The sequence below is a fragment of the Strix aluco genome, chromosome 10 (genome assembly GCF_031877795.1).
Source record: "Strix aluco isolate bStrAlu1 chromosome 10, bStrAlu1.hap1, whole genome shotgun sequence".
NCBI classification, from domain to species: Eukaryota; Metazoa; Chordata; class Aves; order Strigiformes; family Strigidae; genus Strix; species Strix aluco.
In genome coordinates, this window is record NC_133940.1 from 19,548,435 (window position 1) to 19,680,841 (window position 132,407).

General features: G+C 44.8%; 2 protein-coding genes across 6 annotated transcripts; both read left to right on the forward strand.

The window, feature by feature from the left end:
- Nucleotides 1-3,889: 3,889 nt before the first annotated feature.
- DOCK11 (dedicator of cytokinesis 11) lies at nt 3,890-90,380 on the forward strand. 5 transcript variants are annotated; one of them, XM_074834675.1, is made up of 56 exons: nt 3,890-4,030; nt 22,431-22,547; nt 22,773-22,862; nt 23,584-23,666; nt 24,835-24,904; nt 27,097-27,192; nt 30,253-30,387; nt 31,621-31,798; nt 32,246-32,325; nt 32,895-32,978; nt 35,011-35,151; nt 36,828-37,037; nt 37,409-37,531; nt 38,524-38,606; nt 40,154-40,276; nt 40,458-40,534; nt 41,686-41,870; nt 41,973-42,038; nt 42,209-42,301; nt 42,710-42,833; nt 43,508-43,629; nt 44,089-44,175; nt 45,400-45,489; nt 46,972-47,090; nt 49,252-49,321; nt 49,399-49,524; nt 50,063-50,134; nt 50,514-50,660; nt 51,122-51,205; nt 51,639-51,750; nt 53,845-53,883; nt 55,421-55,599; nt 57,618-57,734; nt 58,433-58,508; nt 58,809-58,912; nt 60,909-61,020; nt 61,173-61,239; nt 61,746-61,793; nt 61,994-62,071; nt 62,317-62,459; nt 63,114-63,229; nt 65,048-65,185; nt 70,231-70,413; nt 71,084-71,197; nt 72,929-73,144; nt 73,224-73,281; nt 74,732-74,838; nt 75,797-75,919; nt 76,819-76,932; nt 78,733-78,879; nt 79,928-80,138; nt 80,482-80,672; nt 82,325-82,425; nt 83,909-84,047; nt 86,232-86,244; nt 86,339-90,380. In XM_074834675.1, the coding sequence occupies exons 1-55, from the start codon at nt 3,929-3,931 to the stop codon at nt 86,235-86,237; spliced, it is 6,216 nt and encodes a 2,071-aa protein (XP_074690776.1). In that variant the 5' UTR covers nt 3,890-3,928; the 3' UTR covers nt 86,238-86,244; nt 86,339-90,380. The 5 variants fall into 5 exon arrangements, with proteins under 5 accessions (XP_074690776.1, XP_074690772.1, XP_074690774.1 ...); XM_074834671.1 differs by lacking the exon at nt 86,232-86,244; XM_074834673.1 differs by lacking the exons at nt 61,994-62,071; nt 86,232-86,244.
- A 3,750-nt stretch (nt 90,381-94,130) lies between these two features.
- Nucleotides 94,131-111,734, forward strand: IL13RA1 (interleukin 13 receptor subunit alpha 1). The gene is made up of 10 exons (XM_074834676.1): nt 94,131-94,306; nt 97,552-97,709; nt 99,802-99,937; nt 101,794-101,914; nt 104,107-104,291; nt 104,661-104,812; nt 106,034-106,166; nt 106,621-106,717; nt 107,322-107,406; nt 108,958-111,734. Exons 1-10 carry the CDS (start codon nt 94,210-94,212, stop codon nt 109,075-109,077), a joined length of 1,284 nt encoding a protein of 427 aa, XP_074690777.1. The 5' UTR covers nt 94,131-94,209; the 3' UTR covers nt 109,078-111,734.
- The last annotated feature ends 20,673 nt before the right edge of the window (nt 111,735-132,407 follow it).

Here is a 132,407-nt window from a genome sequence, read left to right on the forward strand (position 1 = left end):
ATGATATTAAGTACCTTTTGTCTTGAATGATTTGTGAGAAATGAAATCCTAAGCCTGCCACTAACCCTTCAACTTGTTTGGGAGGTTTTCAGAGCTGGTCCAGGAGTCCCCTATATATGGTTCCCGACCTTATGTCAGTGTCAGCTGCAGTCTGGTAGATGTTAGCCAAAAAAATTGATTCTCCCTTAATGCATCCTCTGTGCTACAATGCTACTAGTAAGTGGCAAGGATTCCACTCTCAGTCTAGTGCAATGTCCTCTGCAAATTTTGTTTTCTTGTAGTCTGTGCTGTCCACCAGATCTGGAGGAGATGGCAGGAGGGCTGTTTTGCCCATATTGGCTATACCTTCCAGCAAGTGTCCTTGCTGGAAGTTGGTGCTGCTGCTCACCCTCTGATCAGCCAGGCAGGTATGGATGCCCCAGATGTTGCAGTCCTCCCAGCGCCGAACTACACCAGTGGGAGTTTCTTCCTAGAGAGTCCCAGCCTTCTTTGGGCTCAGCCACTTGCTCTGGCATGGGGTCCTCCACGGGCTGCAGGTGGGCATCTGCTCCACCAGTGACCTCCATGGGTGCAGGGGCACAGCCTGCCCTCTCGCCACGGGCTGCAGGGAAATCTCTGCTCTGCTGCACCTCCCCCTCCTTCCTCCTCCTTTCTTCCTCTGACCTCAGTGTTTGCATAGATGTCCTCCTCATAACTCCCAAATCTTCCTCTCAGGTTCCCCTTCTTAAATACGTTATCACAGAGGCACAGCCACCATCACTAATTGGCTCGGCCTTGGCCAGAGGCAGGTCCCACTTGGAGCTGGGGAAGCTTCAGGAAGCTTCTCACAGGGGCCATCACTGTAGCCCCCTCCCCTGCTACCAAAAACCCACCACACACACAAACCCAGCACACCTGACTATGCTGTTTTCTCTGGGAGCATTAAGATTTCTGGGGTCAAAACATTTTCTGTAGTGTGGCATCATCCCTCACCTCCTTTCAAATCTCCTTCTTGGCTGCTGGCTGAAGCAACCTGGACAGCTCCTCGCCCACACCCTGATATTGTGGGTTTTCATAATTAACACATGTAATGTGAAACACTGAAATTTCCACTCTTTTTCTAGTGTCATGTCATTAATTCTGTGTTTGCTGGTAAGAATGGTTCAGATTTTTTTAAAGTTGACAGTCAAAGTCAAAAGCTGCTACAGGCTGGAAGTTTTGGATCAGCTAAGAGTTCCCTTTTGCCTGTCAACTCCATGTTGTTTCAGCAGATCCACTTCTTTTTTTCTTTTTTTTTTTTTTCAGAGTTGATATTTATATTTTATCTAAGTTTCCTTTGGGTTGGGTGGGTCATAAAGCCTGGCCAGTAGCAGAGTATATTTCTGTTGAATTTGATTCTTTCCTCAGAAAGAGGAATTCCCTGTCTGAACTTGGTGAGTAGAGGGTAGACAGATAAAGGAAGTGGGAAGAGCTGCCTGTCCTAAGGACAGTCTCAGCCTGCAGCAAAGACTGTTTCTTTCATCAGAGAATCTGGTGTTCGTTGCTGTTCCTGGGCTTCCAATAAATGCACGTGCCTGGGAAAGGGCAGTCAATCCATCAGCTGTAGCTGAACAGCCTGGTGCTCAGGGCTCTTGATTGAGTCTGCTGAAGGCAAAATTGAAGCTGCAGTTATATACATGGGAAGAAAATGGAAACAATTTCAGTGATGCTTATGTTTTGGAAAGTTCTGGGATCAAAATGATCTAGTCTCGATGAAGAGGTGAAAATGTTAGCACCGTTGAGTCTGTGAGTTCCCCATGGCAGGCTGAGTTCAGGAAAGTTTGGTTATCTGAGATGGTGCAATTCCTCAGCACCGCAGAATGCCTCTGCATGTTCTTGGGTGTCTTATGCTGATAAACCATTACTGGCCTTTCTTCCCCCTGAAAAAGTATATGAAAACCACGGTTCTTGCAACCTCAGGCTTCTCTTGTCACAGTGGTGCTGTGGCTGCTGTTGTCTTGCCTTAGTACTCCTTGTGCTTGAGACTCTTATTCTGATGTTTGGTCTTCCTGAGAGGGAGTCACAGCTTTCTGCATTTTGTTTTCATGTGATGCGTCCTTCCCATTGCTTCTATTTTCCTTTTGTTTTCATGCTTAGCTCCAAAAAACAGCCTCACTGTTCACTGGTCTTTTATGGCTGCTTAGCTCAGTTGAGTGGGATGCTGATGGGCAGCTGATTGGATGCAGCCCCTCACTGGCACCAAAACAAGCTCATAACCTTAGTAGGGACTTTTTGTTTCTGACCAGATAAGGGGTGGGTGCTCTAGGGATGGTTTTATTTCTTGTCAAGTGACCTGTCACAACACTCCTCTCAGCCCTTTGGCAAACACTCGGAGCTGTTCCTAATGTAGCAAACCGAAGGCAGAAATGACGCTGCACTGGCCTCTCATCAGTGGTGTTGTGCTGGCTTGTGCTCTCCTGCAGTGCCCAGCCTGCTCTGAGGAACTGCAGGGGCCGGGGGCTCTCCCCAGAAGGCAGGATGAACAGGGCTACCCCATTCTGTGACAAGTGTTGTTGTGTTACCTGTCCTCTCACCGCCAGGAGAATGAGACCTAAGGATTTTACTTACCAGTATGGCCATAGCCCAGTTCATCACAGTGCAGTCGCTGGAGCTCTACAGTGTGATGATTTGAAGTGGTTGGTAAAATCTCTGCAAGAATGTGCATGGTTGTGGGGATAAGGAAGTGAACCTCAGTGTGCTGCAGCTGGAATTGTGCGTCACAATGGGTTTTTGCTTCTTAATTTAGACAGATTTGGAAAAGCTTTGTGTTTGTGAAAATGATAATTCTCTGGCTTATAAACTCTTTTTCTGTCCCTCATCTAATAGATATTTGATAATTAAAAATAAACCCTTAGATTTGTTTTGCCTCTGGTGTATAAAATCAGAGCAATCTTTAATATGAAATGGTGTCTGCTGCCCCTACAGTGAACTGCTAAAAAGCAGAACAATAACTGGCTTGCATGCTTTAGAAGTCACAAATAACATATTGAATGGTTTGGATAATAATAGCTGTATTCATTACCCCCTACACATTGGCTCTCATCATCAAAACGATTTCTCTATATGTTGTGTGACTTACGGCATGCCTATAATTCCAATGAGCTCCTTGTAGATAGTATTTAATAAGTCACATGGCACAATACGTGTAAATTCCTCAAGGGTATGACTACATGGCAACTCTAGTCAATTCAGTATCTTGTGCTGAAGACACAGCACACGGTAAAATAAGTAAAAAGATTTAAAAGACTTTATGTACAAAACTTGAAGGATTGGCGGCTCTTTCTAGCCGTTACCATTTCAAAATCACCATCCTGAAAAGCAGTGCACAATGACCAGGTAACAAGGGCTAGGAATTCAGTCCTAAGGAACCTTCCTTCCACATCCCTCCTTGCACAGGGGCTCACGGCCTCTATAGTCAAAGCACTTTGCTGTAGCAAAGCCTGGAGGTTGGAGATGCTCGGTGATGACATCTAGTCCTGGATCCAGTTTAGCTTTACAGGAACACAGCGGGGACACACCTTGGGCAGAGCTGCACGGAGACCCCTTTGGCACCGAGCGCCCTCGGGGTAGTGTTGTTACAAGCGTCCGGTAACCGCTTCGGGGGAGCCCCCGCACCAGCCTGCCCTTGCTGGGCGACCTGCTGCCGCACCCCTGGGGCTCCACCATGGCCGCACCCCTGCAGCATCGCACCGGCCCGGGGGCTGGGGGCAGCCAGGCCCGGCGCGGCACTTGCGGCGGGGACAAAGCGGGGCCGGCCCGGGGGTCGGGGCGGGCCGAGCAGGGGCCCTCCCCATCCCCGCCCAGCGGCTCCGCCCGGCCCGGCCCCGCCCGCCGGCAGCGAGGGAGGGTGGGAGGGAGGAGGGAGGCAGCAGCCCGCGGCCCCGCGGCGGTGGTTGCGGACCATGTCGCCATGTCGGAAGTGAGGAAGTTCACGAAGCGGCTCAGCAAGCCGGGCACGGCCGCCGAGCTGCGGCAGAGCGTCTCGGAGGCGGTGCGCAGCTCCTTCGTCCTGGTGAGCGCGGCTTGGCTCGGCTCAGCTCGGCTCGGGAGCCCCGCCTGGCCCGGCCCGGCCCGGCGGTACCCTGGGCAGCTCCCGGGCGGCGGGAGCGGCGGCACCGGCGCTGGGCGGGCAGCGGCTGGGGAGGGGGTAGAGTCGGGCAGGGGATGCGCGGAGCGGGGGAGGAGGAAGAGGAAGGGGCTGGAGAAGGGGCAGAGCCGGGTCGGGGCTGGGCAGGGCAGGGCAGGGGGTGCGCGGGCAGCGGCTGGGCAGGGGCTGGGAGGCGCTGGGCGAGGGATGGGCAGGGCGCGGCTGAGCAAGGCAGGCGGTGGGGAAGGGCAGGGGCAGAATCCCCTCCCTGGGTTCCCCTCCGTAGGTGTTGTGTCACGCCGTCCCGCCTGGCACCTCACTTGCCACCTGCCGTCCCCTGAGCGCAGCTCAGAGATGTGAGGGTGGGGGGAACCGGCACTTCTACCGCCCGGGGTTAGTTCGTGCCGGTGCGGTGGGAGCGGGAATTAAGGAGCGTTTGTCTGTGCAGGGCACTGAGCAAACAGGTAACGGAGCTCACCCTGCGTAGGGCGCAGGCAGCGTAAAACTGGCAAATAAATAGGGCAGGACTGAAGGGCACGGCCTGGCAAGGAGAGCGAGAGAGAGAGGCATGGGCGTAAGCCGGAGTCCGATGTATCCCGGGAATCCCGCTCAATTGTCTGGGCTGAAAGTCGTGTGCTTTATCCGATGCGTTTCATCCCTGCGTGTGGGATGCTGCAGCAGGTTGTCTTTGTTGTGCTCACAGCTGTGCAGACGTTAGCTGCCGTACCCTGGGTGGGTGCTGGGGTCGGTTCAGCGCTTCCCTGGGCTTTGTTGGATGTAATTTCCCTGTTGCTCATTGAATTACACTAGCATGTAATCAACTTTGACCTTGACTTTGATGGAAGGTTAGTCAATGGGATACGCAGAAAGTGCAGCACAAGTTCAGTGAATAATTCTCGTTAGTTCTCTACTATCAAAATAAATGGCATGTGTTGTTAAACAAATGGAGGGGTTTAAACAATTTTTTAAAAACAGAGTTTTCATGTAAATTCACTGGTTTCTAAAGCTGAAAAAAGCCATGGTGATAATCCAGTCTGATTGCCTAGTGCTGTGGCTATTGCTTCCTATGAGCAATTGTTCAGAGATCCTTACGGGCTCCCATGTGATTTGCTTTCCCTCTTTCATCAACAATACGTAGGGATAAATGCTTTGTATAAGCTGATGGAACCCCTCATTAAAAATGAAATTGTACAGGACCTGAAGAGCTTTGGTATCCTACAGGCAAATGGTTACTTGGTGCCTGTGCCAGGTGTCTTCTATCAGAAAGGAAAGGGATGGGTGGGACTGCAGATGAAAATAAATAAAACCTTGACAGCAGCCCAAAGGAGCCGGCAGAGTCCAGCATCCTTCAGCAGCCGCTCTCTTTCTGATCCTCTGTAGGGTTTCATTGCCCACACTGTCCCTGCCAACTTCTCTCTCTTTCTGACAAGCAAATCCCCCAGAGCTGCTGTGCTGCTTGGTGTGTTTGTAGCCAAGCGCCGGAGGAGGGTGAGGGCAGGTGTCTGTGGTTCCTAGGTCTTGGCAGAGTTTCCTGCTTTTGACAGTTCAGCAGCCAGGGATGAATCCCAGCACTTCTGCATCACTGGGAAGAGCCATAAGACGCTGCAGTGTTCAGGGAGCGGGGAGGGAGGTGGCATAAGCTTACAGGACTGTCTCAGATGGCATTTTGACAGCCCTCAGTGGTTAAGAATGAGGTTTATGCTTTCCAGATTGCTCCAAGAAAAAGGTGATTCCTCCCCATCTCCCAGGTCATCGTCCTTGCGAGGAAGGGATGTCTACCTGCTGGTGTGCTGGCTGTCGGGAGGGTGGAGAGGGCATCCCGGGGACTCATGGTGGGGAGTAGTGGAGAGAGAGGGAGACTGAAAAGCCATAGTTTCTGATCCTGCTCCCAAGACAAGGCTCAACCTTGGTGCTGATGAGCTGGGCAGCTGCAAAGCGCGGCGTGAGCACATCCCCCACCTGTCTGCCCCTTCCTTGCCATGGGGAGACCGAAGGCCCCGGCATCAGCTGTGTGCCAGCAGGCTGCAGTCCCACCTCTGCCTCATCCCCCGGCACTGCCGAGCTCACCCAGCACTGCCGAGCTCACCCGTGCCTCTGGGAGGCAGGGGGTGGTTGATGGGTGTGTGGGGAGCAGGGGCTGGTGCTTGGTAAGGAGATGGAGCAGGTTGGCAGCGTGTGCTGCGGTGTGTCCCGGGGTGTCAGGAGCTGGGGCTTTCTGTCAGTCTGAAGCAGACTGGAGTCGCCCTAGGGACCTTGCTTGGCAGGATCCCATTCCCTTCCTGCAGCCTGGACACAGCAGGTGATGTTAAGTCAGTAAAAGCACGTGAATAGTTTAATACTCCCGGAGCCCCTGGAGACACCCTGCCTGTCCCTCAGTGATCCTGTAAGGTACTTTGGCTGTCCGCTTGCCTTGGGGTGATCATAGCTGAAACCATGGGGATCTGTGATGGTGAGCATGGATGAGATGACGGGGTGGGGACCAGAGCTAATGCTGTGGGTAGCAGAGCACGCAACTTCATCTGCAGGAAGAGTGGGCACTACAGGGCTCTTTCAATGTGTAGATTGAGCTCGGCATTTTGGGCATTCAAGGCACTCCCTCAAGACAAGGAACTGTCTGGAGTAAGAAGCCATTTGTAGTCAGTGAATGAAATACTAGTAAATGAAAATGTCTCGGTGAGGAAAGCTTTTAACGTCATTGAAGTGGTCAGCTTGTATGGAGCCATAATTTGTGCATTAAAGGAGGTGCATCTCCAGCCAGGAGCGCTGTGCTCCTGCACGGCCAGCCCGAGCAAACGTGATGTCTGGGATGATGCAGCCCCAAAACTGCTGTCCTGCAGGTGCAGTGAAGCTCATGTAGTCTTACTTCTGTTCTTGGTTTTCCACTTAGGCTTCTCTAGCACCAGGAGAATATTTCTGCTTCTCTTTGGTTTGCAAAGCTGGAGTGAAGTTGGTGAGATTTGGTTGGTGACTTCTGGCAGGGCTTTGCTCCTTTGTGCTTGTGAAAGAGAAGCACTGGGGTGTCCTATGGTACCCGTGTCCCACGCACTGCCCTTAGGACCAGCTGCTAGGATGCAGTCAGTGCTCTTCCTGTCACGGTATAAGCGGAGCCCTAATCCAGAGCTGTACCAGCGAAAGTAAGTGTAGGCTGTGGTGGGGAGCTCAGTGGCACTTTGGGCCCCATGGATGAGGAAGGATGAAGTGCAGCTTTCATTTGGGGCTCTTCTGTTTCCTCTTACTGCACTGATGTTGCCAGTGTCCCGGCTCTCGTTCTGGCCTTGCATCACGTTCATGGGCAGCCCGTGCAAGGGAGGCCCTGGTGATGAAGAAGAGTTCAGCGGGAATCCCTTGAAAGTACGCACAGCCCTGTGGAGCGGAGTTGGAAGCGCCAAGGGTGCTGCAGGCAGCCAGGGTGTGTGGGAACCCTGGTTCTCTCTGTGCACTTTTCTTTGCAAAGCTGTAGGGCAGATTGTATCAATTTCAGCTTTGAATGGTCCCTGATGTGTGCTGCTGATTATAACTCATGGATGGAGTTTTGGCAGAATAACTGACGAAGAAGGTCACTGTTTAAATAAACAGACAAATCTAGTAAAAGCATTAAGTTGGCAGGTGGGATAAGTGGCATGCTAAAAGATGAAGGAAAATTTTAAGACTAGGTTAAAGAGCGGAACAGTCAAAGCCCAAGTGTGATAACTTAAACCATTCTTAACCAAGAGATTTACATGCAGCTTAAACCTTGGGGCCCCAACAGTAAAACACTGTGTTAGAAATGGAACTTCGGAGCCAGAGTACAAAGTGCTGATGATACCTGGGAGAGACATCTAGGCTAGACCTCAAGGAGAGCAGCCAGGGACCTTTGGCAGTGGATAGACATGGGTGATTTTGGCTCAGACCTGCAGTGCAATCTCCCTCCTCCCATTCTCTCCACACTCAGGATGTTGCTGAGTATTAATGGGAAAGTTGTGCAGCAAGGCAGGAGAAACCTGCACCGAGGCGCTGGCCGACGCAGGACCTGGGCAGCCGTGGGAGCGTTGCAGGACGGGGCGCAGGCCTTGCCAGAGGGATGCACACACGTGCTCTGGTGTGCGACCTGGTCTGATGGAGGTGCCTGTGCCCCTCTCCTTCATCCCATCGTTGCTTTCCCCCGAAAGCCTTGTGGGCCATTGTAAAGTTGAGCAGTTTAAGAGCACACATGCCTGTGAATGAGATCTGTAATCTTGGGCCTTGTGGCACTGCCAGGAAAATAACAAAGGCTCTACCTTCTGCCTCAGGGTCTGAATCAGCTGCCTGTGGTCACTTGTTTCCCTGTGTGGATGTAAGGCCAAGGCTGAGCAGAGCCTCCCTGTGCCTCCCCTCTCTTTGGGAGAGATGTGCTCAGCAGTGGCAGGGCTCCCAGGAGGAGAGGGCTGTGTCTCAAGCCACTTGCAAGTTTTCCAAAGGTGTCGTTCTCGGTGTCGTGACAGAGAAATAAAATGTACGGGAGGCGTGAAATCAGAGGAGCAAGCACTTGACAAAACCCAGACAATCCATTTTCCTACAGCGCTGCCAAAACTAGTCATCTGGTGGCAATTTTAAGTCTCCCACAATTACTCTGATTTTCTTTAGATCATTTCTATACAGATTAACTGAAGATACATTTACTGCTTCGCCACAGAGATTTACAAAGGATGCAGACCCCAAGCATCTTATCTGTGAAGAAGCAGCTGCAGAGGATTTGCCCACAGTGAGTGTCAGCCAGCCCAGTGGTGCATCCCTGGGCACCCCAAGGCGCAGCTTGGTGGCACCCAGGCACACATCTGCCAGCAAATGAACACCCAGCGATTGCAGTGTGGGAGAACCTCTGCTCACAAACAACTGCATTGATTCTTGCCCTACAGAGATATTCAAACCGAGTGTCTGCTCTGCCCTGTTACGTGGTGCTGTGGGATATGTTCCCTGAAACCTCACCGTGAGATCGTGGGCAGCATGCCAGAAAAGATGGGTTTTGTTTGATCCTGGCTGGGCTGGGCTTGTAAGGGTGGCTCAGTTTCAGGCAGACTCAAAAAGGAGATAAAAAGCTCTTTAACGGTGATATTAAGAAGGTTTTGACTGGAGGCAAAAAGGCATTTTGTTCTTTCTGTGGGTTTTTCTTCAGCTTAAACCATATTATTAGTGTCTGAATTTATACTCATGCAGAGGAAATCAGCTTTCTGCATAGAATCCTCTTTTAATAAGCTAAATTCACTTTGATCAATGTGAAGACTGTTTATATGCAGCGTTTGTAGTGATCTTTGTACTCAAGAGAGACACAGAATATATGCATGTTCCCCCTCGGGTGTAGTCAGTATGCTGTGTTTGCATAATTTACATAGAAAAAGAGACGTATATGAGACATGGGAGGAAATTCTGCCCCTGCGTAAGTGGGTGGGAGTTTTGCTGTCGGTTCAGCCAGGGCAGGTTCTGCCCGCTGCGGCGGGGTGCCTCCGGAGTTGGCCACCGCAGCTCGCTCGGGTGACTTCTGTGGAAGTGCTTACGGAGAGATTATTGCTTACAGGGGCTTATTCAAGAAAACACTTAAACACATTCTTAAAATTAATCACATGCTTTCCTGAACTGGGACTTGTGTGCTGTAAGGGGCTGAATTTAGCTCAGTGCTGGCCGAGTGCCGTGGTGTGGCTCTGGGCAGCGCGTGCCATGGAAATGGCCTGGTGTGCTCCTGCCTGAGCACACACTGGTTGTTGTGGATGAAGGGCACTGTTTTACGGAGAGGAACAAGGCCCCAAGTACACTGTGCAGCTATTTGGGGCCACTTAACAAATCTCCAGCATGTCTCCTACCAATACCCTGTCCAGAAGAGATGAAGCAGTACCTTGCTCCCCCACACATGCCTGTGTGCTGAGGAATAGGTACTGCAGGATGAGCTGTAGTCAGTGCATCCATTTCTTGAGGTTTTTGGAGGCTACGACAGGCTTTTGATTGGCACTAAATCTTATCCTTCCCAAGGCATCATTTAAATATATGTGTCCTCCTGCCCATTATAGGAAAGCTCTAGGAAGACAGCAAAGCATCCAGCCCTTATGGTTGCTGGGCAAGGCTGAGAGTGGTTTGTTCTGTGCCAGGGACAATGTCATGAAAATGCAGGTGTCCCTGCATTGACAGCATCTGCCCCGACCTGCCACTGTCAATGCAGTGAAATGCCTGGAACAGATGGTTGGTGGTGGTGCCTGCAGCTAATGCCAGCAATGCGGTTGGGGATTTGGTGCACTCAGAATCCAATGAGGCGATGGCTCTCGGGCTTTCTTTCATCCTCTTCTGGTATCTGGAGATATTTGCAGAGATCTCCCCCCAGAACCAGGAGCATTTGAACCCGGACACCTGCTGTAGTGTATACTGTAGCATCCTTTTATATATGCAGCTTGGTGGCTCTTATAGCATTTCACTTAGCCCTTTGCATGCTGGTTTATTATCTCTAATGATGCAAAATTACACAAAGCTTTTGACATTTCTATGGCCCAAGAATGCAAGTCACGGTCACACACAGCAGCTGAACAGCAGCCAGGCTTGGGGCACACGTATGCTTTAGCTTTCCTGGTTAATTGGCCTCCTCACTCCTATTCTGTCTGAGGAGGAAAAGAGTAGTTTCATATGCCTTTGTGGCTATTGCTGTCATCTTAGAAATGCTGGAGTATGTTTCCCTGCCACCAACTCCCTCCATCTCTTTCATTCCCTTAAACAGTACAAATCAAAGCTCTCCCTTGCTGGCTCCTCTTTCCTTCAGCACAGCTCTGACTTATCTTTACAGCTTCTCCCTGCCTCCCGCTGCTTCTCTAATGGGGTCAGGTCTGCTTGTTCCTGACCCCTTTCTCACCCATCTCTCCTTTCTTGCTGAAATGCAATTTTTTCTCTCCCCTATTAATATCTCCTGCCACGAGACTGTCCCTGGGGAGTGGTTGCGGCTGGAAGGAGACCCTGCCTGTGTGAATCCAGAGCACTCCCTGCTCCCTCATCCTTCCTGTTCCTGGCTGCATGCTGGGTGACATCCCCACTGCAGCCGGTCCCCTCTGTCCCCTGAGCAGGGACACTGCGTGGGTGCAGCTAGAAAGATGACATCTCACCTGTGCAGCATTAGGACCTGGTCATGTCAAAGGGCCATACGTTGCTCTCTGTAACGGCCATATATATATATATATAAAAAAACCTGTATTTCAGCAGTGATCAGGAGCGTGGTCTGTGGGTTGGGGCTGCACTGCAGTGTGTGTGCAGAGCAGGGCACATCTCCCAGCAGGTCTGGAGGAAGCCATGGCTCAGGATGGCAGCTGGCTCCACGCCTGCCAGGGCTCTGCCAGCCTGCCAAGCCTCCGGCTCTGCATCTCGGCCCTGGGAGGCACAGTGTTAGCTGGAGCGGGGACTCGAGGGAAGTGTGTGCCAGCTGGAAAGGGGTGGAGGGGCACAGGGAGATGAGAGGCTTGGCCAGGGCTGGGTTTATGGTAGGGGCAGGTAGGAAAGGCACAGTCAGTGGAGGAGAAAGGAGGCTCCATCTCTTGGAGGGAGATGATGGTACTGGCTGGGGTGGGCTGAAACAAAGCTGGTTTTCAGGGAGGCAAACCCAGCTGCCAACAGACAGCCACTTTCCATAGCATTTTGGGGCTCCAGGGCAGTTGCACTGGACTCGGACAAGTTTCCCTTGCAGTTCTGCCTTCTCCTCTGTGCCTGGGGAGCCCTAAACACACCCTTGTCACTTTGCATAATGCTGGAGCTTGTATCTATGTCCTCATCTGGGGGAAGCTTTGAGGTGCTTCTGTCAACAACAGCATTTTGCCTGTGGGTGGGTTGAAGCGTTGCAGAGCCTGTCCACAGGCCCTCCTGCGTTTGCTGGGCAGAAAAGAGTTCAACTTTGCAGCCACTGCAGCCATCTGCACCTGCATCCGATGCCTGCAGCCGGAAGACAAGAGCATAGATGGGGGCTGAGACAGACAACTTCCTGAGCTGCTTAAATCACACTGACACCTCTGGGGTTTGACTTCACTGCCGGCAGTGATCGCTGAGGCAACCCAAAACTGTCTTGCGACTTGCCACTCTGTTTTTTCCTGGTGTTGCTGTACGGGCTCGGGCAAGTCGCTTCACCGTTGCCTGGCTCGGTTTGTGCCGCAGCAAAGCCAAGGAGCATTTTGCCTGCTCGCCCTCGGGGAGTGGCTGCGTGGTTGGCTTGACCCTGCACAAGTGGTTTCTGGAGTGAAAAACAAGAGTTTTTAAGAGCAGGCAGGAAAGGGAGGGGTCCTGCTGATGTGCAATTAATTGCTTTAAGATGTTCTGAAGCTGGCTATTCTGGAACTGGATGCTAAATATAAAACTGATACTACATAAATAAATGATGAAATACCAGTGACATCTGAAAAGCACTTTGGGATGCTCCAGTTAAGAACTTACATAAATAACATGTATTATTGTCATTCAAATTACTATTTTCCTTTTTTAGCATGCCTGTGCTTACAGAATGTTTTGAGAAGTCATATCTGGCAGAAATTCATCTGTCCCATAGAAACCAGTACCCTTTTGCCAATTTCTATTAACGCTATTATTTTCAGAGGAGAAAAAAATCAAGAAAGAATCAAAGCTGTGCCATCTTTTCATATCTCTGATGCTCTGCGGCAGATGCTCAGCTGGATGCAGGTGCAGCTCCACTGATGTAGAGCTACGCTGATCCCTCCCTCTGGTCCCGGTACAGAAGGGCTGGATTTGAGCCAGGATGTACCTGTGCAGGCAGGGACATGCGGGACTTCAGGTGTTGTGTCTGGGGACTGGAGATGCCGTGACAGTCTGTACTGAGCTGTCACTGGTGTCTCTCACACAGAAGCACTCGATGATCCTGAGGAAGGTCAGGGCACAGGGGACAAGGGTACTGAAAGCAATCTCAGATGCTTGCTCTAATCACTGTCCTGTGCAGGAGCGACGCTGGGTCACCTCAAGCGTGTACTTATGCCAAAGATGGGCCATGCCCCCAGCTACCCGTCGCCTCTGATGGTGCTTTTCCTATTGTCTCTGCACTTGTTCAGGGCATCATTTTCCGAGGTGATGTGTGAAGGTGAAGTGCATGCGGGCTGGAGCAGCAGCACTGCCTCGCAGCCTGGGCCACTCACAGGTTGGCTGTGAACTCTTGCTGCTTCGTTGCAATGAGAAGCTTCTTTCTGACGGCTGTTTCCTTTGCTTAAGTGATTATGCAAGAATCTCAAGCTTTCAGAAAAAAACAGCCTTCCTGGCCTTTGTGGCTGCAGAACTAATGTGATCTGCGAAAGGCTGAGAAGTGTGGAATCTACTTCTGAATAAGTGGAAGGGAAATGAAGAGACATACACTGATAATCCTGACTTGCTGTAATTTCTAAGTCGATTTGAAGACATTTCAAGGCCTGAATTAGTTTTATTTGCCAGGCCCAATAACGACAGGTGAATGTTTGTATGTCTACACTGACATCAACTTTTTGACTGCTTCTTCAAGCCTTCTCCAAGCTGATGTCTTGCACTGATGCTATGCCACTCTCAGTGGTCTCAGAGTGTTTCAGAGACAGTGCTGATAACTGCAAACACTTGCTTTGTCCCTAGAAAATTGGGCATTACATTGAAAAAAGAGACAGCCAAGTTACAAAATACCCAGAACCCAGTCAGCCCTTTGTAGTGCTCAGATAAGGTTCTGCTGCCACCCGGGGCCATTGATGCAGGAGAGAGGTGTGGGTCGGTGAGATGTTTTTGCAGAGGACTTGAGCAGGGTGGAGGGAAGCGCAGGAGAGGGGGCAGGCTTTTGCTCCACGCTTTGGGATGGAAAGCATGAGTCATTTCCACTGCAAATGTTTTCTTGAGGGTGCCAGGACTGTGCACCCATCCTCCCCTTCTGCACCACATGGCTTTTTATTTCTCTGAAAGCTCCTGTCAGATGCAGCCATCTCCATTTAACATGGAGCAGGGGGAGAGAGGGGTACAGCAGCCTTGTGCTGTCTGCACTGGGTTTCAGAGCTGGAGTGTGGCCCAGACTGGCACATAACTCCTGGATGGAGATGGGAGCGCGGGGACTCTCACCCAGACCCCCTGGAAATGATGCACTTGCAGCTGTGTCTCCCTGCTGTCCAGCCGCTGGGCTCCCTTTGCCCCATGTACCCATTTCTGGGTGTAAAAGAGACAAAGAGAGTCCTGCAGCTTGCTGTAGGGGTGCTGGGGACTGGGGAAGGGAGAGTGCTTGCCTGGACCACAGCTGGGGAAACATTTATTTCGAGTATATAGGATGAGTACTGCAGAGGAAAAAGGACATGCTGGGGTATCCTGCTGAAGGCATCACCTAACAATTCCTTGGAGAGCCCACACTGCCCAAGGGAAAATCTGTTTGCCAGCTGGGAGTGGAGAGCCCTCGGAGGGCTGGCATGCCACAGATCTGCTCCTGTGTGTTGGTCCGGCCCGTGCAAGCCTGTGTCCTGCTTTCTTCTTTCTGCTCTGGGCCACAGAGCATCCACGTGCATCCATGTGCTGTGAGCATCCACACAAGGCAGCGCTGCCAGCTCCACTCTGGGATGCAGGATTTGGGTGAGCAGGGAGTGGGGTGCTGGATGAGCTGCCCTGCAGCAGGCAGTGCCCACTGGGCAGGCTGGGGCCCTGGCAGCATCAAGTTGGAGCCTCCTGGCCTCCCTGTCTCCCACCTCTCACAGATACACAGCCCCAGCCTTTGCACAAGCCCTGCTTCCCATGACATCACCTCTGCACTCCCCGGCCTCCAGCACAGCCTCATCCCCAGGTGAGCAAAACCCACATCCCCCAGCCCACCTGCCTCTGCACTACCTTGGACCAGCTCCTGATACCCTTCCCTCTCCCTGCTTCCCCCGCTCTTCCTCCTCCTCATGAAGTTTTACTCCCTTGGCATTTCACAAAATGCTCAGTGTGTTTGTATGTCCGTCTTACAGCCTGTCTCTCTCTCTCTCTCCCCTGTCGCAGGTGCAGACATTTCGCCCATGATCTCAAGCTCAGCATTTTTGTGCCTTCAGCACAGCCAGGATTCCTGTCTGGGCATTCCTCTTGTGTTTTTAAACTTCCTTCTCTCTGGCCAGTGTAAAAATAGTTTTGGCCTGCCCGTGCCCAGCTTTATTGACTATTTTTCATCCTTGTGGTTTTACCGTAGCCCATCTCTGCACATCCTGCCCTGGGCCCCGCTGTTACATCCAGCTGAGTGGTGGGTTTGCAGCAGGTTCATGGGCACAAGCTCCCTGTCACCTGGTGAGAGCTGCTTCATTGCCTCCTTTCTGATTTCCACCCAAAATGTGGCTTTGCTGAGAAGCCCACAAACCTCTTGGCAGCAGCAAGGCTGTGTCGTGTTGTGACTGCTGCCATGTGTGCTGACTCACACTGTCTCCCTGTTCACCCTTCCTCCCCCATTTCTGTTTCCACCTCTTCCCTCTCTACTGTGTTTTTGAATGCAAAGCCTTTGGGGCACAGACTTTATTCTGGCTTTGCACAGGGTTATGGTGGTTTCAGGCACTAGATAGCCAAGCTCAGGGTTTCCCACTTTCCATTGCTCTTTCTTATGCCCAGGTTCCTGGAATGATGAATTATGTGTGAATCTCAGCTTTTTAAAATGAAGCTCTGTGGCCTTCCTGAAAGCTTGAATTAGAGCATGTAAATGGGATCAGACAGCAGTGCAGGAACGGGGGGCAGAAAAAATGAAGAGTCACAAATGTGCTATTAAAAAAAAAAAAAAAAAAGCTCTTAAAGACCACACAAATTGAGAGAGCCCTGACCTGAGATCTTTGAAACGCTGGCTTCGGAAAAGTGTTTTTTATGGGTAGAAATTCCTCAGTTCTGTGTGCCCATATGGTTTGCCAAGTGAATTTTCTCAGTTCCCAGGCACCATTTAAATTCTCCCATGTACTTTCAGGTTTCATGAACAAAATGAAAAATGAGGAATTCTTTTCGCTGTCTGCGAGGTATCCTCATGTTTCCAGATTGTGCATTGTGGTGGGAAGTGGTTCTTCTTTGCCCCGGGCTGTTGCTAGTCTTAGAAGTGATGTGACCATGACTAGTATGTCCAAAGGGTAGTTGTACACTTCTGTTTTTTCCCCCCCTTTAGCTTTTAATCAATTCCTCAGATTGCCTATTTTCTGTGTATTTCACCTACTTGGCCCTTTGGGATTTATTTTAAAACTCGGGCTTTGCTAGGCTTTCTGTGTAAATGCATTACAGAGTTGCAACAGATGAGGCTGTAAAATGCTTGCTAAATTTTGGGGAACAGTTGTACAATCGGAGACAATGTATTTATATGTACATGTAGTCCTTCTCTCTAGCTACTCTAAAGAACCATCACTTTTAATATTCGGATCACTTATGTCTCTCTAGCTACTTTGTGAGGGTGGATGCATGCACTGGGTTGAGCTCTGAGGAAGTAAGAAAACACCATGTCTCGGGTGCTGCCGAACCCGCAAGTTTTTTCAGTGGAAGGCACGGAGGAAGCGTTGCTGAGAAGCGAAAGTCGGGCACGGTGCAGCTCGTGCTGGGGGTTGCTCTGGGCTTGGCTTCCGTTGTGCAATGGGAAACGTGCGCTGGCATCCGATGCGGGGCTCGTGTCAGTGCAAAGGGATGAGCAAATGGGTTAAAGCAGAGCCAAACCAGCCCGGTTTGCCATTTTCTTCTCTGGATGTTATTTTAAATGAGAGCCAGCCTGGAAGGACTGAAAATACAAAAGCTTTCTGACAGTTTTCCTTTGGCCACTGTTTTAAAAAAACCCTTGAGTGAAACATTTTTCTTTCACTTTCCATACATTTGCATCACTTGGATCATACCTGTTGTAATTCTGCAAGAAAACGATCTCAGAAAAATGTTAAACATATAATAAAAACATTGGCACATTTGTATGGTACACAAATGCAGGACACTAGAAAACAGGTGGCTACTGTTTTTCAGGCAATAAAAGTTTAAAATAGAAATAGCCTTTCCTGTACTTCCCCACATGAATATTTCCAGCTGTCATTGTGAACCCTTGTTTATAAAGCAAATATAAGGAATTCTCTAAGATTTGCAAATGGGTGCAGAAAGGAGACAATTTAATCTGACTTATTTAGATTCCCCCCTCATGGTTAATGGGTAATTCTCTTGCTAAAACATTTCATTCAAACTCGCTCTGGTGGTTTCTGTCCAGGGGGAGTTTGTGCTCAGGCTGGCAGAGGGCAGCAGGACAAGCAGGGCACTGAGGACCTTTACTTGGGGTTTTCCTTGTGCTGGCTGGGCTCTTTGTGCTCACGCTTGGGCAAAGGCAGAGTCTTGCGTTGGTGTTTGTGGGCATGCTTCTGTTGAAGTAATTCCATTGAATTTCCTGTTGAAATGCTGGCCAACTTGCTTGCTGGTGAAGAGTCAATACTCTTAATAGACAGGCTGTTGTTTCACCTGTGCTGTTGTCCAAGTGGAACCTCGCGACCCAGCCTGGGTAGGGGCTCAAGCACTCAAGCATGGCAGACAACCCTATTCCTCGTGCTCCACATGGCCCCGTGCTCAGGGAGCAGCAGTCTCAGGGCAGAAGCAGAGGGACAGAGAGTACAACCTGGTTTGGGGAACGGGCTGATGTGCGGGACTTCAACCAGGTTTTTTTTAAGAGGTGTGTGGGCTTATCTGGGAGAGCACACTGCTCTCCTGTTATCTTTTGATTTAAATCGTGTCTGTTTATGTTTTTCCACTATGAGGTCTTTCCCACGGGTCTTGATTTTTATCCCAGTGCAGTGGGCTGCAGTGCTTTGGGCTGGGAGCTGCTGCTGGGTGTGCTCAGGGTGCTGCAGCCGCAGGGGCCATGGGAGAAGGCAGCTCACCCCCAGCCTGCCCACACTGCTGTTGCACAAGCGGTTGGAGAAACCCAAGGAGCATCACAATGCACCCATCTGCCTGCCCTGGGTGAATAGCTGCTGCATGTATACCTGAGAACAGGATGGCTTTGGCAGCACTGCACGTTTTTTCCTGTAGAAATGGGTTGATTTTGTTGCTGGACTGGCAGCATTTCTTTGTTCTTGGATATTGGCTTTCCCCCTGGAGGAATTTGTGGTTTCTAAGACTCTAAGTACTTTAGTGTAATAGTTTTTCTTCTGCTTTCTTAATGACTTTGGTGGGTGCCATCTGCTGTTGTGACAGCACCGGGCAGTGTGAGGCTCAGCCCTGGATGCCAGGAGGTGTGTGCTTTAACCAAGCTTGTCAGAAAAACTAAGACTTTGAAATCTGATTTTCAGGGTTTAAAGCTTTACCTCCAGCCTAGGATGGGCCAAAGGGTGAAAAATATTTGTGATGGATCCCTCCTTACTCTGCAGGTCTGTTTGCAGGGGCACAGGCATGCCTGTCCCCACTGGGCAGTCAGCATGGTTTGGGATGGATGGAGGAGTCTGTGTTTCCTCGATGGTGGGCAGGGGACAGGCCACATCCTTTCATGAGCAGCTGCTTTGCTTGCAAACAGCTTGACCTACATCTTTTGGCTTCACTTTAGAGACGTTGCTGTGGTTCCTGTTGTGACCTGTGACAGCCTGGGTGCAAGCACGGCCAGCATAACGCCGTGCTGCAGGTGACAGAGGGCTGCTGTGTGCTGAAACAGGGAAATCACACAGCTTGGGTAAGGAGAGCTCTAGGAACTGCATTTCTGAGAGCTCCGGAGGAGAAATGCCTGTCTGTAGGTGCTGCAAAGTCCATCTGGGTGACAGCTCTCTGCAGCCCTGCAGGCGCGCATCCCTCGCCTCCTGGACCTCCCTGGGTCTCAGCACTCAGCACAGCCTCATGGGATACAGATCACAGCACCAGCCTGCACAACACGTGTTGTCCGATATCACTAAATCCACAAGAGTGGAAGGGCTGTAGTGAGTTATTTTAAGGAGCTTTTGCATCTCTCTGGTTGGCAGTACTTCACAGATTTTGAAGCCTCTCATGCGAGGATGTGGGATCCTTTTCAGTCCTTACCCGTTAATTGTCATCGAATCCCACGAGGGTCACTACCAGGACTTTGTCTTGCTGGTCATCAGAGATGTCAAAGCTAGAAAAGAAATGTTACCAAAAACCCAACTTTTATAAAGAACAGCTTTAGAAACAGAGTCCCAGTTTCAGGACCATGTTGCAAAGTAAAAAAGGGCTAAAAATACTGTGTAATCGGAAGGCCTGAGTTCTGCATACCCAAAGCCACTATTTAATGCCATAGCGATATGAAATTCTCTTAGAGGGAATCTAATTTACCATTACAGCTGCTGTCGGGGTGAGGTGAGACAGGGTGTTGGTGTAAGCAGTGCTCGGGCTCGTGGCACTGCTTTAACCAGCTTATGCTGCTGAGTTTTGCTGGGACTGCTGCCGTGATTAGCAGCAAAAAAAGTACATCGAGCAACTCATCAGAGAGCCATATGCCTGGTCTATAGGGTCCTGCCTGGTCTTGTGGGGTGGCTGAGCTTTGGGGACACTTGGCCCCAGACCTGCAAATGGGAGAGCAGCTTGAGAATGTCCTGTTAATTCACATTAATTTGCAAAGTTTGGCAAATTTTCAGAAGCACATAGTGTTATCCTGAAATAAGTCCAGTGTTTCAGATGATTAACCAAATTCAATTAAGCATTTAAAGAGCATGAGAAAGACTGAGAGCAAATGAGTTGCTTTTCTCCATCTACATGTTGGGTTTTTGGGACTCCTATTTTTCAGATGATCTCTTTCCTTTTTTTACGAGGTTCCCATGCAGCTCAGGTCCTGGATGCAGGGGGAAGAGGCGCTCCATGTCAGTGAGGCTGGCAGCGGGCAGCACTGGGGCTGGCAGCGTTTGCCACCCTATGCCCCAAATCCCCTGTGCCCGCAGGAGCTGGGCAGCAGCACCCAGCCACTCTAGCACCCAGCGTGGGCTCTCTGCCCAGTGACCTTTGTCCTTCCCACCAGTAATCTGCTGGGCTTCTCCCGCCATGGCTGCAGTGCTTCTGCTGGTGCTAACACAGCACTGAAGCTTGTGAGGTTTCTTTCAGGACTGTGCAAGCAGTGAAGCAAAGTTTCCAGAGAGCGATTAAGAGGAAACTGTTTCAGATATCTGAGCTAATCCATGCCGGATTCCTGCAGCATGGAAAAGAGACATTTTGAATGCAAAACTCTCAGGGGCAGGAAGTGTATTTTCCCCAGCCAAGAGTAGGAGTTTCTTCATGGACAGCCAGAAGCATGGCAGAGTGGGTGCTCGGCCAAAGGCTGTGCAGAAATTGCTCTGCCCAGAGGCTTGCACAGGACCAGGCGTCGCTTACATTAGTAAAACGGGCCTTAACTGCACATAGGTTCTGTGCTGTCCTTCATCAGAGAGATGCTGGGATGTTGTTCTGCTGGCCTTGCATTTCTGAAGTGCTGTGGGGAAAAGCTTTCATCTTGGTGTCGCTTTCTGAATGTATTAAAAGCTCACCAGTCATGCACCTGGGACAGAGGAATGGCCTCTACCTGGTGGGGCTGATCCTTTGGGTGAGGGAAGCCAGAGGCAGCCTAAGAGAGATGGCTGCCTTCGCTGCTCCAGCCCGATGGACCATCTAGGTTTGCTACAGACCCTGGATTTTTATTCTCTTTTTACCATGTGCCAGAGTATGGTGAAAAAGGCAGGACATTTTTTTTCTACAATTCTTTGATTTTTTTTAAAAGGTGCTGGTGTATGGGAACATATCACCACACAAAGATTTTCTGCAACATTTCAGAAAAAGATTAAAACAAGACTAAAATATGACCATCCCCAAATAGCTTCTGCCTGGGGCTGTTACCCCCTTGCTTGACAACTGCCTCCCTGAAGTACCAGCTCCACTTCAAAGCAGGAGATGCTCAGTTGTCATTAAAGCAAAACCCTGGCTCACATTTGCTGCAAAGGGCTTGAAGACATTACTTAATGCATCCCAGAGACTCAGAAGCCAAAGACACAGGACAGAAATCCTTTGCCTATGATTGTTTTTGGAAGAGCAATGTTGATTTCTTGACTTATTTCACATGTCACAGGCAATATTAAGCTGTTTGAACTCTTGGTGGTGCGGCTGTTTACCCAGTGGTGTTATATGATGCTGAGCTTTTGGTCCTCATTTTGGACTCATTTCCTTAGGTTTTGCTGTCTTCAGCAAGAGACCTTGTGCCGTTCTCATTTTTAACTCAGGGCTAAGTCAACAGTTCATCCCAGCAAAACCATTCAGCTGGGGGGTAAAGTTTACTGCTGATGGGGAAGCATCTGATGTTCCTCTTCCGAGGGGTGGAGAGCCCAAACACGCCATCCTGCAAGGGTGTTATCGTCAGAGGCATGTGCCCTCCTGGCATCACGCGGCTGCTGGAGGGGTTTCATAAACACTGTCCGTGACATGGACAGGCATCAAGATTTTGGTCAAGATTCAAAACAAGGCAAGGCTCCTGTATCAGAATTTGCTTCCCGTTTTATTGTGACCATTGATATACAGAGTCAATGGTTTGCTTTTGGTGTGAAGTTTAATTTTCACAGTTGCAGTGCTAAGTGCCTGACTCTTGCTTATGAAATCTGAAGTCTAGGGCTGGGCAGCTGAGATGACATTTGTCCCCTTCAGAAGTTGCTCTTGTTTTTTTCTCACATTTTGTAAAGGTTTTTTTTCTGAACTTGTAACATGGACAAAAGTAATGCAATAACAAATGTAGTGGCATTCTCCTAATAGTTTTTACTCGTGACTCCACGGATTTTGGAGAAGTTCCTTTTTCTTCCCAGAAACGTAAGTGAGAGCAAAACCAGGCCCCAGATTTTTCCAGCCTTTGGCTATGGCTGAGGTGTGATTTATGGAGAGGACTTTCCTGCCTTTCCAGAGGGATGCTGCTCTGCTCGAGGGGGGGGGTGTGAGATTCCTGCTCTGGAGGTCGTAGCAGCCGACTTGCTCTCATCTCACCTGTGGCACATTTCCAGAGAGAGCGCAACTCTCATCAGCCCCTCTAGCAAAACCAGCTTGGAACTGAGCAGAGCCAGCATAGGAGGCTGTATTTCTTCTGAGCTGTACAGATGAGCTGCTCAAACATAAAGATGCTGAAGCTTGCAGCTGTTAAAGCTGTGGCCTGTCCAGAAGGATTTCTTGCTCCATTAAGAAATTAGAGACTGTGCTTAGACCAGAGCAGCACAGTGCTTTGTTTCTTCCAGTAGCTCATTACCAGGCACAAATAACTTAACCCCTTGTTTCCCTCTCTGCAAAACATGCACATCGGTGGTTACCTGCATCACATGAGTATCAGATTGCTGAATTCATGAGCAGTCCATTGGTAACACAGTTTGAAATTGTCAGGCTAAATTAAGCACAAGATGTTAGTTACTAGTTATTTTATATATTATATACATGTAAATTTTTTCATCTTCTATGTTTCCTGCAGGAAAAAACCAAAGTGGTTGAACCCTTGGACTATGAGAACGTGATCCTTCAACGCAAAGTTCAGATCTACAGTGATCCCCTCCGGGACCTGCTGATATTTCCGATCGAAGATGTATCTGTGAGTTTGCACTGGCTGTTTCTCATGTTTGAGGCTCACTTAACTCCAGTCCTGTTTACTTTGGAAAATTTCCACTGTTAACCACATGTTAATTTTGGCTGCATTACTGACACATAAAACCAAAATGACCCACTGGTGATTTGGGCCCACCACATTTATTTAAAGCAAGTATCAAGCCCTGAAGACCCACTTTGCACTGAAAACATGTTCTCCTTTTTCCTGCAGATCTCAGTCATCAGTCGACAGAGAAGGACTGTCCAGTCGACAGTGCCAGAAGATGCTCTAAAGAAAGCTCAGAGTCTCTTTGTCAAAGAGGTGAGGGCAAAAGTCCATGCAACGCCTTACTTCAGCACTTTCTCCCTTAGACAAGGTGCTCTGCTGTACTCCTGGTCTGCGAGGTTGCAGATCACTTAGTTTTTCCTGTGTGGGAAGTGCCGGTCGCTGGCAGTTTGGCCGCACAAGATAGTTCTTTCATGTGCCTCTTGTGCAGCGCTTCTTTCCAGCGGGTTTTGTACACGGACAAGGTGTGTGGCTTTGCACCGCCTGCCTGAGCTGCAAGATGCGGGCGTGCAGCAGGGCAGGGGGTGGGTTACACACCCTCCCTGGAGCATCCTGAGTGCCACAGGTTGGTTCTGTAAAGTGCCGCTCTCTAGGATCATTCTCTCCAAGTGCAGTGGAACTAAATGCCAAGCGATGGTCATGGCGAGTTAGAGGCACTACATTTCCAAGGGCAGAAAATTGGTGTTTTCTGGAAAACAGTCCCCTCCCAAATCACTATTCCTTTTTTAAAGCCTTGGAACGATATAAATACAAAATCAGTAGCTGTGTGGCAGGCCAGATGCTGTGTGATTTTGTTTCTGTGCTGAAAAGATTCCTTATGAAATTCTGTACTGCAACATAAAACAAGTGAAGCAGCCTTGTTCAGACCCTGTCCACTTGTGCTTACCTCATCCAGCAGTCTGTAACCTTTCAGACTTGTGCATGGTTTTGTTTTGCTTGGTGTAGCTTTCAAAGAGCTGTATTGTTTTCCTTTCAGTGCATTAAAACCTACAGCTCAGACTGGCACGTGGTAAACTACAAGTATGAGGAATACTCAGGAGACTTTCGGATGTTGCCATGGTAAGTGTCGCGCTCCCTTGGAATACTAATGCATGGTCACAGGGCTGGGGTTGGATCAGGCTTTGGAGAAACAGTCTGCCCTTTTGGCTGATGCCTGTCCCACAGGCAGCCTCCCCTCCAGGGGTATGTCACTCTGAAGGTTAAGAGAGCCAGAGGTTCGTCTTATCATGCCGTTGTCACTCAGCTCTGTCAGGGAGATGCTGACAATATTGCCAGCATGGGTCATAACTTCACATCCTACCCACCAGCATGCGAACAGCCTCCTCCATCTGGGATGAGAACAGACTACAGTCTGGGCACATGGGAGGATAAATAGTGTTGGCAGTGTCTGCTCATCCCGAATTGGGAGCCGTATTGTCCCCCTGGGCTGATGTTCTCTGCATGCTAGACACAGTGTTCCCATGCTGAGTAGATCTTCTTTGTGCCCCCTGTCTCTGAGATGTTGTTTTACAACTCCAGTCCGGTGGTGTAGTATCGCTATTAATGCTGGCAGTGCTGGAGTTATGTGCTCTGAAACGTTGGGCTGTGCCAGTGATTCCAGCCCCAAAGCTAATCAGGTTTTTCAGACAGGCATATACATCTTGGATTTCTGCCGGATTGTTGTTTTCTCAGTGGTTGTGCCTGCTCTGCTCCCGCTCCCCATGCTCCATGCACGTCTGAACTACTGCTCAGGCTGCTTGTGTGCTGGCAGCTTGTCAAATGCTTTTTCTTCTTTTCTTCAGGCTAAAGTGGGTCAGTTCTGAGGATCTTGCAGGGATGTGAAGCAGAAATGGGGCAACACTATCGATCAAATCATATTAAAATTTGTGAATAATCTTGCAGTCTGATCTTGCTTCTTTTTTGGCAAGATGGAAGATAGACTGGCCTGCTGCATCCATGTGCTGCATAAATGCAAGGCAACAAAAGCTCTGCAGAATCAGATGGCTAACAAGGAGAAAACTAATTACACAGTGCTTATGCTTAATTTCCATGAAATGCACTCAGAAGTTAGCTTTCTCCAGCTGTAAGGGACTGTAGGTGTCTTGAAATCTATCTTCTCCAGGAGGACAGTTCTGCTGTGCTCTGTAGTCTGCAGTTTGGCTATTGGTTCTGGACCCAGCATCTGCTTGCTGGCTTGGAGGGCCCTTGCTTCCCAGTCATTAAAAATGAAAATATGTTGTGATTTCAGCAAATCCTTTAGGCCAGACAAGATTCCAAGCCATGTATTTGAAATTGATGAAGACTTTGAAAAGGACGAGGTAAGGAAATTTCTTTTTACATATTCTGCTCTAAGATCTGTTAAAAAGCAGATTTCACAAGGCAAAGTCAGAACTCAGTTCTCAGGAATGGTTTTCTGGTGCAATGCTTCGTAGTGTGAAGATGGGACCAAAACTGAGACAGTGATTTATTTCAAAGTATGACAAGATAATCTCTTGGAGACAAGGGCCCCCTAAATTATCAGGAAAATTAGCTGTAATATTTCTCATGGCTTTTTCGCTTGAAATACTGCAGCAGCGGAAGAGAAAAAAAGGAAGCCAAACAATTACTGAGTAAAATTCTTCATGTCCAGAATTAAAAGTGGGCAATTTGGTGTTCAACTACACTGAAATATTGGGGTCCATCTCTTTAAAAGTTTTGTGCTCTGTCAATTCTTAGTCACCTGTACCCAGCATGTTCACAGTGTGTCAGTCCCATTCTGTGTATACTGTGCAAGTGTTCAGAGGCATTTGCTTCCTCTCAGAATTTGGTGTATTTGTGCTCGGCTGGTTGCAGGGAAGATTTGCAGTCCTGGAGCTCTTCCATGGGGGTGAGATGGGGGCTCTTGACAATTGGGACACCTCAAACCTGATGGTCATTTTGGATGATGCAGATGCCATGTTTCCTTGTGCATATCACATTTCCTATAAAAGGGAGGAGTGACATTTATCTATATCAAGTATCGTGTGAAGCTTAATTGATGCGTTAAGCAGTTTTAGTTTATGGTAGAAAGAGTTCAGCCCAGCTGTTTAAAATCCACATGGCACCAAGATGCTACTTCTGAGGAATTTACAGAGGAAACGGGAAGATTTGAAAGGGCTGTTTCATGCACGTTTCTCACAATTGCTGTATATGTCCCAGCACACCTCAGGTCTGGACTGTGATGGCTTTTTCCTAAATGGAAATGTATTTTCAAGTTTGGCCTTAATTTTTTTTGGCTGTGTTGTCGGTTTGTATTACATCATTAACTTGAACTGTTACCACTTTAATAATATCTAATTTGGGCTGGAGACAGAGCTGTGCACTATGTTATCAGCATGTCTCTGAAAAAAACAAAAGGACAAAAATATGCTATCAAAATTTGATGGAGACCTTTTTTCTTCTGATCAGAGTTCCAAATACTCAAACAAGTGAAGTTACCGATGTTGGTTGTGGAAGAGTATTCCCAGTGCTTTGGCAGATATTTTGACATTTATCTCTTTTGGCATGGCCATATCTAAAGGCTTCTGTTACAGTTTCCTGATGGAGTGTTTACACATCCATTAGAAGTATGTAATGGAAATTCAAGTAAAAGAAATCTCTTCATGACAAAAAGGTGAACCATTATAAAGGAGAAGTCGTGGGTTGTTTTACCCAAGGAAATAAAGCATTAGACAATTTACTTTGTCGTTGGAAGTTAAACAAGAAAAGAGTGAAAACCTGCCATTTGGGATGCAGGAGACGATATGGACCAGTCCCTTCATAGCTCATCAGCAGACAGTCCAGGTGCACCTCTGCTGCTGAGTCACTGGAAGTCCCAAGGTGAGTTTTTTTCACCAGTCTGGGATCTCATTTCCCTCCCTCCCCAGTGGAGGTCAGAGTTAGGTGTGGATAGAGGGCTCTTCTCCCTTTCTGGGACCACAGGGCAGGAGCAGAGGTGGAAACCCCAGCTGGTATGCCAAGACAGCCTGGTTGGGTCACTTGAAAATTTTTGGTTTGGTAAATGTGAAACCAGTCAGTTACATTTCAGCTATTGGGGTTTGGTGCAGTTTGCCTAAATTTAAAGTGGAGAGTGGATTTATACAAAAGGAAATGACAAAATAAGTCTGGTGTTCTGCATTTTACAACTTTCTAAACAGACCATTTTGAAAATTTCCTTCTTCCCCAGGTTTTTGAAATACTGTGTAAGAACCAACATGCATTTCATCATTGCAAAATTGCTGTGCAGTTTTATCAGTGTAGATGTAATCTTTCTTGGTCAAAGGTGACCCAAACTAGCCTGTTTTGCCTCTTTCTTGGAAAGAGATAACCCTGAAATTTTTTGTGATAATACTGTAGCTGTACATGTTACACATACATTCTACATGTTACTGTATTGCTGTAGTTAAAACTGTATTGCTTTGCAGGGTGGAATATCCCTTGTGTCCAAGGGGAATTTTGCGTTGGAGGCAGTTCACCTGACTTCCTCTTTTTCTGATATTTTGCTCTCTTTCAGGATTCCTCGTCCCTGTGCTCCCAGAAGGGTGGTGTGATAAAGCAAGGCTGGCTGCACAAAGCAAATGTAAATAGCACAATCACTGTTACCATGAAGGTGAGTTTGATCCAGCATTATGTTAATTGTGAAGGAGACACTAGGTTAAGTTCAGACCACATCTCTAAAACTATCAGGAGTGCAACGGGTGGGTTTGGGTTTGGGTTTGGGCTTGGATGGGTGACTGTCCCTCTTCTAGAGTATCCCAAGGTGGACTGGAAAAGCTAGTCTGGTGACAGTTTTTGATCCTCCCCTCCCCGGAATATAAGACCAATGCACTTCCAATCATGACAGGCAAGCTGAACAAAAAGGTGAAGCATGTTATAATAAACCAGATTGTTTTCTGAATGAGCAGCCGAGGCCCAGAAGAGGAAGGCAATTTAAATAACTGAAACAGCTGCCCTGCAAAGAAGACTTTCTAAATTGATAGTTTCCTTGCTGGTAGGAAATACGTACAAAGGCCAGCTTTAAATTAAAATGACAAGTCTTTGCTTTAAAAGCAGGGGTGATATCACTGAAGAGATGGAGCATTACTGACCTAGAAGCAACAGCTGCATTGTCTCCTGTTCTCCGCTGTACGTAATCCAGCGTGACATTACTTAGATTTCGCAATGGAGGTTTTTAGTAATTCCACCGCAGGTTTTTGCTGTGGCAATGAGCCCATCTGTTGTTCCACCATGCAGCTGCCTTGTTACAGCATAGAGAGAATATTAGGGAGTTATGCTCAACTGTGCAGTTGAAGGATGGCTGCAGTGAGGCTGCTTTGTAAGGATAATAGTAAATCTCAAAAAGCTCAGTTGTTCTGAGGCTCAATTCAACAAGTTGTGCTTTCATGAAAAGTAGAACAGGACTGTTCATAGGGCTAATTTTGAGTTTTAAAATGACTACTCATGAGCTTGAAGGCAATAGAGCAGGATTTTCCGATCTTCTGCTTTTCCAAGCAGCAAGGTTGAAGCCATTTCTGCTCCTGTAACTTCTGGAGGAGGTGGATATGCTCAAAGGAGTCAGTTGGGTCTGTTCGACATATTGTTGGCCTCACTGCCCAGCACTTCAGACCCACCTTTCAGAGACATTATCTGAACTACACTGGCTTCAGTTCAATTAATAAGTCTCTTGTGAAACTTGGATATCAAAGTACCGGAAATCAGTAGCCATTTTCTGAGCTGGTTCTGGTCACTTCTGTGTCTTACAAAACACCTCCTAAGGCACATGCGAGAAATCTGAGGACTTTGAATGTCTTCACCACTTTGAGAGGCTGCTGTGCTACTGCAGAAGCAGACACATCCATCTTTTGAGTGCTGGTTCTTTCATTGCCGTGATGCGCTGAGCTGTTGGTACCTCACACAGTTGCTAAGCATATGCAGAGTGTATTTTGTGGAGAGCCAGCCCATGAGCAAACTGTAATTAGGCTAAAGCTGCCAACCTTTATTTCAGAGTAACCGTTCCTTTGCAGAGAACTTCCCTGTTTTGGCCCAGCTCCCTTGCTGTCTGTTTGCAGCGTGTAGTGTGCTGCATTACAACCATGGCGTCAAGATTTTCTCTCTTTCATCTCTGCCCAAATGGACTTCCCCAGTTCTCCAGCCATCCCTCTGCAATTGCAATGCTTACCGACAGCGTCTGTAGCCTGATCAGGGGGGATGTTCCCTCTGCTCCTAGGTTTATAGTATTAATTTCAAATGATCATAGTCTTCTGACAATTATTTCTGACAGCAGTGCTTACAAGGGGAGAAGATCATAGGAACAGTGTTTGCTGCTTGCTTCTGCATTTCCTTTTGAACAGAATTCAGAAGATGCAAATGGTTTAGCATGAAATCCCATACCCACAAGGAATATCAACCCTGTAATATCTAGAGATCTATCATGGGTTTCTGTAGCGTCTGCTGCCAGAGTTTCTGAGATTGATTCAGTGAAGTGCTAAATCAGTGTTTAAGCTGGCTTAATGCTTACCTTACTTAGCTTTCCATGTATTTTTATGCTTTGTTGAACTGAAGATTTAGTTAAATCTTATAAAACTTAAAGCTCAACAATCCTTGGAGGATCTCTACAGCTAACTAGTCATCTAAACGATGCCAGAGGTTACCTTTCAGAGGGCTTAGATTATCGTTGAGAGCGCAATGCTCTCTTCCAGTTCTGTGTAAGTGAGTGGTTTTATTGAACATGTGCTAGTGTCGGTAATGATGGGAGCAGGAAATTACTAGTAGTCTCCCATCTGGGATGAAAAATGCTGTGTTTATTCATAGATCTTCCAGATATACAGAACAGTGGAAATACTCACAATGACGCTTGCCCCGTCTTCGTTTGTGATTCTCCTAACACAGATATCCACAGATATCCAACAACTGTGAAATGAGCCCTGCTCCTTACAGACCAGTTATGGTGCTACCATAATTGCTGCCAAAATGTTCTCCTGAATTATAGTCCCGTGTCTTTTGGCTGACAAACACGAAGGAACATGTTCTGACATACTGGAGAGCTTTTATTTATAAAAATCAGTAGCTCAAATATAGGAACACTTCTCTCAAACTTACTGCTTTTTGAGGTGAGAATTGAACACTAAGCCAAAGCCCGTTCATGAAAATAAGTTTGAATAAAAAAAAGAAAAACAACAAACCCCCAAAAGACCAAGCAGTCGAATGGATTACCATGTCCCTTGGCTTGCATTTGAGTGCTAGGAATTTCCACATGTCTGTTCCAAAGTCTTCCGGAGAATTGCTTTGTAATTCTAACTGAGGTCTTTATCAAAACGACTCTGGAAATACCTGCTCTAGGGTGGGATGAATCTTCAAGTGATGTGCTGATCTGAATTTACTGTGCAGCATTACTTTGTAAAGATAAATGGGGCTGGAGCCAGCTGAGAGACAAGCTGGAAGCCCTGGGGCTCTGCTTTAGATGGGCAAACTTATAATAACAACAAGGACATTAAAATTAAAGAAGATGATGAAATCTGTCTTTATAAAAACAGATCATACTCAAAGGTTTGCATCTGCAACACTCTAGGGTCATCAGTGTTTCTTACAGTATTTTCTCAATAGCAGGAGGGCGGATACTGAAACTGTGACTGTGGTTTGTGATATACAATAGAGTGAATACTTGCATGAGCAAGACTTTGTACTTTTGCAGGTATTCAAGAGGAGGTATTTTTACTTGTCACAACTCACAGATGGCTCCTATATTCTCAATTCCTACAAAGATGAGAAAATTTCAAAAGAATCCAAAGGCTGTATTTTCTTGGATGCTTGCAATGACGTTGTTCAGGTGGGTGTGCTTTCTGCACGGCTGTACGTGGGCTTATGCATTGCTAGCTCTGAGACAGACATGCTCTCTCGAGTCTGTGCCGTCAAGGGGTGAAGGCATGGATTTACAAACTAACCAAGAGCTGGTTTGCTCTGTCAGCTAATCTGATTAAAAAGCAGGTAAGGCATTTTATAAGGGTGCCATACTTTTGGCCAGGAAGAAGCAAGTGGAGGAACTGCTGTCAGAGTAAAATGGCAGCATTTCATTGTTACCTCATCTGCTCTCTCCCTGCTCTGTCCATCTCCTTTAACTGGTTACTGTAGGTCAGGTGCCTTCCAAGACACCCTGAGGATTGAAGCCAGTAAGTAATTGATGTGACTTAGTCTTGGGCACCTTCCTTCTCTGTTTGCTGCTCACACAGCTTCTTGTTTCTTAAGTTACATCCCAATAAGTCCACGCAAACATGCAGCCCTTTGAGACTTACAACCTGCAAATGGCTTGTAAGGTTTTAGGAGCAGGTATTTGTACAGGGCTTAAACCTGGGTTTGCTTTGTTATGCTGAGAGTGGAGTGCAGCAGTGGATTGCTGCTGTGCCTTCTGCTGTGCCATCTCTGCAGAAGCTTCAAGTGTGGTGGAGCTGGTACAGGGCAGCTTAAATTTCTCCGGTGGTTTGCTTCAGCATGGATGAGTCAGAGCTGTGTGTTTCCGTTTATCTTTCTGAACACAGTAAAAGCAGTAGTGCACATGCCTCAGTGATGTGCAGGATGTACTTCCCAAGTTGCATCAGATTTGCCTTGGCTTCTTGTTGGAAAATGCTGTTTAAAGACCCACAGAGCTCAGAAAAGTTGCATTGAACCACTTGCTTTTAAGATAGATGCCTCTAAGTGTCCTGGCATGCAACATTACTCACTGTGTCAGACAAATCCAGTTCCTGGCTTCTCTGGGTAAATATTAAAGGTCTGACGACATAAGAAGGAGCTTGCTCCTGTTCCTCAGTGCAGTGTCTGTGGTTCAGTCTGGTTTTCTTCCACTCTCGAAGTAGCTGGCAGTTGTGGAGCTGCGTACTGCTTGATCACAGCCATAAAACCCTTTGTGACTACTGCAGGAGAGGCGCTGGGTCAAGGAGGGTGCTTGTGTTGTACTTCATGGTCTTTCACTTCAGGATGCTTTCACAGAGAGGAGCCTTATGGCAGGAACTGTGCTGATTCGTTGAGGAAGATGTAATACGAATCTTTCTCTTCCTTCTTTGTTCAGTGTCCTAAGATGCGCCGTTATGCATTTGAACTGAAGACAATAGACAAGTACAGCCACTATCTCGCAGCTGAAACTGAGCAGGAGATGGAAGAATGGCTGGTAACTCTGAAAAAGATCATTCAGAGCAATACTGACAGTTTGGTGCAAGAGAAGAAAGATACAGTGGAATCTGTGCAAGGTCAGTTTATAAGTAAACACCTACCTTCACCCTTCTCCAGGACTCAAGCAGTGTGCCTGGAGAAGTCTATATTTTTCGTTCTGGATTAATAGCAGGAATTGTGGATGACACATGATATCATGCAAATGGGCTTAGTATAATGCAGACGATAGTCTGAGGAATAAAAGCGGAGGGAAACATGACCCTTCTTCTGGATGGGAAACCCATGGCAGAGTTTCAAGACTCCTGGAAAATTGGCTCTGTGCTGAAATTCTGCTTTGGAAAGACCTAGCAGGCTGTATTAGTACACTCTGGTACTAGCAATGTATAGAAACATCTTGCTCCTGAGGAATGGCAAAGCGTCCATAAACTGTTTCTCTCCTATTGTAAGCAACTATCGCTGGATATTTTCTGGCAGGGCGGTGCTCCTACAGTTGTTTTGAACATCTGTTTTTTGTGTCCTTGCAGATGATGAATCAAGCACACAGGGAAAATCAGAGAACATCCTGGAGAGCCTGGAGAGAAGCATGCATCCGGAGTTGATGAAGGTATGTTTGCAGAGATTGCTCTCCCAGCCTGTAGCTAGTTCTCTCCGCCATGTCTTTAAAAGGGGTTTTCTGAATTCTGTGTCTTCAGCTCTGGGGGAGATGGGCAGACACCAAGTGCTGCTGGGGTCTCTGTTATCTTGTCTGCTTGTCTCACGGATGGAGCTTCGTGGTTTGATGCTTCACATTTCTCGCCTCCAAGTGTGGGGCCCTTAAGGAAGATCCAGACTTAGAGCGAATGAAGGGCCATTGTGGTCGGTACTGCTCATTCCTGCTCAGCAGGGGTGACCATCCTGGCTGTGAGAGCAGAGGGGCAGTTAGGTGACAGCTGCCTCTGATATGATCCAGAGTGTGATTGTCTACTTCTGTCTGCTTTCTCATTTGGCAGAGCCACATCACTTTACTCTCATTGCGCCATGTTGATGACTACAGCTGAGAAGCCTTGCATTGTCTCATGTGTCACAAAAGCAACCTGAGAAATATTTATTTTGTTTCGCTTTCATTCTTTCCAAATAATGAATGTTTTCTTCTGTGTGCCCAGGCAGTAATATCAATGCTTTCCTTTGTCCTAGTATGGAAGAGAAACAGATCAGCTGAACAAACTGAGCAGAAATGATGGAAGACAAAACCTCTTTTCTTTTGACCCAGAAGTCCAGGTAAACATCCGCATGTTTGCAAGTGTGAGGTTTGTTCTCTGTGCCTTGCCTGTTCTCTTGCATGGCCGCAGCGTTTGCCTGCAGAGGCAGCGTGTTTCTCAGTGGACTGGAGAACAGAAGTGCAGCCCCTGTCCCTGTCAACGAGAGTTGAACAAGATGTCAATGCTCAGGTGACAGCTCAAATAAAGGGAAGACTCACAACAGCCCCACACGTGGCCTCCCTCCAGCTTTGCTGGCTTCTGTGTGATGCATCTTGTTGTTGCTGGATTTCAAACCCATCATCTGGGCCTCTGTGAGGTTCTCATAGTTGCAGAAGCAGTAGAAGTGGTATTGCAAGAACACTTGCAACGCTGCGTGGGCTCAGCATGTCTGGAGTAGGGAGCAATGTTGTTAAAGACCATGAATAGGGGTTTATAGGGAGAGCCTCAGTCTTCAGGGAGTTTTCAAATGTAGGGGACACACAAACAGAAAAAACACTCCATGCTGTTCTCATGCACTGGAGTAGAAGTTCATTGACTATTGGTTTGTTTTCTTCTTGGCTTTGACATCTTTGCTGAGCTCTCTGCCAAGGTCCAGGTGTGGGATTTCAGTGGAATGAGCTGCAATTGTTAATACAGTTTTAGAGAATTGTTCCAAATTATTTCATAGTTTCTGGTTCTCCTGGCATGCTTTGGCTTGTTCACACCTGTAAAAAAGAACATTCTGGTTTAACAAGGAAAGGTAATTAGTCTTTAAAAGGTTTAGTTGTACAAAATGAGCTTTTCTCTTGGCACTTCTTTAGAACCTTTAACAGGAAGAAGATAAGCATCCAGGAGGCTTTTATTTTTTAAGAGAGAAGCTTTGAGAAGTTTCCTACATTCTAGTCAGTTAATAAAAATGGAAATACGATTCAGTGCAGAGCATCAAAGTTGTTTTTTTTTTTACCTAACCAAATGGTTAGGCTGAATTCACTGCGCTCCTTCTATACCCAGAGCTCTTCATTCTGGTGTGGGTCAGTCAGATCTGTTATAACATTGGGCATTCAAAATCACTGCCCTGGTCAATGGTGGTGCATATGTGCATGCTTGTATACCTGGTGCTAAGGAAACTCAGAACGTATACCTGCAACGTACTGTCCTCTTTAAAAAGAAATAGGGAAACAATGGGAAGAGTTTCCCAGAATCGGATTAACAGTTGCAGCCTGTTTTTCTGAAATTACTTGATTGTGAGATATCAGCACCCTAAGTTTGGCATTCAGGTTTCTGCAGGAGTTGAGGGGGAAAAACGAATAGGACTGTGCCGGATTGTCACTGAGAGATGTGCTGGTATTTCGGGGTGTTTGGTGGTGCTGTGTCCCCAGTGCCCAGTACAATGAGTACAGTGAAGGCTGAGGGTCTTTATCTGGCTGATTGTATTTGGGTCACGTACGTGCCTGCTCTCCGAGAAGGCCAGATGTTGAGGCAGAGACCAGGTATGGGTGTTTTGGGTTAGGAAGGAGGTGATTATAATTAAGACTATTTGGATTTCCTATCTGGCTCTGCAGACAGTCTTTGTTGTTTCTAACCGCACCGGTTATTGCTGTGCATCTAGAAATGCCTTCCACTTAGAGATGTTGTTCATGATCCCAATGGTGTGTGCCTTCTCTCTCTTTCAGACACAGGGACCGTCTCTTAAACTAGTCAGATCTTCAAAGTGGAAGATACATTTCTCAGTGTAATGACAGTTTATGTTCCGCTTTCTTCCCCAAGCTCTAAATGCTGTTTGGGAACATCCCCAGGGTTACAGGAAAGCAGGAAGGAACTGAAATCATACTTAGGTTGTTTTCTGCGCTCTGCAAACCAGATTGCTAAAAATTGATACATCCCCATGAATTCATGTCTTGAATACATTTGTGTAACGTCACCAAATGGCACTCATTTGTGAATGTCTTGTACCTTTTGTACCACTTTAAAAAAAAAATTGATTAAGATAGTATTTGCCATAATGTGATCCCTTAACGTTATTCAGGAGTTTATTATCTTTTTTAATGAGACCAGATTTGTTTGCTGTCTAGAGGCTAGACTTCTCGGGGATCGAGCCAGACGTGAAGCCATTTGAGGAAAAGTGCAGCAGGCGCTTCGTGGTGTGCTGTCAGGACTTCTCCCTCAACCTCCTCGCTCAGCTCAGCGACAGGTCGGAAGGAGGACCCACCAATGTAAGGGGAGCTCTGGCGTGTCCTGCTTTGTCTTCTTTTTCCTCACTGGCAAGAAAAACCCTTGGCAGATTAATCTGGGTGGATGAAAACATCCCATTTTGCCATGAGCTCCAATGGGACCTGGGCAGACTGTGTCTGCTGGCCCAGGGTCATTGCAAGATTTGTCTGCCCTGGTATTTTGGTCTTCCAAAAATGTATTTGGGGGCAGGGTCTGTCCTGATGTGCCAGTAACTGGGACTGCTGGGAAACCAGCATTTCAGAGGCATAGAGAATGGGGAGTGTATGTCTGCCATGTTCTGGGTCCCTGTGAAAGTCCTGTTGGTAAATGATTAAGCTCCATCTCCAAACCACTCACGGCTGTGTTTTATTTCATTTCCTCTAATGGCAAGGGATTTCCCTGTTCTGAAACCTTCTTCTGACTCCCAGCCTAACTGTATTCACAGCCACTTTATTATATGCATTTGTTATTGTGCCAAGATTGTGCCTTAGCCTAAAAAGATATTCCTTGTATTTTCTGAACCTCTGATGTCTGTAGGCAGCTATTACGTCTTTCCTCAGCCTGTGTTCTGCTAGGCTGAACAGCACAGACTCCTCCAGTCTTTCCTCCCAAAATATAATCCCTATTATCATGTCCTGCATTTGCTCTGTCTGGAGTCAACCCTGTGTGCAATGGTGCCAGAGCAGCAGATAGCATCACAGGGGAGGCAGCAGCACTGGCACTGTCAGATCTGCTGATGGTACCTTGTCTGATGCCTGTTAGAATTGCAAAGGCTTTTCTGCGATGGTTTCATATTGGCAGCTCACAGCTGTACACAAGGCTTGTTCTACTCAGAAACTCCCAGCAGATGAATGTGTTGCTGATAGCAGAGATTCTTGTTATTCATCCTTAATCAGGCCCAGAGTCAGACCTAATCAGCACATTTTTAGTATTGATGTAATGCCTCCAAGTTATGCTGTAATGTCTCAGACACACTACAGTCTTATCTTCAGGCCTTTGCTTTTATCTTTACATGGACGCATGCCTGCTAGGATCTTTGAATTAAAAATACATGGAATTGTTGCCACTTGCCTTATGCTGTCAAGGTCAGTAGCTACAAAGGAGTTGGCAGATTTCACACATGCAGCTCCTCAGCCTTGTATTTGAGTTCTCCTGACTGGGAGAACTAACTTTGCTCCTGTGCTGCCCAGCATACAGCAGCTGAGGAATGTTTTGAGTGTCTTGCAGTTGGGCCATGCAGGGCTGATTGACTTTGGACAATAAGTGAAGTGGCCTTTACCATGTGGACATAAACACTCTTAAGATGATTTTTTTTCTCATTGCAAAGGATAAACAGCTCTGATGGACTGGAATCATCTTTTCTTCCTAAGTTCATAGTTTATCACCTATATAAAAAACCCTATGGATTTCATTCTTTATATTTCGTTGATGGTTTTAAAGTAGCTTTGTTCAAATTGATTAGATCAAATGCAAGAAGATGCAGGAAAAAATGGGTTTATGTATTTATAAAGCAAATAAACAAGGATTGTCTGTAAGAATACTGTAAAATGCTGGTGTGCAAAACTAAGGGAACAAACAGATGTAGAAGGCAAACCTAGCAGGAAAGGCAATGCATGTTGATACTCTTGAGCCCGTATTATGCTTTTTTTTTTACATATATATTCAATCAAATTTCCAGGTTGAGCCCTTTTTCCTGAGCTTGGCATTATTTGACCTGAAAAATAATTGCAAGATTTCAGCTGACTTCCATGTGGACTTGAACCCTCCGTCCGTCCGTGACATGCTGCTGGATAGTTCTGCATCCGGAGCGGAGGGCACCAAGGGACGTTCGCCAGGCGAGAGCCTTGTGCATGGGGTCCCTGAGTCTTGCCTGCGCTACATAAAACGGGTGAAGAACTGACTTTCTCCTCATTCTGTATCTCTGTTGAGGCGGTGGCTGTTCAGTAACATTGTGATGTGTTGTTATCCACTGTGTGGAGAAGCAGAAGTCAGCTTTTCTCTTGAGCTGTGGGGTTTTGGTCGGTGTCTCAAGCCAATTGCCACTTTGGGCTCAGTGGCAGCAATAGGCAAAGCACCAGGTAGAGTTTTTCAAGACTTGACCATGCTCAAGCCTTGTGAGCCCCCACAGCCCATCCACAGCAGCAACCAGAGCAGGGTCTGTGTGGGTGGTGGGAAAGGACAGTGAGATGATTGGGGCCAAACTCAGCGGTGCAGGTATGGTGTCCTGCTCTCTGACAGCCTACTGTCTATCTATTGCAGGGGGTTTTCTCTGTGACCGACCCACATGTGGAGATCTTCCTGGTGGCCCGTGTGGAGAAGGTGCTGCAGGGCAGCATTACGCACTGTGCAGAGCCGTACATGAAAAACTCTGACCCGGGGAAGGTATTGGACAGGGCCATGAGAGTACCTGCTTAGTGATGCTGTCTGCTGCTTCAGGGAGTAGTGTGGTCTGAAACATGAGTTGCTTCTGCTGCTCTTTAGTTTCTTTCTGGCAAATACTGGTCTTCATCCATTCTGCTACTTGCACTGTTTCCCCGCTGGCTTCAGCTGGGCTGGCCTGAGACATTTGGTTTCTTCCCCTGGAAAGAGGCAGAGGATTTTTAGAAAGAGCCAAGCAGGGAGACCTTTCCCTGTTACACTTCAACAAGGCAAAGCCTGGGCTGGCAGTGAAAAAGTGAGACACTTTATCCCCAGAGAAGCAGGCAGCACTGCTACATGGTGCTACATGCAGTGTCTTGGACTGGTCCCAGCTCACTCCCACTGGGAACAGTGATGTTTTAGTAGTAGCAGAACATGGGCTTCACCCTTTACTCTTTCAGCCTGCCTCTGTCTTGCTCCATGCAGAGTGCCATGATCATATGGGGGAACTTATGCAAAGGGTGGTCAGGGATGGGCCCTGTGCTGCCAGCATCAGTTTCTGCATGCCAGATGGAGCTGCTGCTGCCTTGCTGCAGCCAGGCAAAATTAGTCCCTGAAAAATCAGTGTATGGAACACCTGGTATGTGATGGCATTCCTGCAGCACACTTTGTAAGTCTGTATAGGGTGAGTCGGGTTTGGAAAAGAAACTAATACCCTTTGGAAAATAAAATACTGATACCCTGACAGGTTAATGAAGAATCAGCAGGAGTTTTGATATGACTGTGCCCACAACATGTTTGCTATTGGTTTGCAAAAGTAGTAAATGTGCATGGTGTGAAGGGACAGACAGGAATGTCTATCAGCTGCTTCGGTGACTGTTGTGCTGTGTGTCTGGGGAGCTGTGTGTTGTGGACTACGGAGAATTTCTTCTCCCTGGAGAGTGCAGCGCTCTTCACTCCTTTCCCAGGGCAGCATGGAAGCCATGGCACACACTAACCTCTCTTGTATTTTGCAGACTGCCCAGAAGGTTCACAAGGTGGCCAAGCAGGTGTGCAGCCGTCTGGGGCAGTACAGGATGCCCTTCGGCTGGGCTGCCAGGTTAGTCACCTCGGACTGCGCTTTGGCCATGGCGGGAGCTGCCGCCGCGCATTGTCCGAGACGATCCGGCTGAGCAGGCGAAGGGCCAAGTGGCTGAAGTCAGTGAAGTTGCAGCTGAGGGCAGAATCTGGCTCCAATTCCCAAGATAGAATGGGGATTGGCCTGAAATGCTCTATCTAGAATTAGAAACAAAATATTAAAAAGTAAACAGTGCTGGGAAGACAGTAACCTTCCTGCTGACCTGTAGCTACTGCTATCAGGGCAGAACATTCCTGAGGATGAATTACACCATCCTATGCTACCATGGGAATAGGCACAGAGATTCCCTTCTGGCACCAGCCATTGCCAGGGACAGGATGAGAGTAGAGGACCTCCTGGTCTGGTGGTGGCAATCAACTGGGGTTTGTTTCCTATCTTATACTCTGCTTTAATTAATGTTCTTGGGAATGACTGGAGATAGCAATCCCATTACCTCCCTGTTCTTTTACTGGAACTGATAAAGTACATCAGTGCTAACTCCCTTAAATCTTACGTCAGCGTAAAGCCTGAAGGTGGGTTCACCCCACTGCCATTGCCTCCTATTGCTAAATTGCTCTTTGGTGCTGACAAAAGGGATGGTAATGACATGGGCACATCTGATGACTGTCACAGTGGGCTGGGATTTGGTGGTATACAGCTTGCAATGTGTATTCTTGAGCTGGATTTTCCTGTGACACTGGCTGCTCAGCTTTGAGATGGCGTTTCTGGGATGCAGCTCGCTCCTGGGAGCCAGCACACAGCTTGTGCAGTGCCTCAGCCCTCTTTCAAGTGGTGCCTCAGCCTAATGGTGGGCTGTGTGTGGGCATTGACTTTGATGGGCTTCAGATTTGTTCCTGCTGGGTAAAGAGCTGCATTTGGAGACCAAGGAGTTGAGTGGCCTGGTGTGGGGAGCTGTGTTGCTCTGCATCCCTGGAAGACTTTCCCTGTGTGTTTGCACAGAAGGGAAAGTACAGATGCACAGAAGGGGAAGAGGAAGGTGTTTGCACAGAAAGGGAGTACAGATGCTTTAATGTTCTTACTGTACACAGACACCCGCAGCCATTATATTCAAGGGCAAAGATGCCAGTATTCATCCAGGGCAGAGACCAATCTCCTGCTCTGGGTTCAGGATGAAGCTGACGTATGTCCTGAGGCTGGTCTTCATTGTGCATTCCATGCTCTGACTCCATATGCAACTAGGAAGATACTTTACCACTTCGTGTTGAGGGGCATTTGTGATTGTGGGCCAGGCTTGGGACTGGGCTGAGTGTGTCCTCCTCACCTGGCTGGAGAGAAGGGAAACGGGTGATGTCCCATGCAATTTTATGTGACATGGTGGATTGCAGTTTGTGTGGGATCTAAGCACCACTTGAGGATGGGAGAGTGATTGGGAGGTCTAGTGGTGTTCAGAGGAGTCAGAGGCCAGTGAAACTCTTGCCTGATAAACTGCCCTCCAGCCTGATGTGTCAAAGACCTCAGTGTCTGCATATTTACCAGCATTTAAGAAATGTGTCTCTTCTTTTCTGCAGACCAGTTTTCAAAGACTCCCAGGGCACTCTTGATGCTGAAGGAAAATTCTCACCTCTGTACAAGCAAGATAGTGGCAAACTCTCGAATGAAGATATGCTGAAGCTTTTAGCAGAGTATAAGAAGTAAGTGTAAGAGACTGGTGCAGAGGCTGAGCAGGCATTTTAATATACATTTTTAAACAGTTAAGTGGAAGCCTGAGATGACAATTTCTAAAATACTCAGAGAGTAACAAAAATCACTGCTGATGTGTTCAGCACCTGAGCTTTCAAGGTTCACACTCTTGTTCCTTTCTCCCTAATGCAGACCAGAGAAGACAAAACTACAGGTCATTCCAGCCCAGTTAAATATCATCATCAAAGACATCCCGCTAGACTTCACAAGTAAGGATCTTGGATTTTAAAATAAGTGCTGATGGCTCTAGCCTCAGGAGTTAATGCTTCTATGAGGAGTTTTGCTGTTTCATTAACAAGAGTATCTTGGGCTGCAATGAGAAATGAGTAATTCAGCGCAACCACTGACTTGTAAGTCTTTCTGATGGATTCTGTGAAGGGATGTGGTCCGAGCGCAGATGTTTACCTGAGGGGTGCATCCGCTTTGCAGTTTGGCCATCACATCTAAAGGAAGCCACCTGCCTGCTTTTACTGTTATTATTACACCAATCTCTCATAACATTTTTGGTCCATAACACCAGAGGGCTTCACAAACATGGTCAGTGTGATCCTTTGCTTTGCATTTAAAGAAACTGAGGTAAGGAAAGGACTCGTGATGTCACTCCATTGGCATTTGGCAGCTCCTGACACAGGTTCTATAGTCCGGTTCCCTGTCCAAAAGGCTTTTCTAGTGGACTTAATTTTTTCTGTTCTTTAAAAGGCCATCACTTGAGATGAACTCCCCCTTATGGTGGATGTGAGTCTCAGTGAATTAGGCAGGGCTTGTGCACTGGTATTTGGAGGCAACATAATTGTCAAACATCTTTCTGAAGCCAAGAGTCGAAAAGACACAGTGGGACTAACACACATTGAGACATCAGTCTCAAGTCATTGTCTCAGTAGCCTGTCTGCTTCAGTCAGGTGATGTATGCATGATCTATAAAACAGTAACTTAATGGGTCAAATTCCTGGAATACCCAAGGTGCAGGTTCTGGGCAGAGCCGCTGTCCCTACCCAGGCATGGGTCATTCACAATACACCTTGACTTTGCCCAGAGCTACAGGAAAGTGCCACTTCTGCAGTCCCCACTGGCCAGGAGAGCAGAACCCCGTGGTGCCTGTGCATCCATCTTTTCTCAGTATTTCTAATGCAGTTGGGGACCACAGATGTTGCATGATCAAGGGGAGAATTTTCCCTTAATCATTTCAATGGGAGTGGTCCAAGTCCTGCTGTATGGTCAACACACATGATCCTCTGATGTGAAGAGAACTGGATGCTCAAGAGCAATAGCAGAGTTTCAGACCCATGAATTTCCTTTCACATGGGCTGTACTTCCCATGTTTGTGAGGTGTGAACTTATCTAAGCTTTCCTTCTCTTCTAGATTGTGTCACAGCTTCTTATATTCCTATAAAGCCTTTTGAGAAGAGCTGTGAGGACATTGCAGTTGAAGTGGAGGAGCTTGTCCCAGAAGTTGCAAAATACTGTTATCCCTTCACTGTCTACAAAAACCACCTCTACGTCTACCCGTTGCATTTGAAGTATGAGAACCAGAAGGTGTTTGCAAAGGTGAGCGACCTGGAGAGCAGGCTGCAGCCAGACTCAGCGTGGTCTGGGGTGATGCTGCTGACCTGTAGCAATGGCTCATTCTCCTGTTCTCCCCCGTTTCAGGCAAGGAATATTGCTGTCTGTGTGGAGTTCAGGGATTCAGATGAAGCTGATGCCAGGCCGTTAAAGGTGGGTACCTGTTAATGGGGCTGCCATTTGCTCGCTGCTGTGTACTGTGTGCCAGCCAGGCTGAGCAGGACAACAGGAAAGCACCAAATTTTCATGCTCGCTATTTTAGTTTGGCTGGCTAATTTAGGGTGGCATCAGCCCTGAATTCAGCTCTTCGTTTGTGTTTCCAGTGCATATATGGCAAACCTGGAGGCCACCTCCTGACCACAAACGCATATGCTGCTGTGCTGCATCACAACCAGAGTCCAGAGTTCTATGATGAGGTAAAAACAAAATGGTGGGAAATAACAGATTTTCCTGGATGCTACAAAGCCAAGGGGCCTTTCATGTTACCTTTCAGGTTACCAAAGGGCTGGGTGAAATATGGGTAAAAATAATCACCAGCCCTTTGCCTCAGTAGAAGGGTTCAGCAAAGCCAGAGACCTTGTCAATTTTTAATGCCAGTTTGTTTTCTGCTGTCTTTACTGTCACGCTTTGTGCACTCCAATCACACACCCCCATTAATAAGTAATGTGCAAATGTGATGAAAATGTTAGCCAGGAGTTGTTTAAGATGGGTAGGAATGTGTCTTGTGTAACTGCATACAACATAGCATTTTTTAAATAAAATAGAACTTAAAATATTACTCCACAACTAAAAATACAGTCTTATCTGTCATGATATCATTTTAGATTAAAATTGAGCTTCCAATTCACCTCCATCAAAAGCATCATTTGCTTTTCACCTTCTATCATGTCAGCTGTGAAATTAATACAAAGGCAACATCGAAAAAACAGGACACCGTTGAAACTCAAGGTATGTTCAATGCTTAAATTACTTCTGTTGGAGTGTAAGAGTCCAAGCTGAAATTAATGTAGGAACATGAAAAAATATTTGATTAAAATACTAACCTATCCGAATGTTCTTTTTTGAAAGCAACCTAATACAAATCGTAGGTTTAAACTGAAATAAAAGACATTGTTTTTAGCATATACTAAAGCTCAAATTTTTGCTGCAGTCTGACAGCTGTTTCTGCGTGTTCTTGACTTGACTTGCATGAAGGGGCTATTCTCAGTCAAGTCACCAACAAATCTTGACATGAGATCGGGGCCGCAGAGGCCGATCCTACCAACACGAGGCATGTGTAAGAGACTGAGCACACCCAGGTCCCACTGGTTGGGATGCCTCGGTTCAGCCAGTCCTTGCGCAACTGAAGGACCCTCGTGGTGCACAACCATGGCTCACACACTGTTTCTGCCCCTCAAACCCACTCCTGATCTTTGTTGTGCCGTGTCTAAATTCCGTTCAACAAAGTCACCAGGTAAAACGTGCTTTAACAAGGCTGACATGGTCAATCCCAGCCTCATTGCAGCCACTTGCACAGCTGCGAGTTTGATCTTCTCAGGGTGAGACACAGCTCTTTTTGGAGCTTGAGCTAAACACGTATTGCTGTGCATCTGCTAACTCTGGTCCCCTGGTTGCCTCCACAGTGGGATATGCCTGGGTCCCATTGCTGAAGGATGGACGGATTGTCACCCTGGAGCGGCATTTGCCAGTTTCATCCAACCTTCCACCTGGCTACCTGGGTCTTGGAGACACAGAGTCACGAAAGGTAGGAAGGCCATTTAAAATGGACTTAAATGTAAAATGAAGAGGAAAGATGAGATTTTTTTTACCACTGTAAGTTCTGAGTTTCTGTTGGTGCTCTGCTCAGCTGGAAAGATCCCTACTACAGGGCAGCCCGCAAAGCTTAAGGTTCTTAGGGGTAGGATACAGGACACTTTTAATTCCACTTTCCATGGTTATATAGGTTGCAGAGAATATTTTTGTGGCAGGCTGGACTGGGCTGTTGCATGTGGTGCAGAGCAGGAGAGTGGGCACATGCTCTGTGCACGTTCTCACAGGGACTCCACTGCCCTACCGTGGCTGCTGTCAGGTCGCTGGGGTTTGTGCTGGGGAGGGAACCCATTCTTCCACCCCAACACGTACCTTCTGACCAGGTGTCTGCCTGCACACAGCCACCCTCTCACCGCAGTCTGAAACCAAGCACTTGAATGTTGTCTGTTCACAGCAGCCCAACGTGGATGCGAAGTGGGTGGATGGAGCAAAGCCACTGTTTAAAATCAGAATCCATTTGGACTCGACCATTTACACCCAGGTAAGTCAAGCACCTCACTCTTAAAGACTTTCAACACAAATACAGAGGAAGCGATTGCTGTATATCTCTACTACCACTGTGCCGTAGGTGCTGTGGGAAAGAGGCACCTGTGTTTGCAGGGCAGCACTGAGACACTGCTGTAGCAGGGATTACTTGCAGGGATCTGCCCCTCTGTCTGGATGTGATGAGACAGTTGTGTGAGTGAGTGAGCCTAGGGAGAGGCTGATGTTTTCTTGGCCATTTGCACTGTAACTGACAGGACCAAGGAAATATTTGAGCAAATGAGCTGCTTCAATGATGCAAGAGAGAAGAACTGGTGGAAATGAGAGGTTTCCCCAAATATTAGACTGTTATTAAGTTTAAAGAAAAAGTTTTCTGACAACAGCAGACACAAGAAAACAAGAGTCCTGATTTCCCTTTGAAACCAGTTCAGGCTGTTTTACCAAGTCCTTGTGTGTTCTGCTGTCTTGTAGTAGTGATGGACTTCCCTAAGCTTCATGTGATGTGCAACAAAGATCCCCAGCACATGCTCTGGGGCACCTCCTGTCAGCACTGCCCATGGGGAAATGCCCTTGATAGGGCTTGTTATCCTGTGATGGATGGAATCAACTGCATTTACATTCACAGTAACTTGCTTTCAGCATCATCTAAATCTGTTTTGGGGTCTTAATGATTCTGTACATCACTGAGAGCATCACAGTAGTTCTACTCCCCACTGAATTACATTCCTAAATGCTTTTCAGGGTTAAATAACCCAGTAATTAAATTTAACCTTGGAGGAGGAGGGAGAGAAATGGGAAGGAGAGTCTGCCTCAGATGGACAGTAGGAGGTCGGCGAGGCAGATGGTGAGGCAGTCTCGAAGAGTTGCAGCTGGGAGAGGAGGGCTCCTGCTTCTCCAGACCAGTGTTGGATGGGGATTGGGGCTCAGGGTAGTACAAACCACGGGAGAATTTTAACACTGCTGGCAGTTTTGTGCTTAATCTCAAGATTGGTTGGGAGCCAGGGGATGGGCAGTGGCTGGGTACGTTGGAAAAGGCAGGGAGCAGTGCTGTAGGCCTGGGAGATGGCAGCTGGGGACCAAGGGTGCCACTGGTAGTGATGTGGGGCTTGCTGGGGATGTGGCCTACTGCCACAGGTAAGTCAGCAGATTTTTGAGTGTAAGCTGCAGAGTAGTGGTTGAGAAATATTGAAGCTGCTGCATTGAACTTGTTTGTCTCTTCCAGGACATGCACTTGCACAAATTCTTCCAGTACTGTCAGCTGGTCCAGGCGGGAGCTAAGGAAGTCCCAGGAGAGCTTGTAAAATACCTAAAGGTGAACAGTGCCTGTCAGTGGGCTTCATTTGTGTTTTTACAGACCATCAGTAAATACCCAGACCCCTGTCCTGTAGGAACACGCTCTCGCTGCAGTGCTGGGACCAGTGCATTGTGCAATATCCTTACCTTTGCTTACTGACATGACTGTCTGCTGTCTTTGTGCTGCTTCCTGCCTCTCACAGTAGATAAAACAAGTAGTCAGCGTCGCTCTGCCGTGCTCACGGCAAACACTCCTCCTTGTGGGCTTGCACACTCCTCCCCTGCTGCCCTAGATATGATTCGAACCTTTAAACTATAGCACAACTCTTTGTTTTCCGGAGTATCCAAAACAGGATTTTTTTTCAGACTGAAAAAGATCTGTGAGATTATCAGTCAGTTAAATTTGACGACAGATAACTTGTGACCCAGACCCAGCTTTTCAGCAGTCACTGCAGCATGAGTAAGGGCCCAGGAGCAGATCCAGCAAAGGCTTCTGCAGGGAATGTATTTCTTGGCTGTTTACTGTCCTTGTTTCCTTCCATAACTGCCTGTTTTTGAGAGTGCTGCCGTAGCAACAGCTCCGCTTCCAGTGGTGGGGATTTATCATCACAAAGTTACTGGGTGTGTTTCAGATAATGTGTAAATATTTTAAGAAATAGAAATAATAGCAGGTTTTGAAGCCAAACACTAAAAGAACAGTTGTTTTGTTGTGAGCATTTCATCAAGGGGCTGGGTAGGTCCCAGCCCTGCTCAGCCACAGTGACCTCACTGCAGCCTGCAGAGAGAGAGACATTTACATGCTAACCACAAGTGAGGGCTTTTTACCACCAACAGCTCAATTTCAGTAATTTAAATAACTAGATACAGATTTAAGAACCTTTCGTTAGATTTGCATGTTTGAAAACTGAAAGTGAAATGCACTGTCTTTCCTACTCGTATCGTGAGATTCAGGCAAAAGAGGTCTATGAGATGGGTGGAGAGTGTATGCACCGGATAATCTTGACCTTCACCAAGTCACTTAAATCCCATTTCCAATAGCAAGCTATGCTCTTTGGAGAAAAGTCTCATTGGGCATCAGGTTTCCATGCTCCAAAGGCATTTGTGAAAATGGGATTTAATCACTTCAAAAAACTGTCACAGGTGACGAGAAGAATCAGGAGCAACACTTCAGTCTTAAATTCTGGGTTATTGGGGTCAAATCGTAGCATGTGATCTGTAATTAAGTCCTAGCTGCCTGGGCATATCTGAGAGGAGGATTAATACCTGTCATGAGTGATTCATGTTGCTCCCCGAAGGCATGCAGCTGGAATCTGTCAGCGGGAAGGCAGGCAGTGAGTGCTGCTATGGGTTCAAGTTCTGTAATCTGGCGGGCTGAAGCCCACACCCTGAAGCATTTGCTAATGCCTGTCCTATTGCCACAGAAATGTCTGTGGACTATAAATATTTAACATCTGCAAAATGTTGAACTAAAAGTTGTCTGTGTTTTGAACATTTGTTTTAGTGTTTGCACGCCATGGAGATCCAAGTAATGATTCAGTTTCTACCTGTAATTCTTATGCAACTATTTAGAGTCCTTACAAATGTGACCCAGGAAGATGAAGTAGCTGTCAACTGCACCATGTGAGTGTCTGGTAAACCATCCGGTTTTCTTCAGTTACAAACACAAAACCACAAACTACAGTGTAAAGCAGGGTGTGGTTTCCCGGTACAAGGTGCTAAGTGACAGCATTGCTGCTTGCTCACGTCTGGGTGGCATGGTGCATCTTGGGGCCCTTGTCCTGGCAGCTGCCTGGAGAAAAATGTGGTATTTTAAAGATACTCACGGTTTGTTTTTCAAAAGAAAAAGGGTTTGTTGGTGGGGATGGCTCTGGGAGCCAAGTCATTGGGGCATCAAAAGGCTCCAGAGCGCCTGGGCACGTCCCAGCTGCAGACAGCAGATGTGGTTTCCCCGCGGGAGCGATGCCCTGGTCACATTCCTGCACACAGGTCCCCTGTGTCAGAAGTGGTGTAAAAATCCCCTGGAGCTACATCTGTGTTGGCTCAGAATATACGGCCAGGAGCAGGCAGTGGTTTGTTTAGCGATGCTCTGCCGCGCCTGCAGCCCCAAGAGGGCAGCACCGACTAGGGCCTGGTCCCCGCAGAAAGTTTCTGCTGTGTGCAGGCTTGTGCAGGGCCCAAAGGCAGCAAAAGGTGTAAAAGCACCTTCCCTGTCTAGTTCTGGCCACGACACCCCTCAAGTGATGGATGCATTAAAACATCCATCTTCCTCCCGTGGTTCTTCCTCTCTGAAGTGCTGCAGTGCAAAGGGGGGTGCTGGATGCCACTCCATGGAGATCTGCCTCTGACTCCAGGAGGTACCGTGCATCAGTGTGCCAAAAGCATCTTGCTCCCATGAAACTGGAGGTCGGAGGCTGAGCCCTGGTCCCCCAGGGATGCGAGGCCCATTGCAGTCACAGTCCTGAGCCATGTGGTGCAGGTTGTGGGGACTTCTGTGTGGAGCACTGTAATCCCACTCTGCTTGAGTCACCAGAGGGCAAGGACATGGGAACAAGTGACCCTGGCTACCTGCTGGGTGACCAGCTCCCACCTTCACTTCCAGAGATTTTTTCAGAGCTTTGCCTGATGCTTTCCAGTTGGTCAGTAGCTTTCTGTTTAATGACAACTGTTTTCTCATCCAGACTTTCAGAGTGGAATTTAAAACCCACTTTATCTGATAAATGGCTTGTAAACTCCTCCCTGTGGTTTGGCCTGTGGGTTCTGTGACAATGCGCAATAGTTTGTTGTTCCCTCTGGCTGGAACTGGAATGTAAATCCCCAATGTTGGCTGGGGAAACAGGGTGCTTGCTGCCTTCATCAGACACCTGGAGTTCTTCCAGAGGACTGGCATGTTCTCCAGGGTCTGCCTGGCCCCAGTGAACTGCAAGGCAACAGCTCGAAAATAATCCAGTGCAAGTAACAAGGAGCATATGATGTAAATTCAGTAAAACAGCCTTCCAGAATTAATGAATTCAGGGGATGCAGGAAGGTATCAGAGTATAACAACCATGGAGAATTTTTTCCTTGCTTCTCAGCAGAGATTCTGTGGGGTTTTTGTGATCAGTTTGCAGACTTGATGTAGTATAGTTGTTCATTGTCACTTATATTATCATTAGGAAAGGGCTCCCAGTGAGGACAGGATAAACACATGATAAGCTGTACAGTGTGGATGAATCTGTAGGGTGTGCAGGAGGGGCAAGTGGGCTTGCTCTCCATATAGCAGGTCCACAGATACAGCCAAAGAGAACTGGGTGCAGAGAAGATTAACTTAATATTTTTGGTTTCGACTTACCTAACACCTGAACATTGTTTAGGTGCCTAATGCTCACTGCAACTTGAATTTAAGTAGTGGCAGGCTCTAATCCTGCATGCACAGAGGCTGAAGAATAGGATATGTCCCTCTGCAGAGAAATGCTTCACCTCACCTCATTGTGCAGGGAGCCTTGAGAATTGAAGGCAGCTGGTCGGGGAGACACCTGGTCCAGCACCAAAGTGGAGAAGAGGCTTTGAGCACCTCAGCTCTGAGTGCTCTGTTGAGGGGCTGTGCTGTGGCAAGGATGCTGCAGCCACAGGAGCTGTAAGGGGTGCTAGCCTGCAAGTATTGCCTCCCTGCAAGTCAGGCCGTGCCAGTGTCGGTGAGGCTTTTGGTACTGAGCAGGATAGGACACAGATGGTGTCTGCTTTCATGAGCTGGAGGAACTTGCCCTCACATTGCATGCTGAACAGAAACCACATTTCTCCCCAGGGTTCTTCTGCACATTGTGTCCAAGTGCCACGAAGAAGGTCTAGACCACTACTTGCGCTCCTTCATAAAGGTCAGTCATGACACACCACTCCGCAAAACTCCCTCCTGGGAGCAGGCACACTGCTGACACTGTTCCTCTTGCCTCAGTACGTCTTTCGAGCTGAGAAACCCAGTGTCACACAGGTGAAGATGACCCATGAAATCCTGGTCCTTTCTATGACTACGATCTTGAAGCAGTCGGCAGATTTTCTAGCCATCAATAAGCTACTCAAGGTGAAGTATTGGCAGTACTTGGCTGCCAAGGGTGGAGGGGAGGAAAAGGGGTTCCGGTATTAAGCCTAACGCTTTCACCCATTCAAACCCACCACAAGAGCAAAGTTACCAGGGCAGTTCCTCACATCCACATCCTTGAGATTCTCCCCTTACAACAGAGATGAATTCTTGGAGGGAACCTGACTGTGTTAAGGCTCATGGCTGGACACAGCAAAGGGCTTTTTGTTATGCCAGTTCTATCTATTTTCTTCAAGCCACACATGAGGAGTGACTCATGGGAGGCAGACTGACTTTCTGCCTCTCTGGCTCCTTGCAGAGTGCATTGGGGTGCAGAGGGGATGAAGCTATTCCCACCCTAAGACTGGCAGGACTCCTCCAGGTAGCAAAGGCACCCATGCCAAGCTAGCTGTGCAGGCACAGCTGTGCTTACAAAATGCCATTTGAATGTGAGCTCTCCCTCCTACACTGCTGCTTCCCCACATAGTCAAACATGTTCAATCCCACTGAGAAAAATAATAGTATTCTTTGTTCATTCTAGTACTCGTGGTTTTTCTTTGAAGCACTGGCGAAGTCAATGGCTATGTACTTACTGGAAGAAAACAAAATCAAGGTAAAAATAAATTTGTTTGATGCTGCATTAGAGAGCCATCACAAACTCTCCTAAAGTTTCTCTGAAAAACTATGTAACTATTTTTAAAAAGCCCTGACAAGCTGAACAGCTAGCCAGATCTTTCCTTTTTTTTCCACTTTACTTTTCTCTTCTTCCCCTTTTCACTCTCAACTGTAATTTAAAAATTCCAGATCTCCACATGGCTCATGCAGCCTCCTTTTCTGTTACTAGCTATTGCAGTTTCAGCCAGTGCTTTCTTTGTGCCAATGTTTTATTAGGAAATAACATAAACAAATGCTAAAGGGAATTTGCGCCTGCGCGTGGTTCTCCCCAGCTGCTCACTTGCAGCACTGAGTGTAGGACGTGCTTTTGGTTTCAGCTGCCCAGAGGCCAGCGGTTCCCCGACTCCTACCAGCACGCCCTGCATTCGCTGCTGCTCGCCATCATTCCTCACGTGACCATTCGCTATAATGAAATCCCTGAAGAGTCCAGGAATGTCAACTTTAGCTTGGCTAACTTCCTGAAGGTCAGCAGCTTCTTTCCTTCTCCCAGGCTTTTATCAGAAAAAACCCCAACAATTAGAAGTAAGCAGCAAGCAAACAAATGTGTTTGTACTTTATCTACTCTTTGGTTTCAATGATGAAAACTCTGGAGAAGATAAGCTTTCCTAGGAAAGAAACTTTCTCTTTCCAAGAGAGAAACTATGATACTCTGTATGTTATCTAGGGTTTTCAGTCATGCCTAGCAACTCTTCAAAACCTGAGAGGAAATATGTGTGCTCTCATTTTAAATATTTCTCTTGTCCACTGGGGACTTAAGTGAGGCCATCCAAATAATTTCAGAGAAACAGGACCAAGTACATTTTGGAAAGTCAGCAGCGGCCCAGAGGATCATATCTGGCTGCTGGCAGGATGGTAGCATGGACATGATTTAGGATGATTACTTTTATTTTTAATGATTGGTCACATGTTGCTATTTTTTCTCCAGCGTTGTTTGACTTTTATGGACAGAGGATTTGTTTTTAACTTGATAAATGATTACATTTCTGGATTCAGCCCTAAAGACCCTAAGGTAAGCAGTATGTTTCTTGAGAGGTGATTTGCAGTTGTACATATCTATGTCAGTCAAAGCTCTGTAGTGATTATTTTATATGATTCTTGGAGGCCCTTTAGACATTGCTTCTGCAGAGTCTTCTGAAGGCAGAGACCTTTTTGTCTGAGCCAAGAGCCAGTATGCAGCTAAGCTTTAAAACAATGTAAAGACTCAGAACTAAAGGAGAGATTGATTAATAGTCTGGATGAAAAAGGTAAAGAAGTCCCAAATGACAGCTGCATGCACTGACACTTAGGGGGAACAGCACAAAAATTTGCCAATTATTACTGAGTTTCACCAAATGCTATTTAGATTCCTCAGTCCTTGTGCAACAAACACATTGAACTAGAAGCAAATGTGTCAAACTGAAAACACAGTTTGTGTTTGTGTTTGTCTTTTTTTTTTTCCTTAGCTGCTGGTTGAATACAAGTTTGAGTTTCTTCAAACCATTTGCAATCATGAGCACTACATTCCTTTGAACTTACCAATGACCTTTTCCAAACCCAAGCTGCAAAGAGTTCAAGGTATGTCCTTTCTCAAGAGACTAGCTAGAGAGCTATAAATTATTAGTCTTGATGGCTTCTTACCAGATGGGATTTAGTTTGGTGTCAAGGAAATTTATGTCCTGGTTAGCCTGATTTATATTAACCTCAGGAAAAGATGCTGTTCTGGCAGGTTTACATCATTTTGCTCCAGAATGGTATACAATCAGTCTTGTCAGTATTTTGTATATTTAAGTTTGCATGGGACTAACAATATCCAAAAGAAACTGCCCCTATGTAAGTAAATACACAAATTGGGCAAGTGTAATCCTTGTTCCCACAAGTGTCAGCCTCCCCTGAGAAGTAGGATGTCTCGTCGATCGGTGCTGTAGAGAATGGAGTTACAGAACAGATTGAATTCACTGCTCCACTGCCAGCTCTCTTTATGGCCACAAGAAGGTGATTTAGGTTACTTTCTGCTTGCATTTTGAACAAGGGTACGGCAGTGCACAGCGCGTTCAAGCTTGTACTCAAACTTGGGCTGAAAGCAGCCAGTGGAGAAGTTAAGCCCATGCCAATCCTTAGCACATACCAAGGGCATACATACTGTGGCACCCAGGCTGCTCTCACTGTCACACCGTGTCCACTTTGGTCCCAGTGCTGCTCACCACAGGGAAGATGGGATTTGCAAGGGGCTGAGCTGAGACACTGTGCAAGCGTGGATGGCTGCGGCTCTGCTACCGATGACAGTGTGGACACAGTGCTGAGCCTGGAGCATGCCTCACTGGCCTCCTAAGATTGCTGTAGACACAGCCTCATTCCCTCTGAGTCCTGATTTCTCATCTCTGCTAAATGAATACAGAAGAGATTGCCAGGTTTGGGTGCTAATAGCCTGACAAGATAAGTACTGGAGAGGAGAATGAGGTTTGGGATTCCCCCATGTGAAAGCCTAGTGGATTTATGGTTCTATGATTTATTCTGATGGAGGCAAGGGGATGTTTAGTTGTGCCTCGGGGTGCAGCCATACAAATCCCAAAGTGGTTCCCTTTATATCCAAGTGTCAGAAGCAGCGGAAATTTTCCTTTATTTTGGTATGTTTCTGACAGCTCAGAGCTTTTTGGACCAGCTACTAATCTTTTACACTTACACCAGTTTGGCTACTTGCCTGGCATAGTTTAACAAAGTGCACTGCTAGAAATGGCTGAGAGAGAGAAAACACACAACCACAATGCCTCCCCGTTGCTTAGTAGTGGCATGATAACATAAGGATGCTCTTTCTTGGTTAACATTCACCTTTGCATTTGTGATGGTTAAACTGAAAAGCTCGTCTTTCCTCCTCTGTTTTACTGTGACTAGGACCTACCAGCTGAAGTTTTATTTTTAAAATATATATTTAAAAATAGTGGTAGCAATTGTCATTCACACACATCTCTTGACAGTAGAGCAGCCTATCCTCAGGTAGCCTCAAGTGCCTTTGCAGTGGTGTCTGTGCTCTGCCTGCCATGGCAGAGACATGTAGGGTTTGTCTGATTTAGGGACAGATCTGTGATTACAGGGCACAGTGGGCTCAGAGACAGGGAGGTATAATGTGCACATCACCAAGGAGATATCCTGCTGGCGTGCCTCACCTCTTTATCAATTGATTTGAATGAAGAGAGGGGATGTGCCCAGTCCCTTACTACTCTGTTTCTGGGAAAAGAAGGAATAGTCCCCAGGAAGGTGGATAAAGAGGGCTTCTGCAGCAGAAGCTGGTGCAGATGGACCTACAGGCAGAGCACATCCCTGTGACCACATCCTGTTGAGTTGGAGCATTGCATCTTGGAGCAGTTTCTCTGAAATGTCTCAGCTAGTAAAGAACTGGTTGCTGGTCTGTGTCCCTGCTGCCTCGCCTGGAGGACATGTGTGTTTCATCAGACTGAGTCTGTCCTCACAACCAGCAGCACAGGGTTGTTTTTGCAATCTTGTGATAGCAAAGAACCCAAGAGATTGACAGAAGCTGGGAGTTAAGCAATAGCCTTACAAGTAATATTAAAACATGATGTACTGTCCCATTTCTTCAAGATTTAGAGCATTACTTATTCCTGTTTATTTTTGCTGTGTTTTTATTTGTCCCTTTTCTTTTTACACATGAATTAGATTTTTTTTCATTTGCTGTGGAACGGTTCACTTCAGTAGGTAGGTCCAACTGCGATCACTGAATCCTCTAATGCCAAATTAAATATGCAGCTTCCAATCAATTAGCTTGCATCCAACTAATGAAATAACCGTGATGTGTGACACTTAGGCATTTACTAACGTGACTAACAATGAAAGCTAGATAATGTTCCAGACTGCTTTCTTTTTCCTCTGAATCAGACTTTCACAAACCAGTAAATGCTACTTATGAATCAACGAACTTAAAAATATCTTTTGCAGCCACAGAGCTGTTGGAACCCTTTGGTTGGGATTTTCAAAGCTGTGTGTATGCACCCGGCCTTACCACAGAAAAACTTTCACACCTGTGGGGTTTTAAAAAAAAAAAGTCTGAGATGAGCACACAGCATTTGTACCCTTTGGGGGAAGAACGCACAGCTTTGGGGTTATCCCTCTGGGAGGCTTAGTGCCAAAATGCAACAGTCAAATGGTGCTTGTCATGCCTCTGATTAGGCATATGGGTGCCTTACAGAGATAATGGTGTCAGGGCAAGGTCATTCATAGCAGTCTGAGTGCACATGCACCCTGCATTGAAATCTGTGTCTCTGTCACTTCTCTGCTGCATTATCCAGGCATGTCAGTCAAAATGATGCCTTACCCTTGTAGCAGCTGCTCCTTTGATCAGGGTAGATAGCCTGAATCTATGTGAAATGAAGGGTACAAGTTAAGTAAACCAAGGTGATTAGGTACTGAGCTGCCTTTCTGCTGGCAGTCAGTGCGGCTTGTAAGGAGCTGTGTTCACTACCTGCTGGTGGAAAGCTAAGGGAGTCTCACAGTTTCTGGCAAGCAGCTGCCTGGAACCCTGCCTTGGCTCCCCAGTCCGTGCAGCAGGGCTGGAAAGCCCAGCTGTGTAAACTGCTGAAGGATGCAGTAGCAGTCGCTTGGCACCACATCCTTATTTGTATCCCTCATCTCAGCAGGAGTATTTGCCTTTTCTCTGCTCTCTGATCTGGCAAGAAGAAATGCAGATTTCATGGAGGATGTGGAACAAGCTGCAGAGATGGCACTGCTAGAGCTGGGCGACTGTGATAAATGTACCGTCTCCACTGCCCATTACCACCCTCACAGCTGCTCTGTGGAGGTTGACACCTCCGCTGCCTGGGTAGTTTGGGAATTTACAGGATAACCTCCAGTCCAGAACAAAGCAGCCCCCAGGCAATAAATCCTGCTGTCTTTCCCCTTTTCATCCATCTCTGACTTTACAAATTACTCTTTGGACCACTAAGCTTTGTAAAGCATCACACTGCAGAAATCATTCTTTTAGCTGCTGCTGAAACAGTGAGGGCTGAAATTAATGATTAGCCTGAACTGGAAGATGCCAAGTTCTTTGATATGACTTAACTCAGTGGTGGAGAAAACTGTAGTCAGTTCAGGCCTTACTGAAAGATCAGTGCCCTGTAGGAAAGTGAGTGATGAACTGTACTCATGGACTGTGTGGCTTACATGACTGTTATGTAAGACATAACTGAATAAATCCTCAGAACGGTTCCCTTAACCATTGTCTTGCTTTTTCTTTCAGATGTAAATCTTGAGTACAGTTTAACTGATGAATATTGCAGGCATCATTTCCTGGTGGGGATGCTTCTCAGAGAAGCCTCTGTTGCCTTGCAGGACAACTACGATATCAGATACACAGCCATCTCTGTCTTAAAAAATCTCTTGATAAAGCATGCCTTTGACAATAGATACCAGCACAAGGTCAGGCATATTTTGTTGGCTTTTAAATGTAATGTTCTTGAATTTTATGAAAAAACACATGTCAGTTTTAGATCTTGCATGGTGCACCAAGAGTATTCTCATTACTTTTTAGGGAACTATTGTAAGTAACTGATAGTTATGGCATAACAGTCATAGCTCTGAGAAATGATCTAGGAACACAAACAATGCAGTCAGATAACTGCAGTGCTCTTATTCATGCTGAGTATTTAGATAATAAAGCCTCAAGCCATTAAGGAACTTGAGAGTGTCGTTAGCCGAGAGGCTGTTGAACAAAATTAAACAATGTCAGTGTTCTTCTGGTTTTGGGCTTAAATTAACATCCTGCATTAATAAACTGTAATTAGGAAATAGGACAGATCTCTGTTACAAGTCAGATGCATGTTTTACTAATTAGTGAATCAGAGGAGAGGATCTGTGGATTCTCATGAGATACTATATTTCTGCTGAGTAGCTTTCAGCTTTCTTCAGTCAGAGGCTCAGCATGTGTTATTGCTGAAAGGACCTGGAAATGGGCTTGTTTTATTTCTTGATGCTGCTCCCTGCTGACCCATATGTCCTTGAAAGTGCCCAGCTACCTGTGCAGACACTACCTGTCCTTGCTCCAGGCTGAAAACATGCCTCTGTTTAGAGTTTAACTCCTCACATTGCTCCTAATGTGATCCATGTCTGAGTTTTATCTGGGAATGTGGATAGCCTCCTGGGCATGAAGGGTAGGAGAAGTGACCCGAATGTGCCCGGGGCTCCTGTCTTCTGCATGGACCCAGGGCCAGATCCTCTCCTCTCCCTTCTCGTTTGGAAGGGCTGAGCAGGAGGTGGGCTTGCTTTTCTCTACAGTGCAGACCCGTGGTGACTTGCACAGCCTGGAAACAAAACTGCAGCCCATGGTAGTTGTCAAGACTTGATATTTCAGGAGAGATTTGCCAGCTCTCTGCCAAGACTGGGTCAGAGACAGCCTGTTTCTGCCTGAAATAGAGGGTGCCTGAAAACCCTCACACCAGTTCAGGAGCTGTTTGCCCCCTCAGCATGCAGCACTCTCCCTGCCTCCTCCAAAACACCACTTGTCTTGAAATTGTCCCACTGGATTTTTGTACATGTGTGGTGCTCCAGGCTGCATGACCAGGAAATTGTCTGGAGCCAGAGCAGAATGCTCAGCTGGTGTCCCGAGGCACCAAAGCAAAAAATCACATCATGGGCAGGACAGGCTGAGCATGGCAGAGTCTGTTGCTGTAGTGTGGCTCCAGCCAAGGAAGCCCCAGCTCCATCAGTGGCTGAGAGAGGGCTTTCTCAGCCCATGGGCGTTTTCAAGATTTCTTTTGTCTTTTGTCATACTGAATCAGAAGAAAAAAGCGGATTTTTGAACTGGTTAAAATGTGCCATGCCATTCACAAGCCTTAAATTTCTTTTTTTTTTTAACCTTTCTGTCAAACTTAGAATGATAAAATTTTAACAAACAAGAATTGGACATCAAGGAGCCCTGCATTTAGAAAACGTCAACCAGACCATTTTTGATCTGTATCACATAATCTAAATTAATCTGTTTCTACAAACTGTTTTAACTAGAAGCATTTGCTATGGAGAATTCCTGACTGGAAGCAATAGCCAGCACCAGGCAAGGAGCAAATGTTTTTGTTTCAATACTCCTGGGTGTTGTACTTGAAAATCAAACTATGTGAGTGAAGTGCCAGTTAAAGAGTTAGAAAATCCGGGATTTAATTTGTCACATATCCTGTATGACTGGAAATGTTATTCAGCCCTCCAAAATCCCTGAGTGCCCCAAACTTGCTGCTAGAAGGGTAATACCTACCTGGCAGCTCTGGAAGTGAAGATGAGAAGCCAAACCAACCCATGTCCTCAGACACCATATATCCGTGTGTGTGTGTATGTGTGTATATATATATATATATTTATATATGTCTGTGTTTTGGCTCAAGAGTTTCCCTTTTTTGCTCCATTGAAAACCTGGGCTCTTACTTACATTTTACACTGTCTTTTTTCAGAACCAGCAGGCAAAAATAGCCCAGCTGTACCTGCCGCTGTTCGGGCTGCTCCTGGAGAACCTCCAGCGAGTGGCCAGCCGTGAGGCACTCTACTCCTGCGCAGCTGCCTCCAGCCCTGTGAGTAAAGCCCAGTGATGCCTCTTTGCCCTCCTCCTCGGCCCTCCCTCTCCCTGCACACCCCCGGTGCAACTTCCACTGCCTGCAGCCAGGCTCAGCTTTAGAAATAAATGTGGTTTTCTTCTTCCCACAGCCCCATAATGTCCTTGTTTCTTTTAATTTGGCTTTTCCTGTGACTTTGTTCTGACTGTAGCACTGGGTGCAATGTCTCTGCTCTTTTGTTTGCTGTCTTTTTATGGTTTGCCTAGTGCCGTGAGGTGAGGTAAGTCCCTCCAGATGCAATGACTTGCAACAGGACTCAGCCTTGGACTCCAGCAGCTGTTCTGGGGATTTGCCCACCTGCCTGAGGGTTGTGTGTGGTTCCCAGGCAGGCTTAGCCTTGTAGACTAGACTTTCCTGCTTGTTCGGGGCAAACAACAACCAAAAAAAAGACATTTAAGAAAAACAATTAAAAATTTCAACTTAAATGATGAAAAACAAAAGGGGAAAAGCTGCTATGAACTTTAACACATTCTGATATTCTTTGTACTCCTCCCCAAATCATTTATATCCTTGTTATGGAAGTAAGGAAATAGATTTTTTTTTTATCTGCATTTTAAAAGCTGCTCTGATTTGCCTTTTTTTATTTCATTATTGTCTTCTATAAGGGAATAGGTGTTACAATTCATTAGTCACAAAAACCTTATCTTGCTTTACAGGCATCCAGGGATGAATTCATGTGTAGTTTTGCATCCCCCTCAAATAGATCCAGCCTGATTGCAGACAAAGATCCAGGTAAAGGAATTTTTCTAAACTTTAAATTTCCCATTTATTTTGAACATAACTATTATCAGCCCCCAAAACCCATTACCCAAAACCTGAAATAATCATCTGCCAGAAGACCTCTCAGAGTTTATATGCTTTTCCATGAATGTGGTGTCACTGCAACTGTCCTTTCCAGATTAATCAGCTTTCAAGATGGGGCTTTGGCAAGCCCCATTTGTGCTGTCCAAATCGCATCCTCCACTCACATCAGTGATGTGCTGAGGAGTGCCAGTACAAAGGGGTTAATTGTGGGCTTTGGGTTTTTTTCAGCCTGTGGAGCAGCACTTCCAAATGGCCATGCAATAAAGCGAGAGGACTCGAAAGGATCCTTGAACTCAGAGGGGGCAACCGGTTCCCCAGATCAGAGTGAAAATGTAATGTATCTGGGGTTAGAAGGAACAGTGCTCACTGCACCAGTCTGTGGGCTGTGTTAAATAAGGGGGAGGGAAAAGGAGTTCCCTGTGGTAACACTCTCAAAAGCCAGCTTATAAATATCTGTGTTTGGAAACAAACAGATTTAATTTTAACAGAGGAGGTCAGAGTCACGGGTCTGGTATGCTTTCCCTCTTCAAAGATCTCTGAACCAAAAATACAACTGTTGACAAATTACTTATTGAAGATGAAAGGTAAAGTCTATGGGGAAAATCTCTGCTCCCATGGTGCCTTTATCCGTACTCAGGCGTGCTCCCTGTGTGTGGATGGATCTGAGCCTGGCCAGTGCCCAGTGCGCAGTGCTGGGAACTGATTTCCACACACAGCTGGGAGGCAAAGCACTGTGATGTGAGATTGCCAGTGACCGCTGACTTAAGAGAAGACAAGGTATTTGTAGGAAAACCAGCACAGGCTAAAAACCACAGCCCCAAATTTGCAGAAGGTGACCACAGTCACACCACAAAGCGCTCCGACCCCACTATTCAGACAGGGTGTACTCTCCTCGTTGGCAGATTGCACACATGGAAATCAGGTATTTGTGCAAACTAGCCCCTGGTTTTCCTCAGGGTGCTTTCCAGATGTCTTGGGTTGGCATGAGTCATTGATGCATCTTTAAAAACTTTGGCCCTTATAACAAGCGAGGCAAAGATTATCTGGGCTCCTGCTGGCTGTGTCCTGACATGCTTAGGAGAGGTGTTGCCTTTCAAGCTCTCCTACATAAATTATGAAGCTATAAGACCAAGTATAGCCAAACACTTGACTATCAAACTGTTCATATTCAGCAAAGCTCTGAGCATATGCTTCAACCCTGCTGGCAGGGTTTGCAGAAAGCATTATCGCTTGCAGCTCAGCTCTTCTCCACAGCTAGACATCCTCTTCTGTGTCCTTGAAGGTACATTTTTCAGTCATTGAAAACAGCTTTTCCATTAGGGAATGCAATATGCACAAAACCATGTAAAAGCAATGCCGCATGGAGGAGCAGAGCTTCAGTGCTGCACTACAGAGGTAGACACATTGCATTATCGCCTGTTCCCCTGGCATGAGTTATGCAATGACTTGATAGTTTGGCGTGGTCAACAGCAAAGTTCTGGCTGTAGCACCGTATCTCCAACTCTAAACAGAATGTTTAATTCTGTCTTATTATGACTCACATCCACAGCTTGTCCCAGAATAAAAAACAAATAAGGTCTGTGGATCATTCTCCAAACATGTGAGGCACAGCTTTCAGAGAAGCATCCTGCTTAGAGCTTAATCATATCCATTTGTTGGCTAGGGTGATGCAAAAAAATCTGGTAAAGCTTTAGAAGTCATGTTTCCCACCACGCAATGCCCAAGCCTTTCCCATACAGATTGACTGACTCATCAGCAGGTTTTCACTTATCTTTGCCTTAGTCACTAAACAGAAGGAAAACCAAGAGACACTTCCAAAAATCAGGGGGAATTCTTAAGCTGAAACGTCCTGCTTTTTTAATAACTCTTGTTGTGAAGTGTACATCTTTAACAGAAAGCTAGATTCTTGTTTTAAACTGTGATAGGTAATGAACTGTTTTGTTTGACAAGAACTGACTTCAGAAATGTCCATGAGTATAGGCACTGCAGAGAGCAAGGGAAGTCAAAGCAGGGCTGCTGTACATTTTGCTGGATAAGCCATCATTCTCTGCCCCGACATTTTTTTTCTGGGCAGAGTAGCATTCAGCCATGTGTTCAGGATTTCCAGACTGCTCATCACTGGCAGGGCAATAGTCCCAAAGGATGAGGTGTCTCCAAAGCGTGGTGCTGTGAGGGTGCACGTGCAGGGGGACGGGAAGATGCTGGCACATCTGGTATGTGCCAGGTTTGCCGTGCCCATGCTGCAGGGCATCTGGCCCTGCACTCTGCTCAGGCACAGCCCAGGCACCTGGGGCCACTCGCCTCCATGTCACATCTGTGTCCCCTTAGATCCGCAGAAGCTCGACAAGGAGCAGCGTGTCGCACTGCAGCCGGCTGGACCAGTTTGAGATCCGGACACTCCTGATGTGCTACCTCTACATTGTGAAGATGATCTCTGAAGGTTAGTGGCTCTTGCTCGCTGGGTTCAGCCATATTGAAAATATGGGGGGGCAGCCAGAGAGACAAGAGACCATCAGCAGCAGTTTTTTGTCTGTAAGTTTCCCCTTTAATTTTTTTTAAATCTCAGTGCACTGTTTGGTTTTTTTCTTTCAGATACTCTTTTAGCTTACTGGAACAAATTCTCCCCCCAAGAGCTGATCAATGTCCTTGTACTTCTGGAGTGAGTATCATGAGGCTGCAATTCAAACGCTGCGCCTTTGTGCGGGCAGCATTGGCCAAGAAGAAGACGTGAGTGCAGCGTGCCTCTCAGGGTGCACATGGTTCTGTGCAGCACTAGAGGTGTCTGGCCAGGTTGTAATGATATGCTCTTCCTCAGGTGTATGTCAAGGGAGCACGGCGAAGTGGTGGTGCCCTGTGCTCAGTCCGGGCCATGCAGAGGGTGTCCCACCACTGGTGGGCGAGCAGGGCTCATGGCACAGCCTCCCACCATAACTGGCACAACCTCTGCTTTGCAGCAGGTTTGATGGAACAGATGAGTGAGGAGACAGGGATGTGCCATAGGGTTTGGAAACCAAGGGTGTGAGGTCAAGTGACTTGTAGATATAGACCCAAACCCTCATACCAGAGTAGTGTGCTGGCAGACAAGAACAGGGTAGATTTTAAATGGTTTAGATCGTTCCTCATCTGCAGCATCTGTAACAGATACATGTTTTATTTTCTTTCTAGGGTGTGTTTATTTCACTTCAGATACGTGGGGAAAAGAAATATTGCCAGGTACTATATTCTTCTGTCCAGGACCAGGTAGGGGGGCTGCCCCCACCTCCTTGCCGCAGCTGAGGCAGGAAGGGAGCATGTACACCCACGCCGGGGAAACCCAAGCAGGCAGGAAGCCTGTGGGGCCGGGACTCTGCTCAGCACCATGCCGTGAGCAGAGTCCCCTCATTTTAGCACCCTGCCCCTTCCCTCTCCTCCAGCTCCTGCATGAGACCCCCAGGCCCAGGCACTCCTGGCTGCCCGCGCAGGTTGGCAGTGTCCCCCGCAGTCGGCTGCAGGTGAGACACGAGTCACGGCTGCATCTCTGCTCCCTGAGCAGCAGCATTGCTGTTTCATTAGCTCTAGGGCCACCTGGTGCAGGCAAGACCAGGGTAGCCTGGTCAGCCCCGCTGGGATTATCTGGGATACTCCAGATTAGTGCGTTGGAGGGAGGCTGGGTCTGCGTCCTGGTGCCTCATGTAATCCTGCAGTGGTGTGGCCACTGCTGCTCCTCCAAACCCACCGACTTTGCTTCCCCTTGCAGGGTGCATGACGCCTGGTTATCCAAGCACACAGGAGCTGATAGGAAATCCCAGACGATGCCAGCACTCCGCAGCAGAGCTGGGGGGATGCAGGTGCGGCTCCAGCATCTGGGCAGCTTGGACACCTCCTTCACGCTCAACCACAGTATGTACAGCAGAGTGAGATGGGACCGTGGAGCCTGCTGAAAACTGCATGTTGCCATTTTCCACTTGTTGCTTGTTGCTTCATGATATTCAAACTGCAGAATTACAGTGGTCACCACTCCACTGCAACATTCTTAGATTGGTGGGGGTGACACTTAAGCCAGCCCCTTAAAAATCACCCCTGGGACTTAGGACTTGCATGGCTCTTTCCTCTCACCTGTCTTGGCTCACTCCTTGGCTGAGTGTGTGTGCGGGCGATGCCTTGGTTTGGGTAGTGAGCAGAGCAGGCAGGAGAGCAGCCCTGCACAGAGACCTGGGCCAGGATCTGCTCTAAGCCACTCCATGTGGCTGAGTTTTGCCCCATTGAAGCACCTTGCCATTGCCCCTCTGCAGATACAACTCGGACACCTCATTCTCTGTCTGGCTTTAGAAACAGTGAGAATAAGGGGAAGTACTGACATTGGTTTTCTTATTTGGCATCAGACTGAGGCAGCTTTTCTGAGTGGAGCTGGCAAATTCCGCATCTTGCTATTCTAACCTCATCTCCCAAACTCAGTGAAGTGCAAGGGGAGAATCTTACCTATATCAGCATTTAGATCTTGTGGGAGCTGGAGTGTTGAACACTGTTTCCTCCTGATTTGCTTTCCACCCGCAGATGCAGGCACCTCAGAAGCAGATATTGTGCACCAGGCGTTACTGGAGGGCAATATTGCCACCGAAGTGTGCCTAACAATCCTGGACACCATCTCTTTTTTCACTCAGAGTTTCAAGGTCAGCACTGAAATCAAAACTATTGTAGAAATGTGTGCTGTATTTTGTATGTGTGTTGATTTTGGTGATCTGTTCTCCTAGAGTGACAGGTTATAGAAGGCTTTACAAAAGCAAATCGTTTGCAGCTTGTTTATTTTCCAAAATGCTGACTGTTTCACAGGGTCTCAGAGTAATTATGGCCTTATGCAATCCTGCAATTTCTTCAAAACTGCAAGAACAGAGAAAATTACATGGACGTTATAGCATGTAGGCATTACAAAAATAGAATAAGAGGAAATGTACATCATAGAGAAAGGAAGGACTAGTGGAAAGGGAAATGAAGGTCTAGCATTCTTGGAACAGTCACTGTTTTCTGCCATAAATTGCCTAGAAGTGAGGCCCAGATTTCTTTGAATTGCTGTACATGAATGTCTCTGGGACTGAGATATTCCAGCTGTGGTTACCAGTTCAGACAGGACCCTTACTACTGGTAGAAGTCTTCTCCTCCATACAGTGATTCACACTCCTGGCAGTCAGTGCCATCTACAACAATCAAAGCCTCTGTGGTGAAGAGAACCCCAGCCTGGCAGCTGAAATACTGTTCCAGAAAAACTCTTCCTTGAAGCGTGGTTGAGCAAATCCTGCTTATAGCAATGTGTCTTGCATAATGTCACAAGAACGTCTCCGGATTTCAGAGTAAGCATGATGAAGTTTTCCTTTTTAGATGGATTGAACAACATGAAGAGAAAGGTCATCATATCCTCTGTTTCTGTTACAGAGCAGAACGGCCATCCTGGTGCATATGTTAAATTACTCCTTAAAAGTTTGGCAACAGCAGAAGGATTTAGATGCAAGAGTTAAAACTTGCTTGACTTTCTCAGTTGCCTCTTTTTGAATATGGCTGAACCACAAAACAGTGTGATTTTCAAACCACAGGATAGACTGGATTCCCTTCCGCTTTAATGGGCTTCTGCTTCGCTTTTATGGTCATACGGTGTTACCACACAGAAGTGTGCTCTGTACTGCAGTAAAAGTGCTGATGCTGTTCATACTGATGAAGTAAATGAATTCAGTTTAAAAGTACAGATCCTAAACTTACCCTGCTGCAAGATGTGTGTAGGATTTCAAAAGAAATGTGATCCAGCCCAAGGATTGCTTGGGCTGGCAATGAGATAGGGATTACTGATCTCCTATTGATATGGGACATCCACATCCTTGCTGGGTGGCCACAATGCGCCGGGCTTCCTGCACAATGGCTGCAAGGATGATAGCAGGCACAGGCAAGATAACTCTGACACCAAACTGTATTAATCCTCTCCAAGTAATTCCATTGTACCATATCTCCAGAAGCACAAACTGTCAAAACTTTGCAGGAAACAAGGGAAGTGTATTGACTTACTACAGCTACGAATCTGTGAAACAATGTGATTATCTACGTTTCTCTCTCTCTCTCCCTTTTGGGCTGCAAATGAAACACCTGTTGAGACAAATAAAAAGAAATGGAAAAACCAGTGTGATAGTTGTGTTTGTAATAGCCTGTTTTATTTAAAATAACTCTAGGCAACCAGGGAAAGTTGTACAAATTATTGAGTTAGGTTTTGGAATTAGCGATGCAAAAGTGATGAAATATTTTTGTTTTATTCTCTGCTATAAAACTAGCCTCTGACCAACTAGTGTAAGTTTGTATTGGTTGTCGCATTTATTGGTTATATTTTTACTGAAGGCCCTGTTCCTTATCTGGCTTAAGAATTGATGTGATTAATTATGCAAAACTATCTCTGTCATTTCCAGCTTCAGGCACAACACTTCTGCAAAATAAATTCTCTCATTGCTTTCCAGACCCAGCTTTTAAGCAATGATGGCCACAATCCACTCATGAAGAAGGTTTTTGATATTCATCTGGCTTTTCTCAAAAATGGACAATCAGAAGCAGCTCTTAAACATGTGTTCGCCTCTCTGAGAGCTTTCATTAGCAAGGTAAGTAATACATGACTCCAAAGGTGCAGGAGAATTTATACAGGTACAACAGAAGAAACCACTATGCTTAAACTCCTGTTAAAATTATATTTTGTGTTGTTTGGAGATGTGTTTTAGAAAACAACTTCTTCACTGGTTTAAAAACCAGCCCAGATTAAGTTACCTATTTCAACAATTACTTATTATTTGTTGGATGTCAGGAAACAAGAGGAGAAATTGCGAGGAATTCCCTCACTTGCCTTGGTCACAAAGCTGCTGTTAAAGATTAGTATCTGTTTGACCAAAAACTGGTACTTCTTGAATCTTTGCCCCAAACTGTCAATATTGCTGACAATGCTATTGCTTGAATACTACTTGTACTGACAAGTTGCTCCTCTCCCACTGCGTTTCAAAGAAGATAGTACTTGCTGCACCTCTTTCTACACTTTTCTGAGCCCTGGTACACAGTGAGGCTGTTTAATCCCCTGAGCTCAAGCAGCATCAAAGCTGCAGCTAACCACAGAATAGCAGTGACTGATGCTATTGCTGACGTTTCCCTTCATGCTTGTCAAGACCTGACACTTCTCACAAATACATTTTCGAGACCAGATGTACATGCAAACTCTATTTCTTCCAAGCTGCATGGTTATCATAAACTCAAAATGAATTGAAACCTCTAAAATAACTTGAATGCAATGCTTCATTAATGAGGTAAATCCATGTGGCATGAGATTGCAGCCAGGCAGAGCACAGTATGTGAACGATATGCAGCAAAGTGTTACTTCCAAAGGAGATCTTGCACTAGTTGCTGAGCAAAGATTGGTTAAAGAAAGAGACTGCTAAACTGTTTTTCAAAGGTGGAAAAAATATGTGCTATGTACATTTTACTATAATCCACAGCAAAGCTAAGAGCCAGTATGAGCGTGTCTAGGGCTGAATTTTGGTTTGTCCTAAGCAAACACATGAGAAGCAGAAAATGCAGAACTCTTACTAGCTACCTGTCTGGCTCCAGACAGCGTGGTCTCCTAGAAGACGTTTTTCCATGGGGCTTCTTAAAGCCTGCTAGTTTGGCAACTGGCACTGGCAGGAATCACTCAGTTTTTCTACAGGGTCCAACACATGTTTATTGCTCTCCCTTTCTTTTGAGTTTTCTGCTTGCCTGTGATCTGCTTAGCCTTGAGGTCCATCTTGCTGCAGATCTGCACACACCCCACTCAGACACAGTCTCTCTGCATGTCTCTTCCCCTTACTAGTCAAAAGTTTGTTTAGCCAGAAATATTTGTTTTGTGCCTATAGCAAATAAGAGACTTTTCTTGCCTCCCCAGCACATTTTCTGTGGTTGTTTAAATGTGAAGCCAAACCTGCACACCTGCTCAGTTTGATCTCACCATCAGTCTTCAAAACCTGGAGCCCTTCAGGGGTTCCACGCTCGCTTTCCGCAATGCCGATTGCAGCAACACAGGCTGTGTTGGCTGATGCAAGGACAGGCAGTGGGGTCATTTTCTTGGATTTATGCCAGACTGAAGCCACGCTGAGTTTGGCACTGTGGGTCTTCAAGGATATGAAAGACTGATTTCAGTTAATTTCTCACATTTCCCCTATGACAGGACACAGTGTTGTTTCTGTAAAAGCAAGATATGAGCCCAGCAGATGGTATCTATAAGGAAGTGTTTTCTTTGCCAACTCCATAACCACATGAGCCCCAAACTTCCTTTTAAGTCCTTTCAAGGGCTTTTCTAAGGCCCAAAATGACAATAAAATAGCCGGGGAAGTCACTGCATTTCATGACAAGTGCAAGAATGGCATGTTTTCCTGCAAGTTTGTTTTGAAATGTAAAAGCTGCACTGCTTTGCTTTGGGTTGCATATCACTGTTCGCTGTAAATTAGTGTTAACTCAAGAAAACCAAAAGTGAGTTATACCTTTGATGTAGCTAGACTGGACAATTGGTCATTTTTATGGCTTTCTGTAGCTGATAATTGCAATGAAGAGAATCCCCGTCTTAGCTAGGGTCACAGCAAATGGTTGCTGGAGGGGAAAAACCTCCTGAGATTTATTCTGCATCCCAAAATCTGTCTTTAAAATAGCTTTCTTTCTGCATTAAATCTGGTTACTTGATAGGCAAAAGACTTTAAAAAAAAAAAAAAAGTCACAAGAAAGCAAAGAACAAACAAGTTCTATAATTGTTTGCATGTTTTGGTTTTGGTTTTAGAATGAATCCCACTTGCATGCATGTGTGCTAGGAATTTGGGAAGAAAGCTGTCTCTCTTTTACTGGCTGGGAAGAAGCAACAAAAGCTAGATTGCTCTTGTTTTATACTCTAGATTTTCTTAACAACTAAATCCTTCTTTTCAGAGCATCACTTACAGATAAATACATATATACATGCTTGGGAATGGTCTTGAAAGTAAAGGTTATGAAGGAAAACATGCACAGAGAAAGGGGCTGACATAATTTGCCCTGCATTAAAGAGCAGCTCAGACACGTGGATGTGAGTGTGATGGAAACCCCATGTAGCTGCCTGCTCCATGCCTGCCTCTCCCTTGGTGCATTGACACTAACATGGCACATTAGAGGCATCACAAATCCCGGGCCCTGAAGGACTAGAGCAGCAGAGCCTTGCTCCCTTCCTGCAACAGCCAATTTGGGAAGCTTTTCCCTGTCTGTTAGCAATTCCTCCTGACCATGGCAAGCTGTGATCTCCCTCCATTAGTGCTCTCAGGATGCAGCATCATTACAGCCTCCCATGCAGTTGTGAAGGGCACTTGGCATGTCTTGCCTGCCACTGTGGCTGCCCTGTCCTCATGTCCCTTTTGTGCTGAGGCCTCTCTGGGAGCTGCTTGCTGTGTGGATTCCTGCTATGGTCCTTCTAGAGCTGGATCAGAAATGTGCTCCTCCAGGACACGCAGAGTCATCACCACACATGTTTTGCAGCTCTTCACAGCTCGCGTTCTCCTGCCAGCTGGAGAGCCGCAGGCAGCACCCGGCCAGACCTCGAGCAGGCATACACCCTTGGGTCTGCTGCCCCAAACCTGGCACCAGGAGCGATTGCATCTGCTTGGGCTTGGTCTCCAGAAGGAGCTGCGCAGGGACGCAGGTTCCCTATGAACAGGGCACAGGTTTTCCTCCAGAGCTAGGGCAGTGTGGAGGGGAGCGCACAGGGAGGTGTCTTGGACTTCTTCTGCAGCAGATTCCTAGGCAAAGTTTTTCTCCCTAGCATTGGGCTGGAAATGTCTGAAAAGCCCCTGCAGGCAAGCAGTGGTCCCTGCTGAGACACGTGCCAGCCATATCTTCTTGGGTGCCCATCTGCTGCCTGTGCACGCCCAATTGCACATCACTGTGGCCAGCTCTGCGCTAAACCCAATTCTGAGTGTGACCCCATCTTGCTATGGGAGAATAATTGCATTACAACAGGTAGCAATTACTTAATAGCTCCGTTCCCGTGTGCACACATGATCCTCTTGACCCTGTGTTACTATGATGTTTATTTGCTTCTTTTCTTTCTCCCTTTTTTTTTTTTAAATATTTTTGGCCAGAGGCAGTGAACACCAAATATTTGCTCAGTGTCTTTAGTCTGTCTTGTAACCTGTATCACTTGGTATAATCCCAATGGTGTAGTCTTGCTAGCCACAGCTTCCTGTTTTGAGGCCCTTTCACCAGCACGCCATGGTGGTGGCCACATCAATACCTACAAGCTTTTCTGAATCATATATACTTAATGCAAGGAGTAGAGAGCCATGGTAACAGCTCCAGGCTCTGACTTGGAGGATGTGAGTGAACCCTCTGACAGTATTTACCGTCATCTTGCATGGGGCAGATAGAAGTGGCTCAGGGCCCATGAGGACCGTTGGGTCTTGAATGAACTGAGCACGTCTTTCCTCTGAACAGATAAAAACCATGGTTGTGTCTGTTGCTTCTTTGTGCCAGGAAATTCTCTGGGGCTGGTCCCCAGCTGCAGCAGAGGGAGCAGAGTCCAGTTGTGCGATGCCCAAACATCCTCTGCTCCCTCCGGGAGGTGTAGGCACCACCCCTCTCCAGCCAGGTCCCTGCGGTGGCTGCGGAGGCGGCTGCGTGCCAGCACAAAACCCTTCCTTGTTCTGCTTCCCTGCACCCAGCCTACTGCGGCCGGGGTGGAAGGAGGCCAAGTGTGGTGCCCACTTCCCACCAGCCACCGCTCGTGACCGTGGCCAGGCGGACGGGTGCTGGCGGTCCCTGCTCCGGTGAGCCCTGCGTGGAGGCAGCTGCGCGCCGGGGCAGGGCACCGCTGCGGCTGTCTGCTTTTCAGGCACGGCTGGTCTTGCCCCTGCAGACGTGCTTGGAAGTAGGTGTTTGGTAAGGTGATAGACATGCTACGGCAGTGCAGGGTGCTGGTCTTCCCCTTCTGCTTTTCTTCACCCTGATGCAAATCTCTGAGCCCTGTTGCTAACCAAGGTAGCTCACACTGCAGTTTGGCTTGATCGTGCTGCTCCCTGGGACTGGCTCCAATGCAGGGGCCAGGGCAGGTCACTGTGTATTTTAGGCTCTCTGGGACAAGCAAGTCTCTTGTTTGCATTCCTGTGGGCAAGCAGGATTTTAGACTTTGCCGGGGGGGACTTATAAAAGAGGCTGTGCAAGCATTGCAGGTCACATTTCCCAGTAAAGTCAGACTTCTGGGTGGGCTCCAGCAGATTTTCTGATGTCCCAGATGGCAGCCTTTGGTGGGAATGTCCATGGGACCTTTCCTCTCTGTCCCACTGCTGGTGTTTATGGCTTTTGTAAGAACATAAAACTTCTGTCTGTCCAATTTGATGAGAATTTGCCAATGAACCCAGAAGTTGTTGGGAGAGGGGTTAGACAAGCACATCCCCAAAAAGTGTGACAGCAAAGTTCACATTGCTCTAGGAAACATGGTTACAAATAGGCCCTGAATTCATTCTCGCAAATACTTTCAGGCTCAGAACTCTGGCAGAAGTTTTACTGAGGCTGTCCAGACTGGAGCCCAGTGTGTTGCCCCATGCCCCTGCCTGTCTGAGCCCTATGGGTGTAATTTAATGGTGTATTTTCTAATATTTGCATGCCTCTTGTGAAGTTTCCCTCAGCATTTTTCAAGGGAAGGGTGAACATGTGTGCTGCCCTCTGCTACGAGATCCTGAAGTGTTGCACTTCCAAGGTGTCTTCCACAAGGAACGAAGCCTCAGCTCTTCTGTATCTCCTGATGAGAAATAACTTTGAGTTCACCAAAAGGAGAACGTTTCTGAGAACACATCTTCAGGTCAGTCACTGGGAAAAAAATTAGAGAGCAGGAGGTCTCAGATATAATGGACAGATATGTCAATAAAACTGGTCACCTCATATCTGCAGAGGATCTTGCTGTTGTTATATCGACAAAAATCCTCTTGATTTCCAGGCTTTGCCTAATTCCTGTTTCCAGTGATTGGCCTAGGGTCCTTTGGCTAAAATACACTGCCATCAAGTACTCCAAGCTGTTGAGTTTTGGGAATCACAGACACAAGACACATCTCTGCTCAAGAAGCTGACTGGGATGGGGTGAAAAGGACAGCAAGAAGAGCTGCCTTTAAAGAAGGAGAAAGGATTTTCCTAGAGCTGCTTTTGCAGCATTCATATTTTTAAGCGAATTTAGATACCTAGTGGGGCAGATGAATACCATCTGGATTGTAATGAATCACGGAAGGTAACATGTATAAACAGGGATTTGTATTATGATTGTTATATTGTTAATTCTGTGAACTCGCTGTTCAGCAAAGTAGTTTGGTCCTCTGGGGAGTGTTTGTCCTTGGGAGATGTGACAGCAAAGCCACAACAACTGTTGCTTACATTGTGGGAAAGACATGGTGTTTTCCTATGAGCATTTTATATAACTGTGACAAGAAAACTCCTCTATTAGGGTTCATTTAAATAAAGCCCCTATCCTGTCCCAACAGATAATAATTGCAGTGAGCCAGTTAATAGCAGATGTCGCACTCAGTGGTGGGACAAGATTTCAGGACTCCTTGCTCATCATTAACAACTTTGCAAACAGTGACAGACCTATGAAGGTAAGCTGAAGACATTAAATCACATCATGTGCTATCAGCCATTAATGCAACACTTGGGACACACATCGTGTTTAAGAGTAAGGCTAATGATTGGAACTATGATTTATAAGCTCATAGTGGGCTGTGTTTGCTCAGTAAACAAGTATAATGCCAACTTAATGACACTTAACATAGGGCCAGCTGCACAGGCAGGCCATGCTCCATCCGTGAGGCCTCACACCAAGAGGAGGGAACTCTGCAATTCAGGTTACACTTTGCAAAGTGTGCTGCTTTTAGGCTGTCCAAAGAGCTTTCCAAGAACTTCCAGCTTTGAGAGAAATGACAAGGGAGGGTCTGGTACTTCTGTTGCCTGAAGGTAGTAATTAGCAGGAATTAATTTTAATTGAGTGTCAGTAATATTAAGAAAGCATTGTTTCATGGAGATTAATGGTTGCATTTCTTTGGAAAATAATTGTCTGTCTTTGTGCTAGATTTAAAAGCTTTTGCCCAACCCATTGAACAATATATCATCACTGCAGCTCGCTCCATTACACACAGTGTAGCTGCCAAGGTAGGATAGAGGAAAACGAGAAGCATTTTTACAGTTCCGTGATTATCCTATGACCTAAAGTTGGAATGGGAACTTCAGTTAGGTGTTGAATTGTGTTATAGAAAAGTTATTGTTAGGATACACCTGGAAAAAACCTCAGTTCTCTTCTGTACACAGGTGTTTATAAGGGTTTCACTGAGCCATACTTTGCTGCTCGTATTTTACATCACGAGACCATCATTATATCCAGTTTATGTATTTATATAAGTGCAAGAGTACAAGAGAGATTTCAATACATTGAAGAGGATGCCATGCACAGCCACAGAGATAGCAGGACCCCAAGGAGAGGGAACATGAGATGGGCTCATCATGGAGGAGAGAAAGCTGAGGGTGAACCTAACTGCTGCTTTCCACTACCAAAAGGGAGGTTATAGAGACAAGGAGGTCAGGCTCTTCTCAGAGGTGTGGAGTGGTAGGACAAGAGGCAATGGGCACAAGTTGCTGCAAGGGAAATTACAACTTTATTTAAAGAAAAAATTATTTCCCAAGAACATGGTGCAGCCCTGGGGCAGGGCCCAGAAAGGAGGTAGGATTTCTGTCCATGAAGATTATAAAACCTGGCCAGACAAGCCTTGCTCTAACTCGGTGATGGCCCTGCTCTGAGCAGGAGATCAGACTGGAGCCTGTGTTTCTTTCTCTATTTATTACATTCCTGTGGTGGGAAGCTCTACAAATGCCTTTAGTGCTTTAGGAATTGAAGAGCGACCACATCAGAGACTAACAAGCCAGATGTTGAATGACATGAAAAACACTTCAGGCATGGTTTACAGTCCCATTCTGGGACATCCACGTGCACAGAGCAGTTCTGTCCCGTTCTCACACCAGCTCCTTAGGATGCTGAAGTACCTGCCTCACTGGAGAGCAGGAACAGCCAACCTGGCATCCTGCACATGACCAGGAGAGATTGGCCCTGTGCACGCCAAGATTGAAATCCCTCTAATTGCTTATGAAATACTGTACACTGTATGCAGTGTGAGTTCAGTAAGTAAAAGCTAGTTAGTCTTATCTCCGGTGTTCTCGGCATTTTCAGATTGGCAGTAAGTGGAGTGTTGGCTGAAAGGGTAATGACGGTCTTTCTTTGGCAAAGCCTGGAACACCTTTTATTTCTGTATTTGCTTCTAACTAGATTTGTTTTGTGTCAGGCAACTGCCTTTCCTTCTGAAGTCAAAGATTTGACAAAGAGAATCCGTACAGTGCTTATGGCTACCGCTCAAATGAAAGAACACGAAAAGGATCCAGAAATGTTGATAGATCTACAGTACAGTTTAGCCAAATCTTACGCAAGTACCCCAGAGCTCCGGAAAACATGGCTGGACAGTATGGCAAAGATACATGTGAAAAACGGAGACTTTTCAGAGGTAATACATGTACTTAAAAACATGGTGCACAACAAGACATGTACAGATGACATTTTAATTTTCCCTTTGTACTTTGCAGGCAGCCATGTGTTACGTTCATGTAGCAGCCCTTGTTGCAGAGTTTCTGCACAGGAAAAGTAAGTGTGTGCTGTTTGGGAGGTACGAGGAAGACGATGCAGTGATGGGTTTTGGTGGGGATCAGAATCTTTTTAAAGACAAGTTTCTCTTGATTTGGTAAATGTTTATTTTAGAAACAAACAAAAAAGAAAAAAAATAATGCAGTGGATAAAGTTATAAGAAGATTAGTATTTTTTAAGAAAGGAATCCAATTGTTCATACACAGGCATTTACTAGGCTGGCCAGGTCTGCTTAGACAGTCATGTTGTCATGTTGCTGAGTGAAATAAGAACTGACACATCATGTCTCGGTTTAAATGTTCAGTTGTATTTTACATTAGGAAATGTGCTTATAGGGGAAGCCCGTGTTAAAAACTGGCTGTCAATATGTTCCTCAGAAGTATCACTATAGGCAGTGCAGAAAACTATAGAAAAAAGCAGTCAAAATTTAGTCAAAAAATGAGACAATAGCCTAACTATACAAATATGTAAAGAACAATCAGAAAAAAAGAGCGTGTTGTGGTTCAGTGCAAAACAGGAAGGAAGGACAGACTTGTATGTTCTCAAGTAATACCACTTTGCAGGTCTTCTTTTAAATAACTGTTCCACATTTGATATATTGACCCATTTTTCTCATTTCCATATGAGGGAATAATTGATGAAATGGATACTTAACATTTCAAAAAGTTAAGGCTGCATAAAAGCTGATTACATGCGCTGCCTTGGCTGTAAAAGTCTTAAGTGCCTTACTCAGGGGGCTTGGAGTCCCTCCAAATTCTGTACTTTGTGTTGGCTAAGTGGGAAAAATCAGGACTTGTTTTTCTGATACATATACACATTTCACATGGCTGCAGAGGGGAGAGTACTGAAAGCTGACAATTCTTTATTTGTGCCCTGGAGGCTGCTTACCACAACTGGTGGTAAAAGAGAACTTCTAAAAAAGAAGAGGAACAAATACGAAGGAATATCAAGTGAATACATTGAATTATCTCTGTCACTGACACTCTTTACATATACTTAGGCTGGAAAGGGTTCAGTAAAGGCTGAACTACTCAAAGTTTTGGGGTACATAACTGTGCTAGCAGAACAGTCCTGTTTAGTTACCACCCAGCTCTCCAGCATCCAACAATAGCTTTCTTCTTGCATCTTCTGTGCAAAGTTACACCCTTTCCTTCTTGACTTGAAGTTGGTTGCAGCCGGTTAGTTTGGTCAATGATGACTTCCAGATAGCACACTGGGAAATCTGTTGTACTTGGTGTTAGTTAGGTACTAGGAATGACTCCCATGACAAAGGGCTTGGGGAGGTTCTAATGTGTTCAGTCTCATATAGCAAATCAGTAGCAAAAACGTGAGTTGGGTCCCCTGCTACTTGTAGGACTTCACTATCAGCTAGACTGCTTCCCTGGCCATTAAAGCATGACACATTTGAGATATGTTATACAACTAATCCATTTGCTTTTGTCTGCTACAGAACTCTTCCCCAGTGGATGCACTGCCTTCAGGAAAATCACTCCCAACATTGATGAAGAAGGTGCAATGAAAGAAGATGGTGGGATGATGGACGTACATTACAGCGAGGTGAGGCCCTGTAGTATAGTTTTAGACTTTGTTCATGTGAGCTCTAACACATTATAGTTGTGCACTGACATCTGTAAGGAACCACTGTTCCACAGCAATTCCCCAAGAGAAATCTGCATTGAAGGATTTTCTGTGTACTATTCAGACAGGTAAAACTGGTCTAAGTTCTTGGTTCCTTTGAAGGGCTTTCTTAACACTGAGACTGAAAAAGCTACACCACAATCTTTGCCTGCCATGTTATGCAAATGCTAATTCTGCCAGCACAGCTCAGCACAGCATGGTATTTCCGAAGAGGGACAGAATGCAAGTCAAGCTCTACCGAGTGAGAGGTCAGCTCAGGTTCCGCTTGAGTTAGGGCTGTGCTGCAGGACACCACATTAGCAGAACAATCCAGAAACCATAGCAGGGCACTGGGGAAGTGGGTAGATCCTCCCATGAGTCATAAAGTCTCACAATTACTTTTGTACCATCCCTGTACGACTGTGTTGGGTGGGCCACATGGCTGAGTGAGGTGGCCCTGCAGCCCAGCTGCCCAGTTGCCCATTCATCAAGACTAGGCTTGAGGATCGTTAGCATCACATCCCACTGCTATTGCACACGTGTTCCTTGGATGTGTTTCTTAGACATGTGCCTCTGACTTCCAGTGCTCTCATCTCCATATCCTTCCAGAGTTTTGGCATTCTCCTGGGGAGGTAGCTAAATAACCAAGACATACTTGCTGGCTACTGTGTTAATGATTTACTAAGAATGAATGAACTTTCAAAAAATAACTTGTCCTTTTTTCTTTTTTTTTTTTAATTCCAAAATTTAGAATACCTTTGGAAAAGCCAGGAGCACACAGGGTTTAAACTTACATAACTGTGGCTACTTATACTGGAACCTGTTACAGTATCTGAAGTTAAAATGGTTTTCTCTTCTAACTTTGTTATTAACAACACCCGTTTGGTTGCTCTGGTAGGAAGTCCTGGTGGAGCTGCTGGAGCAGTGTGTAGATGGCCTGTGGAAAGCAGAGCGTTATGAAACAATTTCTGAAGTTTCCAAACTGATCATTCCTATTTATGAAAAGCGGCGTGAATTTGAGGTAAGTATTTTGAACTAGTTTGCATATATCAAGTAATTTTCTAGATCACTAAGGAAAAAGCAGGAGGCTTTTTTATTTTTGAAGTTATGAGTTTATGAATTGGTGTCAGTAAAGCACTGTGCTTCATTGCTGGTCATTAAACAAATTAGTGAAAACAATGGTCTGGGGGATAATTATTAAAGCTAAAGACATAGAGGACTCGTATTTAGTGAACAGTCCCCACCTTCCTTCCCCTAAAATAAAGCTGTCATCGTCCCATATGCTCATCAAACCCGATTCTTCGTGAGATGAGCATTTTAAAGGTTAAAAACAGAGTGAGAACTGTTCAAAGAAAGGACTAGATCAGCAGGTAATTCAGTGTGAAGTGGAGAGGAAGGAAGGAAGCTGTTACCAGCCCTCCGCCTTCCTCCTTCCCAACACCTGCTGTGACCTGTGCTTTGGTGAGGCTGTTGCTCAACTGCTGCATAGTGCTCCTCTTTCCCTCCCTTTCCCGTGACCCCCTCCACATCAGGACAGCATCCAGCTATATAACTGAAGCTAGAGGAAGACTTGATCTATTTTTTTCATCATAAAGCTGTTTTTAATCAAAAAACAATTTCTGGGTAAAATACTGCAAGCTGCCCTACCCTCAGTTAGGGAACATGCTCTGACAATAGGCTTCAGCCTTCTCTCTGAGGATGGTGACGTTATTGCAGTCTGCGGTACCTTTCAGACCTAAAGCTAAGCATGTGCATAAGACTGAGGTTTTTCAAAGAAAACTTCAGGAGTTCAACCTCTTTAGAAATTCAAGTTTGAATTCTCAAAAGTATTGTGTTCAGATATCTCTGTGGCTTCCAGCGTTAGCTACAATTTCCTGCTTGCAAAATTCAGCTTTAATGATGTCAAGATTTGATTTCCAGAAACTTACTCATCTGTACAGAACACTTCATGGAGCATATGCTAAGATATTGGAAGTAATGCACACAAGGAAGAGGCTTCTTGGAACCTTTTTCAGAGTGGCCTTTTATGGACAAGTAAGTATATACACTGGCTTGCCAGCTACCCCTCATCAGGCATCCTGGCCCCTAAAGCTGCTGCTCTGTCAGACCTGAAGCTGAAAAGCCTGCTCGCTCCTCTGGTGCAGCCACTGGAGTGTCTACATGAGCGTTTTGGTATTGCACCCTTGAGGTGAGAGTTTGTGCCTCTCTCCAGGAGCAGCTGATTGATTATAAAGTTTATGATTCTGCTGGTGGGCTTTTCATAAAACAACTCAGCAGTTAGGAAATGGCTTAGTGGGTTCAGAAAACACGGGGTGTTTTTTGTAATTATAATTATTGTAAGTAACAAACACAATTTAATGTGTATAGTGTATATAGCCAGTAACAGTATATAACCATAGTATATACACAGTAACAGACATTTTCTTCTACCGAGAATTGCTGCTCCCTTCTAGATATTAGTAGAGTAAAAGGTTATGGGAGAAGCTGGAGGCAAAATATGTATCAGTGTTGGTTACATACTTGTAGAGATAAATAGTATTTTTTGTTAGCTGAAGTAGCTGGAAAAATGGACAAGATCTTGGGCTCGAGAGTCCCAAGGAGGAGCATGATCTTATCATATCTGATGAAGTCTTCTGAGCCTGAAAGCAGATGTGGTTTTATTTTTTGTTTTCCAGCTATAGAAGTTAATCTAATAAAGTGTGTTACCCCTCATCTCCCTGTGTCTCTGAACTATCTGCTTCTGCTTGTGGACCCATAACCACGGGGGAGATGCAGGACCCCTCTTTAGAAAATGCTATGTAAATTATATTAGCCCTGCCTTTCCTCATTCCTTCTTTTACAGATGGTGAACACCCCTGACACCCACTTGGGTTTGTACCTTTGAACGCCACTGCCATTATATGCACAGCATATCAGAGCATTAACTTTTGCTGCAGCAAACATACATTTTATTTTTGTCCTCATCTTCAACTTTGGATGTGTAAAAAGTAAATAAGGTTAGCAATAGATAAAAGGAAACAACTGCTAGCTACAGTTTCTAGAAATTGTAGAAATAACTGGATCAGCCCCTAAAATTAAGCCATGTAACATATCATCCTGACAACCAATACTTGATCCAGTTTTGTACTTTAAAGCTTTGCTGGGTTTATATGCCAGCTACACAGAGACAGTTTCAACACTCTGTCACAACCTCTGACTGGAACAACTCACCAAAGCATGAAGCTTCCATGCTGTTTCCATTACAGGGAGGACTGTTGATGCAGGCACAACCTTAATGCAGGTTTGTCTCTATTTACAGCAAATACACCGAGTTCCACTTCCCCGAATACAGGAGGAGGCAAAGCAGAGGAAATTAATTTCTTTATTTATTGCTTGAAGTCCCTTTTTAGCCTACGCAAAATCCTTCTTTTCAAACTGTTCATGTGTCTCTGCTATCAGGGCTTCCTCAACTTATGTGTCTTTCTGCTCCTTCTCTAGGCTTTTTTTTTGTGGTTTTTCTCCTGCTTGCCTCTTTACAACTTTCCAAAAAGTCAACTGCTGGCTAAACCCATCTTCCACATTGTTTAGATTTCTCACTGGTCATACTCAAGCCTTTGTGTTCAGCAATGATGTGTTTGTGTTGGTTGAGGAATTTTATGATATTTTACACAATTTTTGAAGGAACCTATTAAACAGTCCAAGTTCAGTGAGACTTTAGGCAAACCATAGCCTTCTAAACCTTCCTGACTTTCTGAAATGTTAGAAACTTGCTTTCAAAGTAACAAATCTGAAACAAAAGTTTTCCAAGCAAAGAAACCCAGCTATTCCTCACTACTTGTTTGTGATTAATGCTAGACATTCTTTGAAGAAGAAGATGGGAAGGAATACATCTATAAGGAACCCAAGCTGACAGGCCTCTCGGAGATCTCCTTCAGACTTCTTAAACTTTATGGAGAAAAATTTGGGTCGGAGACTGTAAAGATTATCCAGGATTCTAACAAGGTAGAATTAAACTGCATGAACAAGCTAACAAAATGCTATTAGCAGTGAACATCAGGGCCACATTCTAGAGAGTGTACTGATGAGCATGACAAAAATACCAGTTGTATTCTAATACTGGTCTGGGCTTGGAACTGCACTGCTCTAAGGACTGTAGCACAGAACAATGAGCTTTGCTCTGTGGAGCTGAAGATGGGAGATGACTGAGCATCCCTTCCTTCTGCCAGTAGGCAGGGAGGAGCAAGCACTCTCACCCTCTTACAAGCACCTTGCTTCCAATTGCCCCTCCCATCCTTACGCTCCTGTGTGGACACGTTGCACAGTTTGACGAGTTTTGGTGCTGATCTGGCTTCCAGGTGGAAATAAATGAATTGGGAATTATGAATGGGAAATGGCAGTCCACATCTCCCTGAGCCCTGTTGTTGGGAGGCATTGGGAGCCAGCATGGAGGAGCACATGATTGGAAGCAGAGTTACTTGCTGTTGCTTCAACACTGCAAGTCTAAAACAAAATATTCTGTGGCCTTGCAGCCATAGCTCATTCCTTTTCCTATGGAATAATTTATGCTCCCTGCAAGGGGTGTTCACACCCTTAGGTTGCAATGATGGATATGACTGGGTTGCCAAAGACAATGCTGGTGATTCCAAAGCTTGTTTTGTGCAAGCCTGCAGATTTACAGTGCCACAGCACAGTACTGTATGAGCACTAGCTCATGGCCTGGAAGCAATATGATCATATTAGAAGGAGTAAGTAGCTCAGGCATGTGCTGCATTGATGGATAAGGTGATGTGACTACCTGTTCCAGATGCAGCTTGTTTGGCACTAGATGAGACATCTGTTGTACCACACCTCATCTCCTGTGTCTGCTAGAGGATGGTCTAGACATCACAGCTGAGATCAAAGGGAGTGTTTGGTGCATCATTCACCTGCATGTAATGGGGCTGGGTCAGCAGGGAATCAGTTTAAATCAGATCCCAGTAGATAAATTAACCAATTATATGTTAAGTTACTCACTAGAAGAACAAAGGTTAATAACCCTTTTATTTCACAGGTCAACATTAAAGACCTTGATCCTAAGTATGCCCATATTCAAGTGACTTATGTGAAGCCCTATTTTGAAGACAAAGAAATCTCTGAAAGAAAGACTGAATTTGAAAGAAATCATAATATCAGTAGATTTGTATTTGAAACTCCTTACACTTTATCTGGAAAAAAGCATGGCAGTGTAGAAGAACAGTGTAAAAAAAGGACCATTCTAACTAGTAAGTACAACCATCTGAACCCGAGACTATATATCAGCAACTATTTTTAGACTATTTTAGCTCATGAAGATATCCCAAAAGAGTCAGAAATTCTCTCAGCTACTTAATCAGAATTGTGATGCAATATTCTGGTTGGGAGGGGGAATTTACATTATATTTCTATGTGCAAATTTTTACAAATTACTAAATCATGTGGGTAAATTATAGCCTTGTTTGTGTTTTCACACACACTGACTAAAACTCTGAGGGCAAGACATACTCTGCCTGTATATGTTCTATGAAGAGTACTCCTATTTGCTGCATGGCTTTTCAATCTGTAAACTTTCTTTGCTGTTTCTGCTAGCTTTGAACTCCTTTCCATATGTAAAGAAGAGAATTCCAGTCAATTATGAACATCAGGTTAATTTAAAACCAATTGATGTCGCTACTGATGAAATAAAAGACAAGACAGCAGAGCTGCAGAAACTCTGCTCTGCTGGTGATGTTGACATGATCCAACTGCAACTCAAATTGCAAGGCTGTGTGTCTGTGCAGGTAAGCCTCGATGTCCATTCAAAATTACATTTATATACACACCTCAGAGTAAGTCATCTTTTCACAGCACATTTACTTTCCAGAAATCACAGAATCATCTAGGTTGGAAAAGACCTTGAAGATCATCTAGTCCAACCATTAACCTGGCACTGACAGTTCCCAACTACACCATATCCCTAAGCACTATGTCAATGCGACTCTTAAACACCTCCAGGGATGGGGACTCCACCACCTCCCTGGGCAGCCCATTCCAACGCCTAACAACCCATTCCGTAAAGAAATGCTTCCTAATATCCAGTCTAAACCTTCCCTGGCACAACTTGAGGCCATTACCCCTTGTCCTATCACTTATTACTTGATTAAAGAGGCTCATCCCCAGCTTTCTGCAACCTCCTTTCAGGTAGTTGTAGAGGGCGATGAGGTCTCCCCTCAGCCTCCTCTTCTCCAAACTGAACAACCCCAGTTCCCTCAGCCGCTCCTCATAAAACCTGTCCTCCAGACCCTTCACCAGCTTTGTTGCCTTTCTCTCGAGTAATTCAATGTCCTTTTTGTAGTGAGGGGCCCAAAACTGAACACAGTAATAGAGGTGAGGCCTCACCAGTGCCGAGTACAGGGGTAAGATAGATCACTTCCCTGTCCCTGCTGGCCACACTATTGCTGATACAAGCCAGGATACCATTGGCCTTCTTGGCCACCTGGGCACACTGCTGGCTCATGTTCAGCCGGCTGTCAATCAACACCTCCAGGTCCCTCTCTGACTGGCAGCTCTCCAGCCACTCCTCCCCAAGCCTGTAGCACTGCTGGAGGTTGTTGAGGCCAAAGTGCAGCACCTGGCATTTGGCCTTATTGAAGCTCATCCAGTTGGCCTTAGCTCATCGCTCCAGCCTGTCCAAATCCCTCTGCAGAGCCTCCCTACCCTCGAGCAGATCAACACTCCCACCCAACTTGGTGTCATCTGCAAACTTACTGAGGGTGCACTCGATCCCCTCGTCTAGGTCATCAATAAAGATGTTAAACAGGAGTGGCCCCAAAACTGAGCCCTGGGGGACACCACTCGTGACTGGCCGCCAACCGGATTTAACTCCCTTAACCACAACTCTTTGGGCCAGGCCATCCATTAACTACCTCATTTGCAGCACTGCAGCCATCAACCTGCCAGCTCAGCTTGCCCCGCCACATACAGTGGTACATTAGTGGGTGGCTCATGGTAATAAGCATTTTGTCCAGTGGTGTTTACAGTGTCAAGTCCGAGTGTAATTGCACATTGCTGGCTGTGGGCGAATGCTGAAATATGCTTAACTCTTGAAGACTGTACTCTAAGTATCAGGCATAAATAGCCTTTTTGTGAACCTGTCTTCTCAAGCTGGGGAAGTTGCTTTTCCAAATGGAAATAAGAGGAAAGTATGAAGAAACAGATCGCATCTCTCTTTTCATCTCCATTTATCTTTTGGTCTGAGAAAAATTTCAACAGAGAAACTAAGACTCAACTTTTGAAACTTCAGGTGCCTTGAATGACATTAATAATGCAGAGTTGGTGGCATTCAAATAATATGCTAATGTTGGGGGGTAAAAATAGTGTTATTTCCTTCACAACTGCCTTTAGCAACTCAACAGAAGTTCTAGCATAAATAATTTCTTACTTTGGTTCCTAGGTTAATGCTGGTCCCTTGGCCTATGCCAGAGCTTTCCTAAGTGACAGCCAGTCCAGCAAATATCCTACTAAGAAGGTGAATGAGTTAAAAGAAATGTTCAGGTAGGATTTCTCATGCAATAAAAACGAGCCAGCTGGCTGGAACATGGTATCTGCTTTGCTTATATCTTTGTCTGTCTCCAAAATCAGCAGATGCTGCATCCTTAGATGTGCCTTATAAAGATCCAGGTCTCATGGGGTTGTGGGTGCTCAGACATATGAAAAAAACCCAATGTAACTAAGTATGTCAAGAGTTCTCAAGCACAGGGCTGTGATCTCCATGGGGGGATTTGCTTGAACATCTGCTTCAGTGGTTTGTGTGGGTATTTGAGATTATCATGTGAAGAAAGTATGTTTGAAAACCAGAGGTCTGACAGTCTTGTGTTCAGGGATCTTTCGTTTTATGCATTGTTTCCCAAACTTTCCAAAGGGATAAACTTGAAATATTTTAAAGCAAATCCCTTCCCAGTTTATGGAGGACCATTGTTCTTGTTTCTGTTGCTAATTTTTGAAACTATGTGACTTGCACTGGCATTTTTCTAATTCCTGTCCCTTAGGGTAGGTTTTACCTCTGGCTTGAAGGTGTCCTCCATGATATAATCAGGCAGCTCCTGCTTCACCTCAGGATGAGGAGCCTTTGCCACTCGTATTTTCTGTACCTCTCAGGAGCAACCATTTGCCCACCAGCTCCTGCACTCATTACTGAGTGCTGGTGACTCCCATTTCGCTTATTGGTCGCTGTATGGAGAAGGCAGCATGTGGGTCAATCCTATTTTCCTCAGTGTATTGAGTAACCAAGCAAACCATGGAATGAATAAGGGAACAATCCCTGCAAACCTGCCACGCATGGATGCAGAACAGAGGGAAGGCAGTCTTACTTTCCAGCCTTGCAGTGCAGCCAGGACAAACAAAATCTCTATTTCATGAAAAAGATCCCAGAAAAATCCCAGTCGTACATGTATTTTCATTGTGGTCTATAAAAAAGGAGAAATATGCGTGTGAAATGAAGCAAAGAAAATGAGTAACAGTAACCATGAAAACAATATTAAAGCTCCCCATGATCTAAATTTCTTTCTGGAGGGCGTGTCTGCTGTTAGCAACTTGACCTCTCAAGCACACGTGCTACCTCACATACATCCAAATCTGTCAAGCCCAGTATGATTGATTTCTCCTCTGTGCCTGACCATGGCCTCCCTCTGTTTTGTGACCCCCTGTGCAGCTGATTGGGCTTGTCTGGGATCTGCCAGCTGTGTGTGGTCCTACAGCTTGGGGCAAAGGTGTGAGACCACTGTGTTGCGCTGCAGGTGCGCATGTCCCATCTACTGAGAATCCAGACTCGAAGGAGCTCCAGCAGAAAGCCCAATACCTGTGTTGCAGTCCCTCCCCATTCCCTGATCCGCTGTGCCAGGGATGCTCCTAGAATGTGACTTGTCCCAAACATTGAAGAAAAGGGGGGAAAAATGAGATTTGCCTATCTGTTTGGGTGTTTGCTTTGGTAGAAGACTAGGCTATTGTAATGGCCAAAGTTCATTTCTTTCCTCCCCAGGAAGTTTATACAAGCCTGTGGAATTGCTCTGGAGCTCAATGAGCGACTCATAAAGGAAGATCAAGTGGAGTACCATGAGGGGCTAAAATCAAACTTTCGGGATATGGTGAAGGAGCTTTCTGACATCATCCACGAACAGGCATGTACTGCATGTCGGGAGCCACAGAGTTGGTTCTCTGTGCTTGAAAACTAGCTAATGTTGAAAACTGACTGAAAACTAATTGAGAACTTGATCACTCTTAACATTATTTAGCTAAATATATAGAGGCGAGTAACTGAACATGGAAAGTAAATGACACACTTGGTGGATTCCTAAAACCGATTTCTGTTGATTGAAAGTCTCAGCCTGGTGTTGGTGTACAGTGTGCTTCAGGGTGGAGTCTTCTCTGACACATACCGTTAGTTTCCTGGCTGCCATGGTCATCAGAAATCCTGTGCCATGTTTTGCCTCATGTTTTCAACATCATAAAAATCCTGTGATTCTCTGGCAAAATTTCCGTTTCCTCAGTTATATCCAGCTTAAGTTCCTTTTTCTTAATTATTGTTTTTCATTAAAGGATGTTTTCTTTTAAGTTTGGTCTAATGCCAACATGCTATCTATATGCACTGTTAAAATACTTGTGCTAATTTATCTGACCTATGTTTTAAGGTTTTCTTGGATCTTTCTAGGAAAACACATTTGAATAGTAGCATCAGAGAGGTGAGAGATTCAAAGAATAGTTGCACTTCTGTCTAGTATCACGCTGTGAAATTATATGAAAGCTCGATTTCTGAAGTAATCTCCATACCTCTGCTATCTAATTTTTCCTTCATTATGACAAAAGAAAGCTCATTGTAAATTTATAGTATCAAGCACACAAAATTAATGGTATAGACTACATTGTGGTTTATAATACTTGAAATTTAGAAAAATGTTTTCAGAATCTCCCACTTACTAAGCATGACTAAGTCCATGACTATTAATTAAAAATGCAACATTTTAAGTCCCTAAAAATATATAGGCAAATTCCACAATAAGTTGAGCAGTTGTTCAAATAGCACAAAATGTGCAAGTGGCAAAATAATACAACTGCACCAGCCTACTATTTGTAAGTTAGGTTTATTTACAGTAAAATAATGCTATGGGAATCAAACAGAGTCTTGTTATGGAAGAGTACAATATCATTTCAGGGAATCAGTCTCATGATGGGGCTGAATTTTGTGTAAGAGTATAAGGGAAGATCCATTTAAGAATACGTGACTGCTACACCCCCCTTGCTTTTGTTAGATTTCCCTACTATTCTGCTCATGGCCACCATTTTCTTAGTGTGCAAACTACTAATTTTGCATGTTCAGCACACCCATTTTTTTCATGTACATTACCTACCGTGTGTACTCCACTGCTGAATTCTGCTCAGAGATGATCGTTCTTAGGAGTTGCCACCTGCTTACTCTAAGCTGTTTGCAAGTAAACCTTTCCAAGACATTTAATTTGCATGCAGCTGCTGGAACTTTTGTGGTTTCTGAATTCTGCAATAGTCAAATTAAAACCAAATCACTTGGTTCTGCACCGTCATAGTACAACAGTTAAGATTATCTTGGAACAAAGAAGCATTGTTAAAGCACACTCCCTATTATCTTGATAGATTTACAAATCCACTGTTGTGTTGTCTTTGGTTAATGGGCAATATTACAGCAACTGAAATGTCAAAGCGAAGGGCTCACTGGGAAGGATATACTTTTCACTTTCTTCTTGTACTAGATTAAAAGGCAGCTTAAAAGATCATGTTTACAAGCCCTGTTCTTTATGGTTGTACAACATCGTGTAGATAACTGCTGACTTGAACTTTGTATTGCCATCAAATGACCAAAGTATCTAACAAATGAAACTTCATGGAACGTGTTTCCTCTTCTGCAAAGTTACTCAGTTAAACATAAAAAGTATATTACATTACTTTAGGGTTCTCACTGCAAATAACATATGTTTTTCTAAATATTGTCAGCACCCCAAAACAACACAGGCAGTGCACTTAGTTTGAGATGGCAGGACAGATGGGTAACTCACTGGGTCAGCCTGTGACCTATCTACAGATCTTTTAAGTTACGGAAATGTAAACACAAAAAATTGATAAACTGCAGCTGAACAGGTACAGGAAACCTCAGAGAGTGGCAGAAAAACTATTAGAATTCTGTTACTGCTAAGATATAATAAAAAATTGCTATGCAGTGAATTGTTTCTTTCCTATACTGGATAGTTGTAACTAAAAATGATCCAGTAATGCTACAGAAATTGCTAAATTACTCTTCTTTCTCATTTCTTTGTTATGCTGCCTTTGCGAAACAGCTTTGAAGACAAGGTTGGATATCTTTTTTGCGTACCTTTTTAAAGAGCTTGATTATAATAATGAACTGAAACTTTTACTGAATTTGTGATTATTTTGCTTTGTCTAGATCTACCACGAAGATACAATGCATTCACCATGGATGCATGACTCCCTACATGTCTTCTGTGCGATCAGCGGAACATCTGGTGATGGAAGTTACTGTTCATTCAGACCCACTGCTGAAATATAAACATATCAGTCATATTTTACAGACCTTCTCAGGAATACTTGGAACTGTACAAAGGATGTTTAAAAAAATCCATGATGAGCAAAGAGTCGTTTTTCCCCCCACCCCAAAGTTGCCATGCTTTCAAACAGGGTGCTTGCTTATTTTGCTGAGCAACGTTGAAAGTGCCTGGACATTGCACCACTGTGCTTGTTTTCTACTATTTTTTTTTAAAGCTAAATGTATAACAGGACATGGAAAGGCAGTGATCTAAATATGTATTGAATTGCTGAACTATGAATTGAAACAATAACAGTACTATGTAAAGTTGTACAATGGAATATAATAAAATGTAAAACTACTTTGTAAATAGAAGGAGCATAGAGTATATCGAAATTAGCATTATATCATATTTGCTGCTAAAAGCTTTGTTGGACAGGGAACATGAAGGAGAAATTGTAGTCCCTAGTAATCAACCTTCCTCTTCTAAAATGTGACATGGGTTCCAGATGCCCCCATTGCACTCAGACAATGAGAGTAAACTTGCCCTAGTCTGGAATAACTAAAATCTAAGTCAGAAATGATAGTTTTCATACATCCTCTGAGCAGATAATTCTAAAGTAACCTCCATGAAAGCTGAGCTTACTATAGCTGATTTCAGTTTTGGCTAACCTTTCACGACTGCAGGAGGATGGATTGCACTAACTGAGGACAGCCTAAGAGATTCGTCATTTGTTACGAGTTTTTTATTTACCGCTCATGGTATCACACAAATATAAACTCTGAGGACACCTTAAATGGAGTTGGGAATTATAACACTTTTCAGAAAAATCCTAGTAAAGTGTGAGATGTGCTTGAAAAAAAAATGCAGCACATCAAAATAGCTCATACAAAATTGTTTGTTTTTTTTTTAACATCGTATGACATGCATGTCCCCTCCTGACAAACAGATCTGTTTTCTAAAAGCCCATTATTTTTGTCTGACCGATGGTTGGAGAAAATGTATTTTCCAGAATTCTTTTATTCCTTCTTCCCCTCCCCAAGCGTTTAATACATTAACTCTGTCTCTTTTTAATAAGAGACTTTCAGATGCAGGAAGAAGAAAACAGATCAGTAATTCTTTTATCCAGCAACATTTTTAACATCCATGTTTTTCAAAATCCCATCAACTGTAAATATGGTTCCAGTAGTTCATATGGGAAGGGTGGGGGTTTTTAAGGGTATATAACAAAATGTCATAATAAAAAGACTCCAGCTGGGTATTTAGCTTGGCTATAGTGTCTATAAAATGTTAAGCTTCTAATTTCTGTAACAAAAATTATCTTCAAATAGTAACTGGACGACATTTCAAAATGTTTCTTATGCATGATTCTAAATACCTAAAATTAATTGTATTCTGAGAAAATAATGTTGTGATCCGTAAATTCACCAACTAGCTGTTGCAAGCAAAATACAGATGTGCCTATGTAACAAACAGAACACATTTCTGCTTGTATGTGCTTTTATGCCAGGCAAGCTCTAAATTTAGCTTAACAGAAAGAGGAAGAGAGACTAGCATGTTTAAATATGGTTACTACCTTACTGATTTTCATCTTTCAACAAATAATATTTAAAGGCAGATAGTGAGAGTTTTCCAAATTACTTTACTAAAAAGTGATAAAGCTGTCTAATAGTGGACACATTACAAGATTTTTTTTAAGGCAGTTAAACTTTAAACATCAGTACTAAAGGCATATCTTGAATACAATCAGCAGTAATGAGATGGGGACATCCAAAAGCTCTTGCACTACAGCTCTTTTAAATACTGCGGCTAACCTAATCATTTTCCTGGAATTGCAGTGAAATTCTTATTCATGTTTTTTGATGTTTTTAATGTTCTGAAACAACATTGTTGGCTGAATTTTCAATTGCTATTCCTTATTTTTACTGGAATTCCAGTGAAATTCCTACTGATATCTTCAGATGTCTTTAATGGTCCAACAAGATTAATTTTTTAACTTCTCAATTTATTGTTGGTATTGGAGTTGTCTTGTCATTTGAATTTAATATACTGGAAAGCTGTCTGGGTAATTCAGCCAAAAAACATATTTAATACCAGTCCACTTAAAATATATGCAGTCAGTACAGTTCAGAATACAGGCTTATATGCAGTTTTGATGAGTAACAAAAATGATCATGCCCTAAGGATTTGCCTTCTGTCCTGCAGGTAAATAATTTGACTGGATTTTAACAGAAAAATCTCAAATGAAAATTTGTCCTTTTTAGATGTGTTATAAAAAGACTGGTAACAAACCAGCTCGTTTTTTCTTCACATTTTCACCAATCTAGAAATGATAGGGAGTGGTCATTAGATATTTTACAGCTGTATCTGGACAATGGTGCCAAGAAGCTATTCACATTTTCTCTTCCTCTCCTTTTCCTACATAATTGTCCCAGTTTAAATAAGTCTTCCAGATTTTTTCTTATTTCTGGCTGAAATAGTTTAATTCACAGATATATCTGGGGATTGTACTATATATGTGCCTGTTTTATGTAGCTGGTACTCACATTGGGTACTTCCTATTTGCAACCTTTTTTTGAAGAATATAAATGGTTATTGTTCATTAACACTTGTTTTTCTTATATCGCCTGAGGAATGGCAGAAGTTTTTTGGTCTGTAAAAATCAGTACAACCTGGTATGCACTCTTTCTACTATATCAATATAGCTACACATACATATTTTGCATGTACACCTCTAATTACTTTTGCTGCAAAACTGCTGTATAAAACATCAAGTTTTCAGAAGGGACGCATTGGTAATTTTGCATAAAAGGAGAAGAAAGAGGATAAAGTATCTGTCCACGAGGATTAAGAGCACTTGGCTACTCTCAATATGAGGACTGGTTTGGATAATGGTATGTGTTAGATCCAGATTGTTTGCAAAAGGACACAAAGCAACACAGGGCCTGTCAGCACTTTATGCACAAGAGCATGCTTTTAGAGGTTTATACACCCAGATAGAGTAAGCAAAATGTAAACATTTACTCCCTTCTTTGACTTACTGTTTTTCTCTCTGTAGGGAGATTAGAAAGTAGTATCTTAAGACAAATAACTTCAGAGTTACATTTTTTTCCCCCAAAAAAATCTGGAATGTAGAATTTACTGCAGCTGATACATTTCTGCATACTACTCAGTGTTCTAAATTTCTTCTGATAACAGAAATTTTCATGAGATAGGCCAAAAAATGGAAAATTATGGAGTATGTAACATGTTTATTTTGTTCCAGAAGCCTTTTGAACATGTGCCACGTGGTATTTTGATATAGAATAAGAGTTTACATAAACATAATACCTTTTGTCTCAAAGTAGATAAAATGTGTTTGTTCTCCCTTCCTGTAGAGACAGAGACCCATGGACTTCACAGCAGGCTTCACAATAACCCTACAATTTGATGTAACACAGCCCAAAAGAACCGGAGGAAAACACAAGTGGAAGTTATGGGCTCAAAAGTCTCATACAAATTAAACCACATCTTACTCAGTTTACCTGAGGAGAGTAGCATGTGTTTGTTTGATGTTCACTGAGCTAAGTTCTTCTAATTAAAGAAGAAGTTCCTGCTGGATTGAGGAATACTGCGTACAGCTAATTACTGTGCAACCACGGACTGTAGTACTTAACCTTTAAATAATATGCTTGTGTCAAGCAATGGTGAACTAATTATGATATAATATTTCAGCTATTCTGGATGTAATTGACTCTCTTTTCATGTAAATTTAACACCTGCTACTACACGAGTGCTTTTAGCGTGCATGCTGTATATACGTGTGTTGTACAAGCCCTGTTTAACCTTCTGTGTGTGACAACAGAACGGTACATCCCATTTGCCTCGGTTGTTAGCCAATGTACCCGTGACACTGAGTAATACACAACGCTGCTCCAGAGCTTTCTGAGACCAGCCATCCTATATTGCTCTTTTTATTCTCGTTTTTTCTTGAAGAATCAATAATTTTGACAAGAAGCCAGGGCAAAATCACATTTCAGTAAAAGAAAGTTTATTCCAGGTCAAAATAAAAGACTACAAAACCAGGAAGTATAAGTGTTGCAATAAACATATTTTGCTTAAGGTTTTTTTCCCGTCACAGAACAGGATGAGTGATCTGAAGCTAACACCGGTGTAAAGGGGTATGGAACTAAAGCCTAGTCCAATGAGCTATCACATATGCTGCCTCTAAAGATTACTGTAATAAATCTTCAAATACAGAAGCACACCAAATGAAATTGTTAACACTAAATTATTCAGCAGCAAATAGAGGTCAATTCAGAAATCCTGAATGAGCACAAATGCCACACATCCAGCTCGGAGGATCCCCAAAACACGATTCATCGGGAAACCTGAGACAGATATAGAAACGCATGTAAAGTTATAAATAGAAATAAAGTGTGAATCACTAGTAAGGAAATGACCCAGCAACTCACCCTACTTTCCTAAAGAATATTCAGTAAGTTTGTGATCAGGTTTTTGCTCTATTTTGTAGTTCCAATCTTCAAACTGAAACTTTTTCTCTTTGAAAATGTATTTATCGTCACTCTTCTCCAGCTAGCTCAGCTTAAATGGCTAGTATGCTAATACATATGCCAAGCTCAGGCAGTTGTACTGGCTATTACACGATGTAATGGAAGTCAGGTGTAACTATGGTTATTTACCTCACCAGCAGATAAAGGACAAACTGCTTTTTCTATTACTGTCTTCTAACGCTGAGGCTTCCTGTACGGGGCTCTTGCAAGCCTTGGATAAACAGCTGTAGAACCAGGTTCATGCCTGCCTCCCTTCTAATTCAATAGACCTTGCTGTTTAGAGCAGTAAAAATTGATGCATGGACTTGCAATAGCAATTTATTGGAGAGGCATACAATTTTTGCACAAGCATACCTGATTCCACATCCACTCAAAGGTGCTCTTCAAAGCACATAGTTTTTAGTCCACGTAATTTCTGATTTCCGGTGACGCTTGGGCAACAGCTCGGAGAGACTGCAGAGTTCATGCCTGCTTTGAACACTCGTTATCACAAAACTGTCGATGTCCCCCAAAGAACACTGAGGTCGCGAAGGGAGAGGCCCCGTGAGTCAGACCAGGTTTTTTCAGCTCACGATTTTGGATTTTTGTGCCTCAGATCCAGCTGTATTCTAATTGAGCCCTTCTTTGACCTGAACCCAGCCATCTTCCGAAGAGCCTATAATTATGTCAGTTGAGACCTAAAGTATTGACAGAAGCCACTGCAAAATCAGAAATTAAAAAGGAGAATCTTGCCATCGGTGTGGGGCAACTGAGGACTCTTCTGCTCCCAAAAGGGATAATTCCCCACAGCCCCATGCTGCTAATTACTGCTCCCTCTTGCTGGCCCTAGTAATCGTGCAGCCACACCACGCACGCATCAGCATCATTCATTAATTTGAGTCAGGGAACATGTACAGGAAAAAAATCGTTAGTTGTTTTTTTTTAATACATCAGCAAACTTGCTGCGCGACCCCACGATCACCGGCTTTGGTTGTGTGGGTGGAAACGGCAGGAATGCGTGGCCAAGGCCGGATCACCAGCATGATCGTAAATCAGTTTACACCAAGCATGAAGCCATACGCCAAGTACTTGTTTAACAGATCCTTTTAAAGATACCCCAGGTGTGTCTATACGAGTTCCAGTCACTACAGTGCAAGCGTATTGTCTAAAAAGAACATGAGCGAGCACGAGATTTGCAACAGAAAGATGCAGGACAGGACTCAATGGGATTGAGAAATGGCAAGTCTCAGGTAGGTGGCAGGGATCAAAGGCTGTGGCAGGAGTTCTCATTGCCGTGCACAGGGACAGGAATGTGATGACAAGTCGAGCGCTCGCGGAGGAGGGAGAGAGCCGGGGAAAAACATTTCAGCTGCCTCCGACAACAGGCAGGCAGCCAAAAGTGTGCCAACCATCGGCTGTGTGATTGGCACTGGCTCTCCCAGGAGAACGAGTGGCCAAAACAGAAAGAAGGAAGGAAAGAAAACATTAGCAAGGAAACCGAAAGCAAGAGAGAGGTCATTGTATCTTGGATCAGCTTTACTCTACCAGAGGTCATCACTAGCAGGCATAGTCCATGCTGGCTATAGGTAGTCACACTGATCACAGTCACACAGCTTAATCGTTCCCCGTTCTGGAACTTTAAGCCACAATTTTGGTTTGAGTATAATTGCAGGTCTTTGGGCACTTCCTAACAGCAACTAGGAAATTTGCTAAATCCTTTTGTTTTCCCAGGAGTATAAAAACAAACAGGCAGAAAAGTCAAAACCCCCAACATTAACACAGGATATTCCCCACCCTATCATAAAAAGATCTGCTTCCCTTTTTCTCAAATGAGTGTCTAAAAAGCAGATGAACTCTTGCAAAACTCCTTGAAGAGCTGAGTAAATACAGAAATGTTCTGGTGGTTTAGGCATAAGTAATTTTTACTAATGAATTTTGGTTTGCCTTGAACCTTAGCCAAACTTTCCTCTCTGCTGGATCTCTACTATTTTTAGAACACCTGTATTTAGGTGGCAACTAGGAGTAAGCTTGCTAGGTACCACAAAAATCTAGTACAGAAGAAAAAGCCAAAATCCCAAATGTTTTTGTTTCCTGAAATGTGTGAAAATATCACTTGCGTGATACTCCCACTTCTGTGAAAATTTGGGAAAATTACTTGCCACGTCAGACCCATGAAAGTGAGAGCAAGATTGCAAGTGACCGTATCGTGTTTGGGAGGAGCTCAAGTTGAGGGTGTTTGGGGAAGTTTGTAGAAAGAAGGGTCTGTAGTAACAGATCAGAAAAAGAACAATATGCATTTTTAGTATAGATGAGAACTATAGAAATGACCTGAATTTGCAGGAGGGATTTCGAAAAGAGGAATTCTGCCAGGGGGATTGAATAACTAGCTTTATCACCAAGACAACTAGTCGGGGATGTGCTGACATAGTTGCTTTCCTGGTGAGAGGATAGGAATGTCTGGGGCATGTTTCAGTAATTACGAGCTGAGCGTAGATCTGGTTGTAAAAGGAAATTACTTTTGACTCCCAAAACAAGACCTTTCAGAGTTCATGGCCATGCTGAAGTGCAGTGGGAGGGGAGTTGTCAGGGTGTCGCGGGAGGGCACGGTGGGGCACCGGGCCGGAGCCGGGGAAGGAGGGTGGTGCGGGCTGTGCTCCCTGCGGGGGGGGCCGGGCAGCGCTCGGGGTCCCTCAGCAACACCCCGCTTCGGGTGTTGCGGAGGGGCTTGAGGAGGGCCCCTGGGAGGCACAGAGGGCTCCGGGAGTAGGTGGGGGAAGAAAAGTGTCTCTATGGCGTGGGAGGCAGCGATGGCCAGCGGCGGCCGGAAGGAAGGCAGGGGGTGACGCAGGGGGTGACACAAGGGGTGACAACAGAAGGGGGGGAATGGGGGCGGCGTGGGGCCAGGGGGTGCGGTGGGAAGCTCCCCTCGGCAGGGGAAGCAGCGGCCATCCCTGGGGCGGCGGGGGCCGGGGGGCGGTGGAGAGGTCCGGGGTCCGGGGGGCGGTGGAGGCGTCCGGGGGGCGGCGGCGGGTGCCGGGGGCGGTGGCGGGGTCTGGGAGCCCACCCCGGGCCGGGGGCGGTGCTGCCCAGGTGGCGGGGGCGGGCCGCTGCCGCCGCCGCCGCTCCCCGCTGGGCTCGGCTCGGGTTACCTGGGCGGGCCGCGGCGTGGCTCTTCCCGTCTGGCCCGGCCCCCGCGACGGGAAGTGGGAGCGTGGGGCCGCGCTCGGACGGCCGGAGCCATGGATCCCCCCGGAGCCCCGCGTCCCCCCGGAGCCCCGCTGCGCTGCCGGCTCTTCCTCGCCGTCTGCTGGGTGGTCGCCGCGGGGCCGGCGGCGGGTAGGAGCGGGAAGGGAAGGGAAGGGACGGGGCGGGGGGGCGGCGGGGAGCGGGAGCACCGGCCGGCTGCGGGGCTCGCCCCGCTCCGCTCCCGGGCGCTCGCTGCCGGCCCTAGCCGGGGCTGAGCCACCCGCGGGGCAGCCGCTGCCGGGACCTTCCCGTGCGTGGGTCGGGCGGTGCGGGAGCTGCGCTGCCCGCTCGGCCGTGGGCTGGGTGCGTGTCCGCTCGTGTATTTAAGCGAAATGCTTTCATTTTGGAGTCGGAATCGCCCGAAGCGCGTCGGCTGCGTGCGAGAGCGGTGCCGGTAGCGCGCTCCGCCTCTTACCGGGCGGACGAACGGGGATGCTTAAAAATCTGCTTTTCTCTCTCAGCAAGGCAGCGTTTGACAGGGTTGGCAGAGATCTGTTTAAGCTCTGTCTTCGGTTGCCGGGGCTGTCTCTGCCTTAAAGACCAAACCGGCGGCCCGCCGCCTTCCTCCCGGTGCGTGTGGCTGGCGGCGGGTGCGGGGAGGGCGGCGGGAGCCGGGGCCGCCGGCTGCGGGGCTGGGCGCTGGCCCCGCACCTCTGCCGTTACGTTTAGTTTCTCCGCGTTTGGAAGCACGAAGGTTTAGTTGCAGGAAAGCTCTGTGTGCGTCTGTGAGGGTTTCGTAAGAACCGGGGCTCGAAGCTTTTCTCTTGCAAACATTAGAGAACTGTTGTTTTTTCAACTGGCTACAATTCGGTTTATAGCTAGAAAATCATCCTTAAGAAAATACAGGAGGACAAAACACTTTACAACACTTTTACGATAATTGATGCAAAGTATTTGTTGATGTTTCCACATTACGGCTTTTAGAAATAAAATGTTTTCTATGCAGGATTGCCTCATCTAATCTCTGCTAGTTACTGCTGCGCTTTATTTTCTTAGAAGCATCACCGTGGTTTTAAGACTGAAATAATGACTTGCCTATGTTTTGTAGTCGGTCTTTGAGTTGTTCTGCTAAATTGCTGTAGCGATGAGATTTTAATAACGAAAGTATTAGACTGTATGTATATTTCACACAACAAAAGTATGAGACTGGCAAAGCCTATGACTAAAAGCGAATATTCAGCTGAATGTAACATTAAAGCAGGAGCTTCAGAATTGTATTGATGAATCTAAAACCTACTAGATTTAAACTTTTTATGCTAATACAATTTATTGATTTATTTGTAAACCTTAAATATCCCTACTTCTTACTTTGTGTGGTTAGAAATCTGCAAAATTAAACACAGTTACTTCTGATCAGATCTATTAAAATGAAATGTGTAGAACTTCAGAACGGCAATCAGGGATGACTAAATTTTTTAAATTGTTTGTGGCTTCTGTAGGTAATAAGAAGTTTGACCATGAACACAGAATGCTTGAAGCTGTGTAGTCTTGTTGAATAAATAATTTTTTTTTGCATGGTCTAGAGAACTCGGTATTTGCAAACTTAAGGCCCTGATGCTGTTCCTAAAACCCCTCATAAGTTTTTATTAGTGGAACAGGTAATAGGCAAAGATGCTCTGGTTAGGTTCAGTTTTCTCAGAGGAGACTATATTTTTGTAAGAAGAAGAATTTCTCTGCTCCTAAGGTCAGCTGTAAAACCAAACACACAAACAAACAATCCCAAAAGTTTTAAGTATTCAAAAAAGCTAAGCATATTCAGGCTAAAACAGTAAATCCTAGTAATTATGCTCATTTTCTGTGCGAGCGTACGTTATCCGCACATACACGCGGACACGCAGATGGTAAAAATGTCTGGTCTCCACCATTGCCTGTCCTTTAACTTTGCAAAAGTCTGAGGAAGTTCCAGGAGTTTGATGAATTTGTTCAATTTTGGCAGCTCTGGCTCTCAGGAAATGTAAGATAATGGTGTCATGGACACTTGGAGCAGAATTCCTGCAGAAATAAGCTGTTTTGCCTTTCCATCTGCCGCCTTCCTTGTGCTGGCAGAAGGAAATGGGGCTGCACCATGACCTGGATGGCAAAACTGATCTCCCTGGAAGTATTCTGCCCTTTCCCCGTGCTCTCCCCCAAATGCTGGGGCAGGTTGAGCCTGGTTTCCCGGGATGAGCCAAGTTTCCTGGGATGAGCAACACCTGCAGTGCTACTTGATAGCAGTTTATAGTGTTTGTGAAACTACTGCGTAACAAGGGTACTTTCCTTCCACAGACAAATAGGTGGTGGTGCTTCAGTGATGATACCTGTAGATACCCTTGAGAAGCAGTCTCACTTGGCCTCTTAATAAATTATCTTCCGACAGTACGCATTAGAGTAGCCCTTTAAAAAAAACTAAATTCACTTTCATTTTCTTGGGGAATTACCAGTTGGTAATTCTTTCTAGAATTGGAGTCTGACACATACCTTCATTTTTCCTAGCAGTTTTCTATTTTCTGCCATATTTCCCTTCTTTGTTTTTCTAATATGACATTCAAGCTGTGTGACTGGGTATTGAATAGGCTGTGACTCAGTGCACAAGAGTAAGGAAGGGTCAATGCACAAATGGATTTATCCCAGCAACTGTCTCGAGTCGTGGCTCTTCCTCTGCTTCTGTCTTGCTTTGGGGGAAAAAATGTACCGCTGAAGTACGCCAGCAGTAAATTACTATTTGTCCCACACTGGTTTTGCTCAATGTGCCAGAGCATAGCACTAAAAGTTTAATAGGTGAGTAATAGAAAAAGCACTGTGGTTTCTTTGTTTTTTAACATTCTCGGTTTTGCTTGGATTGGGCTCAACTCTGTTTCTGACATACAGCTGTTGCTTGCAAGATGTAATCACTTGTCTTTTTTAAAGTTTTTTAAAACTGCATTGATGGATAATTTTTGGATAGAATAAAGTATTAATTGCTCCACAAAATGTATATACTATTTTTACTAAAGATACAGCATGCACGATGCAAATTCACTGCAGAAAAGAACTGAAAAATGAGACTCATCCTCCCTCCACGAGCATAAGTTTCGTTATCACAGCCACTACATTGTTGCATGCTACGATTTCTTAAAAATTTCTTTTCAATTACTTTTTTGTGTGTGCGTTTCTTATTTAAAAGATTGATGGACTGAGATAACAAGAATAGTAGAAACAATTTAGTGGGCAGTAGCGTATCTGATAGCAAATACTGGCTGACAAATTTGAGAACTCATTTGTGTTCTTTTCTGTTGGAAAGTTAAAAATCTGTCAGCATTACGAATGGTAAAATGTGGACCAACAGGATTGTTACAGTGGTAACTTCTTTCTTTTAGGAGCAAAAGTTCTTCCTCCTCCATCCAACCTGGACTACTCATTTATCCAAATCTGCACCCTGAACTGGACGTGGAACCCCCCAGAGAACGTCAGCAGTAGCTGCAACCTGGAGTATTCCAGCGACATCGTGATTGATGAAGTACCTCAGGACAAAAGAGTAAGTGCATCACCTCTTTAAACTCTGCTCTGCTCCAGTAAATGTCTTATTGTGATAAAACTGTGTGTGTACAAGAATATATATGTATATAAATACAGTTTTAACATAGTCTTTAATTCTTGTCATGGGATCAAAACCTCAAAAATGAGTCATACCAGCATGTGGGATCTTCAAATCAGAAAAATCTGTCTGTCGCGCTCTGATAATGGAGCTGCCATCGATAACACAGAAGTACCATAACAATAAAGTGAAAAGAGTTGTTTCAGCCTTTGCTTATGCAGCTTTCTATCCAAAATAAAATGTATACAGGGCAGTCCACATCCTTAAGACTTAAACGGTAATTTGCAAAGGCTGATCTCCTTCACTTTGCAATTTAGGAAAGACGTGTGCACATTAACCTTGGTGTAGCTGTGATTTAACAGCACAGTGTCTTTTGGAGGTAATGCCAAGTATTTAACATATTCCTAGATTTGCCCTGTCCCTGCACTTACAATTATTCATGGGGGTTTTGTTATGAAGGCAATATGGAACACATTTGTTCCCTGGAACAGAAATTGTAAAACTTCTTTGTTTCGGGCTTTTGTTTTTATGTCTGTGTTAGATGGTGCACAGCCCAGATGTGATCCCTGGTGTGGATTAACAAGTGTTTGGTCAGGGCTGAGAGCAGCATTGCCATGGTACTGAAGGGACCACAGGACAAATATTTTTGCAATTTATTGTCAGGAAGAGAATATGCTATCAGTCCATAATTCCAAAGTGTGAGAATTTGAAGCCTTGAATACACACCAGCTGTGGGGTCGGCAGCGCTGCTGTTTCGGATATGGTTAAAATCAATACAATGCCTCTTGAAACAGTCCTTTGTTGTGAGCACTATTACAGTTTTATGGCCTGATGTTTACAATGGCTTCTTGATGGTAACTGCCTTATTCTTTCTGACAGCTCCAGGGTATCCTGGACTTGAAGTAAGGCTGTGGTTTCACAAACAGCCAAGCTGGTTTAATGGCTTAACACTGCTAAAAGGGTGATACCTCATTTCTGACACCCCTTCTGTAATGATCTTCATCCTTTAGATGAGCTGGTAGGACTTGCTAACTCAGCAGAAACCTATTTACCTCTTCTGATGGGTTCATTAACAAATTAACAAGTTGAAAGTCTGCTTGGTTAATGAGCTGAATGAGTTTAGGGAAGGGTCTAACAGATGTTAAGGTCAGTAGCAGTGAAAGAGCTATGGGACAGCAGTTTCACGTGACAGGATGAACCAAACTGTGTATCATCTTCCTGCATCTTTTTGTATTAGAGCTGGTAGAACATAGACTGTTCATTGCTGTTTGATTTCCTTGCCTCTCGTTAGTGCCAATATTTTTATTTTGTTTTAATACACAAGTGGTTACACCATTCTTTGGTCATAAGATATCTTTTTTTAAAATCTTGTTTCCAGTTGAGTAAAGGCATCCCCCTAGCCCAATAAAAGATGCTCGTGTATGATTAAAGGGTTAGCCTTTTTCTCACATAAACACATACCCTCTTCTAAAAATGTAAGGTCATGGACTACTTGGGCCTGATGTGGTGTCATTGTATTAAATAGCCATTTGTGGATTTGTTTCGATAATTTTTTTCTCTTGCTCCTTAAATCCATGCAAACTCTTCTTATTGCTTTTTGGTTACATCTTCAAATGTTCTTTCTTCTGTTAGTCATGTGCAGACACACAGAAAGACGAAGGTTAGATTTGTAAGCTTCTCTTCATATAGCTGTAGTATAAACATGCTTATTTTGCATTATCCATGAAGACTTACTCTGGGATCATTTTCCTCCACATCATACTTGTTCCTTGATCTCTGTGTGGCCTTTGCTCATGTCTACAGGTCACTGGAGTAGAATTAGTTTTCCTTTGAGTTCTGAGTGCACCTGATGAAGAAAAAGGAAAGCTAAGTGATGCTGAGGCTTCCCATGTCATCAGACACTCATTTCATTTGGCTTTGAGTTGCAGTCTTTCTGAGAGGCTGTAATGTATTCTTACATTAACAGTAATTCCCATGTTTCTGATACGGTATGCCAAATGTTCTGGTTTTCCTGCACCCCATCTAAACACAGGAGTGGAGTAAGAGTCGCTTCCGTGTGACAGATACATTCTTGAATGAGGAAATGCGTTTCAAAGTGAGAAGTGAATGCAAGTACGATAACACCAGCGAGCCCAGCCGATGGGTGGAGACCTCTCTTCTGCCAAAAGGTAACGTGCAGTGGCCAGAACAGAGACAGACCTGCCTCTCTTGGCCTGAGGAGACACAGCCTTGTTTTCTCTGCTATTTTAACAAAATAGCGTAGAAATGTATCATAGAGAAATAGGGAGCTACCAGACACAAGGGCTAGTTCAATTGATAGAGCTTAACCAGAATGATTATACCCCATTTAAACACAACTGGAGTCTTCTGATGCTTAAAACCGTATGGGCAGGCTTGTAAAATTTAAATTCTCCTCCAAGAAAACAGTGTGATTCCTGTTATTCCACTGTCCCTGCCATGCTGTGGTTGTGAGATAAGAGATCACTTAGGTTGTATTAAGCCTGCTGACTTGATGACTAACATCTAAGTCAGTTTATTTTGTATGTTTTTTCTGTACGAGCAAAAGTGCCTAAAGTAATCCTACATTTGTAAATGTTAGAGGGATGAATCTAGCAAATGTAACAACTTGTTGAATAAATAAGTGACTAAATTAAATAATTATAGTAGGGTTCTCTCTTTTTCAAAAGAGATGACTGGGGTCTACAAAGCTGTGCATAGCAAAATGAATACAGAAAAAGTATTTTTTGTCTCTTGACATCCAGAAATAAGGGGTCCACAGCAAAACTGTTAGGAAGCAGACTTTAAGGAATAATATATTCTGCTGGATGCTGGGAGTTAGGAGGTACAGTTAGGAAATAGAGCCTCTTGCCTTAAGTAGTAAAAGACTGTCTAACCCAGGAGTGTGTGGACAAAAACCACATGTGGACTGGAGAATTTGAGACCTTATCAGGCTTCTCTACGTGTCTGTCAAAAGGGTATTCTGGAAAATCAGGGAAGCAGCTCGTTAGGACAGCATGTACTAAACAGGTTGGGGCTTTTAAAAGTCTGCTTGCAGATAAAATCTTTTTAAACACTTCTTGGAACAGGAAAACCAGTTTCATTTTCCTATACTCTTAGGCAGTTGCTACTTCAGGGAGAATGCAAGCTTGGAAGTAGAAGGTAGTTTGGGATTTACTATCAATAAAAGTCTGGACTGTTGATAAAATTAACATGGATTTTATTTTTAGTTCGTGGAGATGTTGCTACTTGTTACAAGGAAAAAATATCTAATAGGCTGTAATATGATAATACAATAGAAAGAACTTGTACCATACAAAAATGCGAGATTGAGTATGAAAGACTTTATTCCGTAATTGCTCTGCCTGGGAGATACACTGATGTCTCTATTCACAGTTGCCATGTACTCATTTGTATTTGTTCTATAATTTGGGTTTTCAGTATGTTGAAGTTGAAAGTCAAGAGATATATGGGTGTCAATTAAAAATTCAACTTACCCACTGTTGCTTTTGTCCATATTTAAGATCTACAGGAATTTCCACATTCAGAATACTGAGAAACTAATACTGTATCTGGAGAAGAAAACTATAATTAAATGCTAACTAGTTTTAATGTTGGTGGCTGTAATAACTATAACAAAGCGAAGTGCTATCCCTATAATTGCCGGTTACTTTAACTCCTTTTTAAAGTATCTGTAGTTTAACAGAACAAAATATTCTCCTGACTCAACATCTTGTCCTTAGCATCAGGTAACTCTAATAATTCAGACGTGGTAGAAACTGAGATTCACTGTTATGATTAAGTTGCGTTTAGAAGTTGCTCTGCTGAGATTTCACCTATTGCAAGTGATAAACAACTGGAATCGATCATTTGCTGTGCTGAGACAGCAGTGCAGGCTGAGAGGTAGCCCATCTTTGCCTTCCAGAGTTTCAAGTTATGTAAAAAGGAATGTTTTACTTCTGGAAATGGGGGAGAAGATTTTGCTGGCAAAATAAATTTTAAGAGACCTTTCCAACTTGCCTTGCAGGTATTCCAGGTACTGCTGCTGTTGACTTGAGCTGTGTTTGGCACAATTTGGAGTACATGGTTTGTACGTGGCGTCCTGGGGAGAATGCAAGCAGTGATACCAATTATATGTTGTTCTACTGGTTTGTATGAACTTTTTATTCCCAGCTCTAAAGTGCTTTGGTGCTAATCTTTAGTTTTACATTACACATTGTACTTGTCTGCTTCCTGCTGCTTTGAAAGGTCCCAGGGCATTGCATACAAGTTACTGTTGGGTCCTGTGCAACAGAAAACTTCACTGCTGAAGAGGCTGCTGTTGCTGAGTCTTTTTGGGAAGTTGATATAACTATTATGTGAAGTGCTGGCTGCTTTTGTAACCCATTTTAAAATAACTGCTGTTGCTTTCTAATTTTTTCTAATTGGGGCTTCAATGAGGGAAGAATTAAGAACTGAGCTAGACCAGTATATTAATTGTTTTCTTTGTAGCCCAGCAAACATGGGCCATTTAAGTCAGAATGACTGATTAATGTATGTGTCAGCTCTTAAATCACTGGAAAATGGTATGAAAGCATTAACACTTGGCAGTAGTCTTGTTTCTATCTTCAATATCATAAATAACCGATTCACCCTGAAAGCTACGGAGAACATCTTTTTATCATCATCCCTGCTTGCCAGCTGACTGCCATAAATAGACTCTTGTTCCAAAGGAACAGAGTTGTGTGAGCAAAAACTTGGCATCAGGATCTGTGCACGCTGATCTATGCATACTTCTGCATGTTGATGGGACTTGTAAAATGCCAGATTGCATTAGCTTCTGCAGAAATATTGAAGTTTTCTTTCTGAAAGACACTTATTGTAGTTTTAAATCAGCTTTCTGTCTTACCTGAACTAATTAAATAAACTTTTCCTATCCAGTCTTGCAGGGTAGCTGCTCAATTCAATGCATTTGGGCAGCAAACAGCAGAAGACTTGCTGCTTTAGTTAAATGCAGGGAGAAATGTTGTCTCTCTAAACTGCTACTGAAAGAAATTTTTTCTTTATTACAAGAACAGTGCCAATGAGGCATTGAAGATCTGAATTTCTGGGTATATGGATACTTACTGGAATAATGCTTTAGATCAGAGCTATGTATTTTCAACCCCTTAATTTTAATGAAGGATGTAGCTGCAGTGACAGGAAAGTTGTTTTAATTCAAGCTGCTTAGAAAGAAAAATATTTTTTTGATTTTAAAGCTGAAAACTAAGGAAACACTTGATTTTTGGTCTGAAAGATACATTTTCCATAGTGCAGGTGAAGTGTTTTTTTTTTTTTTTCATTTTGTTTTGGTTTTCAGAAATGAGTGAACACTACCTGAAAAATTATGGCTTAGTTCCATTTTATATTCTTCTCTTTGATGTTTTCCTCTAAAACCCTATCTTTTCATCCAAAGTGAACATGAATATAACATTAGCTTAGAACAAACAGATCCAGTCAGTGCACAGTAATACTTGCTGAAACAGAAGCTTACTAGAGCAGGTTGATGCATCATTGGCATGGTGCTGTCTGCTCTGAATGTCTCCCATCTCCATCAGCCCCAGGGTCAGGAGGTGAGAGAGGTGGATAAAAGAGGCGTTCTGTCCTGAAAACAGGACAGACAGTTTGGTTTCTCCAGCCCCTATATATTGAGATATGAAGTAGGGGAATGACACTCTTGTTGTGCTACTAAATAAAGCTCTGATTTACTCTATATCACTTTTAAATAAGAAATCGGTTTTCTCAGGAGGAAAACCTAATGGCGTATTTTCATTTGGACTTGGGGAACAAAGAGAAGCAAGGAAGAAGGTTCTCATAGCTTCTCTGTTATTGGAAGCAAGTACTGACATTTTGAAAAGCAAATGCAGGCAATAGGTGAAACTTGACTATCTCAGGCAAGAGCTGCAATACCTGAGCCATAGGTAAAGGAGATTGATCAGCTCATTCTGTCACAGAAGTGAAATTCTGTTGATGGGAAGTGATCCAAATTAGTTTGCTTTCTAAATATTTTTTTTCCTTTAAATTGTTTTGCCATGTGGAAAATGTGAACCAAAGCTGAAAGCCGCTGTTATATTTGATGCTTTGATACAAAGAAAACCTGTGTCTCTTTCTACTACTTGACACTCTTTACAAAATTAATATTCTTTCTAAAGCTTGAGATAAATTAGAAGCTTCTTACTTTGCTTAGCTTTACTTTTATATATGCTATACCACAGCTTTAATGCAAGATCAGTCTTTACAATTTGTAACACAGGTTTAAAAATAAGCTTGGCCCTTGCTGTCCTATTCTTTTGAAGTTTAAAAAAAAGTTTTTCTTCTATAGGTTTGATGGTTTGAAAAACCGTAAGAAGTGCAGCAACTATTCTATGCAGCAAGGAATCTTTGAATGCATTTTCAATCTTAGCTTCCCAAAAGTCACCAGTATTTACCCAGCTATAAGTATTTTGATTAGAGATGATTCTGAAGAAATTAGGCCTGTGTGTGCAAGTAAAAATCCTACCACCCTTGGTAAGTTTAACACCACATTATAAAAAACAATTTAAAGAACTTTGCTGGTATCTCATTGTGTTTGAGAAGCCTGCACATCATAAGCTGTAGATGAGACGATATGTTTAGATGCTCCCTTCTTCTATTGATCAATCAAAGATCAATTATACAGACAGGGTTTGTGCTTGGGGAGTGTGTGGGGGTCATTTTCCACTAAATTTTACTCTTATTCTTTTATTGTTTTTATTCTTTCTTGACTTTTTGGTGCTTTTTCCTCTTTCTCTTCCTAAACTGGTATAAGTGTATTATTATGCAATACAGGACTTGAACATTTTTTTTTGTAAGCAGTGAAATATACTTTTCAACTAATTCTTCCATTTTCCATTTCAGTAAAACCTGCTACACCAAGACGAGTTACACTGTCAAAGATAAATGATGAAATATATGTAGAATGGAGTGAATCAGACACCTTTCCAGAAAATTGTTTATTTTATGAAGTTGAATATCACAATGGTGATTTGGACAGTGCTCACATAATTAAAGTAATTTTTCATTCCTTACAGTTAACTGATTTTTTTTTCCTATGTATCTTGTGTTGATAGTCACAGTAACTCAAATATTTGCTGTTTAAAAATGAAAAATTGTGTAGGCTGAATGTGAATGGGGTGGGTGCACTAGCTGGAAGTGTTGTGTGGACTTAAGATTTTTCTCCCATAAAGCAGGTTTCTAGTAGTAATATCTATACAACGCAATTCATATGAGGCTTGAATCCTTGCCATCATTTGTTATGACAAAGCAGTAATGTGTAAGAACAGCCTGATAAAGAAGTACATACTAAACTAAACACTCATCAGGAAATACACTGTGGTGCATGTGCCTGTTTGCTTCTCAGTGATGTGGGACTTTGGTCTGTTGGTGGTGGGTTTTCCTGTCATTGGTCTGTGCTCGATCAGATGACTGACTTATTCTTGAATGACGTGACCTGATGACCATAAAGCAAAATTAGTTGCTGGTGCACACAGGAACACAGAATGTTATACAGAACAGCAAGGGGATAAAAAGACTGAGGATGGGAGGGAAGAAGGTATGCGCTCTTAGATACACTGATTTTAATGTACATATAAAAAGCATTGACTTCAGTATCTGGATGTACTCATGTCTGTATCTGCATAGCCAAACTGACTGTACTGTGTGATCGGAATGGTAAACAACATGATAAATTTGAAAGTAATGTGGCAGTCTTCTCCTGTGGAGCATATTTAGTTGTTTGTCCTACCCGAGATTTAGCAAACTCAGGTAATATCAACATTCCTCAGGAAACTGGCATTTTGAATCAAAAATAAGTGAAGTTTTATCCCAACTAGTGTGTTTGCATGTTTCTAGAGGCATCATAAAAGACTTTTGCATGGTCAAAGTTGGATCAGCGTTGCTGCCCTGACAGAGGGGGGAAGGCAGCGTAAATCACAAATGTTTCTCCAAAAAAGGCACTGATCCAAACACTGAGTCTTAGTTTAATCACTGGTGCCAAATGCTGTATGATAGATGTAGCAGTGAATAAGATCAAATCTTAGCTTTGGAATCTCTATTTAGGCAGTCTGTGCTCGTTAAATGCTACTATGTACTTTTTTTATGAAGTTCAGTGTTCACAAAAAGATCTTCCATCAAAACATTCAGTATACATTAAGTGCACAGTGAAGCTAGGCTTGTAAATGAGAATATGTTGGTAATTGAACAAAGCTAATAACCTTTTCTTTTTACCTTAGGTTGAAAATAATCATACGTCAATTCCTACCGTTGATCCTAATAGCAAGTACATCTTCAAAGTGAGAGCAAAACCAAAGCCTGAGTGCTACAGCAGCAAGCTCTATAGTGACTGGAGTGAAGAAAAGAGTATTGGTGAGAGCAGCTGTTTCTGCAATTTGTTGCACTTTATTCTTCATCTGTAAGGAGTCTAATCCCTTTTGTCTGCTAAATAAACAGGAGTCGAAGATCATCTTCCTATGTATCCATAATGTTAGGTGAAAAGAGGGCAAGAGAGTCCTTCAGCAGTGCCATCAGTTACTGCCTGTATTGCTATGTATGTTGATGGGGTTGCCATCCGTGTAGCTGTGCAATGCCCCCTTTCCCGGGCTGTCAGTTTTTCAGCCCTGAGTCTCACTGGTTTGCATTTTCTTGCCAAATCTATCTACATTATAATATGCTTTGAAAAATAAGTCCTTGCCTATGAAAGTACTAGTGTATTTGAAAAACATCCAGTCTGTGAACAAGTTAGAGAATTAATTAATTTGTTGTCATTATTCCTAAAAACCCTCTCAAAACATCCCTAAGTTTCTACAATTTTGTTTTTCAGGTGAGAAGATGGACAATACGTTCTATTTTGTTTTAATAATCACCATTCCATTAATAGTAGCAGTATCTACAATAATTCTACTAGTTTATCTAAAAAGGTAAATAAAAATCTCCCTTTATTTACAATTCACTAATTCTGATTGGTCTTTGACTTGCGTTACAATTCATCTCTCTTGCAGGTAAGTGTCCATGATGTGGCATGTTTCAATAGCATCTGTTTTATCCATAACATGTATTGCATAACAAAAATGGCAGCACCATTGTGCTTCTGTCATTAGAATTAAGTTTATAGACCATATACACGCTGTGGTTGCACTTGGGTAACATTATATCTGCTAACAGTTACGTTCTTGTTACACAACTATTGCATCTTGTCTCTTTAAGCAATGAAGTCTGAATTCAAAATTAAGCTTATATATAAAGGATATTTTACCAGACTTTTTTAAAAAGTTTACACATTTGCTGCTTTCTTTGTCAACAGTGAAAGTTATTTAGAATCTGTCTGTGTGAATATTCCCATTTCCTTTTGGTTTGGGGAGTAAAAATAAGAATTGGGTGCAGTTACGCAGAGAATGAAGGCTGTCCAGTGATGCCAAAGCTGACTCCACAAATTTTCTTGACTGCGCCCAAGTATGACTTTGAAATGGTGATTTTTAATTAATATATCCTTAATGTAATACTTTTCTTTTTAATTTTATGAAGGCTGAAGGTATTAATTCTTCCACCAATTCCAGACCCTAGAGAAATTCTTAAGCGGATGTTTGGAGAGCAGAATGAGGATGCCCAGGTTAGTAAGAAGCTGTTGGGCCAACTAATCTGTTGAACCAGAATCTGTAGGCTTCAGTTTTCTTTTTCCGAATACATATGTCTATCTTAAAACCAACTGTATGTAAGTATATCATATGAAAATTAAGTATTTACAATAGTAAGAGTTGTTCAGAAACAATTACTCAAAGCTGAGAGGGATTTTTTTTTCCCCCTCAAATTGCATATACTTTTCTAGGTACATCAGTAGAATTGTATTATTCTGTTATTTCACAAATTGCTAGTCCATTAAATGTGTTTTGGATTGGTTTGGGGGTTGGTTTTTAGGATGGAGGTTTAGGTTTTCTGGTTGTTGGGTTTTTGTTTGGTTTGTTGGGGGTTTTTTGCGGGGGGAGGGGGGCCAGGGGAAGGGGTTAGGTTGGGGCGTTTTTTGTCATTAAACTACTTCTCCTGAACATTCAGGTCTTTCTGTGCTAATTGCTTATGTTTATAATGCTGAATAAAGCTATTCATATTTGACTTCCAGAAACTGATATTTTTAGCACTTTCGTAGCTGACTGTGATAAATGAAGTAAATGAGGACATTTAGCTTCTCATTGGCAAAAGAACAAAACTAATTATAGCTGCTTCAAGTTTTGGTTGATGAAGACTTGCTATGGGCCTTTATTTCAGGAAAAATAAATATAATACTGATTAGGTAAACTATTATTTCTAAACAAATTTAACTCAGTAGCTCTTGATAAAAATCTTAAAGGAAGTACACTGAGAAGCCCTAATTCAAACCTCAACGTCAGGCAATGTATGTTGGTCTCTTAACACAGTCCTTGTATGGAAGGGACCTTCTGACTCACTGTGGCATCTAAAAATTTATGCCGCCTGTGAAATAGTAGAGGGTAGTGACTATCTGATTGTCTGGTGCTGCATGTGCATGGAATGTTCTCAGTTGAACAGGAGTTGCAGGAATTGCTGACTCTTTGAAAATAAGTTGTCTTTTGTGGCCTCCCAATTGCAAATGTAGTCACAGTCCAAAATCCAGTAGTCCCTTTTTCCATAGGGGTATTCTATGTTCACCTAATAATAAACGAGAACTCTGTGGAAAGCAAAGCATGTATTGGTCATTATGGGACTAAGATGGGACTCTTGGCCATGAGATCATAATTATGGTAGCTGTTACACTTTGTCATGCTTTCTTACTGCCCCAAGTAATGCTATGTTCTTGCCTCTGAGTATTATCTTGATCATCTCTATTTGCTCAGAGTCTCAGTGAAAACTCTACTAAGTGTGTACATCCTCACTTCTTCATCCTCCTGCCTGTCTTCACCCATTAGCTGTAGTTGGAAGCACTCTTAAGATGGGAACCAACCTTCAGTTCTTTCTCATCTCCAGCGGGGACAACTGTTCTGTCAACCAAACTTAAGCCATGTCCCTAATAAGCACAATTTGTTGCCCAACTACCTTGCCTTTTTCGCCATAATATAGGCTGTACGTTGTGAAACGGGTCTGTTTTATTGGGCTGAAAAAACAATACTCGCCATGAAGAAGCACTGTTAAAAATGCTGTTCTTCTCTTTCAGAGCTATGCAAAGGATGATTCTGTGAATGCTTATGACAGGTTAACTAAGGAAGAAGAAATTCATTCTTTAGTTTTAACAGAAACTCCAGCGTGCACTAATTTTGTAAAAGAAAACCAATAAACTGTGTTTTACCAGTGAAAGATGAGGAAACTTTCATCCCTGCTCCCATACCTCAGGTGACAATGTAGATGTGAAGAGGCCTGCAAGATATTCACCAACTTTCACCTTACTCAGTCCTCACTGAGTCTTAATTCTCTGATGCTCAGAAGATACATCACTAACAGCGGCTGTTCCTCCACCTCTGCTAGAAATACTTGGCTTGGATCATTCAAGATGAGCATGTACATAAATTTCTTGTGACTGCATTGGAGCATCTCTTGTTCTGGCTCCAGCCAGCTCTGCCCCATTACTTGTCATTTGCACTGTGTTTGTGCCTCGCGTTAGACTGTAAATGGGTTTTTTTGGAGCAAGCACCATGACTTCTCTGAAGTATTGGGCTCTATTTTGCAGCAGGTGACATGAGGCTTGTTTACAGTAGATGGCTCACTAGTGCTTCTACGTGGAACCGCTGCCAGGTAGGATGCCAGAGCGTGGACTGTTTGTGGATGGCCCGTTCCGTGTGCTCCAGGGCGGGGCATTTCCAGAGAGCATTTTTGGACTGACCTTCTTATGCTTCTGGTTAATGTGTATCAGATGTGGCCTGGTCAAACCCTATAAAAGAGGGTTGTTTTTTCTTTAAAAATGTGTATGAAAAGCCTCTCTGCTTTCCAGCTGGTATTCAGACTATTCATAGAAAAGGCATAGTTTTTTATCCTTTAAAGTGCCTGCACTCAGATGCCTTGCCTTCATGGACTTCTTGGGTTAATTACACTTTGCTTAAAATTATAAACAGATTTTTTTTAACTTGTGTTGTGCAGTGGCAGATGACTGTATTGAGTCTCACCAGACTATGATTCTACTTTGGCCATATTGGCCTGAAAACACCTGATTTTTGGAAGCTAAGTCATCCTGAGACTGTCCAGCAAGATTACCAGGATGGATGCATGAACCTAAGGAGCTGTGGTCAAATTGATTAACAAGTGCTAAACCACTGAAACAGAATTGATTCAAAGGCTTCAAGACCCATCCTTACTGCTGAGCTGATGGATTTGGGGGAAGAGGGGATGACAATCTTGGCCTGTTTTTCTTTCTGTAGCGACGAGGTTGTGATTTGAGCTTCCCCTCTGGGAGCTTAGCAATTTAAAACAAGGTGCTGATTTGACTTTTTAAAAATGTTTTCTTCTATATTTTACTGCAGCAGGTTGATGACTTCTTTTTTATAAAACTTTAATTGATTTGTTCATTTTTTGATGGGTTTTGTTTTTGAGGTTACTTTGCCCAGGAAAGCTCAACAGACATTCTCTGGCACAACTGTGACATTTCTCTGCTTGGAATTCTGAGCATTAGTCTCCACCCTGTGCTTGCAAGGGTGTTAACAGCAGTACCTTGATTGTGCTGGAGGCAGAAAGTAATGTAATTGGGAGAAAGGGATCCATGCAAGCTCTTCATGGTTAGCGTTCAAGAATTTCTTGCTCCTCGTAGCTAAGTGCAGACAAGTTAGTCATTGATACAGTCAGTCTTAGCAGACTGGGAAGATACATCCTCAGAAGTTTGCTAGGAACAAACCTTTTAAAGTTCAGCCCTGACCTAAACTCCATTCAATCAATCTGAAATGAAATGCTACTGTTTTAGAACACATTTTTCTGCAAAAAGTAGAACCAATGAAGCTTGCTTTTTAGCTACAAGTTTATATCCTTTACCCTCTTATGTATTCCCTCCCTCTCAAAATCCAGTTCTTTCCCCAGCCCCCACTGAGCTCAAATACACAGTTTCCTCCATGTCTTTTTTCCACCTCTCATTACTGGTGGTAGAAAGGGGAGGAGAAATGTAGCACAACTAGTAGACCCCATATTAGCTTAAATCTTTTACTTGCAAGCAGGCTAAAAAGAAAAGACATGATAAAAATTGGTTACTGAGACAAAACGAGAACAAAGCCTCAGGGATTTCAGTGAGATAAAACTCAGGTTATACGAAGTCAGCTAGCAGCACTATCTGATATTCCAGAGGTAAAGGAATAGCACAGGGGAAAGGGTAAATTCCTGTGCCAACTTCATTCCCTCTCCCCCACAGCATTTATATTATTATAGTGATATAAATATTTCTCAAATCTACCTCATCTAGAATGTTGCTTATCATAGACCACTAGACAAACAGAAATGTATGATTTCAAGATAAGTAAGCATAACAGTGTAATATAAAGTTTTGTGGCTTTCAGTATAGCAATCTAGGAAGATGATCCTTGGTACTTTACCCCAAATTCTTTTGACTTTTGTTTTGGTGTTTATGGTAAAGCCAAAGCTTATTTGGGGGGGGGGGGAACAAACCAATTCATAAAGCCAAAGGAGTGGAAAAAACAGACAGAAGATGTTAGGCCAAAAGGAAGATGTAAATGCAGAGGATGGTTTAGATCACTATATAGAAATGGTTTGGGTAATTCTTTGTTTCCTGAATAATAGTAATTGACACACTTCCTAATGGATGGATTTCTTGGGCCTGTGTTTTGGCATGTAAAGTAAGTTTCTCGGTGTATTTTCATCTTTAACTTTCTTTTTTATGATTAGGGTTTTTTTAGCTTGGAATTTTCTATGTTTTGCTATCATTTGTTCTTCAGTGCAGTTACTTGATCTGTAAGTTTGTTTAAAGAATGAATAAATATGTTTGAATGTTTTTCAATGTAATTGCATGGCATTTTGTTCTTGGTTGAGAAGATAAATTGAGACAGAAGAGATGGCAGTGGTTTAATGAGAAACCATGTTTGAGGCATGCAGAGGTCAGAAGAAAGACTGAGTGTTGCTTTGCCCTCTTCCCTTTCGGAAGTGAACTCAGCCCATGCAATCTGTGGCAAATGCTACAGCTGTTGGGTTTTTTTGTCTGGGATAATGAAATGGAGATGAAGCTGTGCACAAGACTTGTGCTCTCACCTTGTGTGTACTCAACGCCACGCTACTTTCAGACATTGGCATGTTTTTTTCATAATGCTATAGAGAGTTAATAAATTCTCAAACTGGAATTTAACTGAGGTTGCTGCAGCCTTACCAAATGTAGTTCCAATATTTTATGTCTTTGGCTGCTGAAGTAATTGAAAATGACAGGCTGCTAAACTGATGAAAGTCATTACCTAGTTGCTCAGACCCAAATGTGTTCAAGTGCCAAATAAGCACATTAGCAATGGATTCTTTGAAACATTCAGAGAAAGCATACTTTGTTCAGTTCAGTGAGCAGATCATTCAAAATTAAGACATAAACTGTGATGTTAAAATGCAAGACTTCGGATTTTTCTTTATTAGTTCTATAGTTTTGGTGGCAATAATGACCAACAACAATTTTAATCGCTCCCTGTAAGTGACCTTTTCCTAATTTTAATACATTATGTTAAATAAGTTTTCCATATTTGGCATCCTAGAAAAATTAAACAGTTCATTTCTCTTTTTTGTAATTAAAGAATGCCATGACATAGTTGAACAGCTTTAAAGGTGTCAATAGACAAACACACCAAATTGTAAGCTGTGGTGTTTCAATGCTTACTAGGTAGAACTATTCACACATTAGGTATTTCCATTCACTGGAAAGTATTCGATAAACTTAGTTCTGAGTTGGAACTTCGGGTATTCAGAATTTCCCCTGGAAGGAAAATGATTTATTTTTTCATTTGAAAAAAGAAGAAACTTTCAGTTTTGGAGGGTTTTCCCCTCACCCAAGCAAGAGCAGGAAGTAGGTGAGTAGAAGCCCAGGTATAGTCAGGGTGCTGCAGAAACCTTCCTCCCTTCTTCTCACCCCAGCACTACGGTTGGGCAATGGAGATCTTCAGGTCCAGGAATGGGCACAGTGGGGCTAGGAGAGGCAGATCTGCCAGAGTTATTGAAGGCTCATCAGGATGATTCTCAGATACTTCAGTGTTACTGAATATTTGCAAAAACAGTTTATGGGAGCAGTCCCCATGGGTTACATTGCCAGCTGTAGAAATGTGGCTTCTAGATAATGCTTAAAATCCAAATGTAAAATCAGATTAAAATATCTCTCTTTGGATGAGCTTTCTGCTAGCTATGTTGAATCATGGTGAACATAGGAGACTTGAGATCACTTTGATGTAACTAAATCCACACTATCACCACAGCAAAGCAATACAGGTTTGGGTGGGAGGCACAGGAGAGAGACAAACTTTCTTTTAGGTCCGGAAACTCTGCCTCAGGTTTGTAGCACGTAAAAGCCTGAAAGCTTGTTGATGACTATTGAGGGGTGATTTGCTCTCTTTTCTCCAACTATGTTGGTTAGTTTAATGAAATCCTTTCTCTTTGCTTGTAAACCTTGTGGTGTTTATCACTAAAGTATCCATTCCACAGCTGTACTCTGATTATTGCCAAGTAGTCTTCTGAAGGTAATAACTCAGTGAGGAAAGAGGATCGCTGTGTCACTGCAGAGCTGTAAAACAGTCAATGGATTCTAGTAATACTCTCTGCTCCTTGTTTTGCTTTTGCCAAAGTGCTGCAATTATTTTGATGACTCTTGCACAAAGTATCTACAAAGAAATGCTTTCCAGTTAACTAGTAGTTCCAGTAATCATATTCTTAGCTTATCACATTGAAGTTTTGCTCTATTTAATTTGGCTCAAACTGCTAAAATGGACTTGGCTAAAAGCATGATGAGATTGAAAGCTTAGAGGGAAAGAGGCTTTGTTAAGCTCAAGTGCTGTCATTTTTTGGAACCTGGACAAAATTTACTAAGCTAGATCAAAAGTTATGGGCAGCTTGAACCAGGAGTTGAACTAACGTCTTGCTTTAAAAGTAGAGCTGGCCCTCCATCTTATTAAAAAAAAAAAACAAACCCAAACAAAACCAAAACCAAAAACCAAACCAACCAAACAAACAAAACCAATATGTGCTTCATGCTACAAACAAATTGCTGTGTGCAATGGGCATCCCTTCCTATTCATGTAATGAAAGATCAATTAGAGCCCATGCTATCAGTAATTGCTGTCTCAAAGCCCTGTGCACATGTACAGTGTCATTCTGTAAAGTCTGAAATACCAGAAATGAGATGGTTTTAAGGCACTTAGGTATGTCACTGCCACTTCTTCTTAATCTGTTTTAATGTAGCAAGTTGAAACAAAATGCACTGATTTTTTGGCAATGGCAGCAAAAGCACCAAAATTAACTTTTGTCTGTTTTGCCTGTTGGAGCCTTTCTTCCTCCTGCACTTCAAAGCCTCTTAGCCTCACTAGTTTCCTTCCTTTACACAAAATGTCAGTGTAGAAACTTCAGAAATGCCAGCTAGGTACTCTTAAAAGGTGTGAAACTGCTCAGTCCTTCAAATGTCAGAGTCAGCTACAGGGAAAGTTATTCAGGGGATGACTGTTTAGTTTTAACTTCACATCCTATCATGTTCTAGGAGAATATTCAACTGCAGACAACCTTGACTAGATCAGCAGGTACTAAGGCCATTAGCTGACATTTTCCACAGCTGATTTTCATAGTGCTTTTATTGCATACGAGACTTTGTGACTTGTTTTCCTAGGAGGAATAAAAGGTAGAAAAGCTGATAACATACCAGAGAGAAGGGCATCTGCCTTTCTGTATGTGGGACTTTAGGGCTGTGTTTGAGCTTGGCTTGGAGCAAAAATCCTGCAGCTTGGAAACACTGGGCCATTTTTGTTAAGTTTGTAATATTAATTCTTTATGAGATGTATGTAAAATGGTGTTATCATCCATTTACTAAAGCTTCAGTAGGGCTGGAAGAGTTGTCAGGGCACCACCTGCCCCATGCTCTTCTGCTGAGCAGTGGCAGGACAGAGCACTCTCAGTGCTTTGTCCAACTTGTAAAAAAAATCTCTAGTGAAAGAGTCTCCCAAGTGTGCTGTCTCATGCTGTATTCTCCTTAATTAGAAAACTCCCCCAGCAACTGACCTAAATGGATTTTGCTGCAAATGAAGTTGCCTTCTCCTCCTTCCTCCCTTCACCAGGGACCATAGTTGTTTAGCATCTGGTTTGCACTCTGATCACGCTGCCTTGAGTTCTGTCTCTGCTCTTTTCTGCTTTGAAAAAAAAAGCCTGAATCTTTCACTCTCATCTCCTAAGTTACATTTTCTAAATTGTGCATCACTGCTGTTGGTCCTCTCTAGAGCTGAGTGTGTTGCTAAGCCAGACTGCATCATCCCCAAACCAGCAGAACAACTCCCTTATTTGTCTCTCAGCCCTCTTTCCCCACGTTCATCCAGAACGAGTAGCTTCTCCCTCTTTCTGTGGCAACGGATTGTTGTATAGCTGCTCCTCAGTTTGTGGTTTTCTATGATTTCTGAGATTTTTAGCAATACTGCTGCCCTGTCAGTCACTCCTTACTTGAAAATTGATTTCTCCTGTCTAAGTGGAATGCTTTTAACAATTTTATTGGATTACATTTTTGTTGCTTGTGTTGCTGTGCCATTTGGGAAACTGCTGCAAATTTTTTTATACTCTAATTGTGTTCCTGAGCATCTTTCTAACCATTCCTCCTTTGATATAATCCATGGAGTGCCTTCTTTCACATGATCAAATGGTTTAAAACACTGAATAAAGCTGCTAACCTGACAGATTCCTGCAAAACAGCAGCATTCACTGTCCAGCTGGGCTGTCAAGTGCTCTTTAAGAGGGTTTTTTTTTTTTCAGCTAGCTGCATATCCAACTCAGTGGTTAACTCTTGTATTTCCTCAAGCTGCTTAGAAGGATGTTGCCTCATATGTTAGGCCTATCAAAAAAGGAAACTGGATTGGTTTGGCACAAACTGTTCTTGATGACTGGTAAACAACATGAAGATGGGATAAAACAAATTGTTTTCTTTGTTCCAGAATTACTCTAGGGATAAAAGTTGGACAAATGGACCAATAATTTCTTGGACGCTTCCTTTCTGAAGACAAACATGGTGTTTGTCCTTCAGTTTTTAAAGACAACTTCTGTTTTCTAGAGGCCTCAAAGAAAAGTGCCTGTGTTTCAGGTTGCATCAGTGTTTAGATCATTTTGTGCTGCTGGATTAATAAGGCCCTGCCCACCTGAAGACATCCACTTTGTCTGGGTGTACGTTTATTTGCTTGTTAAAGTTAATTTGCTCTGGTTATAGGTAATACTTTCTGTAAAGACTGGGAAAAAAAGAAAAATTGACTGCGCCAAGCTTCACTGCAGCAAGCTTATTCTGATCTTTCCCATCAGGTCATGAGCCCGCATTTCATCTTCCTTTAGCTTGTAGGCTATCCAAAGGCTCTTTTCTTGTCTGTTTTGTCCTCTGTAAATCAGAACTCATTTTAGCCTGTTGCTTTCATGCCCTCGGTCATGCTGGAAGCTGTGGTTCAGAGCCCCATCCCCAGTGGGGTCAGGGCTGGAGGGCAGAGGAAGGGCATGTTCGGAGCAAATGAAAGGCATCAGCGCTCACCGAGATAGTGACCACAAATTACAGCATATACAAAACAGGCTTTGTTGCCAACTTGCCTGCCAAGCCAGGCTTTTCTTTCTGGTCTTCTGTCCTCATTACTCTACCAAATATGGTACAAGTGCCTGGTGGGAAGGCAGGGAGGCAGAGTCCTGCCAACATGCACGTCCACCCGTTCCGACATGCAGCTTTCCCCTGCTCAGAGCGCTCTCAAAGGTGGCTCGATGTCACTCCTAAATAGTTCACTGGCTTGTTTTCTTTACACACCATGCATTTTTGCACTCTCGTCAATGGTAGTTCTTAAAGTGTTAAAAAAAAATATTTGAAAGTGCACATAATGCAAATTTTTTGCTCTGTTGCTCTGCTCTTGAAGTAGAACAAAAATGGGAAATGTACCCTAAAAGCAACCAGAGGGTTCAGGTCTCTGTTGTGCTCATATAACACGCACTGTAAGTAGTAAGAGATTTTCAACTTGCTAGGGCTCAATTTCATAATATTGGCCTTTATATGGTCTTATTTACACCAGCAACCTCATATTTTATCTGTAAGTGGGGAAGCTGTATAGCAACTTCTTCTTTAATGCACATGCGTATTGCAGTGTTCATTTTATTTACACAAAGACATCCAGACCTGCGAATTTACCATAACAACAGGGTGGTCTATGCGGATTTGTGGATGTTAGTAACACTGGGATTAGAGTGAATGTCTCTGCCTGGGTGACAGAGGTGTAGTTTACACAACCTGGAGCAGATTCAGCTTCTGTACAGCTTTGCTTCCTCTTGAGGAAATGTAACACACTGCCAGGGATTGAGAATTATAATTTTTAATTTATTTTTTTTTAAGCAGGTAGGAAGAGAAAGCACCTGAGAGCTTTGTTGCTAGTGCAGAGGAGACCTTCGCTGAGCTATTTTCCCTCCTGCAGGTATGGGTTGGCAGCCCAGAAAGGGGTGCAATGCTGACTGGTTCAGAGCAGAAGCAGCCGTAGCCTTCCCAGCCCCTTTGCTGAGAAGCAACTGAGGAGCCAGCACGCATCCCACTCGGCTCAGCCTGCGGCACCAGCCAGGGCAGGGAGCTGGAGGCAGCTGGTCTCTGCTTCCTCCAGCCCTGCAATTCCTCCCTGAGCATCTTCTGGGGTGCTCTGCCCTGGGCATGGCTGCTCCCAGCCTTTCAGCTTTTCCTCCCATCTGTACTGACCCAGCTCTTGAACACCAATGTGCAAGGGAGAAATCTTCCTCCTGTAATGGGCATGAAGTGTCTTTCTGGATGATCTGGAATATGACCATGATTCTTCATATTTAAATAATGGACATGACAAAGCAAAACCATTTTCTGAACTATTTTATAAATGTGCTTCTGCTTGTATTGTCCTTCTATTACATTTATCTCCTAACTTGTCAATTGTGTTTCCATTTTTATTCCTTGCTAGGTCAGGTAAGTGAAATAAACTTGCAAAAGAAGCATTTTCTTCAGCATGCATAACTCAAGATACAAGGACAGACTTGTTAAGAGATCGTCCTACCAAGGCCCCTGCAGCTATTATAAATGAGTTGTGTGCGGCCTCTACAGGAATTGGTACACAATTAATGCTTTTATTATACTGCTTAACTGTTAGGAGATGACTCTGAATGAGTGATAGAGAAACAATTAAGGAAACTTGCTGTTGTGTGTAAGCTAAAACAATACATTTTATTTTGTAGTCCTGTTTTGAATCCTGAGTAGCAGCAGTAAAACCTTCCACTTTGCCAGGGGGGGAAAAAAAGGGGGGGGGGGGGCCAAAAACCAAACCTCTATTTTTAAAGCTAAATTCAGATAAAATTGAAAGCTTAAGCATGTTGTATCTCCAGAAGCATAGAATCCAAACTGACTGATCAGGATTGATGCAACACAGAATGGGACATCGTACTGCTTTTTTAATATTTTTTTTTTTTCTGGCTTTTGCCTTTTTGGTGTAATCAGGTCAGTTCCTGGCTCTCCCTTAATAATAGGAAGGTAAAAGCTTTGCTTTCTGGGGCAAGCTGTAGCCATTTGTCTCCAGGATGTGGAGCTCTGGGAAAATGTCAAACACTGTGAGATTAATGGCAGGCAGTTGTGTTACTTGCACCTCGTTTACAGATACTCTGAGACAATGCTATTGCCAGCTGCAACTTGGACATGTCTGTCTGCCATTATTAATGCTGGAGGATAACTAGCTCCTCGGGAGAGCTCGGGCTCCTGTTATATTTTATTTTTGTAACTTGGAGGGTGGACAGGGGGAAAGGTGTCATACTTTCCATGCCAGAGAAAAAGGCTGTGAGCACTGAAACAAATGAAGCCTTGATTCCCACAGGTTCATGCTGTGCACTCCAACAGCCCCCTGGCAGGTAGATGTGCTGTCATCCCTTGCCTGGGACTCACTCACAGGGCTCATCCCTCTCCTGTCTTCACAAGCTGGTAGGAGCAGATCCATGGAGAAACCCTTTCAGTCCTTTGACAAAGGCACCTGAAAGTGGCCAGGAGGTCCAAAAGTTACTCCAGAGAGGAGGGGAAGGATTCAACCCCTCCCCTGCACCTCCCGAAAGTCAGGCTTACGCAAGTGGAAACACAAAATTTAAGTGCGAAGGTGACTAATGACCAGAGAGAGGCAGGACAGGCCTGGGGCTGCCACTGTCACCAGCCGTGAGACCAGAAGGCACAGCCAGCATGGGGGGGACAGAGCTAGTGTCATCCACGGGGAGTTTGTCCCTGTCACGCACACGTTCGGATGCTTCTATGGCTGTGCGTTTGTTTTGGTTTTGGGTTTGTTTTTTTTTTTTTGGGGGGGGGGGGAGGAGATTCTTGGGGGGGTTGTTTTGTTTTTTGGTGGTTTGGAAAGGGAGTGTGTTGTTCGTTGGTTTTGCTTTGTTAAACCGATGTTTAAAAGACTGTTTGGCTGCAAAGCCAGCGCCAGCCCCGCAGGCGCGGGCGGGAGGGCAGGGCTGGCCCTGGGGGGCGGCGCTGTCGGGAGCCGACACTGGGGGGCAGGAGTCTCCCGCAAACGGGTCCTCCCTGGGCTGCCCTGTCCTTTCCCTGTCACCCCCGGTGCAGGCTGCACTGTCCACCCCCTGGGCATGCCCAGGCCACCCCACCATGAGAGCCCTGTGCATGTCCAGGACCACCCCCCATCCATGCCCGGCCACTCTTGTGCATGCCCAGGACCCCCATGCTTGTCCAGTCAACCTTGTGCATGCCCAGGACCACCCCCCCATCCATGCCTGGCCACCCTTGTGCATGTTCAGGCCCCCCCATGGCTGTCTGGCCACCCCCGTGCTTGTCCAGCCACCCTTGTGCATGTCCGGGACCCCCCATCCATACCCGGCCATGCTTGTGCATGTCTGGGAATGCCCCCCATCCTTGTCCAGCCACCCTTGTGCTTGCCCAGGACCCCCCATGCTTGTCGGGCCACCCCTGCACGTGCCCTGGCACCCCCTGTGCACACCTGCTCCCCCCCCCCCCCCCCCCCCCCGGCATGCCCTGGCACCCAGCAGCCTCGCCGCTGGTGGCACCACCAGGGCTGGGTGTGCAGGTGTGCTCATGGGCGTGCAAGAGTGCTCGGGGGGATGCAGGTGTGCGCCGAGGCGTACACGCGTATGCCAGGGCATGGCCAGCACCAGGGCGATGCTGGGCGCCTGGCTTGGCAGGTGAGCAGAGGGAGTGCATCCCTCCAGCTGTTTGAAGAAACTGAGGGATGTCTGGCCATGAGGGATTAACAGCTCCAAGAACTTCTCAGAGCACAGGGACCTTTTGCCTGGGAATGTTCCTGGTCTACAGCTTCCCGCCAACCTCCTGCTCTTGTGTGAGAGTCCTCCTGCTCTTCTTGCTTCTCCCCTTGCCCACAGCCCTCACCCCAGGCGCTGAGCAGCACCCAGAGAGACCAGAAGGGGCTTTGCTTGAGGTGCAAAACACAGCCCAAGGGTGAGAGGGGAGCAGATGGATGGATGAGGCCCCCATGGTGTGCACCTGCCAGGAGCCTCCTACAGATCTGTCTCCTGACATTTAATTTTTATTTTGAGTGAGTGCAGTGGGTGAGAGCTGCCCATGGCTGCATTGCCCAAGAGTTACCCAGTGTCAGCAGCAGGTCTCACGTTCCCTTTTGCAGAGAAGACTCTTCCAGCCACCTCTGACCCTTACTCCCTGGCAACAGCCAGTCTCTGATACTTCAAAATCTGTTTTCTTTGCTTTAACTGAGTCTGTATTTTCTAACAAGCAGGACTGAGCAGCCTGTAACCTGTGACCAGCCACTCTTGGATGTTCGACAATGTGCTACACCCTGCTTTAGGGCTCCCAGTAGCAGAAGATGGGTGCTGCGGTCGTGCAGCATGTGCCGCTGATGGAAGCTGCCTCTGCCACTACACATCTCTCCACGGTCGGCAGATTACCTCTGCACCACAGGCTTCCTGTGGGATTATGGACATCCAATGCTGGCACCTGGAGGAACATTTATCAGCATGATACACATGATTTCAGCTCCTGCCCGATCAAGAGAAATTGGTGCAATGGAACAAATAAATAGGAAAGGACCCGGGGCTACTCATCCAGGACAGCCTGAAGTAGTAAAGGTAAAGTACACTTGGGAAGTCTCTCAGGGGCAGAGGGCAGAGCGGGGTGCCCAGGTCCTGTTTGAAAGCCTGACATGACAGGGAAGGGTGACATTTTATTAATAAGCCACTAATGACCATCTCTTTGGCATTTCCTGAAAACTTCGTATGTTGGCTTTGCCTTGCTGTCTGTTGAGGAGTGCTCTGATGTCAGCAGCCAGAAATCTTGCTGAACCGGCCTGACTTGCAAATGGATGAAAGTCAGCTAATCTGCTATTTTATCTCTCCTCCACCCCCAAATCGCCATCCACTTCAGGCATCAGAGGGAAACTAATTGACTATTGAGCTTCCTTTTCATGCTCAGACACCTCAGGTGACTTGGTTATTTTCTCTCATTTTTGTTTCCTAAACAAATCAGCTTCAAACATGGTGCTGGTGCAGGTGTCTGTGTTATGTGATAAATATCTACCAAATAACTGGGGGAGAGGCCTTGCTTCACCAGGTGCTCTCTGCCTCTATGAGAGATCTGGTTGCAGTTTTGCTGCCTCTCCCAGCAAACCATGGCAAGAGTTAACACTGGGGATGGGCATCGGTTGCTGCTCAATCTCCCTTTTCCCTTCTCCCCCAAAGCAGAGGAAAGTGGGGACTTTTGGGTAGAAAGGGCAGGTGTGGAGTGCCTTTCCAGAGAATGGAACCTTTGAAGGGACACAGCACCATTCCTTAGAGTGGCTCTTGTAATGAGAAGGGCAGATGTCTGTGGGAACAGTCCCCTGGTTGGAGGCTGGCCCCGAGAGGGAGGCTCCCGTCTCCACCTTACCTGACCCAATAAGGTCTGATTCTGACCCTCATCGTCCTCCACCCTGCAGAGTGCTGGACAGGGCATGCTGCCAGGCTGTTTGTTCCTTTCCCAGGCTGGAGACACAGTAGAAAATTGGAGGGAAGTGGGACATGCTGAGCTCTTGCCCTGACACCAAATGGGGCAAACTACTCTCCCATCCCTGCCATCTTGCTGGAGTGAGAAAATAGGAGCAGGTTGCAGAGAGCTCCTCACAAAGGCCTCCCTCTCCTTAATGTCTAGGGAGATTCAGGGAGCCCTGCTGGGAAGGAAGCCATAGCCCTCCCCATTGGCATATGTCAGAGCCATGCACCGAGCCGAGGACCAGCTGGGCATCACCGCTGTCGCCGGCACCCAGGTCTGCACCAGCCACCCGTGGAGGCAGGTCTCCAAAACCAGCCTGGGCAAAGGGTCACCTACATTGGACTCCAGGGAACCACACAGGGTCTTTCTGTGCCATGGCCTGCTCTTCAGGTCCCTCCCTGGGAACGAAGCCTGGCATGGGGGAATAACTGGGACAAAACTGAAAGGCTGAGGAAGCTGTGCTTTAGGATACATCAGGGTGTTTACTGTTGGGATGGGAAGCAGGGGCTGCAGGCCATGTATGTAAATATTTGCATACATGTGTGTGAGCTTTGGTGTTTCATTTTGATAGAGTACCAGCAGCGATATCCAGCTGGCATGAATTGCTCTAAAATTCAGGCACTTGCATGTCATAGGAGTACCAGCCATGGGCACACCGCAGATGGGGGAAGGCAAGGTGCTAGAGCTGATAGCAGAAACATGTTAATCAACGTGGGTTAAATGGGATCCACCTATACAGACACCTCTGGAGCACAGCAAAGCACCTACAGAAACCACTGTGCAGAGCACTGGGGAAATCCTGCAGCCACAGGTGAGGTTCAGTGCAGTCCCTGCCGCAGCGTGGCAGCACTGGATGGTTGGGGCTGTGCAGAGCCATGGTGGGGACAAGGAGGTGGGTGGGAAGCAGGATACGCTGCCAGGCCCTTACCTGCCCACCAAAACCTGCCATGCCAGATGGGGAAGCATCAGGAGAGGCTTCAATCTACCCCAGCTATAATTAGCCAGGAGGTGAATGTAACCATGCAGGCAGGGCTGCAGGAACACCATGTCTAGCCTGGACGTGATGAGTTCCTGGTGTCACTGCCTGTGCTGGGAGCAGGAGGGGTGGGAGGGATGTGGCCACAAGGGCCACTGGCACTTGGCACAAGGAATCCCAGCGTTCTGGTGAGTGCAAACCCACAGCTCCTGCGGGACTGTGTCATGGTGTGCATCTCTGCCAGGGGTGATCCACTGCTGCTGGCCGTGTCCCTGCTCCCTCTACAGCCCTCCACCAGGGAAAAGGAGGTTTCCACCCTCTTTGCCCATCACAGCAGGGACAAGTGAAGGAACAGCACTACAGATCAAAATATAGCCACAGTGGTCTTCTGTCCCTGCAGTAGTGTGACCTTGCCAACAGCAGTCAGTTCAAAATCTGCTCATTAGATTGACATTTTCACATGGACAAGCCACCAAACCACAGCATGGGAAGATGTGCCAGAGAAGACTTCTAGGACAATAAACTGGCCAGGGAACCTACTTAATGTATGGGGGCATCAGACCAGCTATCTCAGCTCATGGGCTGAGGAAAGGCTGTGGGAAGCAGCTGAAGCATAAACCTCCATGGATTGTCACCATGTTGGGCCAGTTTGGGTACGTTACTTGTCCTTTCTGACCTTACACTTGCAGACCAGTGACCCATCTCCCCCCAGGAACTGGCAGGGGAGGGAGAGCACTTTGAAGGGTTTCCCCTCCATTGCAGCAGGATGTGGGTCAGGGAGGACATTCAAGGGCATCTGCTCATCCAGCCTGGCAATGCCTGCACCAGCCTCTTGTCCTCACATCAGTAGCACGGGTGCAGGCAGCATGGGCAGACAGCAGTGACAGAGATGAGACACCACATGCACCCTGTTCCGTTCACTGAGCCCCCATGGCCCAGGCTAGTACCTCCCGCCATAGTAACATTTTTCCCATTATTTAGCCTGCTTCTTAAAAATCACTTCATTTATTTGTTTGTTTGTTTTTGTTACACATGCCTATATGGCCTAGGCCAAACAGTTCATCCTTTTGGCTTGTGAAAACCCTTTCAGGAGGCTGGCTTGTTCCTCTTATCTGTGAGTTGATGTTTAACTAAGTCAAGCATTATTTTGTTATAATCTTTCTGCATTGGCACTGTTGCCCTTGAGCCTCCCCTGATTTTTTCAGTCTGTCAGCATCTTCCTTAACTCGCCCTGCCATGAGTACAGGCTTTTCAAGGTGACGCTGTGCTTTGTGTCCATCCTGTTTAGCTTGCACAGACTCCCAAATCATCTCTGGTCATCTGGCCATATTGTGGTATGGGCAGAAAGTGGAAAGTTCTGCTAGAGAAGGCTCCTGTGCAATCCTGTACATTTCCCATGTGATCCATAACTTGCCATTGAAACTGTGGAACAGTATAGTCTTGCTTTCCTTTGAGTGCAAAGAGGAGAGGACAGGTGCAGGAGAGGGGGAACAGAAAGAGATACTCTGCTGTGCTGCATGGGAGCAGTCAGAACAGCACAGCGCAAAACTACAGCATGTCAAATTTTCTTTCTTTAAATTGCAAAAAGAACAGTTCTGCAAGAACTGCAGGGTTCGTTTCCTCTCTGGGGTTACAAAATCTGCTCCCAGGCCTCCGCACGACAGTCTCAGCTGTAAAAGCAAAGCCTTGCTCTGGTGGGATGCTCTCATGGCAGGAGAGCTTTCAGGGAGTCTTCTGTAACCTTACGAAGGAAGGATGAGCCCACCTGTTCTCAGCTTTGTTGTGCATTTTTTCCTGCATGCCATAAATACAATCTTGGTCCATAAAATCGGTGTGTGAAACAAGGTTAGTCACAGGACTTCCTGGCAAAGAAGCTCATAAACAAGCTTTCCTCACTTCCCTCTTATGAAAGTTCAAATCTCCTCTGCTGCTCTGACTTCTTTGTTTCCTTCTTCTCCCACTTATCCCCTGACTCCCATTAGTATCTGAGTCAGCCCAGTAAACATTTCGCCCGTGGCAGCCTCTTCAAACATAGCAGGAAGATCAGGCTCTGGAGTGCACTCTTGACACATCTCTTGGGGATCCTTTCACACTCTCTGGTAGGTTATTCTGCTGTCGTTCCTCATTCACACACTGAGAAAGGGGGAACCAATGGCCCATGTATTCAGCAGCTCGTTAGCGGTGAATGGTAACAGGGTCTGTGATGCTTCCTCTCCCCTTCTTCCCTTTCTCACTCATATCCTCCCCATACTTTAACCTTTGTAGTGGCAGTTTCCTGGACTGAGTCTGCTGTTCAACATCTGCTGGTAGAAGGTGGTGCTTAACTCGATCTCACCATTATTTATGTTTTACTCAAGAATACACCCACTTTCCTGGATGCAAAGGTGGCACTGACACTCACAAAGGACACACCAACCGTTGTGTGTTTTATAGACGCAGCCTTCTAGCACACAGGTCACACTCTCACCATCGTATCATTTACAGTCTCACCAGTAGCCTTGCTGGCCTTGATCCACGTGTTTATGCCTGACTTCCTCGTCAGCACAAGGGATAAGTGTATATAGCAGTTGGACCAGATAGAGAAGAGCTCCCAAAGCAGCGAGGAGAGATGTGTACTTATGAGTCATCTGCTCTTTGGTTGCTCCTAGTTGGCAGAAAAATGACTCCGTACACATAGGGTTGTAGTGGAAATTTCCCTTCCTTGCTGCAGCCTCTGTCATTGAACCCACTTAGGTCCATGCAGCTCATCATGCCAGTGCCTTGGCCTCACCCACTCACCCAGAGAGACCCTGGCCCTTGCATGGGAGTTATGTTTTACCTACCAGGCTCTGCCTGTAACAGTCTGATTGCAGAACTGGGACTGAGAATTGTCAACCCTGTCATCACCCTGTTTGCCCCCCAGCTAGTCGTAGGTGTGCTGGCAGCTGGGTTGGTTTGTTGCGTTGCTTGAGGGTTCATTTCCTGGAAACAAGAATTGCAAAGGCAGGAAATTTTCCAGATCACCCTACTTACATATTCAAAGGGAGATGAAAACCTAGCAGGATTTTCTGGTCGCCCTCTGCATCCTTTTCATTTCTGTTATCTTTCTACCTTGTCTTCTTGTAAGACTAGCAAAACTCTACACTGTCCTCACCTGAGCCTCAGATTGCCCTCCTTTTCCCTCTTACTGTCCTTGCTGAAGTCTTGAGCATCTCCCAATTTTCTCTACACAGGAGCCACCATCTGTGATGTCTAGCAGCACACCCAAAGCTGGGCACTCGCTGTTCTTGTCGAGTGACAGCCCAACTGGGACACAGATGTTGAGTCTCATTTCCCACAAAGCAGTGGCTTTTGGACATTTTTCCAAGAGATTTGTTCCATTCTCTCCTCTTGCTCAAGTTCCTTTTAACAACCAACTCAACTTAGTATGTCTTTTATGCAAACAGTGATTTCCTTTTGAAGCTCTCAGTGAAGGCCGTATTTGTCACTTAGTGCTCTGGGAGGAATCTGGGTAAATTGGACTGGAGACAAAAATCTCTCTGTTCCCTCTCCCAGGAAGGTATCGGATTCCTGCATTTCATGTGCATTTCTGCTCTGAGAAGGAGCTCAGTAACAGTGGTATTATCAGGCTGTCCCTTCACATTGATTCCTGGCTCAACCACAGTCCAATTCACTCATTAAAAAGACTTGTTGCCATCGTTACTAAGTTCCAGCTGGAGGCTCAGGTGGGTCTCCATGAGCCAAGCTGTGGTCTTCCCCCTGCTAAGGCATCATCATTAATAGCAAAGGGTGTACATGGCAAATACAGCACTTGGATCCACTGGCTGTGACAGTAATACTGTCCCAATTTTTAGAGCTCACTGCTCCATTTGGATTTGGCTCGACATTGTGTCACAGTGCTGCCTCACAGGATACAGGAATGCAAAGCTAGAAACAGGGGGCAGAGAGGTTTGCATTTAATGTCCCAGTTAGGCCTTGCAGAAGCTGTAGGCAGAGGCAAAGGCAACAGGTCTCTGCCTACCCTGACTGCTACTTAGGGAACTGTATGTTAACTGAGAGCCCCCAAACACACATCTCTCCTTGCATGAGTTCCAGGAACAAGTGCTTTTCCACAGCCGCATCCCACTGGTTTCTTCCTCTGCCTGCATTAGGGCAACTGGGAAGAAACTGTCCGTGGGCTGGGGTGATGAGCCCCAGCCACAGGGAAGGAACCGTAGTGCCGCTGTCTCTTCCTATCTGCCAGCATCGCTGCAGGGGCAATGGATTTCTAAGCCGTATTCCTCCAAGGGAACTATGAAGTTATTTCTAGCTTTGACCAAACTTTTCTCTGCTGAGCGTCCCCGCCTGTGCTCCCCACCGTGCTGTGACCGCTCCGCCAGCCTGTTTTCAGCAGGTACTGATAGCTGTGATGTGCCAGGAGCCCTTGGAGGGCTGCCCATGCATTTTGTGAGCCCTGTTGCCACGATACTGAACGCAGAGCAGATGTTTATTTCAACAGAGATGGCTTTGATTCCTTTTCAACTTTTCTCTCAAGCTGCCATCGTGTGTGAATACTTCTTCCCGGGAGCCAAGTGCTGTCAGGGCCCAACAGGCAGGCGTTGTTGCTTCAGCCAGTGCGGAGGGGAATGGGATTGAGAGGCATGTGGCAGAATGGCACAAAGCAAGCTGATGGCCCTGGCCTCTCAGGAGGGATGGTTGAAGTTCTGGGGAGATCAGCCGAAAATGCCGAAAATGGGTGTATATGTGCATGCATGTGTCTGTACATGCATGCGTGTGTGTGCATGTACATACGTGGCTCCATTTTGGTGCTTAAAGCCTGGCAAGGCTGGGGAAAAGCAGTCTCCTGCTCGTAACTGGTATTCCCAGCACTTCATTTTTCTCTTTTTTGCCTCCCAGTTGCCTTCATCAGATCATTGCTGCCTTGCTGCAGACCTGGACCAGGGTGACTGGGGGCTGAGCTGATGAGACTATCCTCTTCTCGAGAGCAAGAGAAGCCAGGCACCAAAAAACACTGAAGAAAAGGTAAGGAGATGCCTTTCTTTAGGACAGTAATTCCAGGTAAGAACTACTGAGAAGAGATGCCACTTCTTCCTGAATTTATTTTTTCCCTTTTCCTTTCCCCTTTAATTTCCTCCCTAGTTTTCCTGTTGGAATCTTTAAAAAATTATCTCTTTCTTTTCACTTTTCTCTTTCTCCTTTAACCCATCTTGTGTCTCTCCATCCTTTTCTTAGTACTGGCAGAAACTGGTGCTAGGAGCAGCCTGCCCCCACAAGAACCTGCCCGGAGTCCTCCCCAGGGCTATCAGCCTCATGCCCCTTTGGAGTGGGTTGCTTTGTTAGTATAGGAATTCCACCAGAACCAGCTTCTTGTTGCTGTTCCCTTATATAGAAATGTTTTTAATTCTATAAATACTGTATGTATTTTACTAAAAAAAAAATATTTAAAAAAAATGATTGGACCAGCTATGCAAAGACACTGTGCTGATGGGGCTGGTGTTTTATTTGCCCACTGGCAGGGCCTCTCACTCACTTCCTTCACCCCTTCCACTGTTGTGGCCAAACTATTTTTGGTATTCCAAGAGCGCAAGCTTTGCTGAAATTTTGGTTTCCTGCTAAGGGGGAAATTAGAGCAGGGAAGAGTTATTTAAAAGAATAAAATATATTTGCAAGTAGGGAGGAGAATATATGAGAACACTCATTTGAGAAGATCAGTGTTCTGTGATGTTAAACTACTGAATTGGATATAATTACCTATAAATATATATGTGCGTGTGTATGCTTTATTTTACAGATGGAAGTGCAAGTAGAGTATATTTGTAATAAAGAAGTCAGAAACATAACACTAACCCCATCTCACTTAGGTTGCAATCTTGGAAGCACAGGGCTATCCTATGGAAGACTGGCTTCTTTAAGCCAAATACTATATTGAAATAAAAAGTGCACTGGTACAAGGATCTTTTTGTGACGAAGGTGGAAAGTTTGCCCTTGAACTTGTGAACAGTTCATGCAGTTTATCGTAATCCTTAGTCACGTAGTGACTCACCATTCACCACACTGGTACAATACATATTCACTATTAGCTTAGTACCTGAGTAAAGACAACTTACTGATTTTTTTTTTCCCTGTTATGGAAAATTAAAGATTATATCAATGAAGAACTCCTAGGAAAGAAATGAAACTGTGCTACACACTCATTTAGTACCATGGGCACCATTTCTACTTGTCACGTTAGTAAGTAGCGCTGCCTCCGTTGCAGGACAGTTCCTTTCGTCTCATCTGGGTACTGTTTGGCCAAATGTTAACCCTCCAGGTTGAAACTTCAACATGGGAACAGGTTGATCGTGTGTGAACAAAGCCTGACTACCACAGCAGCTCATCCTGGCTGGAGCCAGTGGCAGGGGCTTAGGGAAGCGCATGAGGATGGAGTGAGCAGGGGTAGTGTTTGCACTCGCCTGCAGGGATTTGCAGCTCACATACTTCCTCAACCAGAGGTGCTAGTTTTATAAATAGTATTTCCCAATGTTGTTTTTTTTTCTTCCATTAAACTGCCCAGTCACTTTTGGCCTGTAGCAAGGAGTTCACCAGCTTAACCATACCCTGTGTGAAGAAGTGCCTATTTTTGTTTGTTTTGAACCTGGCACCTGCTCGTTTGATATAATGATCCTTAGTCCTTGCATTGAAGGAGATGGTGAAGCACCATCCCTCACCCACCTTTTCCATCCTAGGCATTTACCTCAGTCTGATTGTTTTCCTTAAAAGTACAGGAAGTGTCAATTAAAAAATAGTTCAGCCATTTCTAAGAAGAAGATTGCAGGAAGATGTATCATTTTGCCCTGCTAAGAAATATCATTTTGCCCACTTGCTTTTGAGGGAGGACGTGGAATGTGGTAAAGCCATCACCCTTGTGTCAAGGATATGCCATTGTTGTCTCCTGGAGAAAATGCACAAGTTGGCCATATTATGTGAAAATCTCCATTTATGAACACTTAGTTGACACTGTCAGACTTTCGCAGCTGAATTCTCTAAATCACCCATTCGTGCTGAAGGAGCTCCTTGCACCCGCTGTCCTGCAGAATGACTGAGATGGTTTCTCTGGGGGAATCCAGAGCTGGAGAAGGCTTTTGCCAGACAGTTCTCCTGGTGGCATGGGGCTGCTGTCACCGTGGTGGGAAAAAGAGGAACCTCTGCTTTATGTCCTGGCACTCACCTGTGTGCACCCAGGTTGCAGGAGGCTGGAAACAGCCACACCAGAGCACAGAAGCAACAGGGAAGGTCAGATGCTGCAGGAGCTGGAGCATGAGGGGAGGCAAAGAGGATGGATATAGGGTGTGGGAAGGAAATTGGTGGGCAGAAGTGGATGTACTATGGTACTGTTACTAGTTCAGCTGCAAGGCTTTAGAATTTTGAATTATTAACTGGATACAGAAATATCGAAGTTGTAATACGGGATTGATGAGAGCTACATCTATCTCCCATGTTAGTGAGTATCAGCAGTTTCTAGCAGCAGTGCTGGAAATTCTACAGCTGCTGAATAAGTCGCCCCTAAGACAAAGTGATTTCCCTAATGGCTGTGAAACAGAGACTGATTTATGTCAAAGAACAGAAATTTTATCCTTGCAAAAACATTTTCATCCTTCCTTTTACATCTCTGATGTTTTCATTAATAAAATAAATATGCAATCCTTTTTCCCTATTCCAGTCAACTTTTAATATCCACAACACCTTTGGTGAGGTGTTTCGAATGTAAAAACACGAAAGGCATTGAATTTTACCAGTTTGGGATGTTGTATTCCACTTCTATGTGATGACTCATTAGCTGTGCTGCTTGTTTGGAGACAAAGGTGCAAGGAGGAGAATTGTGGGTTTGACACCATGAGCCCAGTTCAGCACTGCATCAGCCAGATGAACTTTGCAAAGGCCCTAAAGGGTTTAAAATCCCCAGATCCACCCTGATGCATAGAAACTGGGCATCACATTTCCTAGACAGATGTGTGAGTCTGATGGGCTCTTTCCTAATAGTAAGTTTGCATCAGCTCTGCTGGAACCAGACACCCACTCCCTCCCTCACCCCAGCAAATCACTGTGACATGTCCCTGGAGCCCACAGCTATAAGATGCAGTATTTTTCTATTTAGCAGTGTAAGTAATTTATTTTATTATGTTTGGAAGTTTGAGAGAAATTTCTACCACTTTTTGTGGTAGGTCTAAACCATCTAACATGGTGCAGGCACTCTCAAAGAGCCCAGTGTTTTTACTAGCTCCCTGCAGTCTTCTGATGTAAAAATAATTATATTTTCACACCAGCAACACAAAAATAGTAGTTAAACACATGAAACAGTAGAAGGTCTGACTTGGGTCACATCACTACTGTGAGGCCCTGTGAGCTGTCCTAAGTGAATTACAGACACGTTTTAAGTCTTTGAAAACATCAGCAACAGGTATTTACAGGGCAGGCTGGGAGGGGGCAGGGAAGGTCTTTCACACAGTAATATCAGCAACTGACCATCTGACTTTCTTAACGCACAAATTAGAACTTGCTAATAACAGAGTGGCATACAATATTACAACCCTTTTCTTAGATGGTATGGTGCCAGCCTACCTCACTTCACAGCCTGGCTCGATGATTCAGTCATTACGTGACCAGCTGATTACTGAAGATGCCCTGACAGATTTTCCTCCCTGCCTTCATTCACCATATCATCCTGGGGCTTTCTGAGCAAGTATGGCATAAACGAGCATTGCCTTTTTCACAAAAAACATTTTGCTTTGTGTTTTTGTCACTGCAGTTCTCTAGGCCAGTTTGCAATGGGTGGGAGATAACTACAGATATAATTACTGGGAAGAATACCTTATTACATGCATAGCAATTGTCCTGCTCTTACTCTGTTAAATACATTTGTTACAGTCCTTTTACCTTACATTAAGCTACACGCAAGCCAGAAATGCATAGAAGGCCAAAAGTCTCAGTCTATGGCCCCAAAAGAGGAAGCCTGGATTGGCAATTAGAACTCTCTCTGATACAAAGTAAACAGGTGCCTTCAAGAAGAAATATGTGACGGAGAATATAAAATCCAGACAAGGCTGAGATAACCAGTTAGTGGGATTCTGGGGAGAAAAATTAAGGTAACAAATGGATAGAAAAAGAAAAGCAGAGCCTCAGAGCCAGAAGAGGAACAGAGGGACGGTAATGCATTAGCAGCGTGAAACAAAAATCCTCATATTTCATTTGTCAGGATTTTTTCAGGGATCATGTTCTAAAGATCATTAAAAGGTAAAAGGAGAAGTGATTTAAGTACGTTTCAGCAGAATGAACCTGGCAGGATTCAGAAGTTTCATGAGTGGATGTTCATTCATTCATTTATTTACTGAACCACCGTAAAGGAAATTTTTTGTCAGCAGAAATCCTCCTTTCTTCCCAAAGGTTTATTAATCAAAAACATTTTTTAATTTAACTATATGGTATAGACTTTCAGAAAGTACTTAGCTTAAATATTCCACCCGTTAAAATGAACTCCTTATAGGCTCCTGGGTAA

Coding starts and splice junctions, on each gene's coding strand:
- DOCK11 (XM_074834671.1), top strand. CDS start 3,929: ATGTCGGAAGTGAGGAAGTTCACGAAGCGGCTCAGCAAGCCGGGCACG. Junction 62,460..63,113: donor CTCCTTCACGCTCAACCACA/GTATGTACAGCA, acceptor TTCCACCCGCAG/ATGCAGGCACCTCAGAAGCA. Junction 71,198..72,928: donor ACAGTGACAGACCTATGAAG/GTAAGCTGAAGA, acceptor GTTTTGTGTCAG/GCAACTGCCTTTCCTTCTGA.
- IL13RA1 (XM_074834676.1), top strand. CDS start 94,210: ATGGATCCCCCCGGAGCCCCGCGTCCCCCCGGAGCCCCGCTGCGCTGC. Junction 99,938..101,793: donor GACCTCTCTTCTGCCAAAAG/GTAACGTGCAGT, acceptor CTTGCCTTGCAG/GTATTCCAGGTACTGCTGCT. Junction 101,915..104,106: donor AATTATATGTTGTTCTACTG/GTTTGTATGAAC, acceptor TTTCTTCTATAG/GTTTGATGGTTTGAAAAACC.